Consider the following 144,179-nt stretch of genomic DNA (forward strand, 5'->3'; position numbering starts at 1 on the left):
GCTTTAAGTCCCCCTGTGGTGAAAATCAAGATTTTATTGTTTATATGTCTATGTGGTGTTAATATGCTTTCAGGCAAACCATGTGCAAATTCATAAGTCAACACCATTTGCTGAGTATTTTCTCCTTAAAAATGCAGTGAACCAAAGACGTTTGGAATCGACAGTGTTTCTGACAAACTAGCCTACCTTGTAACCAATCATGTCAAAGTGCGGGCGGGCTTTACCATATCATTACTAGTCTCGAGAAGCCAGGTTATCCCGGTATATTTTTCTGTTGATATGAAAAATTGGATATATTTAGCAATATAGCGTGTGAATTTGGTATATAAAGCTGCAAGCAGCCATTATCGGGGCCAAGTGCAAATGTCTGGCAGTGTCAGATCAACTGCAGCAATGAGCAATTAAACAAATTTTAAGATGATTTTAGGTAAAAAGGCTGAAAAATGCATTGTAGTCTATGGGAATTTCATGTTTTGTTCTATTACAGCGCCACCAAGAGGCACAATCCTACCATTTTTTATGTGTCCTCGGAGTGTGTCCATACATGTGTGTCAATTTTGGTGAAAATATCTCATTTCGTTTTGGAGTTATAGACATTTATATAAAAAAAGACTGACACCTGATTTTGATTGGATTTTGCTCCCCCTTACTATCAATATTTTGACATTTGGGCATTAGCGAATCGCTACCGACCTATGTTTCCGAACTTCTGATGCTGGTTTCGTTTCAATTGGACTAGCGGTTTCGAAGATATCAGCTAATGTTTTCTAAATGCTAATTTACAACGCTGCACAAACCAAAGGCCGAAACCTGGCAAGTCTGGTGTCGTTGGACTCGGCAAGGATTCAGGAGACCAAAAAAAGTTACTCCCATGAAAATAAGTCAACCACACCCAAAGTTATAAGCGTTTGAAAAAAAATCCACTAGGTGGCGCTATTTCAAAACTTCTCAGGCTCCTTCAGGACATCGTGATGATGACCCATACCAAGTTTCGTAACAATCCGTTCATGTGTTCATAAAATACAGCATTTTAGCATATAATTCAAAATGGCCGATTGGGTAAAATATCAGTCAACTCGGCATGACGTCCCAAACCTAACGAGACCAGTTTTTGATTTTTGGAAAAATGGTTCAGAAGTTATAAGCAAAAATAGCATTTTTTTTAAATCTCTGGACCAGTAGGTGGCACTGCAGCGAAACGCTGCATGTCGCCTCAGGTCATGCTTGTGATGACATGTACCAAGTTTGGTTTGAATACGATAAAGCGTTGCAGAGATATAGCCTTATGTGTATTTTTGGAAACCGCTACGTAAAATTTGTTCGCGGGTTTATCGAAAACGGTTTGAGAAATCAACTTTTTGTCAGCATGGTCTGAAGATGATCTGGTTAAATTGTTGTGAAAATTGGAGCAACGGCCTTGGAGGAGTTCGCAAAAGCAGGTGAGTCGGTTAATTAAAAATGGCGGGAAAATTTTAATGACATAATTATGTCAATGGAATCAAATCGCAATCGAATCGGCTTGAGCCAAGGAACCAGGGGGAAAAAATTATTTTGTTTCTAGCCATTTGTTTCTAGGGATTGAGTTAGAGACTCCTAATTTGCTATAGTGACAGTTGAGACTATCCTCTATCTGTGTGCCAAATGTCATAACTTTCCCGCAAGCGGTTCTATGGGCTGCCATAGAGTCCCATGGCGGAATAATAATAATAATAATAGAAACGCTAACGATTTCAATAGGTGCCTACGCACCTTTGGTGCTTGGACCCTAAGGATGTTGTAGTGAGTATATGCCTTTCTCCACTTACGTTCTAAGATGTTCAAAGAGTTTCTAAGGATACTTATTTTCAGAAGGCAGACTGAGATGGCGAACAGGAACATGGTTTGTGTAACATTAGCAACACATTATTAGCTGTTTGATAACGTCATCAAGCAAAAAGCTAATCATATTAATCATGGTTATATGTCTGACGTTGTAGAGAGCAATACCATTGTGCAGCGTTTACTATAGTAACTTGAGTAAAAATTGAGCGAGTTGGTTTGATGGTGTGAGGGAGTGGAGGCGGGGCTAATTTGCATATTCATGAATCCGCTTATACTAAATGAAGTTAATAAAAACATAACGGTTCATTATGTAAGGTCTTTATACACCACTGAAAACATAGTTATGTATATTATATTGCATTTCTGTCAATAGATCCTCATATATACTACACACTGAACCTTTAAAGGTGCACTGTGTAAATTAGCGGCATCTAGTGGTGAGGTTATGAATTGTAACTGCCCACCACTCACCCCTAACTTTCGAAGCACAGAGAGAAGCTACGGTGGCCGACACAGGACAAAGATGTCATCGTCTGAGACAGCAGAGAGTAGCTAGTGCTTTGTAGAGCAGTTTGTCCTTTTAGGGCTACTGTAGAAACATGACGGCACAAAATGGCGGCTTCACTGTAAGGGGACTGTATGGAGATAGAAATGGCTCATTCTAAGGTAATAAAAGCATAACGGTTCATTCTGTAAGGTCTTTATACTCCACTGAAAACATAGTTATGTAGATTATATTGCATTTCTGTCAATATATCCTCATAAATATTACACACCTTTAAGGGATCAAATTATTGACTACAGGGGGACTTATTTTGAGGAATTAAAGCAATGTAAAAACACATGTTGTCATAACTTATTGATCATATAATTTTTTTTACAGTGTATTATGGTAATGACAGTAAATTATGCGTAACTTTATAGTAAGTACATGTAGTTAGTTAATATTACTCAGTACTAGTAAGTACAATGTAACTACATCACCTTAAAATAAAGTGTAACCGATTTTTAAAATAAAACCGATAGAGGCTATGCTGGTTACTCTATGCAGTAAATGACATTATAAAAGACTTATTTACCACGTCATGGTGCTCTCTTAGTGAGTGTGACAAATACTGATAAAAAAACATGGGATCAAACTGAATCAAGTCTATGCTGATAAAATAACACGCACTACCATTCAAAAGTGTATTCCAGTGATGGCAAAGCATCATTACTCCAGGCTTCAGTGTCACATGATCCTTCAGAAATCATTCTAATATGATGATTTGCTGCTCAAAAAACATTTCTGATTATTATCACCAGTATTTCAAGTTTTACTGTCACTTTTGGTCAGTGTAATGCATCCTTGCAAGTATTAAAAAATCTTACTAACCCTAAACTTTTGAATGGTAAAGTACAGGGCTTGACATTAACTTTTTTGCTCACCAGCCACTGTATCTAGTGGGTTTCCAAAGTTACTAGCCACAATTTTGACATTGATACCACGGGGGAAAATGCCACATAGATATTTTTAATATTATCTAATAATTTGGCAGCAGGAATATTACGCTGCTGTCATTTTAAAACCGGACGCACGGATCCATTACACACGAGTTTTCTTTCTCTGTGTTTACGTGATTACTCGCCAAGACCGGCATCTGGTATCGTGTATCTATTTTGCAGAAAATGAGTATTGGAAGTGTCTCAGATATTTCAGTATCGATATGTATCGAAAAATCTATATTTTTGACAACACCACATTGCAAGTCTACAATTGAAAAATGAATATATTATATAAAAAATTCAATTCAAAATTAATGTCAAGCCCTGGTAGTGTATATAGATATAGGTCCGTTGTAAGTGCACATTTTAAAATAGACGTGCGTTCACACAATCTGTTACCTCAAACCATAAAGCACTTCAAAAGGCAGCACTTGGGTCTAACTGAGACTCTACCTCAGGGCGATGGAGAGGGCAGAAGCAGGAAGCTGTGGAACAGAAGCAGCAGAGGGGCTTTTTTCTTTTAGAGTACAAGTCTCGCTTCTTTGGAGAAATCGTTTAGTATCGCATTGCCACCACGTGACTTCAACAGATCATTAAGAGGTTTCAAGCTTGGAGAATACTGGCAGGTCGTCGAAGGAGATCCGAACAGTAGGTTCAACGTATACAGTGAAATATCCACAATGAGGGTCCGTGATATCTCAGACATAACCCGGAATGGCTTTCTTCTCATCACAGTAAGGTTTGCGTTTGCCAGTGAATCAGACTGTAGTGGTTCTTTTGAGCAGCACTCAAACTCTAGTCTGAGGGGAAGAGACACTCGACAGCAACACCGTCCATCACTATGACCTGTGCTTTGTCGTACTAAAAGCGTTCCGATTTCCTTGAACAAACTATCCTTGTTTTGATAGAAAAAAATGGCACGTTAGACATATTCATATTTAGGATTTCTGCATATGTACATTGTCTAAAGGTGCTTGTAATGCAGAGTTATTAACTGCCATGGATGAGTTATGAGCTGATATGCTCTGGTTAACACACACATATTCTCCATATGCAAATAAATAGATACAACACAGAAAAAAAAAAAAAAAAAAGCAGTGATCATTCTGCTAAAACGAGAAAAAAACCTGAATATTGTTCAGTAAAAAGAAAAAAATCCATATCTGGACATTTTGGTTTCAATTCATCCAATGGCAGCTCAATAGCAATAAGCCCCTTTTGCAATGAACTTCCGAGTCTCTTGAATTGCTGAACTCATCTGTACTTTGATAATGGTGAGATAGTAGTGAAAGTTAAAAAGTACTGTCACTCAGTAGCGCCCTCTCCTGGTCCGGAGGAGTTGCTATTTTTCTGGACCCGTTTCTGAACCTGCTCCAGTTCCTTCTTGCGCTGTTTCTCCATTTTTTCGCGGTTTCGGCGAGCTTTTTCCATCAACAGCTTCAGATCCTTCAGCTTCTTCTTAATCAGAGCCCGATCCTGAGAGGACTCTACGCCCAGAGCCTGCCAAAAACACATGGCAAAACACACTTACGATATGTTCAGATGCTAATCTCTCAATTATATTTTTCTCATCACAGGGAAAGCAGATGGGACATTTTAGCATGTGGCTGGAAGCAGACATTTTGATACATCAAAACAACACATAACCATTTATTGCACACATTAATGGACTTCATTACTTAAAGGGATAGTTCACCCAAAAATTTTACCGTAATTATGTCCAAATATCTTCCCTTTTTTACTGCAGAACAAAGAAATGTATACAGGTTTGGAACAACTGGAGGGTTAGGTTAGAAATTAGGACATCATTTTCATTTTTGGGTGAACTATCCCTTTAAAAAACGAACATATAAAAATAAATGAAATAAACGTAAACAAAATGAATCAAAGCTTCTGTTAATCTTAAAAATGTAGATATACCTAAATGAGTAGATACTTTAATAATGCAATGCATAATATGACAAATCTAAATATTTGTTTCATTTATTTGTGAAATATATGACTCTAAAAGTGTATAAATAAAATGCTGTCTGCTCATTCATTTTTTACCAAGTTTGTCCTAAATACTAATTTAGTTAAAAGACCAATTTCAATATGCACTTTATTGATGATGCATACTATATTTAGGCAAGCAGATGAACCCAGAATATAAACGCATGCGCAGATGCTCATTAAGCGTCATAAATGCTGCTCTTGCTTAACCATCTAGCACATTGTGTTCATATTCTGGGCTAATCTGTTTGCCTATATATAGTATGCATCATCAATAAGGTGTAAGCTGAATTTATCTTTTAATATCCCTGTTTTATAACATTTAAGGCACAGTATGTAAGTTTCGCCGCTAGAGGTTGCTTATTCAGAACAGCAAAGGAGTAGCTTGATGACGCTGTGAATGAGCGCGGAATCATTGGGGTGTTTTCGTCTTCACCTCCACAGGCGATGGAAAGCAATCCGACGGGATTCAGGCAGAAATCATGTTCATAGGTGAGCTAACGTATTAAAGTTTTATTAATGTTACTGTGGTATGAAGCAGGGCCGGGTCGGGAGCCTGGGACATTTTACCTTGCTGTTTTTTTTATGCTTATATTTGTATATATATATATATATATACAAATATAAGCATAAAAAAAACAGCAAGGTAAAATGTCCCAGGCTCCCGACCCGGCCCTGCTTCATACCACAGTATGAAGTATATATATATATAGAAGTATATATATATATAGACATATATATACACAGTATATATATATATATATATATATATATATATATATATATATATATATATATATATATATATATATATATATATATATATATAGTTGTTTAAGCAAATTGTATGATTAAAGATTAATGTCTGCCTCCTTCTTCTCTGAATTTCAACTTTGTTACAGTTGCGTTTGATCACTTAAATTCACATTCACAAATTCACAGCAAGTGCTGAATTACCACTCATACAGGTCACTTTATTTGACAAATTAATGTGCACTCTTAGAAAAAATAGGTGCAAAAGCTGTCTGTGACGGAACCCTTTCAAAAGTTACACCTTTGTACCTAAAGAGTGCATATTAGTACCTCAAAGGTACATATTGGTACCAAAAGTGTACATATTAGAACCTTTTTAAAGGGCATCGTCCCAGTGAAAGCTTTTGTACCTTTTTTCTGAGAGTATTTTTTTCCCTTTATTTCAATCATACTAAAATACTTTTGTGTGTGTTGAAAGTTATGTTATAACGTTACTCTGTGTGTGTTCACTCCGTGGCTGGTATGAGACACTTGTTGCACACTGCAGTAAGCTAGATCGATATTAGAATATCATATTAATAAAAGCTGGATGACTTGTGTTGCTAAATGGCATGCATTAAATTTTAAAACATGTATGGTGGAGAAAATGCTGTATTAATGTTACTACAAATGAAGATCTTTCTGATTATGCTATGTTAGACATCTGTCTAATAAAACACATAATATATAAAAATGTATTTGGTTTTTCCGTGGTTTCTACGGAAATCGAGGATAACGCGGATATGCCGTCATTTACAGGCGACGAAATGACACTTAAAATAGCAGATTTCTCTGGATTTAAACATTGTTGGAAACATTTGGAATAGTGCAAGTACGCAAGTCAACAAAATATATAACATTATTCTAGTGGTTTTTGAAAATTTTAATCCAAAAAACTTACATATTGTGCCTTTAAAGGCCCATTTTAGAATGTCCTACTATTTTAATCACTGCCATACTGCAGCAGGTGATGTGTTTGGATCACAAGTATCCAAAATTTACATTTTGTTCACAAATTTTTGTTTTTCTTCTTTTGAGAGGTGATCTAAATATTTATGGCTTGAAACAGATGGATAACTGCATGGAACTGAATGGATGTTTTGCCCTCCAGGTCTCCGAGCCAATCACTGAAAGCTATGAATAACAGACTAAATTATCCCAGCAGTTGTGTTCCTCACCTTGAGTGCTGTGCTGTCCAGCTTCAGTAACTGCTCTCCATCCACATTCTTGGCAGTAAAAAGAGAGACGTATTGTTCCAGGTTCAGTCCCATGAGCCAACATGACACCTGTTGACATGTCCATTCAGTCACACTGCGGTTCTGCAACTGATACGGCTTCGGTGGCGGACCGTCATCTAGAATCTGAAACACACACACAAACTCATGGCACTGGCTGGACAAGGTCACATAGTCATCAGCATTGATTAATCAGTTATGTGGCTTCCATGAATTTTACATACATTTCTAGAAAACAGTTAATATACTTTGAGGAAACAAATGGAAAAAAAATTTCATTAATAAAGAAAACTATTGTTTGGGTCACAAATTACCTGCAATGAATGCCAAAACTAGATTAAATATAAGTGCTTTAAAGGGTTAGTTCACCCAAAAATGAAAATTAGCCCATGATTTACTCACCCTCATCCTAGGTGTATATGACATTCTTCTTTCAGACGAATAAAATTAATCATATTTAATTTAAAAAGTCTTGGCTCTTCCAAGCTTTATAATGGCAGTGAATTGTTTCGTTTTTTGAAGTCCATAAAAGTGCATCTATCCGTCATATAACTTCTCCACACGGCTCCGGGGGGTTAATAAAGGACTTCTGAAGTGAAGCGATGCAGTTGTGTTAGAAAAATATCCATATTTAAAACTTTATAAAGTAAAATATCTAGCTTCCACCAGATCGCCTTCCGTATTCAACTTACGGAAAAAGTGTAGCGCCTCTCGCAGTTCAAAATGCTTACGCTACGTCTGACGACATTGCACACCAGTTACGTTTTTTTCCGATCTTCACTTCAGAAGGCCTTTTTAACCCCCGGAGCCGTGTAGAGCAGTTATATGATGGATAGATGCACTTTTATGGACTTCAAAAACGACATAACCAATCACTGCCATTATAAAGCTTGGAAGAGCCAGGACATTTTTTTATATAACTCAGATTGTATTTGTCTGAAAGAAGAATGTAATATACACCTAGGATGACTTGAGGGTGAATAAATCATGGGTTAGTTTTCATTTTTGGGTGAACTATCCCTTTAAGTGGGAAGAAGAGCCATGCTGGGACTCACCTCATCTTCAATCATATCCACACTCTAATAAACGCAGCATAAATAACAAGAGAAGCACTCAGAGTCAGAAAAAAGCCTTTGCTGATCATAGTATACACTCTCACAGCAGAACATTTGAGCATGCAAGTGATGCTTTAGGGCAGGGGTTTTCAATCTTTTAGATGCCACGGACCCCCAAATATGATCATCCCTGTGTGAGGGACCCCCCCAAAAATTTAAAAGGCATCTGTCATTTATAAACACACAATTTATACACAGAAAAAATTATATTGTAAATCTAAAATTTGTTTCAGTTACATTATTATATATTTTGTTGTATGTATTGTCACATGTATTATTTTTTATTTAGCTTTAATATTTTTTTTTAAATTTATATTAATCAAAATGTATAACTTTTTAATGAATAACTAATAATTTTTTTTTTTTTATTTATTTATTTTTTTTTTATTTAGATCTAATTTATTGCTTTACTCTTTTATTTTAATATTATTATTTAATTAATTAATTAATTAATTTATTTATTTATTACAGTTTTTCTCTAGACTTTTCCACGGACACTCCCTTGCGGCCCCCATTTAAAAAAACACCTGTTTTAGGGTGTGTTCACACTTGGCATGTTTGGTTTGAATAAAACAAACTCAGGTGCGATTGCTCTGTTAGTGCGGTTCATTTGAATAAGTGTGAACGCTGCCATCCGAACCCTGGTCCACATCAAGCAAGCAGAGCGAGACCCTTAAAAAGATGGCTCTCGGTCCGCTTTCAAACGAACTCTGGTGCGGTTCGAATGAAATGTGAACACAACACAGACCAAAGACATGTAAACGAACCAAAAACAGGACGTGATGTCACAAGATGTGATCCTAAAAAGGACAGAATGCTCCTGTTTTTTCTCATCATAGTCGTGATGTTTCCCATCACAGTTCGGTACAGGCATCAGAACCGCGTCTCCACGCAGCAGATCTTCGTTTGTGTGTGTGACGGAGGGATTCCTGACGCTGTTTTGACTCCTTTACACATTTTATAAGCTCTTCAAGAGTTCTCAGCTGGTCAAAATACCATCATATGTAGCTACACACATACAGTAGGTGCGTTTACATGGAGCACTGTAATCGGTTTAAAAGTCCAATCCGAATGAAAATGCTCCATATAAACACCTCAATCGGAATAAAAATGGCCAAACCGAATGAAATTGTAATCGGTTTGAGAGGGGTGGGATAAACCTTCGCAGTTGAAGCCTCGTTTGTCCGAGGCTTCAACTGCGCCTGACAGAAGAATTTATTTTTCTGAGGTGATTCTTACACTTTACAACAAATAATGAATAGCTTTTATAAAACTGTATAAGTCCTGGTGGCCGTTGAGAGTTGCCATTTCAACGGGGAACATTCAAGGTGCTGGAGAAGACGTGTTGACATTTCTCTGTTTCTCGGAGCCTAAGTTAGATATAAACAAAAAGTTCAACAACTGCTTCTACTTTAATTACTTTTGTTAATATTTATACCTTTGTGATTATGGTATCTTTCCTTAATCATCTGAAATATCTATGCGTTTAGTAGCCTAGTCTTGCTGAGCACGTCTTGAATGCTTTCATTCATGTTTCACCATACATCCTATGTTTTTATTAATAATTTGGGTACATTTTATTGTTAATTTTGTGTTTTTCAAAATAAATGAATAGAATTCATTTTGATTCCGCATTCATTCATAGCTGTTGAAATAGCCATTGTATAGGATATACATTAGTTTCAACTACGGCATGTCCGCCCACAGAAAAATAAATAAATATAAAAATTACCAACACAGAACTATTGATCCACGATACTAACGTTACGAATCTGATGCGGCAGACAAACTGTGTGCGCATGTCACAAGATGATTCTGACTGAAAATCAGCACATGTAAACACCAGATCGGTTTAGATAACGGGCCTGTACCATGATGGTAGTTTAACAAACTCAGGGTTACAGGATTAGTTTCGAGTTGACAAAACCAAACCAATCTATTCAGGCTTTGTTGGTCCCATGATGCTGATCATCAGCTTTCTCTGTCAACTCAGGCTTTGATCCTGAGTTTAGGAGTTTAGCTGTGACATCAGCAGTGAACAGCCAATCACAGGCTGTGGATCAGTGAAACTGAGATTCACTTCTCACGAGAGAAGCAACAAAATTGATTTCTCTCTTCTGCAGAATATTACATGATTGAAAATATTAAGAATTTAAATTTACACAGGAAGAAGAAAAGAGCTGTCTATGAAAGTGGACAACTTTAAGAAAAATCTTACTTAGTCAGTGCAAGTAAAAGTTAGTTTAGTTGATATATAGAGAGAATTTAACATTTAAGCTCACATGTAGTAATTTTTATAGCTTAGTTTAGTTGATATATAGAGAGAATTTAACATTTAAGCTCACATGTATTTATTTTTATAGCTTTATTTATTGATTTTAAAGCTTATTTGTATGGCCTTTATATAGGCTATTTATATTAATATTAATTTTGAACTATGTGCCTATTAATGATTGATGAACTAAAATGATACATGTGTAATTGCTTAAGGGTAATTACATAAATGATATCTAAGTCATTCATTTAAAGTCCCTGTAAAGTCAAAACAAATCTCAGAATTGCCTTTACAGGGACTTTAAAAACCATTTGATATGATACCTTTAATTTGGAGTAGAAACAGGGGGAGTGATTTCATTGCATTAGAGGTGTGTAACTTTGCTCACAGCTGATTGGTCTAATTTCAGTTTGAGATCTATTATCCAGAACATAACCTGGCCTGGAGCAGGTTAGCCGTGGAGCGTAAGTTACTATGGAGATGAACACTGATAAAAGCCAAACCACTTTAATGGCACAAACTAAGCTTAAACATATCTGGCTAGCCAGCTAAACCGGCTTCATGGTATAGGCCCAACGTCTCATATAAACAGTCCACCGAATCTTTCAATCGGAATGACAAAAAAAGTGAGCATGTAAACGTGGCTAGTAAGCGCATTTATCCCAGCACACAGCATTGATTTGGATGTTCAATAATCTATGACACCCCCCCCCCCCCAAAAAAAAATACAATATTTCTTTCGGTTCAGTGTTAAAAATGCCAGTGTGAACGCTAAGAAAACGAGGACTAAATGTATAATTATAATTTTTTTCAGACCAAAATAACCAAGCGAACCAAACTGAAAATGTGAACACCATAATTCAGTTCAATTACAAAAGAAAGTCAGAGGTTTGAAGCGACGTGAGGTAAATATTGACAGAATTTTCATTGCTGTATCTCTTTAAACAGAGACATCAGGTTAATTGTACAAACATCACCTCATCTGAGGAGAGCGTTAGTGTTTGCGATCGGCCAGACACCTTAACGTCGGTCAGGACACCGCTGATCTCTGTGGAGCTCGTGCTGCTGAGGCTGAGGTCATCAGGGACGCCGGGACCCTGAAGAGAGACAGACAGAGATACACCTGATAGACACAATTGTTATCTGATTGACACATTTACCCTTGTACCATGTTGATTGGCGTGAATTGTTTCTCCATTACTTGAGAGGTAATTAGTTTGCCTTCATTCTGATTGCTTTATTGATTATGACAAAGGATCATCAGTGTAATTAATGTTGATTGACAGTTAAACCAATTAAGCCTCTTCAAATTATTGTGACAACCCGACAAAATGCTTTGAGTACATTGATACTGTCACTCAAATCATGATTGGGATCATTTGTTACGGTGTAATTGATTTGTAATTGACAGCATTTTAAAGGGGTCCTATTAAGCTTTTTTTACATTTTCACCTGTCTTTAGAGTGTAATGTTGCAGTTTGAGCATGAAAAATGTCTGCAGTTACAAAGCACAAAGTCTATATCAGTGTCACTGTTCCTGAGCTCCTGAAACGCCTCTATTGTAGTCTTGACTTTTCTTCCCGGGAACAAATGCGTCACAATATTCCTCATTTATGTAATTCCCGCCCCAAGGCATACGCAAAATTAGGGCTGAGGCCTGGTTGAGCTAGTTAGTAGGGTGTTATAAATAGGGCGTGACATTTCCCAAACACGCTCGAAGCACTTGACCAATCACAACACACTGGTCCAGCGACCAATCAGAGCACATTGTGCTTTTCGGAAGGAGCGGCTTCATAGAGACAGGAACTTAACAGAGCGTTGCTGACAGACTGAGAAGAGAGGAGCTGCAACAGTAATGTGTTTTTCAAAATTCCAGCGTAAAAAACCTGCAACAGTAGACCCCAAAAACAAAATCAAGACTTTGATAAAGGTTCACTGAATGCGTTATTTAACCTCTTAACTGTCACCATCCCGTTTTTTTTCGTATAATATATTTTAGTAATTATCATAAATTAGGTATCATTCGAAAGCTTACGAACTCAAAATGTATCCTGTGAAAGCAGTTTTGAAATCGGAGGTTGTATTACCATGGAAACGGTACTTTAAATTCCTCTTGCGGGATCCTCCCCTAGTGGGCGGTGTCATGTTTCATAGCATTTATTTTAATTACTTTATAATCAAAATCTTTTTTAATCTTGACAAAACGCATAGCGTCGGAAAGGTCTGAGTCTCAAGGTTCCATATTTGGTGACCGTTTTGTGACGGAAGTGATATCTGGACAGAAATTTACAGAAAAATGCATTAAAAAAAACAATAAATGGAATGTGGATGACTCACGGTGGCTATTTTTGGTATTACGCCTAAACAAAATGGGAACTTTAATTTTTGTGATATCAACTTCAAATTTGGAATACAACTTGGTTAGAAATATGGCTTTGATTTTATAGTAATTTTAGAGTAAAATGTTTTTTTGTAAAATATATATTTTACATAAAATAAAAAATATTTAGTACAGTATTTTTCATTTACAGTAAATTTAAACTTCCATAACTTTTTCATACTTTAATATTTGAAATTGCTTTCATGTCAGCAATAATCTGCAGAGTGTCTTCTTTAAAACAAGACTGGGGTCTATATTCCAAAGCATTCTTGAATTACAGCCCTTTATGTTTGGATAGTGCATTTTCATGTCTATTCTCAAAAAGAAGGGTGACAGTTGAGGGGTTAACTGAACGCACTCAGGCAAAGTCTTTCCACATGTGTAATGAACTAACATGATGCATTTGAATATGATTCAGATATTCTGAACACAAGGTAACAGGTTCGATAATCAAATGGCATTTTGTTGCATACTTCGTTTGCTGGTCACTTTCTGTGGGCTAAAAAAATGTTGCTGAAAAGCTTCAAAACTCAGAGTTAGTGCTTGTATCTCAGCGTGTGTCAACATAATTTTTTTGAAGAAGCACACTCTCGTCCCTGTAGAGACTCTCCAGACAGATGAGATGGACATGTTTACCAGCCTGGTAGTCTCCAAAATCTCAACGCCTGTGAGAGAGATTCTGACCTGATTATTAAAATGCACTGAATATTTTAGACTATTCGTTGGCACAGAAGTGATTCCTTCAAAGCTAATTTAATGCCTAGACTCAGCATGGGTAGCTGGCCATAGTTTTTCTCCTGTCCTTCAGACCTTTGCACAAAGCATTAATGCCAGATTTAATTTATCCCAGGAGCACAGCCTGAGCAAGGTCACTTTTTGTGAGGTTCAAGAAGAAGAAGAAAAGAAAAGCATGAGTCAGAGTGCATGCAGCTGAATTAAATCCCCCAGTTTCAGGTCCAAAACAGTCCAATTAAATGTGTGAATCTCTATAATAATTAAGCAAATAAAACAGTAATGTCTACAGCTAAAAGCAAAGAAACATTTTTGTATCCAATTAGCCTTGGATCTGAACAAACAAGACGTGATACAGTACCACGTAATATGAATAGGAGAAGAAGTGTGGCCAGGAAAGAGAATTCTGTTAAATGGAAATGCAACAAACCAAAGGGAGATTATGTCACTAAACAAGCTGTAGGCATTCATTATTTGATACAAATTATTATAGTTTCTTTTAAACCAGCTAATAAAGCCACAATATGTAATTTTTCAACGTAGAGGTCGCTTATTCAAAACAAAGGCGTAGCTTGATGACGCCTGGATTTTGTGGAGCTTTTATTATGCGTATTATTCTCATGCGTATGTGTGGTAACGCAGCGCTGTTTTATCAGATTACACAAATTTGAGTGTGTTGAAAGTTATGTTATAATGCTACTGTTCGCTCGGCACTACTATGAGACACTTGTTGCACACGGCAGTAAGCTAGACCCATATTAGCCATGGGAAAACATGGTACTCGCGGTAAATCAAGAAAACCAGAACTGAACAATAAGACGAACTTTGTTGAGTTATGTAACAATGATTCGTTTTCTGTCAATTAATGTCTCCAAACAGTTGCTCACCTGTCTAATAAAACACATAATATATTAAGGCGTCTTTGGTGTTTCCACGGTTTCTACAAAATAAAATGGAAATCGAGGGTAACGCGGATATGATGTCATTGATAGGCGACGCACGGACACGGTCCGTGTCCTGGTTAAAATTGCTTATTTCTCTGGATTTAAACATTCTTGGAAACATTTGGGATAATGTAAGTACACAAGTCAACAAAATATATAAGACTGTTTTAGTGTTTTTTGGATATTTTAAAGGGGTACTTCGCTGGAAAGATGAATGTGTATTTAAATTGAGTCATTTATGTAGTAGAAATGTAAAATTATTTTAGAAGTTGTTGTCTTCTAGACTGAGAAAAGCCAGAAAATGTATTTTTGGCTCATGTGGATGAAAGACAACAACTCCCAGAATGCAGTTGCTTCCCTGCTCTACGAGGCCACTCCCAAGCCAAGGCTACCGGTTATCTCTTGCCCACCGCGGTACTGCCCCCACCGTCGTGTTCATTTTTATAGTAATAAAATAATTTTGTTCAGTTAGAGAACAGACACTACAATTAAAAACTGAACGTGTCTGTTCAATACAGCACGAGCCGAACGAGAGTCGCAGCACAAACACAGCAGGAGTCAGATTTCATTCATCACGAGAGCGAAGGGCTGAGCTGAGCTAAGCACGACATTCATTCACGACACGTGTCCAGTCTGGCATGTTTTCAGTTCACAAACTGATACAAAAGCTTAATGCTAAATCGCTGAAATAACACTTTAATCCAAAAATATTACATATTGTGCCTTTAATAAAAACATACACAACATATATATATATATGCACACACTACCGCTCAAAAGTTCAAAATGTTTTTGAAAGAAGTAAAAATTAATTAAAACAGTAATACTCTGAAATATTTTATAATAAATATTATTACTGCCAATATAACTGTTTTCTGTTTTAATATATTTTAAAATGTAATTTATTCCTGTGATGCAAAGCTAAATTTTCAACATCATTACTCCAGTCTTCAGTGTCTTCAGGATGAATAGAAAGTTCAAAAGGACAGCATTTATTTAAAAAAATAGAAATCTTTTGTAATATTATAGATCATATATAAATCACTGAAGAATTTTATTCCTCTTTAATGACCCCTAACTATTAAACGTGTGTGTGTGTGTGTTATACATACATATATATACACAATATATGTGCGTGTGTGTAAGTGTCTGTGTGACTTTTCTCTCACCTTGCTCTTGCATCTTTCAGGGCTGTTCTCTGCTGAAGGCCCTGTGGAGCTGAAGATAAATGACTGGTTATTGATGCATGAACAATGAACACACTGGTACACGGCACAGATCATACTCACAGGCCAGAGATGCATTTATAACACTGCTGCTTTAAAGACTTAACGTTCAGCTTTAGCCTTCATTTATTAATTTTTTTACTTGCATTATTAAAAAGTCAATTGTAAATCACGGTTGGAATCCAGGGACTGTTACACTGTGGGATACGACCATTCTGCATTTATTCTCAGAGGAAATAAAAACCTTCATTTAGCCGTGCTACTGCGGAGCAATTCTTAATCATTGATTAAGCAATTCTTTGAATCAGTGAAGATTCATTCAAATGCAAAATGTGTGTGTACGTCCTGTAGTCTGGCACAGCTGAGACGCCCAACCCAGCCTATATGAATTACGTGCTGCTCAGGAATAATTAAATAAAGAGAAAAAAAAAGATAGCTTGCACATTAAATCCAAGCTGAAAAACCAAAAGGTGCATAAAAAGTGCTCAGTGAAAGAGAAGAAAAGTTTTCCAGTTCCTTTTTCATCAGTCTCCAAGGACACATGGGCACACTTTGGCCTCTTTAATTGAGTGTGGAAGCTATTTTCCCTCTTTTTCATCTTGCAGTTCAGAAGACCTCAGTTTTAAGGCACACCTGGGCATTCCTGAGAGTTTAGCTACAAAGCATTTATTCTGACTCTGCTATCAAAAAGATCTCTGAAATCCTGCTATTTCATAAGTTGTCAGGCATTTATATTAGTTATGTATGTGGGGCTATTTACCTTTTACCAGGAGATCCTTTTGGATTCTGCTCTTTCCCATTGCTTTTCCTCAGAGAAGATCTGAAAATATTACCAGAAGCCTGTTACATTTCCCAACAACAGACAAAATGTCCATCAGTAATATGTATACAGGTCCTTTTATAATCTACACTACCATATATATATATATATATATATATATATATATATATATATATATATATATATATATATATATATATATATATATATATATATATATATATATATATATATATATATATATATATATATATATATATATATATATATATATATATATATATATATATATATATATCACTTCATATATATATATATATATATTTTTTAAAGAAATTAATACTTTTATTCACCAAGGATGCATTAAATTGATCAAAAGTGACAGTACAGACATTTATAATGTTACAAAAATGTCTTTCTATTGATCTATTTCTATTTAAATTTAAGCAGCACAACATTGATAATAATAATAAATGTTTCTTGAGCAGCAAATCAGCATATTAGAATGATTTCTGAAGGATCATGTGACACTGAAGACTGGAGTTAATTCAAGAAGGAATGAATGCAAAAAAGACAGAAGGCTGATGTCTTTTTGCAATTGCATAACGCTATAGGGGAGAGCAGGGCACAACCTAACACAATTTTTTTTTTGATCAAGTTTTTTTTTTTACTGTTTTCAAATTATACAGAAATAACAAAGATATACAAAGCTCAACTCCCCATCCCCCAAACACCAGACATAAACATAAAGATACTATACATGATCAGGCGTCCATAAAGAAATAGTAATAATAAATAAACAACATGAAGTAAGTATGAATAATATTCCCCTCCCTCTTTCTTTTACAATGTCATATTATCTGTTTTTATTCCCTCCACAAAATTTAAAAAAGGTTGCCAGATATTATAAAATGCCCCAGTAGACCCTCTGACTGTATACCTAATTTTCTCCAGCTTAAGATGGTACATGATTTCCCTTATCCATTGACTAAATGTAGGTGGAAAAGGGTATTTCCATTTAATCAGTATCAGTATCAGTCTTCTAGCCAAAAGAGCACAATATAGCCAATATTTTACTTTTAGTAAAACTAGTATTTTCATGGGCCACACCAAACAATTCAATAAATGGAGATGGCTCTACTACCTCTCCAAATAGCCTAGATATTAGTCCAGAACATGTAAAGTTTTGGACATATCCAAAACATATGCAGTAGTGTTGCGTGGAATCACATGTGGAATCTATGTTAGCTTTAATCTTAGAAAGTCTGACTTTAGACCAATGCAAATGGTGTACAATTTAAAACTGTATTACAGTTTGTCCTTAGGCAAATGGACAACCCAAAGCTTTTTGACTGTCTCAGTTTGTGTAAATCCACTTGTGGTTCAGAGTATTTATTTTTTCCCCACATTAATTTCACACAAGTCTAGTACAATTAGTTTGTTTTGTTTCATTAATACAGTGTATACTTTTTTCTTGATTTACCCCGAAAGAATGAAAGTAAAATGTGACAACATGCCCCATAGGTAGGGTACATTGTAACATGACCAAATGGCAGCTTAAAATGTTATCTGATACAATAAAAAAAAAAGTCCAAGACAAACCAAATTATTTTGTCAATAAAATACAATTATTAACTTTTTCAAATAAAATAATGGCATTTTTGAACCATTAAAAATAAACTACTTTTTGAGTTTGACAACAAACACACCTCAAAACACAGCTATACAGCATAGTTAAAAAATAAAAATAATAATTCATCATTTCTGAACATAAAAGTATAGAATATAATAGCATAGTTCTAATAGGGTCTCATTGTAATGCAGTGTGACAACATGCCCCACCTGCGCAACTGGGATTTAACCCCGGCTCGTGTCTTCTGCTGGTTAGATCAGCATTAAAGAACTAGCTCAACTGTTAAATAACAGATATAAGATTAAAAGAATATCAGATTTGTTTTATTTTAAATAAACACAAAAGAGATGAAAAATTAACTTAAGTAAGAAATGTATTTTTGCTATGGTTAAATAAATGTTCAGTGATATCTACCAGATTTTTACATTTTGGCGCTATTTTTTCTCTAAATAATGTTGATATGGCAACTAGTAAATACACTAAGCTTCGTCATCCTGGCATGTGTGGAAAGTGTTAAACCATGTGTGTTACAACTAACCCCGCTCTCCCCTACTGCGTCTTTCTTCAAATTTACAAAGGAACAATTAGCATCAACATACCCCAAGTCTAGTATTTTCTTGCCAGGTTTCTCATCTCGACTTGCTGAAGAGCCTGTAGAAAAAACAGGCATTAAGAGACAATCAGCATTCAACAAGACACAACATTTACTGTACAGAGGCAATATTCATTACTTCAGCTGTTTCTGTTATGTTATCTTTTCTTTTGGGACTTCTTTCTTTATTATGTCTCTCAGGCCTTAAGCATAATTCATTAGGCCTGTAATAGAGCCCTCATCAGGTATTAATGGTTTGGTGCGTTTACCCTCATTATCAGCCTCTGTGGCACCAGACACTCTGGAGGACTGAGACCCAGAGCCCTACAGACAGAAACGAGAGAGAGAGAGAGAGAGAGAGAGAGAGAGAGAGAGAGAGAGAGAGAGAGAGAGAGAGAGAAGAGAGAGAGAGAGAGAGAGAGAGAGAGAGAGAGAGAGAGAGAGAGAGAGAGAGAGAGAGGTTAACATCAGAGAAAGAAAGCTCTTCGCAACAATAAGCTGTTTCCTGTCTGTTGAACTTCCTTTTCTTTCTCTGCAGTCTGTTTCTTTTACAAACACCTACAACAGCTAAACACAGTGTGACTTTTGAATCTGGGAGTGAATACCCTGTTTTCTCAGGTAACCTAAAAATATACTAAATAGGTAGAAATTGACCCTTCAGTAACAATACTTTGTAACTTGATATCACATACAAGAATGACAATGTGTACAATAACATTTTGTGATCCTATCTCTCCCAAGAACAGCTGAAAATAACAACAACTGTGTGCCAACCATACAACAGCAATGCATTCATTGTTAAAGAGGACCTATTATGCCCTTTTACAAAGTCTTGATTTAGTTTCTAGAGTCTAGGAATAGGGTTTCATGCTTGAATGTTCAAAAAACACCTTTCACATATTTGACATTGTTGCGCCTCCTTTCTTCCCAGTCTGTCCGTAACACTTGGTTTAGTTCCTGTCTCTATGAAGCCCCTCCTTCTGAAAAGCACAATGTGCTCTGATTGGTCGGAATAGGTTAAGTGTGTTGTGATTGGCCAACCGCTTCAAGCATGTTTGGGAAATGTCATGTCCTTTACCATAACTCAACCAGACCCCGCCCCTTTTAAAACGCAAGACTTTGTGCTTTGTAACTTTGCAGTCCTTTTTCATGCTCAAACATCAACATCACACACTAAAACAGTTAAAGCATAATAGGTATTCTGGAGTATTTTGTAACCATAGACCTGACATATTCTAAACATAATCATGAATTGTTTAAATTGAACACATACTCATGAATGGTTAAATATAAGATTAGAATTGACTTCCACTCTTTGGCTTAAATGCCTGAATGAGAGGTGTTTGGTGTGTGTGAACGTGAGTCTCACCCTCTCGTCTCTCTCAGTTCCACTGGCTCCCGTCAGCTCGTCCAATTCTACCACACAAAACAGATCCATAATATAATATAATATAATATAATATAATATAATATAATATAATATAATATAATATAATATAATATAATATAATATAATATAATTAATATAATATAATATAATATAATATAATATAATATAATATAATATAATATAATATAATATAATATAATATAATATAATATAATATAATATAATACAGAACAGCAACAAAACAGCAAAACAGAACAGATTTTATGAAATTATGGCTTTCTTTGCTCTATATTTACTGGAAAAAGTATTTGAACCCTTGGCTTTACCATTTCTGCATGAGTTGGTCATAATAATGTACACTACCGTTCAAAAGTTTGGGGTCAATAATATATATATTTAAAAAAAAAAATTTATTCATCAAGGATCCATTAAATGGATCAGAAGTGACAATAAAATACCTTTATAATATTACATACAATTTCAATATCAAATAAATGCTGTTTAGTAGAATTATCTACTAAAAAATGTAGTACTGTTTCCGCAAAAGTTTTAAGCAGCACAACTGTTTTCAACATTGATAATAATAATAAATGTTTCTTGAGCAGCAAATCATCATATCAGAAGGATTTCTGAAGGATCATGTGACACTGAAGACTGGAGTAATGATGCTGAACATTCAGCTTTGCATCACAGGAATAAATTACATTTTAAAATATAGTAAAATATATTTTTGTAGTTATCAAATACATGCAGCCTTTATGAGCATAAAAGACTTATTTCAAAAAATTAAAAAATCTTACCGACACCAAACGTATAAACGATAGTGTAAGCGATCAACAACAATAGATAAACACAGTCTGCTTAAACAAGTAACACACACACTGACATGTTCTTGACTGAACACACCATGTACACATTCACAGTGCAGTGTGGAAAAAGTTTGTGAATCCCTCCAGTAGCTCATAATATATCTCTAAAAGCTCAATCGGAGCCCAAACAATGCGAAACACTTCAAAATAAGAAAATACGCCTTCTTGACTGGCCCAGTCAGAGCTCGGACCTTAACCCGACTGAGATGCTTTGGCACGACCTCAAGAGAGCGCTGCACACCAGACATCCCAAGAACTGTAGCTAAAATCAAAGAGGAATTGGGTAAAAAATCCTCCTGACCACAGTTCTGGCCTGATCTGCAATTATGGGAAAGATTTGGTAGACGTTTAGTGCTACCAAAGGCGGGACAGACAGTACTTTTTTCAACATCCTTTTCCACCCTGTACTGAAGATTTATTTTACATAGCGTGTTTAATACATACATCACTCAAATGTTTGGGGTCAGTAAGATTAGTTTTTTTTTGTTGTTGAAAGAAATGAATACTTTTATTTAGCAACGAAGCATTAAACTGATTAAAAGTGACAATAAAGACATTTATAATATTACAAAAGATTTCTAGTTCAAATAAATACTGTTCTTTTGAACTTTTTATTTAAAGAAAAAAAAGCATGATTTCCACAAAAATATTAAGCAGCACAACTGTTTCCAACATTGATACAACCGTAATAATAATGATAAATGTTTCTTGAGCAGCAAATCAGCATATTACAATGATTTCTGAAGGATCATGTGACACTGAAGACTGGAGTAATGATGCTGAAAAAATTAGATTTGATCAAATAATTGCAGCCTTGGTGAGCATAAGAGACTTGCGTAACACTTTACTTAAAGCCTTTGTGTATAATGCAGCTTGTAAAGCATTGTATGTATTCATAATTGTAACCACAGTTATAGTACATTATAATACACTTTTAGAAAGTATAATGCATCAAAACACAACAAGCAAGTTGTAACAAGGAACCTGTGAATATTATAAAGCATTTTAACTATGTTTATTATTATTATTATTTATGAAAAGATACAATGCATTATACCATACATTATGAATACATTTATAATGCATTACACATAAAGATTTACATTTAATGCATTACATTCAATGAAGAACCTTCTTTCAAAAACTTCTTTAAAAAATCTTATTGACCCCAAAATTTTGAACGATAGTGTACATGAAATCATACCATTATTTGTGTGTTCAAAGCACACTGTGTTTGTCTATTGTGATTTTGTTTGAAAATCAGATTAAATTTTATCAGGGATTTTCATACTTTTTTTCTTTTTTACTTGTTCCTACAATTGTAGTTATCATTGTAGTATTTTAACATGGAAAAAATTGCATTAAAGCTACACTGTGTGATATTTTCCCCCATCTAGTGGTGAAAAGGTATATGACCATCCAGTGAATTTTAGTTTCTGTTCCTCTCAATTCCGATTTCGTTTTAACTCCTACAGTGGCCGATTTAGTCCAAGATTAACATGGCTTCCAGTTCGACCTCGTCCACATTCGACACGGTGCCATCGAGTGTTAAAACGCGAAAGGCGAAGCTTGAATTTACGGGTATGTCCCTCTTTGGCTAATGTACTTTCACGATGGAGGGGCAACATGGCGACCCGCATTCGAACCCCTCACCCGTATGTATTTTCAATGGCATATTATACATTTACGAGAATACTTTATTACTTGAAAGAAGTAAATATACATTAATGAGCACATATATTTTTGAAAGAACCAAGTGTTTTTAGCTAAGAATAAATTAAAAAAGTTACACAGTGTAGCTTTAAGCAAAAAAGAACACAAATGTGGACGCCACAATCAAATATCGGGAACTTTGGCTGATGAGAACACATAATCCTACAACAGACTGGCAAGTTTGTTTATATGTTAGATTGTCCTGTAGTGCTGTTTATGGATATTTTAAATGAAATGGGCTCTTGCTATAAACAGGGCTGAGAGGTTTCCTGCAGAAGAGCCTTTTAGTAGACTGAAGTGTCCCTGTGGCCGCACTTCCTCATAATCTGCCTCATTCAGTCACAATGCATCCAATCAGCTTTCCAGCACTGTCCGCTCTAATCACAGTGATCATAGCCGATTCAGAATAGGCAGATTTGAAGAATAGGCCATTACAATTGAGTGTGTGAGGTGTGAAGCATCAAGCGCCTGAGATGAGCAGTGCTGCTTTAATTTCATTACCAAATCTCAGTTGTGTGCAGATGCAAGGTCAGACTTTAGAGCGAGAGAGAGAGAGAGAGAGAGAGAGAGAGAGAGAGAGAGAGAGAGAGAGAGACAGAGAGAGAGAGAGAGTGTGTGTGCAAGGGCCACAGAGCAAAATGAGATACTGTTACATAACAGGCAGAAAGTGGTGTTTGACTGCACATCTTTCTGATAAGCACAGCTTTAATAGAGTCTGATAAAATAATCTGTCCTGTGTATTAATTGTTTCCTCTCAGATTATGATGAGGCCCATCTGTTACCTGGATGGTGCTTGCCCAACACTATATACGCTATTAATAGTTTTAGTGCAGATAAATGACCTGCTGTATTTGATAATGTGTGTCCTGCTATGTGAGTGTTTAAATGAGGTCTGGTTTGAGGACACTTGTCAAACAGAAGACTGATGATCATTTTGCTGTTCATTAGTGTGTGTGTATGTGTGTGTTTGTGACTCACCCGCTCCAGTGACGCTTGTCCTTGGACACTGTAAGGCCGTCAGTCTCTCAGTCAGCTGTGCTCGGCTCTCAGCGCTGTTGTTGTTATTGTTTACCTGGATGCCATTTTGCTTCATCAGTGTCATCAGCTCTGACTCCAGTGTAACAATCTATACAAAAGCACACATGCAATAGTTTTTATACACAATAGATATGGGACATAAGACTGTTATGCTCACCAAGGCTGCATTTATTTGATGACAATACAGTGAAAAAATTTAATATTGTGAAATATTATTACAATTTAAAATAACTGTAATATAATATTCTACTTTCATTGCTGTTTTGGCGCTCAAGCAACATTTCTTATTACTATTACAGTTGAAAACATTTGTCCTGCTTAATATTACTGGGTTTTTTTTTTCAGGATTATTTGAAGAATAGGAAGTTAAAAACAAAATGTATTTAAGTATATAATACCCTCATATGAAAAAAAAACGTATTTTAAAGATGGATATTATAAGCATAAAAATATATCAAACAATGATAAAAGTATGTCCTGTGATATAAATAATTTTATAGAAAATCTCTGATACTTATTGTCCAAACATATTGTCAGACAGTGGGCATCACTACAAACTAAACCTTTTTTAAAGTGGCCCTATTATGGCATTTGAAAGGTTCTTATTTTTGTTTTGGGAGTCCTCAACAACAGGTTTACATGCATGCAAGGTCAAAAAACACTTTCATTGTCTTATAATATGCATTTATTTTTACCTTATTTGCTCAACGACTCCCAAAGGATTTGCTCAACGATTCATTTTTCCAAACCCTTCCTTTGCGTGACGCTAATTTAAATGATTGGTCAGATGATCCAGTCAGTTGTGATTGGTCAGATGATCCAGTCAGTTGTGATTGGTCAGATGATCCAGTCAGTTGTGATTGGTCAGATGACCCAGTCAGTTTGGATTGGTCAGATGATCCAGTCAGTTGTGATTGGTCAGATGATCCAGTCAGTTGTGATTGGTCAGATGATCCAGTCAGTTGTGATTGGTCAGATGACCCAGTCAGTTGTGATTGGTCAGATGATCCAGTCAGTTGTGATTGGTCAGATGATCCAGTCAGTTGTGATTGGTCAGATGACCCAGTCAGTTTGGATTGGTCAGATGATCCAGTCAGTTGTGATTGGTCAGATGATCCAGTCAGTTGTGATTGGTCAGATGATCCAGTCAGTTGTGATTGGTCAGATGATCCAGTCAGTTGTGATTGGTCAGATGATCCAGTCAGTTGTGATTGGTCTACTGCGTGCAGCGCATATCGGAAACGGAACGCCTATCCCCATTACTTTATTACAGCTTGTCAAGTGTTGAAAATTTTATACAGTGTATGAACCATAGACCGTAAAAAAATATGGACGACGCAACTTCATTGACTTCCGCTGACCATAGTTGAAGCTTTCGTAGGCCCGCACACGGCGCTGACATCTTGGGACCGAGTCTGCGCAGTAGCGATCTCGGGACCGGAGTTGCGCAGTAGAGAACAGGAAGTAGAGACGCGATTATCAAAAGCCCGCCCACACTCTCGCAGATGAGGAACAATTAATTATGTTGGTGTGAAATAAACAGTTATAGAAATGTAGAAATGAAAGCTAAAGCTCCAATCTCCTCCCCAAAATCCCGAAAAAAGTCTGTTAGTGCCTCAGTGACAACATCACTCAGAGAAGCCGTCAATCTCAGCTGTCAATCATGACGTCACACCCCGCGTTTTTATAGCATCACATAACTCACTAAAACTAAACTTATTTAAAAAACGAACACTTGAAATGAAATCATCGTAATAAAAACTGCCTAGAATGACAGAAACCATCTTTAGGAAACAATTATTTGAAGTGTAATTGAATTGTTTAGTGTGTCTCACGTCCATTCAAATACATGGAGGGGTGGGGTTTAGGAGCTATACTGGGACCGGCCACCGGGGGGCGATCGAGGCGCGGAGGCTTCAGTTTCTGACAGGAGTGCTACAGGCTTGGTATGAACAGACATGGCATCAATTTTGCCTGACCAATTCTAGTGAGTTGCTGATGAACCAGAAAGTCAATTGCAAACACGACTGGAGCAGGACCTTTCCCATTGTTAAGTGTCAATGTAGTTTATGGCACTTCAGGCCGAGTGAACACGCAGAATCGGAGTAAGAATATCTGAGAAGTGACGTGCTGTAATCTGATTAATCTTGCTGCCTGTCACCATTTAGTAGTTCAGTTCAGAACACTTTAATCTAATAAACAATTTACCATTCTATCTAATATTTGTATGTGCTGTTTTTATTTTTTTAAACAAAGTATAGAGCTCTTAGCTTAGCAACATGCTAATGTCATGTTGACTGAAATCAACAGTGAGCCGTGTCTTTTAAAAAAAAAGATATTGATACTTTTACTGTATAAAAATGCCAAGCAAGGTTGAAAATGCAGGCAATAGGCCTATGCTAATGTTTCGTCTTGACGTCACAACAAAATGACTTGGGATTTGTTTTAAAAGTGATTTGTTTAAATAGTCGACTCTTACTTTTGAGAGACAATAACTTTATATAGAGTCAGATTTAAAACTTTGCAGGATGTTTTCATTAACTTATAACTGTTACCAGTGATGGGAATAACGGCGTTATAGATAAACGGCGTTACTAACGGAATTATGTTTTTCCGTAACGAGTAATCAAACCAATTACTGGTTCTCCCGTTACAACCCCGTTAGCGTTACTGAGAATAAAATGCGCCGTTACTATAATTGAGCTCACTGAAGCGGTTTTCACCTGAACAGGCTCTGTCAGTCGGACCTGCAACGTTTTTTTTTCTCTGGTTGGTGTGTGTGCGGGCGTGCATGCCATGCGTGTTGGGCAGTGGGTGGGGTGGTACACATAACTGATGATGATTGGTGGGTGGGAGACAAGGTTGAGGTTGATAGGTTGAGTTCACACACACACACACACACACACACACACACACACACACACACACACACACACACACACACACACACACACACACCTATGACACACATGCACATGCATCTGCATAGTCACACACACCAAGTCCAACGACTTCAAAGGTAGTTTTCGCAAACTGGTAGTATAAGCGCTACTTTTCCCTCGTTGAGGTGAAAGGTAAGAATGTTTATGTAACGTGTAACTTATGCCCAGGAAGAAAGAGTCTCTCCACGCCGGTGGCAAGTAATTCTAATCTAATGAAGCGCCTCACATCATCACATGCCGCCACAAAATTAGTGGCTAAAAACCCAGGTAATAACGTGAGCTCCACTAGCAAAGGAGTTGTATAGTACTGATAATATTTACACTATAGTAGGCCTACTGATAATATTTACAATAATGTATTGAATTTGATAGGTGTCTCTCACATTGTCCCACAGCAACATACAATAGTGTACATTAATGTACAATATTTTATAATAATAATTTATTCTATTTAGTGTCCAATTCATTAATTTGACATATTTAATATTGGGGTCATCCAAGTTTTGAAAAAAAAAAAAAGTAACACAGTAGTTACTTTCCCTGGTAATCAGTTACTTTTATAATGATGGAACTCAGTTACTAACTCAGTTACTATTTGTAAAAAGTAACTAGTAACTATAACTAATTACTTTTTTAAAGTAACGTGCCCAACACTGACTGTTACACACTACATGAAAGGTCATTTAAAAAAATCCATAAACTTTCATGGCCCCCAGGATATTTTGTTGCATGAATAACTGAACATCTAATATATATATATATATATATATATATATATATATATATATATATATATATATATATATATATATATATATATATATATATATATATATATATATATATATATATATATATATATATATATATAAAAAGAACAGAGCCTCTGCTTTTAAACCAAAAATTGTTTTCTTCAAGCTTCATGAATTACTTGAATGTGGGTAAGTTTCATTAAAAAAAGCAACATTTTGAACAAAACGCTGAGAAAATAGTGTTTTTTCAAAGACAACAACATGCAAAAGCCATGCTTTTATCACTTGTTTCTGCTCATTTTACCTGTGCTTTGATCTGGAGATTCAGTACTCATTCAGAAGTGGCGTAATAGCGCCCCCTACCGAATAATAGTGAAGACATGGAAAGCCGGAAAATTCCGTCAATGGCGGAGAAGCGTTGTCTCATAAACGACGGAAAATTCTGTGATTGATCGGGAGTTAATTGTGCACGCTAATAGCACCATTTATTGACATGCTCACTTTCACCTGACTTTCAGCAGATCACTTAGGACTACTGGGCGTTACATCACCTAATTAATATTCATAAGGCAAACTGACCAGGTTTGTAATGTTTTCATATTCCAGTAGAACAATATATACTGCAATATATATTTTCCATATGGGCTCGCAAACTGACTAATGAAAAGGGACTTTTGGATGATTTCACATTCTGAGACAGTTGCCATGAAATGCAGTGAAGTGCACTGACATGTGCGTGTGTGTGTGCAGATAATTACCCTCACTTGAAGACTCTGGATTTCAGCCAAATGAGCCTTTTCCGCCTCCTCCAGCCTCTTCTTCTCTGCATCCTCCCTCTGTGCAAACTCCATCTCTCTGAAAGCAACCAAAGAGAGATAATGTTTGTGCTCATATATGGGCTGAGACGGGGGGGTTGTGGACCTATTAGTTTATTTTGAAGGGCTTTGAGAGCAGAGAGCCTCATTATCAAGCAAATGACTAAAAACTAATCCATCAAACTACTGTCAACTGAAAGACTTCTCATTCAATGCCGTCCCATGACTGCTTACTCAGGCTTGTCGTCATGGACAGACAGCGCCTCTGCGGTTAACTATGGTGATAATGCCTGAAGAGAAATCACAATTAAAGGCAGTCAGGCTCCAGAGGAGAGGAGTTGTGATAGAAATGACCATAGAGATCAGCTCACGTCGTCCATTAATTGGGTTTGAGAAATACGCACAGACATTATGACACTGTCGGGGAGACGTTATACAGTGCACAACTGTACGATTGCAGCATCTTTTCATTTATAACCTAAGCTGCATTTAAGCACACAATCTGCCCTGTTGAAAAAGACTAGGATGATTTGGATGATGTTCAAGCTTCTAGCTGCCAGAAAGACCATGCTAATCTTCACCAGCTACATCAGCATAAACCTTGCCCAGCTTGACTATTGTATTTACAGTAAGAAAGACTTTGCATGAAAATGGCTACAAGCCATTTCTTGTCACCAGGGCTCTGTGCCAAAACATAGTGAGCTGCCTATGTACATCAACACAAACACTCCTGACACAAAGGCTGCATTATTATGTTGTGCTTTTTTGTTTAAATCCTACAAGCAACATTGCATGTATCATTTGTGGAGAAGCCAATCCCATAAAGCACTGCAAACAGCTTTGAATCCACCCAAAATGGTGGGCAAAGTGAGATAATATTCTTATCATTATAAATACAATTGACCGTTCGCAAAGACCCGCCCCCTTTAGTTACTGTTGCTATGTCCGACAAGCCATGGCGTTCTCACACACGTTTTCACGTAGAGAAAATACACCGCGGAGCAAAGAGGACACTGACAACACACCGACAGACAGGACAGAGCAAGTAACTTTTGATATGAAACAAAGTCTCAACTTTGAAATTGTCATTTTGTAAAGAAAATCTAACAATAAATGCCGTTTTGTGGCTCTTTAATGTGTCGTGATCTCTGTTGCGCCTCAGTTAAAGCTGCTCGTGAACCGATTATCTCTTCCTTCTAATTCATTGATAAGCATGAAATAAACATGAATGAACACTAAAAGAAATGTTGTTTCAACCGCGGAAAGACGTCAGCACACACCATTTTTCCAAGTTCAAGTCCACCGACATTAAAGCTGCACTATGTAACTTTTCCGTCCACTAGATGTCGCCTATTCAAAACAAAGGCGTAGTTTGATGGCGCCAAGTTTGAGCGCAGAATCTTGGGACATGTGGTCTTCACCTCACAGCCGGTGGAAAAGAATCGGGATAGGACTCGGGCAGAAATCATGTTCATGGATGTGATTATTAACGTTACTGTAGTATGAAGGAGAAGCAGGAGCGATTGTTAATAAGATGAACACAACACACGCCTCGCGAGCAGCGGGACTTTTATTATGCCACAGTCGCCGGCGCCACTTCCGCTTTTCCGGTCATGAGTATGAGGTAACGCAGCTCTGTTTATCATATTAGACACATCTGAGTGTATTGATGATGTTATGACGTTACTCTGTGTGTTCACTCGGCGGCTGCTATGACACTTGTTCACACTGCAGTTAGAGAAAAGTGTTTCTGCAGAATAAAACCGGAAACCGAGGGTAACGCAGATATGACGCCATCGACAGGCGACTCCCTTACACGTCCCGGTTCCTTGGTTAAAATAACAATTTTCTCACCATTTACAAATAGTTGGAAACATTTGGGATATTGTAAGTACTCAACTGAACAAAATATATAACACTGGCCTAGTGGTTTTTGGATATTTTACTGAAAAAATGTTACATAGTGCACCTTTAATCTACTAACTCTTCTGAATGCTTTGTCGACAAAGCGGCAGATTCGGCGATGTGATTAGTCAGATCACTTGTCAATCAAACTTGCAGCGAAGGGTGAATTAATTCAATACCAAAATTATTTAGAAAGAACACTTTAATCTAATTAAAAATGTACCATTCTACCTAATATTGGTATGTTCTGTTTATTTTTTTAAACAAAGTATAGAGTTGTTAGCTTAGCAACATGCTAATGTAAAGCTCTACTGAAATCAACAGTGAGTCGTGTCTTTTTACTCTGTAAGGATGCATTAAAGTAATCAAAGGTGACAGTAAAGATATTTATAATGTTACAAAATATTTATATTTAAAAAATAATTCTGTTCTTGTGAACAGTCTAATTTTCAAAGAATCCTGAAAAAGTAAAATGTATCACGTTTTCCACAAAAATATTAAGCAGCACAACTGTCTTCACATTGATAATAATTAAAAATGTTTCTTGAGCAGCAAATCATCATATTAGAATGATTTCTGAAGGATCATGTGACACTGAAGACTGGAGTAATGATGCTGAAAATACAGCTTTGATCACAGGAATAAATTACCATTATATTTTATATATATTATTTAAATTGTAATAATTAAAATAATTGTAACTTCTTTCAAAAACATCTAACCGACGCCAAACTTTTGAACGATAGTATATATTCCTCTAAGTGTTTCCAATTTGGGTTGATTATGCAGCAATGGTTAGGATGCTGCCTAAGAAAGCTCCTATGTATGCAAAAGAGTTTAGGAACACCGCTCATTTAAAAACTCAGAAGCTCTTTTGCTGCCATTTATGGTAATCAGCTCATTTGTTTCTTTCGTGATAGAATGGGAACCATATAATCAAGATACTTATCTTCAGCACTGCGCTGCTATTATAATTACCTGAAATGCAATTAGTATTCTCTTGGAATTCTCGTATGTTTAGTGGGCGTAGTAGTTAAAGTACTCTTCGATCATCTTAGTAAATGTACCTCTGCTGGAAGTCTTTAATGAGCTTCTTGGCCTTGTTGTACTTCTTCTCCAGGGTCTGATACTGACTCTGGGCCTCCTTCAGATGCTCGTTGACCGTATGGCACAGCGTCTGAGCCTCAATCCAATAGCTCTCCAGTTTTAGCATCCTCTCCTTGTTATCCTCGATGCTTTGCTTGAGCTGCGTCTTCTCTCTCTCCCACCGTGCCTTCTCTTTTTCCACTGCGGCCAGCTAAACGGAGAGACCAGGATGGAGACACAGGGAGGAAATAAAGCATATGGTGAACAATAAAGACACCATGAAAAAAAAACAGACCCTATTTACTTTACTAAGAAATGATCCTGGATAGGATAGATAGACAGAAATACAGGCAGGATAGACAGACAGTAGATAGATAGACAGACAGACAGACATGATGGATAGACAGACAGACAGATAGACAAACAGACAGGATAGGCAGACAGACAGACAGACAGAGATAGATAGACAGGTAGACAGACAGGATAGACAGATAGATAGAGAGACAGACAGGATGGATAGGCAGACAGATAGACAAACAAACAGGATAGGCAGATAGACAGACAGACAGGATAGATAGATAGATAGATAGATAGATAGATAGATAGATAGATAGATAGATAGATAGATAGATAGATAGATAGATAGATAGATAGATAGATAGATAGATAGATAGATAGATAGATAGATAGATAGATAGATAGATAGATAGATAGATAGATAGATAGATAGACAGACAGACAGGATAGGCAGACAGACAGACAGGATAGATGGACAGACAGATAGATAGACAGGCATGATGGATAGACAGACAGATAGACAAACAGGATGGATAGACATATAGATAGACAAAGAGACAGACAGATACACAGACAGACAGGATAGATAGACAGACAGACAGACAGATAGACAAACAGACAGATAGATAGACAGACAGACAGACAGACAGACAGACAGGATGGATAGACATATAGATAGACAAAGAGACAAACAGATACACAGACAGACAGGATAGATAGACAGACAGACAGATAGACAAACAGACAGGATAGATAGACAGACAGACAGATAGACAGACAGACAGACAGACAGGATAGATAGACAGACAGATAGACAAACAGACATGATAGATAGTCAGACAGACATACAGACAGATATATAGAGAGACAGACAGAGATAGTTAGACAGACAGACAGGATAGACAGACAGACAGAGATGGTTAGACAGACAGACAGGATAGATAGTCAGACGGACAGACAGATAGATAGAGAGACAGACAGACTGACAGGCAAAGAGGATAGACAGACAGACAGACAGACAGACAGACAGACAGACAGATAGATAGATAGATAGATAGATAGATAGATAGATAGATAGATAGATAGATAGATAGATAGATAGATAGATAGATAGATAGATAGATAGATAGATAGATAGATAGATAGATAGATAGATAGATAGATAGATAGATAGATAGATAGATAGACAGACAGACTGACAGGCAAAGAGGATAGACAGACAGACAGACAGACAGACAGATACACCGATAGATAGAGATACAGACATGATGGATAGACAGGCAGACAGATAGATAGGCAGACAGACAGACAGACAGATAGACAAACAGACAGGATAGATAGATAGACAGACAGACAGACAGACAGACAGGATAGACAGACAGACAGAGATAGTTAGATAGATAGACAGGATAGATAGACAGACAGACAGACAGATAGAAAGAAAGAGAGACAGACATGATAGATAGATAGACAGACAGACAGACAGGATAGATAGACAGACAGACAGACAGATACACCGATAGATAGAGATACAGACATGATGGATAGACAGGCAGGCAGACAGATAGATAGACAGACAGATAGACAGGCAGACAGGATAGATAGACAGACAGACAGGCATATAGACAGGCAGACAGACAGACATACAGATAGACAGGCATATAGACAGGCAGACAGACATTCAGATAGACAGGCAGACAGACAGACAGACATACAGATAGATAGACAGGCAGACAGATAAACAGATAGGATAGATGGACAGACAGATAGTGAGACAGACAGACAGATCTTAGTACATCTTAGGACAGTAGTCTACAAATTGTCCACATTTCCTCAAATTTCACTTTACTTTCATCTAGTTTTTAATTGTTCTGCAGTGTGATAAATCAATTTCGTATAAAATATTAGGCTAAGCAAAATACTGTTTTGAAAAGTGTATAGCATGTCACCGCAGAAAGTATTTCACGTCAGCTACCCCTACTGTACATGCAGAGTCTGTCAACCCGGGCAAATGACTATGGAGACTTAAAAAAGCACAGATTAATCAACTGTAAATCCCAAATCCAGCAAAATCTCTCAGTAATAAGATAAGAAGCTCTTTTCATCCAATTTATATGCACATGCTATCAGAAATACATGGCCTGAAGGAGAGCGTCACAAAATATACAACTGCTTTAATACAGATGATTAAAAATTACTAGACGATTAAGGGGATAGAGGGAATTATCACAGGAAACAAAAGTCGTGTCTCATCAGCCAGAGGAATATCAATAGCTTTGTTCACACCGTACTCAAGTTCAAATTTAACCCTGACTGTCCACACTGTCTTTTTACAGGTGGTGAACAGTGTAATCAATATCTGGCACGTGTATCTACTTTATTTCACAAAGCAGAAGTAAGCTATTTAAGTTCAGAATAATGTGAGTATTGATGTAAGCTTCTGCACTTTGCCAAGAGACTTTCTCAGACAGCAACTGAGAGCAGCTGTCAGTGTGGAAATGATTTTGATTCTGCTCATGTCCATCATGACATCTCACCGCTGGACTGAGAGAAGGTGCTTTATGCATTCATGCAGATACTGTCCAAAACCGCTGACTCATTCACTACATAGTGAATGCCAATGTGGAGATTGGAAATTGCTAAAATTGTATGTTTCATATGCATAATGTTCTGAATGACAAATAAAAACCCTACATGGTTTGCTGTTCAAAAAACAAAACAGATTTGAGTCGGATACAACAAAAAAATTGACAGTGTTGTTATTGTTAACTAAAACAGAAACTAAAACTATAACTTTTGAAAATAAAAAAAAGCTGACATAATATATATACAGTGGCAAGAAAAAGTATGTGAACCGCTTGCAGAATCTGTGAAAATGGGAATAATAAAAAGAAAAATGGGAATAATGCATTAAGAGCCGGGGGGTGAAAACCTATTAAATTTGAAGATCAAGGTAAATTGTACTTAATTTGTCTTCCGAGAAACATGCAAGTATCTTCTGTTGCTTGTGAAGGGCAGTACTAAATTAAAAAAAATGATAATTAAACAAAATAAGAAAAATTTGGACCTTTTCATCCTGTTCAAAAGTTTTCACCCCCGCCTCTTAATGCATGGTGTTTCCTTCTGGAGCATTAGTGAATGTCTGAACCTTTTTTAATAGTTGTGTTTGAGTCCCTCAATCGTCTTCAGTGTGAAAAGATGGATCTTAAAATCATACAGTCCCTGCTGGAGAGGGTTAGAATATGCAAAAGATGCTGGAAAACTGAAGAATGTGCAGGACCTGGAGGATTTTTCTGAAGAACATTGGTCAGTTTAACTGCTCAGGACGAACAAGGGACTCATGAACAACCATCACAAAACAAAAAAACAGCAATGGGTCATCCAGGGAACGACACACAGTATTGAGAATTAATGGTTCATAAACTTTTGATCAGGGTCATTTGAATAAATTCAGCTATTTTTTTGTCTTGTGGACTATACGTAAACATATTTTATGTGAAATATCTTATTCACGACGGTACTAAATAAAAAATAACATGCATTGTGTATGATCTCTCTTATTTAGTTAAAATTATTCACATTTTCACTGATTCTGCAAGTGGTTCACATACTTTTTGTTGCCACTGTATATTAGATGAAAAACGTATCTTAAAAAGTTTAAGTTGAATAACTAAAGTTACTAAAACAAAAAGCTGAAATAAAAATTAAAGCTATACAGTAATATGTATATTTTTAAAAGAATAAAAAGGATAAAGGCACATTACAAGGTTACTAAAAACTAAACTAAAATCAATATAAAAATAAAATATTCAAAATATTAATAAATGCTATAAGAGCCCTAGTGAAAAAAACTGTACCAAAATGTATTTATTTCATACTAAGTATACTACAAAACCATTAACATATTTACTGATATGTCGGTTGAGACTTAGATATAAATATTATAATTAAACTTTATGTGGAGTACTTCTTTATTGCACAATGCACATTTATTATTATTAAGCTTAAATTGGTTTTAATATCCATTTTAGTAAGGATAGCATGATTACTGTATAACATCAGTGTTTAAATGCATGATATTTAAAGTGTAGCTAAAGTATTCTCGCAATAGTTCCACTTTAGCACGATCAAATATACTTCCGTATATCTTTAGTTGGACCTAAGCACTATTTCTGGTTTTAGTACAAAATTAGTTGTTCCAATTTAGCAGACTTTAAGTATACCAATTTAGTATGCTAGAAGTACAATTGCAGGGTATTTATATTAAGTACATAAATATGTAAATGTATTTGTAATATAGCATAAAATAAATGTATTTCAAATACATTTTAGTATATTTATTTTTCACTAGGCAAGGGAGTATACAACTATAATACAACTAAAATAATCCTGCGGATGCATTCTCCTCTTCCCTTGTTCATAATAACAAATAAAAGTCCTAAAACTAGTATTAAGGAGTTGAAACAAAACAACAACATCCAATTTGTAGCTTAACTCCATTTGTGGGGGGGAAACACATATTAGCAGATACAGTAGTCTCTTACCTTGTTCTTCAGTTTCTGGATCTCGGCTTCAGTGACAGTGTGTTTAATCTGCAGCTGTAGACACAAAGTGATGAGAGAGAGTAGATGAAAGATGACTGGATGATCAGGGACAATCTCCCTCTGAAGGGAACTGACCAGAGATGCTCTCTTTCTGCGTGACAACTCTCTCTCTCTCTCTCTCTCTCTCTCTCTGTGTGCAAATGCAGACTCAAGAGAAAGAACAGGAGAGAGGGAGCAGGAAAACGACAACTGAGGAAGAAGGAGTGAGCTCTGGGATCAAATATTTATATAGAAAGATTATAGTCTCTCATCAAGAGCAATTTATAAGAAAAGCTGTGAAGACAATAGATAGATTCTGAGATGAACGTTATGCTCACTGTATATATGCTGGATCTGGGTCATGTGGTTTTGTATGAGTTGTATTGACAAAATGAAAAGGATCAATGGAACGTTTATTTTCTCCATTGATTAAGATGTCAAGGTGGGTACAAGGTACTGCTTTCTTTTTACATACTTAACCAGATCTAAAAATTACTCAAATCAAGATGAATTGGTTGATTAGTGGCACAATTCACTCTTAAATGAAATGTTGATATGTACACTCATGACGCCACGTTTGAGCGCAGAATCTTGGGACATGTGGTCTTCACCTCATAGCCGGTGGAAAAGATTCGGGATAGGACTCGGGCAGAAATCCTGTTCATGGATGTGATTATTAGCGTTACAGTAGTATGAAGCAGAGCAGGACTGAGTGTTGTGGGAGCTGAAAAAGGCCGCTGGAGCGATTGTTAATAAGATGAACGCAACACACACCTCATGAGCAGCGGGACTTTTATTATGCCACATTCGCCAGCACCATTTCCACTTTTCAGGTCATGAGTATGAGGTAACGTAGCTCTGTTTATCATATTAGACACATCTGAGTGTATTGAAAATTATGTTATGATGTTACTCTGTGTGTTCGCTTGGCAGCTGCTATGACACTTGTTCACACTGCGGTGAGAGTAAAGCGTTTCTGCAAAATAAAACAAACCGGAAACCGAGGGGAACGCAGATATGATGTCATCGACAGGCGACTCCCTCACACGTCCCGGTTCCTTGGTTAAATAGTTGGAAAAAAATAGTTGGAAACATTTGGGATATTGTGAGTACTCAACTGAACAAAATATATAACACTGGCCTAGTAGTTTTTGGATATTTTACTGAAAAAATTGTACATAGTGCACTTTAACTTGTTTTTGCTCACCAGCCACTGTGGCTAGTGGTTTTTCAAAGTTACTAGCCACTCAGCATTTTCACTGGCCAAAATTGTGTTGCTGGGAAATTTGTTGTTGGCTTTATGTAAATGAGCACTGTACACACCCAAATCAAGTCTACATGAAATGTATAACATGACAGGTCATCAAATAGCTCTGATAAGGTTGTGTGTAAAGCTCCTTAATCTAGACAGAGAAACACTAACAGTTTCTTGCCTGAAATAAATGACTTTTTGGTTTAAATATAGTGTTGTAGTACTCGAGACCGGTCTTGGTCTCGAGACTGGTCTTAAGATAATTTTTTGAAGGTCTTGGTCTTGTCTCGGTCACGACTGCATTTCTGCATTTCTTGTCTTGGTCTCAGACTGAAAGGACTCTGGATTTTATCTCAAGACCAGTCAAGAACACAACTGCAAGGATATCACTAAATTGCCGGTGCATTGTCTGATTTAACATCATTAATGTGATTTGATGTAAAACTTTCCGCTTAAAATACAATCAATAACTTCTTTGTAATGTGATTTCTGTGTTACTGTGCTGCCGGGTTCAAAATCAAAGCAGCATTGTCTCAAAAAATGCACAAAATTAATATAAATGCCCACAAAATTCTGAGATTTAGTTTTTTATATAACAGAATATAATTAAGCAATATCGCAAGAGCAAGAGAGCTGTTTTCATGAATATAAGTGTCATTGCAAATTATATTGATTTATAAAAACATTCAATAAACAAGCAGTTCATATTAAATGACAAATTTTAAACTGTCTTTGCTAATTCGGCAACGTTTCGTTATTAAATGAATCAGCTGCTTTGAACAAATCGGTTGAATAAATGATTCTGTGCCTGTAAATATTTTAATGTTAAATTAATCTGAACATTATTTATTCAGGTGTAATTGTACCAATTCAGATGCAACTTCTGTGCCATGAATTTTATTGTTAGTGATTTGATTGGTAACAGCGCTATAGTGTCTTACTATTCTAATTGTATTTATTCATTAAATATAAGACATTTCTCAGACAGTAGATATGGATCTTTTAGATGAATTTAAGGAGTGCTGGTCTGGTCTGGTCTTGGTCTTGGTCTTGACTCGGTCTCAACCCCACAAAGTCTTGGTCTTGTTTTGGTCTCGGCACACACTGGTCTTGGTCTCGGTTTAGGTGGTCTTGACTACAAAACTATTTAAATATAATTTACTCTCAAGCTATATTCTCATCAGTGTTTTATCAGCTATGACATTTAAATCTAGCATATTTTGTGTATTAAAAACCAACAATCTAAAAGGTGTGCATCATACCCGACACCTAGATTAGCACTTTACAGTTGGTTTTATGACTGTAAGTCATTCTCTTCAAATGCCATTGAACTTAGAAATGTGTATACCAATGTCGTATGTAACTTTAGAGATGGTCCCTGAATTTGCGAATATCGAATGTCCAACGCCAAGCCAACTTTATGCCAGTCACATCAGATGCGCTATGGTTCTGCTGTGATCTTTGTTTGAAACTATTTTCGCTGCCGAAATAGAACAAAAACAGCCAATCACTGTATGATGAATGAATCTGCTGAGTACATCGCACGTACATCTCTGCTTTGCTGATAATGATGAGAGTGCAGTGAGAGTGAGAGCGCGCTCTGAACAAACCTCTGGGCATTTCAGCAATGACTAATCTGAACACCCCTGATTATTAGACATTGCATTCATAAACTCAACAGAATCACATGATTATAACAGATGCCTTTTGAGAAGAACACAATCAAATTCAGGGGGGCGGGTGTTAATGTTAAGCCCTATGTACACTACCGTTTAAAAGTTTGGGGTCAGTTATTATTATTATTATATTGTGAAATATTATTACAATTTAAAATGACTGTAGTTTATTTCAATATATTTTAAAATGTAATTTATTCTTGTGATGCAAAGCTGAATTTTCAGCATCATAACTCCAGTCTTCAGTGTCACATGATCCTTCAGAAATCATTCTAACATGCTGATTTGCTGAAACATTTCTGATTATTATCAGTGTTGAACAGTTGTGCTCCTTGATATGATTTATGTGGAAACCTGATGAACCAAGTATTTATTTGAAATAGAAATCTTTTGTAACATTATAAATGTCTATACTGTCACTTTTGATCAATTTAATGCATCCTTGCTTAATAAAAATAACATATATTATTTTATTTTTTAAATGTACTGATCCCAAACTTTTGAACGGTATTTTATATGTGTAATAGAAACTATTATCTAACATAAAAATAAACTTGAAATGAAAACTAGTTACATATCGAATGTCTATTTCTTTAATTTAATTTTTTTATTTATTAAAAAACCCATAAAATTGGTTATTTTAATCTTTATTTGCAAAAATAGCACACCTCAAATAAATAAATAAATAAAACAGCTGACGTAATATTTAGTTTGACCTTTTGACATTTTCTAAAGAATATAGGCCTGTTCACACCGGGACGATTTTCGTGTGCATTTATTGCCGATGTTTAACGCCTTGTGACTAAACAAAGGGCGCCAATGTGAGTGTGCACACCGACGCGTAAAACGCCAAGCGTAAAAGCGTCACTCGGGTTCGTTTTTTTATTTTGACGCGCCGCGTTAAAAACTAGCCGATCAATGAGATCCGCGCTTTTGTTCACGTGCCTGGAGCTGCTGAAGTGACAGTAAAACACGACTTGGTGGTGCTCAAGCACAAAACAGTCTTGCCGAGCACACATTGATACGACGAAGAAGTAGTAAGTAGACAAAGAAGAAAATGAGCTGATAATGCTGCCTGCCAGTTAGCAAAAAGTGTGTGAATGGTTTTGGCCATAGAAAAAATATGTCTATGGTTTTGGCAAGCACGTAAATCGTCACGAAAAACGCATAAGTGCACGCGATATTCGTCCCGGTGTGTACAGGCCTTAAGTCCTTCATTTCATTGATCAATTGTATATAAAAAAAATGATGTATGCATTCTTGGTTTACCTCCCGAAACTTCTGATAAAGTTTGGTGGCATCCAATTCTGATGGCGAGATGATGTCCTCATTTTCGGGTAAATCGAAAACCTCAATGGCCACATCCTTGTCCCTTCCCGTCTCTCCCGCCTCCTCCTCCTCATCCGTGGCGTACTCCCCTGTCTGAGCACAGGCACAGGAATAAACATCCGCACTGCATTTACTACAGCAATCAATGTGGAAGGTTCCTATCTTATTCAGGGATTTTAAAATTCCATACTCTTCCAAACTCATATATCCAATTTTTTTCAGACCATATTTAAAGAAGTGGTTCATAAAGTATTATTTTCAGCATTACATTTGGTATATACAGTTATATGTAAATATTTGTATTTTCTCATTGGTTTTCCCAAAGTGATAACATGCGCTTACATGATGAGAAGAACCTAAAACCTAAATGTGGTTTGGTGTTGCACGTTCACCAAACGGCAAAGTAGAGTCTGATTTAGATGATCAGGTATTTTGCTGGTTTGAATGGCACACGCACATTCGTTTAGTGAAGTTCAAAAGAGACTCGCTTATAGTAAAGACAAACAGCTTTGCGTATTGAAAATGTGCACCTTGAATTAATTCTTAATTCAGATTTAATTAAATCACTAAATGCTCACCAAACATTTGCCATGAAAACACTCTGCTTGTATCTTAATTTTATATTTTAGATAACTGAATAGAGGTAATAGTCTGGAAACAACTGATAGCCTAAAAAACCTAGTTTTGATTTTATACTAACTGGTATGCTTAGCCAATGGAAACATAGACTTTACCTCAATTTGTGAGGCTCATTGATTTGTGCTATTACATTTTTAAGCGAAATATGAGAAAAATCCCACAAACTTTTAAAGGGGGGGGGGGGTCTAAAGCTATTTCATGCATTCTGATTTATTTACAATGTTAAAGAGTTGGATTCTCATGCTAAACATGGCCAAAAAAAAAAGAGTTGGACGTATGATGCCGTATTTCTGAGCCAAATACACTCCTTCAGGATTCGAACAAGTTTCGGAACGTTTTTTTTCGAGTATGGCCCTGTATGACATCATAAAGGGCGGAATGATCAACAATGATCAACAACGTCAACAATGATCTTCGTTCGGTTACAGAAGCCGTCGACAGCGCTGTAATTTTGTTTCTAGACCACGAAATCAACAATGTCACTAAAGAAGTGTGTTTCTGGTTGTGAGGGAAAGATAACCTTGTTCAGCTTTAAAAAAAAAACCTAGTGTAAAGGGAACAGTGGATGCAGTTTGATTTTTCCGGAGAAGCAACGGAGTTCTGCAAGTGTGTTTGATTGTTCCCGGTCACAAGTCGAAACTGCAGGCGGTGAGTTAAACTGCATCAAATGTGCATCAAATGTGTGTTTTGTTGGCAATCGGCGCGTAAGTGCATATAATGTCAACAACAAGAATTTATAGTGAATCGAAAGTTATCCAGGGATAATGCTATTATGTATTGTGCGTGTGTGCTCGTGTCTCTTTAGCTCCTCCCACTGCACGCCTGCACTAGCTCGGCTGTTTTTGGAAAGAATCGCTACAGCGTATCTGTCTTTTATAAATATGATAAAACTAAAAACTCTTCTGAGATATGAAGGATGTAATACTACTCTATACTCAAGATTAACATGAGATTGACATAAACTGTGTTATGTACCCTTTAAGGAGGGACCCAAACAATATCATACTCTTTTGACTTGAGCTAGCCCTGTAAATAACTACCTAAAAGTTGAGATTTTTTAATTGAAGTCTCTTATACTCAACTACACTGCATTTATTTGATCACAAATACAGTAAAAAAAACAGTACACCGCAAAAAATGCTTTTCTTACTTATTATTTTTGTCTTGTTTTCAGTCCAAATATCTAAAAAATCTTACATTAAGAAGCATTTACTAGACAAGCAAAAGTTTTTGTCTTGTTTTGGGGGAAAATAACTCAAAATTAAGAGAATTTTTGCTTAAAATAAGCTAAATAATCTGCCAATGGGGTAAGCAAAATAATCTTCTTTTCTGTTTGAATTAAGATTATTTTTCTTACCCCATTGGCAGATTATTTAGCTAATTTTAAGCAAAAACTCACTTAATTTTGAGTTATGTCCCCCCAAAACAAGACAATTTTTTTTATTTGGCAAGTAAATGCTTCTTGTTTTGAGAATTTTTTGATGTTTGGACCAGAAACAAGACAAAAATACTAAGTAAGAAAAGCATTTTTTGCAGTGTACACTTTTGAAATATTACAATTTAAAATAACTTTCAATTTTAATATATTTTAAAATTTGAATTTAAAATTTTCAATTAAAATATTTTGAATTTTGAGCATCATTACTCCAGTCTTCAATGTCACATGATCCTTCAGAAATCATTCTGATATGATGATTCGCTGCTCAAGAAACATTTATGATTATTATTATCAACGTTAAAAAACAGTCGTGCTGCGTAATATTTCTGTGGAAACTGATCTTTTTTTCTAGGATTTTTTGATGAATAGAAAGTTCAATAGAATAGAACAGAATTCATTTGAAATAGAAATCTTTTGAAATATTATAAGTGCCTTCACTGTCATTTTTGACCAATTTAATGTATCCTTGTTGAATAAAAGTATCAATTTCGTAAAAAAATAAATAAAAAAAAGTACTGACCCCAAACATTTCAATATGAGTTTTGGTCTGTTATCTTTTCAAAATAAAAACAAGTCATGCATCTATTTCTCCTGCTTGCGTCTGCCATGGTTATTTTAGGTGGATGGATGTGCAGACACACATGGACAGGTCGGTTCTGCTCGGCTGGGGCTCGTATCTGGTTGCAGGGCAGGGCTGTTCCCTGGGAGGCCTCCTTTCCACATCAAATTATTCTGCCTGGCAAGAGGCCATATGTAACCCTGTCCTACTGTACTGCTTTAACCTGAGTGGTCTCATTTGTGTCTCATCTGTGTCTCTCCCTCTCATCACCTCACACACGTTATATGTTAATTGAGAGGATATGGAGAGCAGCACACACACAGACATCATCCATATCATCAGCGTGATATTACCTCTCAGAAATTGTCAAGGCAAAGGTCAAATTAGCTCATTCTGGAGTGTCACATTCAATTAGTTTATGTGTCACCAACCTTTTAACACACTGGTGGTTACCGTACAGCACATGTTTGAGGAAACTAATTGCACAAAGGTCATATACAGCGACATAGAAAGTACTTAAGCCACAGTTCAAATGTATGATTATCACTGTATTAGATGACAAAATATCAAAACAATATTTATGTTACAGTAAAATATATCTATACTATTTTGTCTAAAAAATTTAAAGTAACAATAAACAGTTTGAATTTATTAGTGTTTTGAAAGATGAACTTTTTAGTGATCTGTAGAACAGAAAACTAAGGTAATCTAAATGTAATGAAAGAGGATTGGAAATATCACCTCATATATTGCATATATATTTTATTATTTTATATATATTTTATAATTATATTAGTGCTGGGGGAAAATTAATCATGATTAATCGCATCCAAAATGAAAGTTTGTGTTTACATAATATATATGTGTGTACTACTGTGTATAATTATTATGTATATATAAATATTAGTGCTGGCCATCGATTAAAAAAATTAACTAATTAATCAATTTTTTTTCTGTAATTAATCGCGATTAATCGCAAGTTTTTAATATTTTAAGTTTTTAATATTTTGATATTGTAATAATTTCAGTTACTCTCCAAATTAATGTATAAACAATTTAAAGACAGCATATTTTAAATATGTGTTGTATTGTCATGTTTTTATGAATGAAGGCCAGTATCACTGATACTAAAGTCTCTATGAAACATTAATGACGTTACATTACAGTATAACTGAAAGCTCCCAATTTCAACATTTATTAGGCTTTAAAAAAACAACTTTTAATTTAAGTGAACTTAAAACAATCTTTACATAAACCCATTATAATAAATGTTATATTTACCCATGGCCTTCCCTGTTATACATATACAGAAATGTAATAGTTATCAAACACCTAAAAAGAAAAATAAAAGATAAATGAAATATAGATTAATCATCATTAAAGCTACAATTTTCTCTGTTCCCGTTGTTCTTTGATGAACATTAATGACAGGCATCATCAGTGCTACTGTCACTTTAAGAACAGCCACAGCCGAACATGACGCGGATCTGACGCGCTGTCTCGGGCATCTCATTTCCTCACAACTCTTTAAGTTAATTTAAGACGTTATTTAACTAATTTAAGACTCCTAATATGAGAATACTCAAAATCCTCTGTGTTGTTGTTATTGTTTGTTCAAGAGCAAAAGAGAACTCGATGTGAGCAGGAAAATGACGCGAGTCTGTCTATGCGTCGAGTGTGTGTGTGTGTGTGTGTGTGTCAGAGTGTCCCTTGATTAGCTGACATGAGACGCAGCCATACAGACAGGACACTGACACACACACACACAGGACATTGACATACAGCGCGTTCTCTTGTGTCTTGTCGCGCTTAGAAGCATTTACATGAATAGGAGCGTGAGCATGTAAAGCTAAGCAAAATGGATATAAAAACGAACGCTGCGTTATTTGCGTTAAATATTTTGAATGCGTTAAGCTGAAAAAATTATTTGCCCGCGTTAACGCGTTAATTTGCCCAGCCCTAATAAATACATACAAATACATGTATATATATAAGAAATATTTGCTGTATATATAATTTATCTTATATATAAATATAATTTTTTTATAAAAATATAAAACTTTTCTTAAATATATACATGCATGTGTGTGTATTTATATATACATAATAATTATACACAGTACACACACATATATTATGTAAACACAAACTTTTATTTTGGATGCGATTAAACACGATACATTTTCGCCCAGCACTAAATTATATATAATAAACCACTGTGGCTAGTGTTTTTCCAAAGTTACAAGCCACTTAGCATTTTCACTGGCCACAATTTTGACATCGATACCATGGGGAAAAACTGTCATTTAGATATTTTTAATATTATCTGTGAAATCACAGATTCTGCAAGTGGTTCACATACTTTTTCTTGTAAATTAGGCTGCTTTCACTTTAAGACCTGACGCACGGATCCATTATAATGTTACACATGCGTTTTCTTTCTCAACTGTTTACGTTCTCTTAAAACATAAATGACTTTGTTTACGTGAATACTCGCCAAGACTGTATTTTTGACATTATTTTGTGTGTATTTGACTGTTTTAGCGCAATAAGCAGCGAAAGATAACTCAATTTAGTACTGAGAGGCGGATTTATGTGCGTGCTCTTTGGTTGTGAGCACAAAATCTGCAGGAATGAGTCAAATAATGCGCAATACGTGCCATCCCACGCTGAAATTCAAGCCCTGTACCACCAACAATATTAATCCTTAGCAAATGAAACGAGTGAGTGAGGGGAGGCAAGTTTGTGTGTCAAGGTTACAAAAGGTCTAGCATCATTTGGTTTGATATTTTATAATGCGGTGAAATTCATATATTTATAAGTGTGGCTGACATTAGGGTGACCAAACGTCCTGTTTTCCCAGGACATGTCCTGTTTTCAAGTCCTGTCCTGGCCCTAATATAACACTTTTCTGTCCATACAGAGGGGGCATACTTTAAATGTATTGAAATTAATAAGGAATCTTTGAGTAAACTTTGAGTATCATCTGAGTATCTCATTGCCAAGCAGAGTGTCCTGGTTGTCGGTAATCAAAATATGGTCACCCTAGCTGAGATGTCACCGTATGCCTGTTCTGATTCTACTAACCTTTCCGAGCCTTTCTTGGACGTCCTTATAACCACTAAATCCTGCTGGACCCTGCTGTTTTAAGGCCCTTTACTGCTGGCAGGCAGCATGTGAATGGTTTGGCAGCTGCTAATCCACAACACAGCAAGATTTCAGGCATGTTCACACCATTCTGCCTCATTGAACACACCAGCCCTTAAACCTTCATTTTGGAGGCCTCTCTTGCATGACACTGATATGACGCATTCAGACATTCACATGTGCTGACGCTCAAGCACACACATGGCACATTCGCAAGAACAAACACCCACACGCAAACATGCTAATCTTTAGCAAGGACTGCTACATTCATTACAATTCCTTACGGGCAGCTTGTCTGCCGGGAGAAGCCGCCTGTGCCAGAATTATAAAACAGCGCTGATCGCACAGCTATTTCAAGAGCGCAGCCTGGCCTGCATCCGAGCCAGCAGAGGAGGAACAAATAAAACCATGCGCGTGCATAAGGACATCAGCTAAATTTATAATGTGAGATTTTGATGCAATCTGATGGAGAACTCAACGCACATCTATCCATCAGTCACAATGCTAAATTAGATTCTCCCTGACAAATAATGGGAGGCATTAAAAATTTGCTCTTGCATTAGTACACGCGAGTCTTGCATCATTCTGCACCGCACAAGAGCCTATAATGCTAAATTGTCCGTGTCCTCCAAATCACAAGGTAGAAATTGCTTTGCCTGGTCTACTGATGTAATTATCTCTGAATCGTAGCGGGCGATTAATTCAACGCTTTCTTAAGTCAGTCATCAGAGGTTTCGTGTGGAATCCCACTGGCGTGACAGTACCGCATGCATTATGGAAATGCACCTATCCTTCAAAAATAGATGGCAGCACAGTCACAGACGTGACAACAGACCTTTTGTCTGAAAAGCCAGGCCGCTCCCCGATCCACTAATGAGAAGTGAGCAATAACTGCTCAGTGACTAGTAATATAACAAACCCCATCAACTCTCCATGGAGCAGAAAGCTGCCCCTGTGGGTGTTTTCCATGAGAAGCCCTCACCTAAACACTGTAACATTGTGGAAATCTCTAGAGGAGAAGCAGGAGAGGCCATTTGTGCTTCATTTAAATCTCATGCCAATGACATCCGAAGAATAAATGTATAATAATACATATGCCAAAATATAAGGGGAACTGTATATTTTTATGTATTAACATTGATTTACTGTATGAAATAAAATATTATCATATTATACATTTTCAAAATTAAATAATTGTTTGTTTGTTGCACTAAAGCCAAATAAATGTATTAAATATTTTCAGGAAAATACTCACTTTGTATTAATTTTACAGTTTATCTTTTTTTTCTACACAAGGAAGGAGGGATTCATATTTAATAATAATAATAATAATAATAATAATAATAATAATAATAATAATAATAATTAATTCATTAATAATAACAAAAAATATTATTTGTTATCGCCTTCCTTGGGCTAAAGAAAATCAATAGATAAAGATTATTTCAATTAACGATTAACAGCATGAATTCCAATGACATCCAAATAATAAATATATAATAATAAATATGCCAAAATATATGGGGAACTGTATATTTGTATCTGTATTAACATTGATTTTACTGAATGAAAAAAAATCATATCAATTTTAAAAATTAAATAATTGTCTATCTGTTGCCCTAAAGCCAAAGTATGTATTAAATATGTGTTAAATATTAATATTAAACATATTAATATTATAAATATTAAATATAATATTAAATATTATAAATATTAAAAATGTATTAAATATTTTCAGGAAAATATTCACTTTGTATTCATTTTATAGTTTATCTTTTTTTTCTACCCAAGGAAAGAAAGATGAAAATGTATTAATAATAATAATTATTATTATTATCTCTTTCCTTTGGCTAAAAAAATCAATAGAATAAAATAATTTCAATTAAAAAAACTGGAATGAAACAGCAATATCACCAATTTAGTAAATGTTTTGTTTGGTAAGTATATATATATATATAATTTTTTTTTAAATTTTTTTTTTCCTTTCAACAGGAAGATTTAATTAGATGGAGCAATGAGATGATATGTTTTGGCAGCATTACAGGCTCAATATTAATTTCAAATTATTTTGAGAAGGAATTATCTGTCCTGCTGCAAATTTAGAAAAATATGGTCAAATGTAGGATATTGTGAGAAAAAATATACAATAGATCTCTTGATAAAATAGAACTGTGCAACGCAACAGTCCATAGTATTAGTTTTAGGATGTCATTTGATTATATAGTGCATATGTCATCCTGCTGCATTTTGATGTGACAAATTGTAACAGGTTGAGGCTTGTAGCATGGCCAAATCGTGGATAATAGATTTGAACCTGCTCCAACTGGCTCTGGATGGTTGATTAACCTGTGCAGACAGATGCTGACATGCTCAGACAAGCCTGTTCTGTGCTCACCTCGTCATCATCAGCATCGTATTGGGCGTACTGTTGCTCCATCATCTCTCTCTGACGTCTCTCCTGCTCCAGAGTCTGACTGATGAGCTGAGCCACCTCGCTCTGCTGTCCCGGACGCTCTCGGCCAATCACAAACCTGCACAGACACACCAACTGCCAATATAATAAAATATAGAGAGTGCAATAACTGCTTTATAGCGAGAACTATAAAGAGAAACATATTAGCGTCCACACCAGCGAACAATATCGTTCTGTTCATACTAAGCGCGTGCTTGTCTGCCAGTTTAAAAGCTTGAGCTCGTTACAGCAAGATGGATTCTGATTGGTCAATGTTTTTTATCATTCATCAGCTGGAAAAAAGGTCTGAAAGTTATTCGAAAAATGTCGTTCTCAGTGCCGTTATCTTTATAGCTGTGATGTGAACAAGCGGCAACCTCCCCCAGTTTCTCTTGAAGCCAATACGGAAGTGACTTAAACTGCAATTCAGTGACTGGCCACTAGGGACAGGCTCCAGAAGGGAGAAAATATCATTGAGCCCCATGTTAAAATGCCCAACTTTACAGCAGAAAAAAACATGTTTACAGCCTGGTACAAATTGTGGTTTTGGTCTATACGGCTAATTTTGCCCTTCATGACGACTGTGAGGGGGGTGAATTTTTTTTATAACTCAATCGTTTACATTATATAAAGCCTGAAAGTTCTGCATACTTAAGGGCGTGGCCACTTTGAGTGACAGGTGGATTGCCGTATATGTCTGCTGTCTGTTAGTCATAACGTCACCTCAGCTCCAGCCACGTCCCGCCTCTTTGCCCATTTTCTGTTATCTGGGAGTGACGCTCTGCCAGGATGACAACGGCCGAGTTTGAGGCTTCAAAAAAAACTCTTTTCAGAAACCTATGAGTGACGTCACGGACACTACGTCCATATTTTTTTACAGTCTATGGATGTGAACTATTCTTTAATATTGAGAACGATTTTTGAGAACTATATCTTTATCGTTATCTTCATAGAGGGTATGCATTGACGTCGCTTTCCTGCCGGAACACGCCCCTCAGCCGGACTGAGTGCCAGAAGAGCAGCTGCATGACTGGAGTTAATAGGGGAAACTGCGAAAACGTGAGTAAAATAAACGATTATAAGTTTATATTAAAGGTTGGACTCTATATAGTGTCCCTTACAACTTACTAAAGATCCAGTGATCCGTGGATATTGACATGCAGCCAGGATCGTGTTTCCTGACATTTATTTTATTTTCATAAAATTTGCCTGTGAACGCTTTATATAAATACAATACAGTATAGGTCTAAATCTGGGTGAGCACTTATATCAGTGTTATATAGCTATCGTCTATTTCGTCCACCCCTAAAACTTGTATAGTTTTGTAAGTGTTTATTTAAATAAATCAAAATAGGCAGAATATACAATGGTAAATATTTACTTGATGAGTTGTCAATACAATATATAACAATACAATTTACTGACAAAGTCCAGTTTTTTCTGTGAATTGCATCCAACCATTTGCTTTTTTCTGTAGCCAGTCTGTAAAAATATAGGGGAGCGCGGGGCACAGCCTAACATGGGGTTAGTTGTAACACGCATGTTTTAACCCTTTCCACACATGCCTGAATGATGAAACTTAGTGTATTTACTAGTTTTCATATCAACATTATTTAGAGAAAAAATAGCGCCGAAATTAAAAAATCTCTGGAAGATATCACTGAACATTTATTTAACCATAGCAAAAGTAAATTTCTTACTTAAGTTTAGTTTTCATCTCTGTTTTTTGTGTTTATTTAAAATAAGACAAATCCGATATTATTTTTATCTTATATCTGTTATTTAACAGTTGAGATCGTTCTTTAATGCTTATATAACCAACAGAGGACACAAGCCGCGATTTAAATCCCAGTTGCACAGATGTGTTGGGGTGCGTTGTAACACTGCGTTACAATGAGCACCTATTAGAAATATGCCATTATATTCTATACTTTTATGAATTATTTTGAGAAACCATGAGAAAAGGGTGAATAATGACTGAGAGTTAATGTTCAGAAATTAGTAATTATTATTATGTTTTTAACTATGCTGTATAGCTGTGTTTAGCGATGTGTTTGTTGTCAAACTCAAAAATGAGTATATTTTTAATGATTAAAAAATGCCATTATTTTATTTTAAAAAGTTAACAATTGTATTTTGTTGACAACAAAATTTAGTTTGTCTTGGATTTTTTTTGATTATATCAGGTAACATTTTAAGCTGTCATTTGGTCATGTTACAATGTACCCCACCTGTGGGGCATGTTGTCACATTTCACTTCCATTCTTTCGGGGTAAATCAAGAAAAAAGTATACACTGTATTAATGAAACAAAACCACATAATTTTACTAGACATGTGTGCAATTAATGTGGGATACAATAAATACTCTGAACCCCAAGTGGATTTACACAAACTGAGAAAGTCAAAAAGCATTAGGTTGTGCCCCGCTCTCCCCCTACCTCAGATTTCTTGTCAAATCTGTTTGTACAGTCAATCTCAAAGCTCTTTCCCATTTTAGATGTGTTTTGTGTTTCCAATGCTGCCTCTCAGTATTTTTGCCACTCAATGGGTGTAACCGCAGCGACTCCAGCCGATGATGACGTCACGCATATACCCTCTATAGTTATCACTCTTGGTGTGAACAGGCCTTTATAAGCCATGAACCAACCATCTACAAGGTGAATCATAGCATTACAATCTTTGATTTGAAGCAAAAAAGTATTTGAAAATTGGACAAAAATCCAAGACTTGCACTTAATGATTTTAGTGAGGGAAAGAACTACAATCCCATGAAGCATTGCGAACAACATAATCAAATTAAAATGTAAAATTGTGAAAAAAAAAACATTTAAAAAGGTTGATTATATCTATAGAAACAATGTATTTTAAGTTGCTTTTTTAAAGCGATTTGCTTGTTTTGACTCTGATTGGTGGAATTTTATGTACAGCATCATGGGTAATGTAGTTCTCACCACAAATTCCACAGTTAAAAACGGCAATTGTAAAAATAAGTAACAGGTTCAACAAAAGCATATACTATCAATCATCAACCTCGTAGCTCACAGTAGGGCTGTCTAAGAAGGTTATCATTCAAATCCATTTTTACTTCCGGAACCCGACTGTTGAACTCAAACTATAAAAGATCATGGCTATTGATTTCAAATGGAGACAAAGAAAAGAATAGATTTTACATAAATGAGATGGGTATAAAAATGAAGAAAGGGAAAATTTAGTGTTATTCAATGAAAATAAAGAAAGGTGCAAAACCTTTTTTTTCTCAGTGAAGCTCTTTTCTTGCATTGTCTGCTTTCAAGCAGACATTTTTGTTCTCACTTCACTGACGGATTGTATCTTTTATAATACACCCTATAAATCAATGAAGGTGGCGGGAAGCACTTCTTGCCATGTCAGTGTGATAAATGACTGAGACAAGGTGAACATAATAACTGTACAAAATGTTAAGAATCCTACTTGAGAATGTCAGGGGGGAATTTACGTTTGTTATTTCTGCACCACTAGTGGCACCAAAAAGAATTGCAACTTGTTATTCATTCATTCATTAGTAATCTCTGAAGGTGATATTCTACTTTGCAAGACTTTTGAATAATAATAAAAAGTCAAATAATGTATGCAAGTTGCTTTACCTGTGAAGAATGTTGTTTCCAATTGAATGCACAGTGGTGACCTTTTTGGGAGCTATTTTTAAAGACCCACCAAATGGAGAAATGTATGGGTAAACCTCATATTTATATATCGGGAAAATTACTTTCTTGTCGCTGCGTATTAAATTAGGATGCACAACCTATCAGTAACCGCATCAAATGCGATGCATACATTCACTTGTAGCATTTATTGAATACTGGATATAAGCCATAACATGTCAAATAATTTGAGATAAAAAAGACAATTCCCTCCAATAATTTTCACCCCGTTTTCTGCAGTGCACAATCCATGTTGTGTATAACCAGCAGGGAAGCGCTCAGCATGGAGTCCTAATCACCCTGCATTAGGCACAGATAAGGGGCCAAATTTGATCTACATCTGAAGCAACAACTGGGCCAATACCCTGTGATGCTTTTGCAATGCAGCTGACCTGGAAACAGTCCTCTCTTCCATCTCGGTACCACACGCAGGGAGTCCCGACTGCTCCGGGACAGAGATCTCTTATTGAGAGATCCCTCCATTTTTATTCACATACATCTGGAGTGACAGGATACATTTCAGGATGTACGCATCGCCTCACACAGCGAGGAGTTGTTCCTGCCAACTTGCTAAAAAATCTCCTGATTCTGACACTGAATCATCACAGCAACGACTCGCTCTTAATAGAGTGCCAATCTTAATATATTTATTGGTGGTCGCTGGTGCAGATAGAGTCAAGACCGGCCTTAATTCCTACAGTGGGTTAAATTTAGCACAAATTTAGAATCTGGGCCACACTGCCTCATCATTGAGAACATCATTGAGAACATTAAGAACCAGGAAAGGATAGACAAAATATTACAAATTTGATAAAAAATACACTTATGGTGCAATTGTGTGTTTCTGAGACATTTATAAGATGCATTTGACATTTCTACTAAAAATCTGGCATCACTAAAAACTATATTTTTAATGATAATATTATATATATAATTATTATATTTTGTTATATTATATTTTAATTATAATATTGTTATATTATATTATATTATTTTATGTTATATTATATTGTATTCTATTATGTTGTATTATATTATATTACATTTAAATTATAATATTATTATATTATATTATATTATATTATATTATATTATATTATATTATATTATATTATCTTATATTATGTTATATTATATTATATTTTAATTATAATATAATATTATATTATATAATATAATATAATATTATATTATATTATATTATATTATATTATATTATATTATATTATATTATATTATATTATATTATATTATATTATATTATATTATGTTTGTATTATATTATATTATATTATATTATATTTTAATTATAATATTATCATATTTTATTATATTATGTTATGTTATATTATATTATGTTATGTTATATTATATTTTGTTATATTATATTATATTAATCATATTATATTATATTAATTAAATTATATTATATTATATTATATTATATTATATTTATTATATTATATTATATTATATTTATTATATTATATTATATTATATTATATTATATTATATTATATTATATTATATTATATTATATTATATTATATTATATTATATTATATTATATTATATTATATTATATTATATTATATTATATTAAAGCATAAAACTACATCAGCCTAGCCAGCCTAGCCTAGACAAACAATTCAATTCAATTTTCTGAACACACAAATTTATTTTAATTTCAAGGAAGTTTTGATATTTTTTACTGGAAAACAAGACAATGTGAAGGCCATGTGAATCAAATGAATCAACAAATTACGTCCCTCTCTAAGGGAATTATATTTAATTAAACCCTTTAAAGGAAGATACATTTGAAGGTTGAGTGTAAATTCATAGATCCCATCAATACAGATGAAGTATAATACACCACTGACAGCATCTGTTCGAAAACAATACGCCCCGTCACACTGTGCAGACCTATTGTTAATGAAGAGCCTTGTTTTCTCGCAGTGTGAAGTGCTCCTGCTGGCTGATACTCTTTTCGAAGACAAGCTTTCTGCTGTCATGTCTAAGGGGAGTTTTAGATACACTAATAAGAATTTTGTGTTTTTCTCACGAAAGTGCTGAGTGGGAGGGAAAGATGATGACATGTCATGCTATTTCATACGCTAAAAATAACACTGGTCACTCTAGTCTAGCAGCTTTGTGTAAGTTATAGTGAGGATTTGAATGTAGGTATCTGGTGGTCAGCATTAAAGGGCAAACCTGGTGCTAATGAAACATAATAAACGAGCAAAAATGGTTGTCTATCATCTTACCTGACTACTCCCTGCGTGTTTCTCAGGACAGAAGCAGCGAAGCTCTGAGTTACTCCCACCAGACTGGTGCCGTCAACCTCCACGATCTGATCATTCACCATAATTCTGTGGGAAATGAAGGTGGATATGTTTTAACACTTGTTACATTGACACTGTTAGGACATTATGAAATCTCTAAAACAGGTTTGCGTAATAGTATTTCAATCATGACAACTCTCGAAATAGTTTTTGTATGTTATTGAATATGGTCAAGTTAATGTATTTGGTTTCAGCAGACTAGATCTGCTGTTGATTATTTCTGCTTCTGCTACAGATCAGGTATGAACTACTGTGAGCATGTAAGATAAGCTGCTGCTGCATAAATAGTAGGGCTGGGTTTTGACACAAATTTCACAATTCGATTCGATTTCGATTCACAAGCTTTCGATTCGATTCGATTTTCGATTCTTTTCGATTCAATTCAATATCGATGATTTTGGATATGTATCAGGTACAATACATGGAAAATTTTCTCAAGGAAAACTAATCTCTGAACTAATGTTGTAAACTATGGGAGTCAGTTGATACTACATTAGCCTACTATATTGAAGGTAAAAATTAACTGATTTGTATACAAACACTTAAATTACACTAAATTATGTTTTTTTATTGTAATAATAAAGTTAAAATATTAACTTTACAATTACATAATCATAATTCTACTCCACTTAGTTTTAAATATAAACATTTAAAGGGTGTCTGTCATAAAAACTTGCCAGATTTAATTAAATATTGAAGAACATTGACAATGAATATCCTATGTAATGTGGTGCATATAATTAGCAAAATACTCCTCTCTAGAGTTAATTTTTCTAGCTGACTAATGAGTTTATGGACACTGGATATGTTTTTTCTGAGGTAAATGTGACGTTACGTGACATTGTTTACTTGTTAGCTGTTTTACTTGCATCTTTCTGCGGTTGAAACACTGATTGAGCGATTCTATGTGACATGATACGGATTTCGGTAAGTTGTCCTGTATCTTTTAACACACTTTCAGAAGCTCATTCGTGTTTATTTCGCGCTGTTACTGGTATTATGGCGGAAGAGAAGATCTGTTCATGTTTGCTCCACGCTGCTGGTTCTCTTGAGCTGAGCTGCGGCAGAGCGATCCCAAAACGGTATTTATGTTTTTGAATTTCGTGAAGAAAAAAAAAAGACTACAGGTAATCGATTCTTGGGATTTAAGAATCGATATTGTTTTGTAAAAGTGATAATCGATTAAAATCGAGAAATCGATATTTTTTACCCAGCCCTAATAAATAGACATACATAAATCCCGTAGCTGATCTATAGGCAGGTGGAGCTGGGGGAGGTGGAGGGGTTCAGAGGAACTATGATAGCGCCCTATAGGACTAGCTACAGCAAACACTGAACCAGTCAATTTAAATGTTGAGCAAGCAATCTCATTGGCTGCAGGATCAGCAGAGGCCAATCAGCTTGTGGCATGTGGTAATGATGTATCAGTCTGCACCCTCTAGATTTTCATGACTGAACTAGATATGAATACTAGAGATTTTTTTTTTTTATGGATTTGCTCTGCCTGAGGCCTTCTCATCACTCTGATATGATCTGATATGATTTTTTTCCGTGGATCAAATATGCTGACGTATGAAGGGCGTAGTACATCCAAGAACAGGGTGACACAAACCTCCAGTGAGATTGTGCTAAGATGTGTAAAGATTTATTGCTGCATAAATACTCACAATAAAATGTAATTGTAAAGACACCAGTGTTAAGATGCCAACAGTGAATTAAATTAATAATTCATAATAAAATTTAACAATTTATTAATAATATCATTTTTACTATTATTATTATTGTTATAACTAATATTGTTGTTAATAATAATAATAATACATTTTCCAAACATATATTTTTATACTATGTGAATAAACATAAATATGATTTTTTTATTTATTAATTATAATAATTACTTAAAACATCAGAGAGTACTTCAAGTAAATAATTTAGGTCATAGGGCTTAAAAGGGACAAAAAAAAGGTTAGGAACCTCTCTTCCTGTTTTCAGACTTGTTGGTCACATTTTTTCATTTCAGAAGCTAAAGAGTAATGCTCACAAGACAGAAGGAATTTCAATCATAGCAAAGGATTAAAAAGACGAGTAAGCTCCTTAACAACATGTGATAATGTAATTTTCAGAATGCTCCAGTGTTTGGATGAAGCGCTCCAACTGTGTGATATCTGTAATGAGCTTTGTGAGTTTGACCAAATTGCCTTGACCCCTGATTCCTGTCTGGATATCGAGCTCCTGGCAAATCTCTTCTCTTATGTAGGCAAAGCAGTCGGAGAGATGCTTGCAAGATTGAATCCTAATATGCACCGAAAGAGTGTGGCCTTCACATGCAATATATTGCCAATATATTAATACTGAAAGCAGGAAATAATTATTCCTCTATGCAAAAAATGACAAAATAAGGACTCTAGTGTAAAGAATTTCAATGTCACTGTCGGAATCCACCATTGTTACACTGTGCACAAAAACAGCCTATTAAAGGTGGAGGAAATTGCATTCTGCTTACTGAATGGTCCTTTTGAAACCTGATTGCAAAGCATACAGTTGCTTGTAATCTTGAAACATGTACAACTTCTCAGGATTTCAACAGCGTTTGATGCCACTCAGTAAACCCCACAGTGCAGTACAACAGTCTGAGGTCACATTGAACGTCTAGGATTCAACATTTTAAACTTAAATCTGGAAATAAACAGAAGGTTTTAGGATTTTCGAAAATCTAGAATCATGATGTAAAATGAATAAGATATTCTGCACTATTTCTAAGCCACTAATTAATAAGTAAATTTGTGACATTGATCATGTGACTCATTTTATAGATGGTTAGATTTTCTTCAAATGAAACTTAAGATCATTGAAACATAAGAAACGTAAGATCATGGTCTTTAGATCATCTCAAATCATGCTGGGAAACATGATCAACAGGTTTTATGTAAACTTGTCATAGTCTTGTCAAACTTGTTGATTGCTGCTGTCATTAAACTAAAGGAAGACGAAGCAAATACTTATAAATACTTAAGTTCAACATTTCACACAAATTTCTATGCTGATAATACATTTTTAAATCAAATGAAATAAATGTTTCTAAAATAAAAAAAATTTAAAAAAAAATTTCTCAGACTTAAAGGTGCACTGTGTAAATTTTAGCGGCATCTAGTGGTGACATTGCGAATTGCAACTGCTCGCCCCTCCCTTTCGAAGCACATAGAGAAGCTATGGTGGCTGACACAGGACAAAGATGTCGTCGTTTGAGACAGCAGAGAGTGACTGGCGCTCTGTATAGAAGTTTGTCCGTTTAGGGCTACTGTAGAAACATGACGGCACAAAATGGCGACTTCACCGTAAGAGGACCCGTGGTGTATGTAGATAAAAATGGCTCATTCAAAGGTAATAAAAACATAACGGTTCATTATGTAAGGTCTTTATGCACCACTGAAAACATAGTTATGTATATTATATTACATTTCTGTCAATATATCCTCATAAATATTACACACTGCACCTTTAAAGCAAAAAACACTTATCTAAAAATGTCTACTAAATAAGATGTGAGATTAGCTGCTTTCATTCCGATCCCTACCCCTTCTATTAGTGTATAACCAATTTTTTTTTTCTAAATGCAAGATACTCATTGGTATCCAGAAAGTAAAGTGATGAAATACAGATTTATCACTACTTTCTATGTGCAGTTTAGTTTACCTCCCATCTCTCTCTGCTGCTCCACCCTCTATGACAGTCTTGACGAAGATGCCCAGCTTCTCCAGGCCTGCGTCAGCACCAACCCCCATTCCTATAATACTGATGCCCAGGCCGTCCTCATCTGACATACACAGATGAACATACACAAATCAGTGGAAGGAAAAACATTAGGGGTGAGCAAATGGAAAGAATGACAATTAATTCAATGAATCACTGGATGGATGGATGGATGTTTATTATGACTGATCAATATTCAAGGCTTACCACTGATTTACTCACAGCGCTCAAAATACACAGATACATGCAGAACATTTCCCTGAAAACCTATTCATATGTTTTTTATGAGAAAACTTATAGAGGAAAACGGAGCTAATTGTCATAAAGAGATAAGGTGTATCTCCGTAACCATAAGGTTTTGAGTAAAAACGGACTGAAAAAAAAACGTGATGACTAGACCCAGTGTCGCCAATCATGAAAACTATCCTAAACTTTTAACCTCAGATAAGATCTCTTTTGTGACACTGCCATCCAGCGCTTGACATTAACACCCGCCAACCTGCCAAATGTGGGTAGATTCGCAGAAACGCAGTCACTCCTAGTAGCCACTTTGGCGGGTTTAATTTTATAATACACTTTTCAGTTGTAGTTTTTTAAAAAGGCAAATAATAAACTAAGTGCAATGTAATGTTGTCAAAAATATAAATTTTTCGATAGATATTGATAGTGAATATCTGAAACGCTTCCACTACTCGTTTTCTGCAGAATAGATACACGATACCAGCTGCACTTTCTCTCTCTCTCATCTCTCCGACAGCGAGTGACACACAAACCCGCCTCCCCTCACTCACTCGTTTCTTTTGCTCCGGACGAATATTGTTGGTGTTACAGGGTGTGCATTTCGGAGTGGGATTGCGCAAATTGCACATAATTTTACTCATTCCTGCAGATGTTGTGCTTTCACCCAAATAAAGCTGCCTCTTAGTACTATATTCAGTTCTTTTTTTCGTTTTGCCGACCGGATACGATGGCTTGTCAGGCTACTTTAACAGTCAAATACACACAAAATAATGTAAAAATGCCGGTCTTGGCGAGTATTCATGTAAACACAGTCAGTTATGTTTTTAGAACGTAAACAGTTGAGAAAGAAAACGCATGTGTAACAGTATAATGGATCTGTGCGTCTGGTCTTAAAGTGACAGCAGCCTAATATACCTGCTGCCAAATTATGAAATAATATAAGAATTATCTATATGGCAGTTTTTACCCATGTATCGGTGTCAAAATTGTGGCCAGTGAAAATGCTGAGTGTCTAGTAACATTGGAAAACCACTAGATACAGTGGCTGGTGAGCAAAAAAGTAAATATCAAGGGCAAGCCCTGCTGCCATCTCTGCAATTCACCTTTTTCCAGTTCCACAGGGAGAAGTTCCAGCTTCTCCACCCGCTTCTCCAGCTCATACTCAGCTGAGGATGCCACCGGGTCCACCTCTTCATTCCTCCGGTCATAATCTTCATTGCAGTAGGTTTTGAACACCTGGGAGCCGAAAAAAGTCAACGTCACATTTCTGAGGTCACATGACTAAAACAGCAGTTTGAAGCCAATTTTTGTGAACCATGCAGAGCTAAAGAGTACGTGTCTTCTGAAAAAATGCTTGTATATATATATATAAGATTTTGTAATCGTATTGCTAGTTGTGCTTGGAGTCAATAGTTGTATTTGTGATAACGCAGTGAAACATGCCAAATTGTGCAACATAATTTTTGGCCAAGCTATCATACAGAGAAAATTATGAACACATGCAAAAACAAGCGAACCAACAAAATATTAACTGATTATGTTGGAGTCAATGTATGTTTTTTCCAGTGAGCTTTTAGTTTTTCTATGCATTTATTTATTTCCATAGTAAAATAAAACCTGTAGCTGTAATTTGTCATTTTTTGCCAAATAATTGAGTCAGAAAAATACCATAACCAAGTTTAGTGTTTTGTTCTTCCCTCATATTTAAAATATTAAAAAAAAACATATAAAATTTCTTCATATTTTGATGGTTTAATCAAACTAGTAGGGTCATTAAAACAAATATCCCCTCTGGACATCACTTTTGGATACTACTCTATATATAGTGAGACAGCATGTGATCAATAAAGTCTCGGGTTACATCAGAGTGTCTTCATAACAGTGCTTATCGTCTGAAACACAAACTGCCATCTCCTCAGTGCAAGTGATGGTCTTGTGCACCGTGGTGTGAAAGGATAGTCACGCACAACTGTGTCCCCTAAACAAGTTCTCAGACAAACATCGGCCCAATGCCAACATGCCTACCTGTGTCTGTATTAAAAGTGCTCACTGGATGTATTGTGACATAGAATCAGTTTCCCTGTCGCAGATTCAACAGTCTTTCAATTTGAAAGAATATAATATTACAATTTTTGCTCTTTGTGTTTATTAAAGTCCATTTCCTCGTTCAGTCTGCATCATGCATCTCTCTTGTGGATTTACTACATGCTCACTGTTACACAGGCAAGTTAATATAGAACGGGCAAAAGGAAAATGGTAAGAATTTCAAGATCTGTGTTTTTAAAAAATGCTTACACATACACACACAACCTACCATTCACAATTTTGGAGGTCGGTATGATTTTTCAATGTCTTTGAAAGAAGACTCTTAGGCTAACCAAGGCTGCATTTATTGTGAAATATTATACAATTTAAAATAACTTGTATTTTAAATAATTTTAAATGCAATTTATTCCTTAGATGCAAAGCTGAGTGCTCTACAGTCTTCATGGTCACATGATCCTTCAGAAATCATTCTGATATGCTACTGTGCTGATCAAGATATTTTTTTATTATAATCAATGTTGAAATCTATCACCTGGTTAGTGTTCTTGGATTTTTATTTTGATATCCTTTTGTCTTGCGCACAGCAAGACTGTAGTTTAGTTTTTTGTGTTCAGACTGTAGTTTAGTTTTAAGGCTGCAACATTCTCCGCAAGAACAGAGAAAAAAGTTCTCGCTCCCAGGGCTGCGAGAACAAAATTACGTCATTTTGTTCATGGAGCCCTGGTTGGTGAGTTCTCGCAGCTCGTTCTCGACACATCGTCTGAGCAGAACTTTTTTCTTGTGGGTGTCAGAGAACTATTGTGTGATTGGTCAGAATTTTAAAGTGATCGGGGTTAATGCGGAGAAACGGAGATGTTCGGCACCTGCTTTTCTCATGAAGTATGGAATGTCCTGGCCAGAACGAACTTTGTTCTTGTTCTTGCCAACTCGAGAAAACGAACAAATTTCTTTGTTCTTGCAGAGTATGTTCCAAGCTTTAGTTTACCTTTAGTTTCTTTAGCTACCCTTGTTAATCACTATGACAACTAATCACCTTCACCTGTTCCTTGTTAGCCTCTTATTAGGGAATGTTTACATGAAAACGATGTGAAAACAATCCCTGATCACACGGATCTGCAAAAATGACTAAAAAGGCTGTATTATGCATGCCAGGCCAGTAATTGGCGATGCCACTTTGTCAAGAAACACCTGGCGAATACGTAATAGGCTACACATAGGTCATCATAAAATATGCATGTGCATTAAATCCATGTTTACATGGAGACTGTTACTAGCCTGGATGCATTTGAGGTCGGGAAGTTCGGTCTGGACTTGACCCGTTGTGGAGCAACTATGCTCAAACCAGAGCTGTTCGGACCAATCAAATTGTCAGGGCAGGCTTTATACGATGATGGCCAGATGATCAACAGTGACGTAATCATCCACTTCACCAAAGAGCACTTGGGTTGAATTCATTCTAATCCTAATCGGAGAACTTGTTGGTATATGCGTTCACCTTTACTATTTCTCTCAAAAATTATGATTGTGTTGATAAGTACTCTGTGTATCCTTAAATTATTTTTACAACACCAGCAAAGATGGTTTACACTCATCTTCTTCTTCTACTTCTTGTAGTTCTATCCAATTGAGTGCTTTGGCATTTTGGCCCCATAATCACAGCCCAATGGAGCAGTCTCAGACTCATATTCTGACTAGAATCTGAGTATGTCGACGTCAGGCTAGACGGTTACAGGCATTGTTTTCAAAACCTTTCAGGCCCCAAAACCCCTTATTTTGTTGACGTGTAAATGAACGATTTCAGTTTACCCTCACAAGCCCTATTCGGACAGTAATTGTTTCTGGTGGGGTGAGGTATTTACAGTGATTTTATTGCCATCCGAATCCAGAATGTCAGTGTTTTTCTCCCACCACCCACGTAAAAATCCCTGGCAGAATTACCTACTGTTTTTAGACAAACACCATGGACATGTGGTTATTTAATTGCCGTCCGAATCCACATCTCTGAGTTTTCAAAAAGAGTTTGCTTCAAAATTCAGTTTATATCCTTTTTGACCACTGCGGTCACCGTATCGTTGCGCTGTAATTTGGATGCATTTTAAAGGCCCACTGAAATCAAAATAAAGTTTTTTAGCTTTTAGTATGATTATCTTAGCCTTAAGGATATGAGTAAGCTGGTGTGTTCCAAAACAATGACAAAATTTGCATTTAGGAGATATAAGCTTTCAAAACTTACAGTCTCACTTCCGTTAAAACGAATCACAGATTTTGATGACATCATCGCAGACTTCACCTTCTCATCAAATCTTCTGTCCAATCAAATGCGCTCTAGAATCTGAAGTCCCGCCCTCTGCATTATAAATAGACCCTGAACTGCGTCTGAAAATGGTCAGTTGTTCACGCATTTACTCTTTTCTACATGGTGAACGGCACATAGTGCACTAAATATGCGATAGGAAACGTTTCAGACGGTGTAAATGCTTTCAGTTGAGGCGAATGAAGTCTGGATTCACGATAGCTTCACGCGCACCGCTGCAGTGCACACACATAGTCTAGACCAGAGCCGTTGACTACAGACACGAGAGCGCAGCGCAGATCATATGCGCGAGTCGGCGCAGACAACAAAACATATCGGACCCATTTAAATGCTGCACAGAATGCTGTATTTCAAAGAGTTATGGAGGAGATTATGATGATAAACGATTAGATTCGGAGGAAACTCTGGCTTTACCAAACAGAAAGGCTCTAGTCAAACTGTGGTAATAACGAAATGCTATTGGCTGCTTCAAAAAAGGGGAGGAGCTGCTAACAGCTGAAGCCGTTTCTGGGGAAATTATGTCAACACATTGAATAATGCTGCGTGTTCCAAGGCACTCCAGTGGGCCTTTAAACATCTAGCCTACATTTTTATTACTGAAATGCTGGAAAGTATTTACAAGAATAATCTTTTATTACCGCTCAAAAGAGAAAGAGAAGAAAAACACGTAAATGAAATGGGCCGTTATTACGGCAGTAATTAACGTTATATATACGTTAATTTAGCAGATTTACGTTTACCTCATGTAAATAAGAGTCTGTATTAAAGGGGGGGGGGGTGAAATGCTGTTTCATGCATACTGAGCTTTTTACACTGTTAAAGACTTGAATTCTCATCCTAAACATGGACAAAGTTTCAACAAAAAAAAGTTGGACGTTTGATGGAGTATTTCTGTGCCAAAAATACTCCTTCCGGTTTCTCATAAGTTTCGGAAAGTTTTTTTCAGGTATGGGTATATGTGATGTCAGATGGGGCGGAATGTCCTTGTACGGGCCGTACGGGCTGTTTTCCCGGAAGGGCACGCGCGCGACTAGAGCGAGAGAGCAAACGCTTTGGGGAAGCCGGCTGCGCTGCAGCCACAGGACTTCACGAAATCAACAATGTCACCAAAGATGTGTGTTTTTGGTCGTCATGGAAAGACAATCATGTTTTTCCGGTGCAGCAACGGAGTTGTGCAAGTGTTTGTTTGTTCCCTGAATTTTGGCGATGATGGTTTATAAACAAGGTACAGTTCAACTCCAGATTTGTAGCTCGCCTAATGCTGAAAGATGGCGCAATCCCAGCGATTAAGGTTCACGGTCGTGTCTTGGTAGCAGGCGGTGTGTAAAACTGCTTCAGTAAAACTGTCTGTGTTGTTAGCTATCGATTCCATTGTTTTTCTACGTAAACATGCATAGCTCAACGCAATAGCTGCGCGCGCTCGTCATTATTTAGCTTCGCCCGAACGATACGCCCCCAGCCGCTCAGCTTTTTTCGGAAAGACTCGGTACAGCGTATCTTTCTTTTATAAATATAATAAAACTAAAGACTTTTCGGAGATATGAAAGATGCAATACTACTCTATAGATACTCAAGATTGACATGAGATTGACTGAAAATGAGTGTTTCACCCCCCCCCCCCCTTTAACTTATTTCCACTCATTTCCACATTTTTAAAATGACATCCTATCTTCCTGTTTTTTAAACAGGAGATTTAAATAATTCATAATTTCCTATTATTAAATTAAATATGAATTTATTCCTATTATTCCAAGCCCACATTTTATTTACAGTAGACAATCATTCGACTGACCACGTGAGCACTGACACAGGTTCGTATCATAAAACTCGCTCCTCCATCGTGTGAATAAATTGCCATCCGAATACACGAGTTTTATCAATGAGGTGGCATGCAAATTTATTTTTACGGACGTCCTCATGAGAAACAATTACCGTCCGAATAGGGCTTTAGTGTATTTATACCCCTGTGTTTCAGTACTTGTTTGTCGGTCGTTGTCTTCACACTATAAAGCTGTTACGTCTCCTGTGTCTTCATAGCTTGGATTATCATTGGCCTCTTATTTAGTTTGTCCTTGTGTTTGTATGTTCTTGGAATAAAGACCGCTTGCTATAATAGAGCCTCGCCTCTCCTCCTCCCTGCTATACCCGCGACAACATCAGTCCAGCTGCCACCATGAGAATCATCAGCTTCAATTAAACCATGACTGATCATAGCAGAATCAAAGCGATCTCATCTGTGAAGGACACAAATCAGACTCAAATCTAACGTTTTATGCTAATTACAACCCTAAAGCAATGTGTCCAAATCGCATGTGGTAGGAAGCCCTCAGAAACCAGAGCGCAGGGACAAAAGAAAGCATAATCTCTAGTGCACTTTACAACATCAATAATGTAAACTGATCAACAGCTATGCATTATTGATCAGTCACACTGCTGACCGAATGATTAGATGATGTTTAATGAGCCCTTGGTCTACATTTCTTCAACGGTCTTGATGAAAATCATATTGGCAGAACGGACTAGATAGTAAGGCTGCAGCCTTGAAGATAGTAACTATAAAGAGGTTTCCTGCACTGAAACATTAAGAGTGACTTAAGAGAGTCCTTACAGCTGAACTAAAGCGCATAGCTCACAAAATCCATTGCCAGCTTCAATTCCACAGACTCTTATACAGAGGCCAGGAGGGCATAAATACAAAAACCTTCCCTGGTGAAGAGCTCTAACCTGAAAGTGAAGACATTTCCAGAAACATCCATCTCTACAGTCAGTGGATCTGTTCCAGAGCTTCCCTCACACCCTATTCTCCTGAGCTCAACCAACTATCACAGCGCTGACAGTCCACAGCTGGCTAAAAATGGCTCAACGGCCAACTGTCTTTTGTGAATCTGCCAGACGTGACAACCATGAGGGGCTCTACGCAACAGACAAAGTGTGGGCAGTGTGCTGAAGGCTACTGTCAGGCCTGACGTCCCGTGGGAGAACATAATTCATATCTATTATATTCATTATAGACATGCTGTCCAGGAGACTTTGTTTTGTTTTAATATCATTACATGGTTTCATTTTAAATTGCAATGGTCTTACTCATTAGATAATATGTAGACTAAAAATATTTGTCATCAAGTGCCAAAAGCGAGTAAACATTGGCTTTGATAAATAAATATCAAATGAAATGACATAATAAAATATGGTTTAAATTGCATTGTAAGAATTTCAAAAGTGATTCAATTTAAATACAAATAGTCTTTTGTGTATCTATCAACTATTTGGTGACCTAAATTTAAAGACAAAACGAATTTAATATAGTTGCGATTAACAATTATCAGGGTTCAAGGCATTTCATAAAAAGGTATTGTTTTATTTAGCAAGCATGTTACCCCTTAGAATAGATCATAGATGGGAAGACCATTTACAGCCAATACATGCATTTTACTAAGGAAATATAGTAGTTTTAAAGGTTTTTAACAGGTATTGAGATTGAGCCAAAAATTACTAGTCGCAAAAGTTTGGTTTGATTGACAGCGGCAGCCCTAGAGGCAAAGTTGTTCAGAATGAAGAGTTCTACCTTATGGTATGAATGTATTGGGCATGTGCGAAAAATCGTGTGTGAAAAAAGCGAAGGAGGCCCCCGGTGGCCGATTTCTTTCGAATTTCTCACAGACCTTTAGTGCTTTGAGTCAAACAGGCCCAGCGAGTTTCGTTCTGATCGACCTCTGTTAACCTTGTCTGACAGCCGCTTGGATTTCATTGGCTGACGGCGGCCGTGATTTTCGAGATACGAGAATGTCCTCATAGGCAATCTCGGCACCTTGAACAAAGACAATGTGTAGCTGCCGTCAAAGGTAACTCATATATTTCAGTTCAATATGGTTCACAGTTAAAATATAAATATATATATGTGGCTAAAAATCATATGTTTGAAACAAATAATGTCTCATGGCCAATAAATAATAATTTCATGTTTATTTCTTTCTGTTAAAAACTTTGTGAAAGAAGGGGGGAACTTCTTTTTTGTTCTGTGTGGAAATGATAATTTGTTGCTATGTGGACGCTTTATGGGTGCACTCGCTAAGATCAGAGAGATATGTGCTGCGGCTTGCGAGCCTGCTGTCCGAAAACCCACAGATATTTTTCTTTTCCTTGTCATTATATTTGTGTTACGCGACTGTGTGTGTAACAAGCCGATTACTATATTACTTTAAATGGCATACAAGTATTCTTTATTTATTAGTTTTATATGTGTTTCGTTTTAGTATTGTCTGCAAGTATGTCAAGAATTTAAGGTTAATTTACGTTTTTCTGTCTTTTATTTATACCAGTTCTGATGTCAATGTGGAAATGTGGCAATAAGGAAGCATGTAAAGACATGTTTGAAGACTTTGTCATCGAATAAATGCCTGTTAAAACCCAGGAACGACTTCAGCCTTTATTATACCTCGAGGGGAGTAACACAATGCATGCTTTCAGGTCAGTTTTCAGGTCAATCGGCCTGACTGTTGCTTAGCTATAGCATATTTTTATATTTTATTTTATTGCACCAGCAAGTGGCCAGACGCCACGTTTTTTTTCACGTGACGACAGACTGAGCCCATACATAGGTGCTGAGTTTGGTGAAATTATCTCATTCCGTTCAAGAGGGATAGCCGTTTTAACAAAAGTGGCCATGGCCACTTCGAACGTTTTGACATCCCATCGTGGACGTCAGCCGTCTTTTGGTAATTATTGACAATCAAACTCCAGAGAATCTTTCTGCACTGGCGAAAAACCTAGGACTAGATTGCAAAAGTTTTTGGAAAAAATCCAAAATACCCGAAAATTTCACCAAAGTGACAGTTTAGGAGTTATGAGCCATTACATACTTTTGCTCGCTGTAGCGCCACCATCAGGCCGATTGGGGTGAGCCTTGGTGACGTTGTAAATGAGTTGGGTGCTACCATCCCTCCAAGTTTCAAGTCTCTACGACTGCCCGATCACTTTCAGGGGAAAATGCTGATCCTTGGAAATTCTAACTTTTCAATTACAATTTTCAGTGCTATGCACTTGAACCCCTAAAAAGGAACACATTTCAGTGATGACTTTGCTCTATCATATTTGTAATAGGAAAACATATATGTTATATATATTTAAAAAAATACATCACTGAAATTGTTCGATGAGGCAAATTGCATTTTTTTAAAGGGGCACTATGTAACTTTTCCGTCCGCTACAGGTCACCTATTCAAAACAAAAGTATAGCTTGATGACGCCAAGTTTGAGCGCAGAATCTTGGGACATGTGGTCTTCACCTCACAGCCGGTGGAAAAGAATCGGGATAGGACTCGGGCAGAATTCATGTTTGGATGTGATTATTAACGATACTGTAGTATGAAGCAGAGCAGGACTGAGTGTTGTGGAGCTGAGCAAGGCCGCTGGAACGATTGTTGATAAGATGAACGCAACACACGCCTCGCGAGCGGCGGGACTTTAATTATGCCACATTCGCCGGCGCCATTTCCGCTTTTCCGGTCATGAGTATGAGGTAACGCAGCTCTGTTTATCATTTTAGACACATCTGAGTGTATTGAAAATTATGTTATGATGTTACTCTGTGCGTTCGCTCGGTGGCTGCCCTTACACTTGTTGCACACTCTAGTGAGAGTAAAGCGTTTCTGCTAAATAAAACGCATTAACAAAGATATGACGCAATTGACAGGCGACTCCCTCACACGTCCCGGTTCCTTGGTTAAAAGAGCAATTTTTTCAAGATTTACAAATAGTTGAAAACATTTGGGATATTGTAAGTACTCAACTGAACAAAATATATAACACTGGCCTAGTGGTTTTTGGATATTTTACTGAAAAAAATGTACATAGTGCACCTTTAAGTCAAAAGGCAAGCATTTAACTTCAAATCCTGTATGTAAATCAGTTTATAAGAAAAAAGAAAATACCAATAACTTGTAGCTGTTTCTTGATTTTACTTTTGCAGCCTTTTACGCCGAATCTTTTCTTGGCTTCGGTCCGACTAACAGCGACTTTACTGGAATATCCTTGCGCATCTTCATAGCAATATTGATTCGGCCCACTCATCTCACCTCTCTGTCATCAGCCTCACCTCCATCCATCACTTGTCATCCACCGTTTAGATCAATACACCTGTGAGCTGTCTTCAAACAAATGCAGCACATCTCTATTGTCTTCTGATCATACAGTAGATCAGCTCTCACTCTCATCTATTGCTCATCCACTGCAGTCTTTTATTTAAAACCCAGCAGCCTGCGAGGTATTTGGCTCCAACTGCTACCTTGCATAATAGCCAAGAAATGTAAGCTTGTATAAGCATTTTCCTGTTCGGAGAGCACTTTAAGTTTTTTTATTGCATGTTGTGAGAATCCACCAAAGGCTCTGAGAGCTAATTTTTCTCAGTAAAGAGTGAATTTGCACAGAACTGTAGGGGTGAGTGAAACTGAGCCAAGCCCATAATCCATCCCTCTACTCCCACTCTCTTCCTCATTTCTCTTTGCTCATTACTTCATTATCCGTCTCGTCTCTCGTCTTTCTTTGTGTCACTGCACTTCTAGCGGAGCAGCCATGGCTCATCTGTATGCCTCTAACGCAGTATATTACACCAGCTGCATCTTGGGTGACTGCAATGCTTGTGGGGAACCGAGGGGCAGGCCGAGGGGAAACAGGGAGGGTGGAGAGGAACAATCGACAGAAAGTGTTTGTCGGCATTTGTATCCTAGGCTGGCAATGGTGTTGCATGGCTCAGAGTCTGGCCGACTACAACTGATCGCATTAAATGGCCCTACAGTCAGGCAGTGCCAGCGCTTCCAGTGTCGACACACACACACACACACACACACACACACACACACACACACACACACACACACACACACACACACACAGCTTTCTCCCGGAGGCACGGCGAAGCTGATGCTGAGTGGATTAACCATGCAACACAGAGACAAATCTGCAGACAGACATTCCTGTACTATTCTCTGAAAACAGGAAGCTGCTGCAAAATGAGGTGTTTGCCAAAGTCAAGTTAACTTTCTTTCTATCATATTGTTAAGAAATACATTCAAATATGAACATGACTTCTTCAACTATGGGCACTTGTGGGCCTGTGGAAAAAACTCTTTTGTTCACACTTCCACTAGTTTTATCGTTGACACCTTATTTTAAGGTAAAATTCTCACTATTAATTAGTTGCTTATTAGCATGCATATTACTAGGATATTGGCTGTTTATTAGTATTATTAGCCTTATTCTGCATGACCATATTCTACATCCCTTAATCCTACCCAATTCCTAAACTCAACAACTACCTTACTAACTATTAATAAGCAGTAATGAGTTTATTAGGCCTAAGGCAAAAGTCGTAATTAATAGTTAGTTAATAGTGAGAACTGGACCTTAAACGAAAGTGTCACCATTTTATCTACTAACAATGTCCAACATATATGCTTCAAAGGAGAATTGTTTTCCCTTTTTTTTCATACCAAATGTAATTTCAATCTTAAAGTATGCATTCTATGATGGAAACAACAGTAAATATTTGTCATGCTATTGCTTATTTCATAGACAGAGAAAAAGGGTCTCAAAATTGTACCTTTAGGAGTAAAAACAGCTTGTCACTGGGCCAGTATCTTTGTACCTTTTTTACTCCTAAAAGGTGCATATTAGTACCTTAAAAGGACATCTTTGTACCTTTTATACTTTTAAAAGGTGCATATTAGTACCTTAGTGTACAAATACGCACCTTAAGGTACTACTATGAACCTTTTTGTGGTAAAAAAAGGTAAAAAGATATAATTTTAAGGTACTAATATGCACCTTTTAGGAGTAAAAAAGGTACAAATATATCCTTTTAAGGTACTAATATGCACCTTTTAGGAGTAAAAAGGTACAAAGATATCGCTTTAAGGTACTAATATGCACCTTTTAGGAGTAAAAAAGGTACAAAGATGTCCTTTTAAGGATACTGCCCCAGTGACAAGCTGTTGTACCACTAAAGGTATAATTTTGACACCATTTTTTCTGTGTGTACAGTAGCAGCTGAATACATAGAGTAAATAATATTTTCACACTTTTTGCATAATTCGACTAAATTTGGAAATGGCACATTTATTAGTGATTGTTAGTGTTTTGTTGTTGTTGCTGTTGTTGTTGTTTTTCAATTTTATCACGTTTTGTGTAAAAATGGATATGCCATCCAAAAGTTTGGGGTCAGTACGATTTTTATTTTTTAAGAAGTTAAAACAAGTATGCATTAAATTGATAAAGTGACAGGAAACACATTTACAAAAAATTTCTATTTCAAATACTGCTGTTACTTTGAATCAAAGAATCCTGAAAGACTGTATCATGGCTTCCAAAAAACATTAAGCTGCACAATATTTTCAATTTTGATAATAATCAGAATGTTTCTTGAGCAGCAAATCAGTATATTAGAATGATTCCTGAAGGATCATGTGACACTGAAGACTGGAGTAATGATGCTGAAAATTCAGCTTTGATCACAGGAATAAATTACATTTTAAAATATTTTTAAAAAAAAAAGTCATTTTAAATTGTAATAATATTTCACAATGTTACTGTTTTTACTGTATTTTTTTTATTTTAAATGCAGCCTAGGTGAGCACAAGAGACTTCTTTCAAAAACATTTTTAAAAATCTTACTGACCCCAAAATTGTGAATGGCAACCGTACTGTAAAATCTTTTCATACAATACACATTAAAAATACTTTATCATAATACATCAAATCTAGATATAAAAGACATTTAAAAGTGGCACAAATCAATGATGAAGAATTTTTTTTTTAATCAAAATTTGACCTAACAAAAAGAACAATAAAAACGTTTAGTTTTAATTTAAATAAACACCTAGGACATAAAAGTGCCTGTAGCTGAAGAATCACAGGGCATAAAAATACACGAATCACCAGTTTAATGGCAAGCATTTGAATGTTTCCCTAATTCTGAAAGCTGTTAAAAGCTGTTATCCATTGATGTAGTTAAAGCCTTTGCAGAGAGCGCATTCCATGAGACTCAGCATTATTTTAAAAGCCATTTTTATCTTTCAACTATTTTAAAAGCACTGGCCAAAAGTGGCCATGGGGAGACTTGAACTGATGAGTCAGGTGATATGAAACGCTCAAGCATAATTAGCCTTTTGCTCTCTGTCAAGACCATCGCTTCTTCAAAATGTATAGTTATGTTCATCCTCTTGATTCTTCTTTCAGTTTATCTGGCCTGGAATGTCATCATTCTGCCCTCTTTTTAATCCTGTGTTTGTGGAAATACCTCTGAGGGCCTCACCACCCGCCAACACGGAGCGAGCTAGAACAGAGAGGGAGCGCTGCTAGCATAAGGGGATAAACAAGACAACAATTGCTTACTTTATGCTTCATTCTCATGTGTTGGCTGAGTCTTCTCACATGATCAGTAACACGGCCTGATGAATACATAATTCATCTACTGACCACATGAGTGGGAGAGGGTGTTACATTTACAGGCGATGTGAACATGCAAGCTTGTTCCAGCTATCTTTAATACGCATGCATTATATATATATGTCTTTAACCCTCTGGGGTTCTTCATTTATGGGTCACACTCAGGACCTTAGGGTCAAAAATGACCCGGAGGGCGGGATTAAGATAAAAAAGATTTGAGTAAAATCAATGAAATATATTTTTGTTCAATAATATTTTTTCTTTTATTTTTGGGTGTTTTGAGATCATTTTATGATCTATAATTAATATTTATGCAATAATTATGACCCATTTTTTTTCCCATTGAATATAATAACACATTTATATATATATATATATATATATATATATATATATATATATATATATATATATATATATATATATATATATATATATATATATAATTTTTTTTTTTTTTATTAAAGCTGTATTTCATTTTAGAGTCAAGCCTAGGCCTCTTGAAAGCATTTTTATCACGCAATAGCACATTTTTACCACTATAGTGGATCTTGAGTTTTATAAAAAAATAAAATAAATCGTAGCTTCATCGGAATGGTCCGAAACTTGGTGACTTTATTGGTACTTGGTATATGAACACCCAGTCTAAGTGGTCGTAAAAAAAAAAATAGTCACACTCAGGACCTTGTTGTTGACCATGAGTTGTTTTGTCTGTTTTGCACTCTTGATGTTTTAGAGATTCACCCCTTCACTGTTGAGTCCTTTTTTTCTGCATCCTGGCTGATTTGTAGATTGTATGCACAAAAAAACTCACTTTTCATATTTTTGCCAATTTCCCATTCATTTCCTATGGAGGTCATTTTTGACACAATTTTTTTTACGACCACTTAGACTTTTCAAATCCTGTCCCCAATTTTTTGGGGTGTTCATATACGTACCAATAAAGTCACCAAGTTTCGGACCATTCCGATGAAGCTACTATTTTTTTTTTTTTTTTATAAAATGCTTCGGGTCATTTTATGAACCCCAGAACCCCAGAGGGTTAATTATGAACCCGAAGAACCCGAAGAACCCCAGAGGGTTAATTATGCCTTGAACTTTGTATTCAATACTTCATATTAAAGATTTATATTAGCTCCTACATAGTTCTTAGACTATGTAAAAACATTTTTAATATAGGTCCACTAAAAATATTATAATAATCAGAGAAGAACATATTATATTTCTTTTTAGAAAATATTATTTTAGAAAAAATATATATAAATAAATAAACAATTAAATATATAAAACGATCAAGCATAACATTATGACCTAATATTGTGTTGGTCCCCTTTTGCCAGCAAAACAGCCCTGTTTGGCAGGACCCAAGGTTTCCAAGCAGAACACTGCCCAAAGCATCACTTCCTCCACCGGCTTGCCTTCTTCCCATAATGCATCCTGGTGCCATGTGTTCCCAGGTAAGTGACACACACGCACCCGGCCAGCCATGTGATTTAAAAGAAAACGTGATTCATCAGACCAGGCCACCTTCTTCCATTGCTCCATGGTCCAGTTCTGATGCTCACGTGCCACTGTTTGATCGGACCACACGTGCATCGATGAGCCTTGGCCGCCCATGACCCTGTCACCGGTTCACCACTGTTCCTTCCTTGGACCACTTTTGATAGATTCTGACCACTGCAGACCGGGAACACCCCACAAGAGCTGCAGTTTTGGAGATGCTCTGACGTCTAGCCTGTCGTCTAGCCTGTCGTCTAGCCATCACAATTTGGCCCTTGTCAAACTCACTCAAATCCTTTAAATTTTTTAAGATATAACTACTAACAAGTAAAATGGCTATAACCCAGAAATGGTAAAAAGAGGCTCCACCCATGAAAGAATGAGTGTTTCAATCAAATAGTAACAGAGACTCACATATACATCAACACATATACACAACTTTTGGCATTTTTCTTATTTTAGTATTATTATCATCACTAAATAATAGCATATTCCTGAGTACAATGGGCACACAGTGATGGGGGAAATTGGCACTCTACACAACTTTTGTCCTGACTGTCTCTAAAAACAATACAGGACACTGTGTCAGCGTTGAACACCTCCTTGTTTCCATCATGGAAAAAAGTGGGAACTTCACTCTCTGATAGATTCAGTGATGGCCTGTGACGGAGCAGAGGAGAATTAGTGCCTGTCACGGACAGCTGGAACGGTGCAGCGTCGGAACCACAGGCCTGTCTTCTGTTTCCACAGTCGTTAAAAATTCAACTCCACAAAGGGTCAGATGTCAGAGAAACAAGCAAACAAAAAATACCACAGCATTCATAATGCATCGTGAGACAGACCTTTGCAAATGACTACAGCTTCAAAATCACTTGATAGATTAATTTTTTTCTGAAGCTGAAGTGCACAAATCGTACATTGCCATCTCATGACAGCATGTTTGTTCTGCGTAACAAATTCAACAAATGGGAAAAATAACTGATGGCTCCTGATAAACAGACCAAACTAGGCATGTTTACAAATGTAAAACAAAACTCGCTTTTAGCAGAAATACACTCAAGCAGAAAAATATTGGTGACTCATCCCGCACTACACAGATTTTTGTCCAATCAGATGCTCTCTGGAATGAGAATGTCCCGCCCCCTAATAATCACTGCAACTACAAAAGGCTGTGATGTAGCTAACTGGGCTTTTTAATGTTTTTTTTTTTTTTTTAAAGGGAAAGGCACTTTAATTTCATGCCCAAACTTCCTTTAAAAAATACTGCTAATAAAACTGTAGCCTGGCTCCGCCCTCCTACGTACTTCCGCTCAATTTTCATTTTCCTTCAGTCCTCCGACTGGGATTGCTGCATATTCTCTGGTTTTCTCCAGTCAAATTTTAACCGGTCAAATCAGCGAACAGAGGGAGGGGCTGAGAACGATGACGTTGATGTTGTGCGCTAGTTTGAGATGTCATACGTCACGACTAAACGTTAGCGAATGGTTATGGCAGATCCAGAGTGGCTCTGGGTAGATCCAATAGAACAATTTACTGTTTGTAAACATACAGGATAGGTTGCAGAAAACCAGGGGGAGATAGCGTTTACGCATAGAAAATTACATGGATACGGTACAAAATTTAAATTTAATAAGATTTAAAAAGATTATAGATAATTTATAGATATATATCTATAGATGACTAATTATAGATTATTAGATGTTATTTTCAAAATGTTGTCCGCATATTACAATATTTTGTCACCCAGCGATAGGGCTGTGTGTGACACCCGCACCACTGCGGTGGCTGTATGTATCACCTGCGGTGATCGGACAAAACACTTTTTTTTTTGTATGTGAATACTGTTTTACTTGAATATTATGACACGAGTGAAGCACAAACATTTATTTACAAAATAAATAATAGGTTCGCAATTAAATGTTACATCGCAGCCATGGAAACATTATATTCATGTCGAACGAGAGAGGTATAGGCTTTGTGAGCTGAGCCAAATTTAAGCTTTGCCTAGGCCTACGTTTTGCAATCTGGTCACCTGATTTTCCACGAATTTAACAATAGGCTTACTCCATTTTATTCTTCTGGACATAGAATCTCTAATTTATTTTCCGAAATCTTCATTTACATCTCTCACAGGGGATTATACACGTTTCTTCCTTGTTTGCTTTTAATTAGGAGTTCGCATAACTTACTGTGTTAAAGTAGAAAACGGTGCTGTAGGACAGATACGTTTTACTTCAAACTATTTTACACAGTTTGTGCTTGTTATTAAACTTAAGGCGCGACAAGTTTATGTGTATAGCGCATTTCATACATGTTGGATATTTTTTGTTTCGCTTTCTCTCACAGCGCATTATCAAACAAAGCCTAAAGTTCTTGACAATGCAGAAGATAAATTCTCTGTTCACAACTTTTACTACAATTATTAGTTTTGGTACATCAGGAGAAAACATCAAGATATAAGAAAAGCGATGCTCTCTTTCTTGCTCGTGGTACATCCTTTTCCGAGCAAAGCGGCATATGAGCGCCTCTGTGGGGAAATAGAAAACCAATATATTAACTAATATTTAACTTTCTTATATAATTTATATTACCATTATTTACTGATATTTATTTAAATGTTTTACAGGCTGTAGTATTGTTTCACTGACGAAAAAAGTAGGCTATATATATATATATATATATATATATATATATATAATATATATATATTTATATATAGCCTACATTTTGAAAATAAAAATATCTTAAACTTAAACTTCCTCAAATTTCTTTCGAATTTTCATTATTTTCATCCAGTGTCAGCAATTTAATCAAACATTTAATCAAATTTAACTGCTTATTTGCTGAAATCATTCAACTGTTGTTATACAGAATGTATATGTTACGGGTGTGCAGGCAGGAACAGGCAAAGACGGGTAGTAGAATACTAAAACAACGTTTAATACACAGAAGACTCAAATGTAACGAAGAGGCACACCATACGTACACAAACGCAAACGAGATCGGACCGAGACTGAAGGAATGGGAGGAACTTAAATACAAACACAGATGACTAACTAACGAGGGGCACAGGTGATACAGATGAGGGTAACTAAGGAAACAGACAAGTGGCGGGAAACTCAAAGACAAAGGAACATGTTATAACTGAAACCAGGAAGTACAAAAAACAACAGAGACAGACAGGAACTGTGACAGTATAGCCTAAAGCATGATTTAAACCAATGTGTTTCATACATTATAACACATTTCAGACCGTCTTTTGCAACGGACATGCGCGACATCAGTGAGACGTAGGCTGTAAATTGGTCTATAGTTTTAAACTTCAACAGAGTACCCGCCTTCAGGAAGTCAACGCTTGTCAATGGAGAGTGGCCAGACTCATCATGAAATGTACAAGAGTCTGGTAGGACCAGGCTAATAAAACTGCGCTCATTGGGTGATTAAAGTTAGCAACTACTTAAGTAGCTGAAAATCATAAAATCACTAACTGAGAAATCATTATCCACAGTATAAGATTGAAATACCCCTTTTCCAATTACGTAAAGCCACCTTAATCGTCTCCAGTCCGGACCAATACTTTAAAAATACCATGATCTAGAGATTCCTTAAAATAAAAATGAAAATGAATAAAACATCCTCTGCTACTCAGCTGACTCACCTAAAAGACTTTTCTCGTCCACGTTCCTGAAACAATGTTTATATATATTTAATATAACCCTAAAATACGGCTAATAACTCGACTATAGCCATCCATCCTTTTAACTAAATTACAGGACTGAGCTGATACAGTAAAAGGTTGGATTGATTCAGAGGGAGCCGTTTGGTCTATATACAGTATGTGCATCTGAGTGTATACAATCATTGAATCATTTTAGCAGTCATTCATCTGCTGCCCAGTCTTTCAAATCCATTTAATTCCATTAGAGAATCAAGAAGGAATAAATATGCCGTAACAAGCTGCTGAGATTAGCAGAGCTAGTCATATTTCATTCAGTTTACGTAGGAGGATGATGAGATGACAGGACAGATGTAACAAACAGGGCACCGCTACACAAACAGTAGAATTCACTGTAAAACACACAGTCGTTTCTGCATCAGGCACGTGTTTGATGCTTCATCTGATGGGATCTGGTTACTTTGCTCTCAATTAAATCTAATGTGAGAAATAACATGATCTACTCAACTACACAACCCGAGTATATCATGTTCAAAATCTACAGATGCAGACTGCTGGGACAACCTAAACATGCCTGAGAGTTTACATTTGACATTGGTCTCACACTTCCACGTGATGATGCAACATTTCATTTCTTGTTTTGTTTCATTTCTTGTTCCGCAATGGAAAGGCACATGCTTTTGTAACATTACTAGCTAGATGTAAAACTGATTTGTGCCACTAACGTCCAAGGGCAGGCAGAGGACTTGGCTACTAGATGCCACATCCTCATTATCAGAGTCAGACGAGTAGAATCACAGGATGTCCACATCAATGAAACGAGCATGAACTTAAGTGCTCTCCCCTGCCTCCAGTGTTTACAAAACAACCCTTATGGAATAAATCCATTAAAGGAGTCCTATTATGCTTGTTCACATATTCATCTTTCTTTAGTGTGTTGCTGTTTGAGCATGAAACAGGTCTGCAAAGTTACAAAGCATAAAGTCTCTCCAAAGGAATTATTCTCTATATCAGTGTCACTGTTTCTGAACTCATGAAACGCCTCCATTGTAGTCTTCAGATTTCTTCCGGGAATGAACACGTCACAATATTCCTCATTTAAATAATTCCCGCCCAAGGCGTATATGCAAAATAAAGGGCCAGGGCCTGGTTGAGATACTGTAGTTAGTAGCATGTTGAAACTCACGGTTATGGTAAGGGGTGTGACATTTCCGAAACACACTCGAAGCGGTTGACCAATCACAACACACTGATCCAGCCGACCAATAAGAGAACATTGTGCTTTTTGGATGGAGGGGCTTCATAGAGACAGGAACTAAACAGAGCGTTACTGACAGACTGGGAAGAGAGGAGCCGCAACAATGAAAAATAACGTGTTTTTTTGAACATTCAAGCATGAACATTTGAACATTCAAGCATGAAAACCGATTCTAGTAGCCCCAGGAAGCCCCAAGACTTTGAAAAGGGCATCCACTAAAGCAGTGATTTTGCTTTAGGACCTTGATTTTTATGTTTGACATCACGTGGCGACACATCACAGTACTAATCCAGTATTTTACTACAAAATGAAAATAGCCATAATTTATTCACCATCATGTTGTTTCAAACCTTATTTTTTCATGGAGCACAAAAGGGAAAATTTCAAGTAAAATTTTTAAGTTTTACACATAGAAATATAGACGTAGTGTCCGTGACGTCACCCATAGGTTTCTGAAGAGTATTTCTGAAGCCTAAAGTGCGGCCGTTGCCATCTTGGCAGTGCGTCACTGCGCGTCACTCCCGGATAACTGAAAATGGGCAGAGAGGAGCTAACAGGTGGAGCGGGTGGAGTAACAGACAGCCGACAAACGGCTAGTAGTGACAGCAGCGGCTATCCCACTCAAGTGGCCACGCCCTTAATTATGCAGAACTTTAAGGCTTTATAAAATTTAAACGAATGAGTTGTCATGAAGGGCAAAATTAGCTGTGTGGACTAAAACCACATTTTGTACCAGGCTGTAAACATGTTTTTTTCGGCTGTAAAGTTGGGCATTTTAACATGGGGCTCAATGAGATTCTGCTCCCTTTTGGAGCCTGTCGATGAATTGCAGTTTAGTCACTTCCGTGGTATTGGCTTCAAGAGAATGGGTTGCCGCTTGGTTTTACACCCAAAGTTTGCATCCAAGTTCAAAAAACACTTTAATTTTCTCATAATATACATTGCAGCATCACCTTTTTTTCTTCACAATGTCTCTTAACCCCTCCTTTCCGAGAGCATCCTCTGCTCTGATTGGTCAGACGGCCCAGTCTGTCTTGTTTGGTCTGCTTACAGAACGTATTGGAAACCAAACACTCATTACCATATATGAATTTCAGCTCCGGGGGTTTCCTCAGCACTTGATACACAGTAAAGATGGCATCGGTTTTACCATATCAATTCGAGCTTGAGCCTACATCCTTTGGAAGTGCATGCAAAGTAGATTTGCTCTTGCAGCGCAGAAAACAGAGTCTAACCCTAACCCTAACCCTAACCCTAACACAAACCAAACTCTTCCAGCCTCAGCTACAACTACAGCGCTTGAGGGCGGGTCAAAGTAGACGTTGTTCACGACTCAAGCAGCCAATGAAGACCATAGAAGACCATGCAAATTTGTTACCCGGTTTGTGCAGGAAGTGAGACTTGAATTACTGACAACTCGTTTCGTCAGTTTAGAATCGGTTCTTTCTTTTGAGGGACAATAACTCTATTTATTGTGCACTTTGATCTTTGAAACTCTGCAGGTCTTTCAAATTCACACAATCCAAAAAAGCATAATAAGGCCACTTTAAGCGAAAAAAACACACTAACTTAACTGTACACGCTCACCAATTGGATGAGGGGAGGTTATGCAACTTGTCCATGAACGCACAACCTTGGACATAGCAAAAAAATGCTTTGCTAAGCCTAATTTTGCTATGCTAAATAGGCTTTATTTGTTGCAATTTATTACTTGCATTTAGCCGTAGTCGACCCCATCTAAACGGAGCTATGGCCCCATTTGGCAACCACAAAGCAAGGTCATTACTACCTTAAGAGCTCAATATCAAACACGGAGATGGAAAAACGATAAATAAAACAAGCCTAATGTACTACATGAAATGAGAAGATGAATCAGAGATTATGCCGTGATCATTTTGCAACTGATGAACCTGTAATTGTCAGAAAGAGCTGTTATTCCACACAGCCACTAGAGCTGCGCGCACAAGAGCCTCTTACAGCAACTCTACGTTAATTACGCTTACAAACGCTTTAATATGGAAAGGATCAACTTAATGAGTGACTAAGAAATATTATGAGCAGGAGAGAAAATGTTCAGTATGATTATTAGTGACTGATACTTCTTTTTCATCAAGCTAGTCTAGTCTGGTAAACGGACAATGATTTACCACAAATCGGGCCCTTTCTCAAGTCTGAACACAGACCACAGACTGTTATTTCCTCCATGTCTGCAGAAAAAGCACGTGGCCTGGGTTCAAAATCCCCTGACTCATGAAAAAGTCTTTCTTTGTCAAGCTAACAACCAGGGCAGTTCAGACGAGTTGACAGTTAACCCAGCCGGCACAATGCCATTTTACAATAAGCTGGCATTTTCTAGTTTCCCCACGTGTTACTGTACTCTGGTTTTATTAAATAATATTACATTTTTAGCAACATCTGTTATACCAGACTGATCTAAATGCCAGTTTTGCACCATATGTTTGAATGCACCGTCGCACATTTGACATTCGGCAGCTGTGAAGACCTATATTTCATGTTTATAATTAGCAGCAGGATCCAAAAATTGAAACCACGAGTAGCATTGGGATGTGATCTGATTAAGGGACTCTAAGAATACAATACTTGAAGAGCAAAAAGGTGTACAAACTGGACCTTTTAATTCAGTTAATTCTGGCACACAACAGCTCAGTGAAATTCAGCTGGTGTGAGGGAGATTAGTGAGCAAACATCCCGTTTACCCATTGAGAGAGGCAGGGGAACCAGTCCAGCGCTGCTTAAGGGTATTAATGGGACTGATCCAACCAGGGGGAACGTTTGTTTTCGAGTATTTTCCACATCTACATCCAGCTTCCGATCAGAGTTAATAGCCGGAGTTGTAAACACATTTCCAGCGGCTCAAACATTTTCACGACATCGCAACTGATCAATAACAACAGTCTGAGAGTCCACAGCTGTGCCATTATATGGCCAAATCAAAGATAACCGATTTAAATGCTGGCTAAGTGAATTCATCAGAACTCTAATTGACTGTAAAATGCATTTCTGAGAAGTTAACATCATAAAAATCCCCTCTGAAACAATGTGATTCTGTAGCTCCCTGCAATACACAAGACGTCGATAGACAGACTGTAATTACCTTCATGCTTCACCTTGGAAAAAGTTGCAAACACAGCGGTTATCCATGTTCTCATGACTTGATAATAGTGGGACGGAGATTGACAAGCGTATAGGGACAGGCAGTGTTGGTGTGAAAAGTTACAGCGAGGAGAGTCAGCGAGGCATGTGAGGACAGATGCTATATGTGTTCATCTCCCCACAGGCGTGAGTGGGCCTCTGGATGTCACTTTATGGTTCTGTCTGCTCATTATCTAAAGCACTAACATAGGCAGGCAAAACAAGAAATACTCCTATTATATTGGAGAAGATCAATAAAATGCCATTAATGGCCTCTATAGATTCAATTATGACTATGCTTTCAGATGAGATGAACAGGAACTCAATAGCATGATGATGGTCATCTCTGAGTACATTTAAAAAAATAAAAGCATACCCGGATAGATTTGGAAAATGTAAACTAGGGTCTATGACACTTAAGAGCATCCATGAGAAATAAAAGGAAAAATCTCTGTACTCTTCGTAGTCATGTTGGTTTTATATTGTTTTGAAAAACATTTATGCTGTTGAGTGAGTGTATATTAAAGGGTTAGTCCACCCAAAAATTTAAAAAATATCATCATTTACTCACCCGTATGTCGGTTCAAACCTCTAAGACTTTAGTTCATCATCAAAACACAAATGAAGATCTTTTTTATGAAATCTGAGAGCTTTCTGTCCCTTCATTGACAGCTACGCAACTACCACTAGTGCTTTAAAAAGTTCATAAAGAGATCATAAAACAAATCCATATGAATCGAGCGGTTCAGTCCAAATTTTCAGGGAATGAACCTCATTGGTTCTTGCACGTCAAGCGAACATGCTTGAGCTTCCGTTTGCCACAACTGATGTGTGAGTTGGTGAATGTGAATAAAAGATAAATAAAAAAATTGGATTAAACCGCTCAATTCATGTGGATTAGTTTTACGATCTCTTTATGGACTTTTTGAAAGTAGTTGACTGTGTTTCAAAGATGACGAAGGTCTTACAAGTTTGGAATGACATGAGGGTGATAATGATGACAGAAATCTTTAATCATTTTTAATCATCATATTTTTAATCACTATTTTTTATTTTAATATATATATATATATATATATATATATATATATATATATATATATATATATATATATATATATATATATATATATATATATATATATATATATATATATATATATATATTAATAAAAATGATGAAAATGCATCATGAGTTGGTCATTTAAAAATATCAAGAGGTATTAAAAGATTTTTAAAAAGTTTTTAAAAGAAATTGCATTTTTAATGTATTTTTTTCATAAATTAAAGTTGCAATGTAACGTAAGCAGTGTTGTTATTGTTAAGTAAAACTATTCTTATTAAAAATAGATTTCATTAATTAAAATAAAATATTTTAAATATAAATATTGGATGAAAAAACATAAACTTTAAAAACGTAGAAATGTTTCCTTGTCAACAAAAGTTTAAATTTAAGTACCGAAATCACTAAAACTAAAACTGCCAAACAGAAATATTTAAAAAAAATAAAAAAATAATAAAAAATGACGACAACTACCGTAACTAAATTACTAAAACTTAAACAAAATTTTCTACATAAAAGAAGCTCATTCAGAATATTAATAAATACTATAATAATTTTCAAATAATACTAAAATAATACTGAACTGAAATAGTGAATGATCATTTCTTCCATTTTGACGTACATTCGCATGAAACAGATTATCAAAAAAGAAAAAAAAAACTGCAGGACGGGAATTCGTTCTATCCATCGGTTGTTGGTTGGGCAGATCTGAATGTGAGCTTGTAAGAAAGAGGCGGGTTTAAGCAGACTAAATAATTGGGGAAGTCCGGCATACGTCATCAGAGAGATCGTTCAGATCAAATGCTTGACGTTTGAATTATAACATTATACATATATGTGAATTAATTGTTCACAATGAGATCAGTAAGATCCATTTAGAAAATCGATATGGTGAATGTCATGCCAACTTAAGGTGTCACATCATTGACCCATTAACTAGGGTGACCATATTTTGATTACCGAAAACCAGGAAACTTGGCCCGGCAATGAGATACTCAAATGATTCTCGAAATTTACTCAAAGATTCCTTATTCATTTCAATACATTTAAAGTATGCCCCCTCTTTATGGATAGAAAATTGTTATATTAGGGCCAGGACAGGACTTGAAAACAGGACATGTCCTGGGAAAACAGGACGTTTGGTCATCCTACATTAACATGCAAATGACTAGAAATAAAACTTACTTTTATGGGTGCAGAGCTGAAGTTAATTTTCCGTTTTTGCGGAATATCCTCCTTGTTCTCCTCTGGAAGACCGGGAATCTCCGTAATCTCTGGTCCTGGGTCATAGGAAAGGTCATCATCATACAGGTCATCCTCTAGGTCCGTGCAGCTCTCCCCCCAGCCCTGGTAGCAAGCATCTCCATCTGCAGTGAAAATGACTCTCTCATTGCCACAGTATTCCTCGTTGGGTTCTTGAGTTTGATCTTCTGTAATCCAGCTAGACTCCTCTTTCACATGACCGTATGTGTCCTCATTAACCGTGGTAGCTGTAGACTCATGTGAGTTTCCTGCAGTGTCATTGACTTGAGCCGCAGGTGAAGAATTGTCCACGGCCTTGGTTGAGTTTACCTCATCTTTTGGTTTGGGTTCAGCGGATCCATCAACCACCTCGGGGGTCTCCTGGGGCTTCTCCTCGTCGGGTTTCACCTGGTCCACGGCCTCGGACAGGGGACTAGGACTGAGAAGATCTTCTGAAGATGAAGAAAATGGCAGATTGTGCTTGCTACCCACTCGCGTCCTGTAAAAACCACTTGACGGAGACTGTCGTGCACTGGTGTCATCCTCGCTGGCCTCCCCTTGTCTCTGTACGCCATCTGGGGAGTACAGCCCTCTTCCGCCTCCCTGGCCTCTTTTGAGAGTAGCACCGGAGCCCTGCTGATTTTCGAACACAGCGCTGAGCTGACTCACAGTGGGAGATGAGGCCTCTGTCCTGGAGCAAAGACTATCCAAAGAGTCTGTACTGCCTCTGTTTGAACGCGCTCCCCGCCAGTCATCCAAATGCTCGTGAGAACCCCTCTTGTCTCGGCCGTAAGAGTACACAGGCGACTGTGAAGCATCTCTGGAGCTCTGCTCAAAGAGCTTCCTTGTTTCGGAGAACTTTGAGTTATGATTGCCACTGGCAGTCCGCTCTCCAGTGCCCTGCTGGAACTTGACCACCGACCCATCCGCCTTGTTGATGAAGTTTGTTGGCTTGTTGAGTTTCTGTGGGGAGGTCTCTTCCCTTGATCGTCTGTTGGACCCAGTGCTCTCGGTCCCCATCTGCATGAACATGTTCTTGATGCGACTAACGTGGGCCCCGTATTGACGCCCTCGAGGCTGCCTGACCTTCTCTGGGTCCTTGAGTTTGGGCTCTCCATCCTGTCTTGGTTGGTCGAATGCCTTCTTTAAAGCCTGGAATTCTGCCCTGTAGGCGTTCCGGTGCGGGGAAGCGCTCCTCAGGGTATTCCTCTCTGCCGAGGCCTCCGTCTTCAACATCTTAGCCTCGACAATGGAGGTCTTCAAATATACAGTAACATTCCTTCAGGTTGTTCGTTGGGTGCAATCACATTTTGTTGGGGATTCCTGAAAACATTTACAAAAATGTTATGAGCAGCCTGTTTGTTCACAAATGATGCAATTATTATTTATTTTTGCACAGCACAAAATCATATACTGCAAAAAGTGGAAACTTGCAAAGGATGTGACCCTAAGCTGTGACCCAAATGTGAAATATTACAATTTAACAGTTATTTAAAAGGATAGTTCACCCAAAAATGAACACTTTGCGTTCAACAGAATAGAGAAACACATACAGGTTTGGAACAACATGAGGGCGAGTAAATGATGACAAAATTTAAATGTTTGGGTGAACTATCTAAAAAATGCTGTTTTAATTGAATGTGGTTAAACACTCTAAAATAACGCTGGGTTGTTTCAACCCAATTTTGGGTCAAATATTGACAAACCCAACCATTGGGTTAAAAAAATTAATTTAAAAATGTAATCTATTGGCTGGGTGTGTCCATATTTGACCCAAATTTTAGTTGAAACAACCCAGCATTTTTTAGAGTGTTTAACCACATTAAATTAAAACATTTTAGAAGCTTCTTGAGCCATAAACATTTCTAATAATCTGCCTGTGATTGTAATCACAGAAAAATAACTTTTTTATCAAGTAGGATAATTAGAAACGACTCCTTTGACCCCTGTTGTTCCTAATAAGCTCACTAAGATAACAACCTTACTGAAATTATAAAAAAACATCAACTGAATTCACTGTCCTCAGAACACATCCTTTTAACTCATAAATGTTACCCACTAGTATTAATTTTGGGGACACAGACACACTTAGAAACAATATAGGCACTAAAGAGCCTATAAATAAGTCTCATAACGATACTTCTGCATTGGCAAAGCAATATGGAGTTAATACGATGACCTGTGAAAGAGTCCAAATGGAAGCTCAGCCAGAGAAAAGAGTGATTGACTTTAAGAGAAGGCCCTGTTTACACCTGGTATTAAGATGCGTTTTGGTCGATCGGATCACAAGTAGACACAAGTAGACACCTGGTGTTTTTTAATCCGTCTCTTTTATCCACTTTCGACCACTTCAGTCCGGATTTCTTCGAGGGGAGGGTCTATGTATGGGTTTTTTCAGATCTTTTGATCTAATGGACAAAATAAGCTTGCGCAGTTTATAACGGAGATGTTGGAAAAATATACATAGTAGAGCTTTCGTTTCTGCTCTGACAGCCACAAGTGTTAGAAATCAGGAATGGTGAGAGAACATTGTGCTTGGAACGTTTTTTCGTCTTCAAACCAAACTTGGGTCTTCAGTCGACAAAGCTTAAATCCCGATTGGCTAGTGCGCTTCCCATAATGTTTACGCATTAGGTCAGTAGGTGGAGAGTAGGCTGTATTTTGTGGCTGTTTGAACCAGCCTGGTCACATTGGAAAAACGTACCTTTGGCAACTTTTTTGCAAACCCCAAAATACGTACATATCGCGACAGTTTCAATGTCCACTGTGTGGCGCTAAAAGCTTTGGGTTTTTTTACGGAACAGATGAGCGTCAATCTGGCAACGCTTTGTTACTTTGTTTTTTTAACGTACACCTACACTAAACCCTAAACCTACCCGATAGTGTTAACAAAAGCAAATGTGACAAAAATCCAATTGTAACCGCATACCATTTTAGCTTGTGTTTTGAACTCGTCTTTCATGGGATTCGTACCTGAGCTTTCAGCATTGCATGCACAAATCTGTACCAGCTCAGCTACTGAGCAAGCTTGGTATGTCAGAAAAGCTGAACATATGGAGCTGATTAAGTGATGCAAACTCCAAAATGTATTCGTTTACAAATAATGGACTATGGTCAAAAAAAAAAAAACATAAAAAGTGCTTGCTGTTTTACTGCCTCTAGTGTTAATTTCTGTTGGAAACTGCAGTGAAATGTACATATTGGTACGTATTTTGGGGTTTGCAAAAACGTTGCCACAGATACGTTTTGCCAATGAGACCACAATCGACCACATGAGCGTTTACACTACGAAAGCAATTCAGTTGAATGTGTTTTCGACCACCTCAGGAAGTGGTCGAAAGTGGACAAGCTCAAACCGTTTTAGACCCCGTTTACACCTGTATTAGCGTCACTTGTGATCCGCTGAACCAAAACGCATTTTAATACCAGGTGTAAACATGGCCTAAGATACAGTATACAAACAGATTAGAGGTCATGAGGTGTCATGGTTAAATTAAAGTAACATCCAGACTGAGAATGTTTGGATATTTTTGAATTGATGCTCAGACATGCATGCTGACTCATCAAAAATGAATCTGAATGGACTTGAGGGTTTATTTGGCCACACATGTGGCCATGTCTACCTTATAAGTCCACTCTGGGCTTTGCAAATGAAATAAAGCAATTTAATTTGAGCGGTTTACCCAAATGTGCTGTTATAGCCTACTGAATAGCAGCAGCAGGACAGATGAAAACAACAACATATAAAGCAACTCTGCTGCACATCAGTTTGTAAACAACACGCCTCAAAAAGGGCTCGGATGCTGGAAGATGCCTTTGCATTGGCTCTAGTCCGCCGCCCTGGTTCTTGAACATTATGCCTGATCATCACTTTGCCACAAGGGCCGACGGAGCACTCGATATCGGCGCGATGTTGTTGATGCACCGATGTGTTTTCGACGCAGATCTCGATATGACTCACAGATTAGATTAGATTTGCCTTCCATCACCCATCGTGCACACCGCAGACAGCCGCTGCATTTTAGGCTGCCGGAATGTATTTAAAACCAATCCCACATCTCACCAATTAATATTTAATATCGACAATAAAAAGCATGGAAAGGCAGATGCATATTTCAGCGCAACGCGAGGACAAAATATGTGCGCGCGACCTGCATAACGTAAAACAGTTTATTTTGGTTAGATAACAGCCCGCATTTAACTCTCACAACATGCATGAGGCAAATACATGCCAAACTGCAAATGTAAATATATGCATTTAGCAAAAGTGCGACCATTGCGCTATTCAAAATATGATGAGCAACCCGTGCGCGCATCATCACATCGCCTGCATCACTGACAGCTCCATCCTACAAACCACATCCATAAACACTCAACAAATACACACCTACTTCATTCCAGCGAGTGTATCTAGCCACAGATAGCAAAGCATCGTACATAAACACAAAGAAGAAGTGGCACAAGTATTGCTTAACTCCCTTGCTGTTGCTCCAAAACAAAAGAGTCACTTACCTACGCCTTCAAATGCAATGTCAGTTATCACAGGAATAAATGTGTCCTCGCTTTAAATCATTGACCAAAGGGGAACTGCATTGAAACGCATTTTAATTCAGCTCCGCTGCTGGCATCAAGCTGCCTTACGGGACCTTACCAGACAATTGACACAATGTGACATACAAGCCGGGCTTTACACACACACATACACACGCGCGCGCGCACACACACAAACGAGCGCGCAGCTAGACAACGCCATTGCAGGCAAAGGGGTGATACCGCCATTCCCTTAGTAGGGGTGTTGTTGATACACACCACCATTCAGAGTCAAACTATCAGTTTAGACGAAGCCCTTTCCGTATTTCCTATTGTATTTACCGAAACTAATAGGGTTACTCGACCATGTGCTATTGTCATGAGAGCTTCGAGAATTGACAGGTGTGTAACCTTCATTTTCAAAAATGGTTCGGTCCAGTAATCTGTGTGGAGGGGGAACAGGCAAACTGCAGTCTGGCAGAGGAAAGAAAGTAATATCGCAACATAATAACTACAGTGGCCGTGCTGGAGTGATACAAGGCCACGTGGTGACAAGAAGGATCTTTCAATTCAATACAATTGCAATTGCCTCTGTGCAGTGTAAATGCATGTGTGTGTGTGTGTGTGTGTGTGTGTGTGTGTGTGTGTGTGTGTGTGTGTATATATAGGCTACTTCAGATGCAGCGCCTTTGCAGCATGCAGGCATTAATAAGTGATTTGTGGGAGAAAAATGGGAATTAGCCTATACAAATTTTAAAATAATTATTCAAAGAATGAGAAACAGGATATTTCATCTTCTGAATTATATTTACAGGGATTAGAGTAGGGTGTTATTAAATTTGTTAACTTCTTGTTTGTTTCAAAAGCATATTTTGCATGAACCCCAACACAGTTTAGCAGTTAAAGGCTAAACACAAAGCATTAATGCTTTGTGTTTAGCCTTTAACTGCTAAACTGTGTTGCATAATTGACAACAGAAATATTCTGTTACACCCTCGTGTTTTGTTTTTAAAATACTATGTATTGCACACTTGATCTGCTTGTATTCCTGTCAGAGGTTGTCTGGAAATGTTGCTTAGCAACCTAAAATCTTGATGGCACAAGATGCAGCCTGGTAGCACTTTTGTTCATGAGGTACAAAAAAAATTATACAGAACCAACAGAAGGTTTGCATCACTCGTGGTGCTTACTATAGACCGTCCAGTTGTGCGGCATTGTGCACACAGTGCAATGGTCATGGCCATCTGTGCTCAGCCTCTCCACAGGGGGTTGAATACATTTTAATAGACCTTATCTCATTGTCATCTTTAGAGCTTATGGGGCATGATGGATGGATGGGGGAGGGAGGAGCCTCCTGTGCATTATCCTCAGAGAGAGGGTTGCACAGCACTTATATGATATTATAGGAGATGCTGAAACAAAAATAAAAATCACACTTCAGTGGTCATTTGTGTACTTAAGTCACCAATATAATATAATATATATATATATATATATATATATATTTTTTTTTAAAATACAATCTGCAATGATAAACTTGCACTTTTTCAGCCAATTTAAAATTATATAATATAATATAGGCTAATATAACATTAAAATAACATTTTCTTAAGGTCACAATCTGCAATGATAAACACTTTTCCAGCCAATTTAAAATGATTTAATATAATATAATTACAAATTATTATTGTTTTTATTTTATAATTATATAAAATAAAATCATATAGGCTAGTTAAATACTTAATTTGTTAGTGTTATTATTTGTAATTTTTAAAAATTTTACAATAAGGGAAATTAGACTTTATTTTAAGGTGACGTAGTTACATTAATATATGAACTACATACTACGGTTAGGGTTTGGTTTAGGGTTAGTTACTTAATTAGGCATAATTTACTGTTATTACTATAGTAACTAAAGTGTTACCAAGACATCAAATCTCAGCAGTGTTAAGAAATGTGTTATTGTGAATTTAAAAAATCAATGCAAAAACAAAAACTTGTACAATTTGTTAAATTAGTTATAGATAACTTGAATTCTCCCAAAGCAAATGCATTTGATTGAATTGACAAACGTCGATTTTACAGAATACACATAAGTTGGAAACATCAGCAAAAGTGGGAGCTAGTTGGAAAGATAGGCAAAATTTTATGAACATTAAATATAGCTTAAAATATACTATAGCCTACATAATTTAAAAAAATAATTACTGTATGCTATGTATGTGCAACATATGTTTTCCATCCCATCCTAACCGTGTCCCCCTGTAAATATAGCTTGTGATTTTCTTTCCAGCATCTGCGCCAGATGTTTTCAGCCAACCAGCGCCCATCAGTGAGTGGGAGGAATCCGAGCAGCGGAGGATGATGCTTATGGCTGTCACAGTCACATCCCGAGGACCACCAGCGATACTTCAAATGTGTGATGTTAAGAGCCACCGCGACAAATGAACGATGGCCTCGGTTGGCATTTTCGTGGGGCTTGTAGTGGGTACGTATATAGACTTGAGACGACGACACTTGGAGAAATAACGTTACTCGTTCTTTTCCGTTGGATGATAGCTAGCCTGCTGGCTAACGGAATAGCTCTCATGCTCATTACATCATAATGGATAAACTTACTGACCGTTCATTCAGAGACGGTATATCATTTATATTACATGTAGTTGACGTTAATAGAGCGAATTCCACAAGTAATATATTATTTTATAAATTCTGTTTGCTATTATACTGTAGCTAATTGCAGGCAACATACGTTGGCTCTTTTGCTGTAGGAATTTCTTGTAAGATTACGACTCCGTTTTTCATAGTAAATTGTTTTATGACATTTTTTCCCTTTATTATTCCTCTTTGTCCGTTGTAAAAGCCGCAATTGTTCGTTCTGTCAGTGGCATAGACGGTCAAACCCTGGCTTTAATCGACTCCAAACAGAGATCTGTGTTTCAGACTGGCGGTGAGTGATTGGAAAGACTGGATGTGTCTCAAAAGCTAGCCTGCCTGCCTAGTGCTGGGATTGTGATTCATTCCAGTGACTCGAATCTTTTGAATTGGTTCACCGATTCATTCAGTGGCCTTTTCTGCAGGTTATTCTACATGAGTAATGCCTGCATTTTATATTTACAGGAACGAATTGACTAGGAGACCAAAGAATAACAAAGCAGATCTATTATTGTTTTCTCGATTTTGTCAACTGCTGTGGATTACTTATAATATAAAGAAAAATACAACAAATAAAAAGTACTGATATATGTTCATTTGTAATGTTATTGTTATCGGCCTGATAAGTAAATTTTACCGATATATTAAAGCTGATAAATAATCAAAGGCGGACAGCAGTGAAGTATTTTTACTTTCCAAGTAATTTTATTTTCAAGTATATGTACTTTATCAGTGTTTTTCTTTGGAAACAGTTTACTTCACAACCTTCCAAAACATTATATTGTACTTTTTACTGCACTATGTTTCATATTGATTATCATTTAATATTTAATTAGGCTACATTAAAAATGTAGTATTTCATACTTTTACTCAAGTAAAAGTAATAGAAATTTTACAAATTTTAATTTACACGTACAAGTAAGAAAGTACTATATTTTTAATGTACTTAAGTATTAAAGGTAAAAAAACATGTAGTGTAATGTATTATGAAATGTAGTAGTGAAGTAAAAAGTATGACATCATAAATTATGCTTTGGAATGTAGTGAAATAAAAGTTTTCCAAAAAAACTGGGGGGAAACCTTGGGACTGGCTTTTAATGGTGAGACTTTTGTTTTTGTAATCAGGCTCTTAAAAATTACATAAAATTTAGATTATATTTATCGACTTTCATAAAGAATTATCGTTATCTGCCCAAATTTTCATATCGGTGCATCCCTAGCTGTCTTGAGAGATTTACAAAAAATATGAGTCAAGTGAACTAGAAAGATTTGTTGACTTTAAAGATTCATTTAAAACATTGATTTGTTCACAAAATACCAATACAGAAGCTTTTATGATTATTATAGGAATGCTTAGCCGGACAGCCAAAATGGTTCCTGTGATGTTCAAAATGCTGACTAGGTAGGCAGCTCACTAGGTTTTGAGACAAAGCCGGTGTGTTTGAAGTGATCGTAACACATGCACAGCACTTTCCTGTGCAAAGCTTTTTGGGCTTAACACCTGACAACCTGCTGAATCGCCAACTTGTATAATTCACCTTCCTCTTGAATCTTCTGATATATAAAGGGAAGAACTACTCCTTTAACAAAACTACTTGTATATTAGGCTATGCAGTATCACAGTGATGCAGCCTCTAATATATAACAATAATGCTTTGGTAAAATGCTTTACCAAATTTCTTCAAATGTATCAAAATGAAAATGAGCATTACCTGATAAATGGCCGGCTTGAGAAAAGCATTCTCCCACTTCACCTTGAGTGCGTTCCCGGCTATGGCTTAGTCATGACGGCCTGACCCAGTTTTGTGCATAACATTGATTTCCAGCCGCAGTACTTTGAACAGTTTGACGTCTTCACTATCCTGCAATTAGTCTGCACTGGTTTTTTTTCCTTCCCAATGAATCGTGAAGTGCATGAATTCCCCTTGACCGGAAAAGAGAAGTCAGCACAGAGCTGATTCGACAGTTCAGTATAGGACATCCCTGGCTGTGTCACGGAAAGGGAGGGAGTGAAAGAGAAAGTGTCTCAGTTGGCACATGATGAATATCTTCATTTGGTCCACCCAAGGTCAGCCCATAAAATCATAAACCAGGATTAGCCATTTCTACTGAAGGGCCCGTTAGTAATTTGTGTGTGTTTGCGCATGTGCGTGTTCTCTGCTATTACATAGTGTTGCAAAGTTTGCCATTAACCATTAATGGCTGATCTATTAGAATATAGTGTTGTGCTTCACCTTCAGTTTTCCTTGAGTTCACATGAATCATTTCAGAGGGTTTGGGATGTGGTTTTGTCGCTGTCGGGTTTATATCTGGCTCTGGGCTAAAGTCGCCCACAGGGTGACAGAATAAACCATCTGGCCCTCCAATTATGCATGCATCTGTGCATACGTACAAAACTACAGCCATTGACACCACAGAAACAGATCAATACTCCAACCATGGATAAAAGCATTAGTTAAGACACAGCTGTTCAGCAAGCCCATAACATGCATGGATGTTTGCCTTCAGTGTGGATTTCTGTGATATCTGCACATTAATGTAGATCATTGCCTAGTCTTAAGGCCTGTTCACACATGCTTAAAAACTGTGTATACAGCCGAGAAAAGCAGAAATAGCTAGTTACACTCTGCACAACTTTCTGTTTCGGACACCCACTGTTCATGTAGAAGAAAGGAAGTCAAAAGGCCAATTCACAACGCACCGACAGACGCCAACCAATGGCAAAAGACACTTTGCCAGGTTTTAAAAACATGTGCTTTTTGTGCAATCCAGTCCTTCCAGAAAAATGCGGCTTTTTTTGTGGTTGTTGCGGGCAAAAATCCTTGATTATGTGGCACGTTTTCTTAAAAAATGCGATGGAAAATGCGGGATATTTATGCAATTTTATGCAATGAAATTGCAGGAACTTGCAAAAAAAGAGAAAAAAAACAATACATCCCAGAAAGTGGTGGGAATACTTAAGTTCTCATCTTGTTTTATTGAAGACCTTAATAAACACATGGCTCAAATTTACAAAACATTGAGTCAAACAAGTTCTGTAGCTTTACAAATAGAATATGCTACAACTTCTGAAAAAATTAATAAATAACTTCCTGTTTTACAGAGGTAGCTATACAAAACAGACATTTGAGTGCTTCCAATGCACAAAGTGCAATCTCTTAAAGGGTTAGTTCACCCCAAAATGAAAAATCTGTCATTAATGACTTCCCCTCATGTTGTTGGACACCCGTAAGACCTCCGTTCATCTTCGGAACACAAATTAAGATATTTTAGTTTAAATCTGATGGCTCAGAAAGGCCTCCATTGGCACAATGCACTTTACACTCTCAAGACCCATAAAAGGCACTAAAGACATCGTTATAAAGTCCATCTCACTACAGTGGTTCTACAATAACTTTATGAAGCAACAAGAATAATTTTTGTGCGCAAAAAAACCCTAAATAACGACTAATATAGTGATGACCGATTTCAAAACATGGCAAACATGAAGCTTCAAAGCGTTATGAATCAGTGAGTCGATTCATGATTCGGATCGCGTGTCAATCTGCTGAAATACGTGACTTTGGCGATCCAAAACACTGAATCGACTCGCTGATTCATAACGCTTCGAAGCTTCATGATGCTGTGTTTTGAAAACAGTCAACACACAGGGAAACTGCTTTGCGCGGTTGTTTGCTGTTATTTTTGTTGGCAAATGGGAATTTGCTTCATCATGGTTTCACCGATATCTATGGTTTCACCACGGGGTTTGCAGCTTTTCGATGACATTCACATCGGGTAATTACATCACTTCAAAACGTTCCCATGGCAATAGGGGGAAATGGCGGCTCTTGTGTAAAGTAAACTAACATTTTTCAACTTTCTGCTAATATATATTACTTTTTTGCAACGAAAATGTGGGGATTATGAAATCATGCTAGCCCCGCATATTTTGCACACGGAAATAGGCAATTTATGTGGCGAAAGTGCAGCGTAATTGAAAAAATGCGGACCTCGCATAGATATGCAGACTTTGGCTGATTATGCATTAAATCATGCGATCGCATAATCGCGTTTTTCTGGAGGGACTGGCATTCACGCGTTTGAAGCGAATTCGTGTCTGACGCCCGAGTTGAAAAATTTGAGCTTTGCCGTCAATAATGGTCGTTCCCTGGACCACATTTGTGTGGCTATTAATGTTTCATATCGTTGCTGTCCGATGAAAACCACTTATGTCCATTTTGCCGATTTTGAGATTTTTCGACGGATTGAATGTCCAGGTTCATTTCCTTATACAGTATGCTTCACATATCTAAATGGCCAATGAAAAGTTGTGAAATCATGTCATCTGATTTTCATGTATATCCATTGGGTGTCAAAGCTGTCAATCACCCGCGTATCTCCCGCCCTGTGGAAGCATCTCGCCGGTCTCGTGAAGTTGTTTCATCGAAGCTCAGCACTGGATAGCCGAAAAAGTACGACATTGAAGCTCTCCACAGTTTAGTTCTAATCTAGTTCTTCACAGATTAGTTTGCTTGCTAGTATGTAAATAAACTCGGTCTCATTGATAAGATTCAGCCTTTTTTTTCTTAGTCAAACTGATCAAATTATAGCCTGTAATGCTACTGTCATGATTGTCACTAGAACATGCCTCACTCATGCTGCTATCACCGCTTGCCAGAGGCTGAGAATGTCCAGCACGTATTCCTCTGTCAATATGAAACGCGACTTGGCCATTCTAATGAATGATCGGAAGAACGCGTATTGACCACCGTTACTGTAAAATATGCACGTATGTCCATTTAAACTCAATTTTGGTCAAATGTGGATTATATCATTACACTGGCAAGAATATGGTGACATGTAAAGATGCCGTACCAAGTATGACAACGCTACATTCAACTGCTTTTGAAATACGGTGTTTTTTTCACTTCCTGAAAAGTAACCGTTTTGGACATACGTGAGTTTCATCGGGCAGCGACGATATATATTTTTAATGAAAATGAAAAGAGGCAGAGTGGTGTTTTATAACATATTTCTTTTTGAGCGCCTTGAACGCGCGTCTATTTCGCTTCAAACGTTCGATTTATACGTGCGTCCAATTCGCTGTGGACACGCGAATGGATTCAAAATATTCAAGCGTCCAACTAGACGTGATTTTGACGCGTTTGGTGTGAACGCAGCATTAGCCTTGTTCGACTTAAAGCAGCGCTGCACAGACCAAGCCGGCCGCACTCGTGTTGAAAACTCAAGCCAAAGCATCTTGATCGCCCCCAGGTGGTTGGTCCCAGTATAGCTCATAACCCCCGCCCCTCCATGTATTCCAATAGAAGCGAGACAAACTAAACAAACAAATTACACTTCAAAATAATTTTTTCCCAAAGATGGCTGCTGTCATTTTAGGCATGTTTTTATCACAATGATTTCATTTCAAATGTTTTTTTTTTTTTAAATAAGTGGTGTCTGATGCCGTTGGCTGGCACTTGTTTTTGCTGATTGAACATGTTCAGTTAGCATTTGTAAGGTCGTGGAACGTCTGAGCTTTGAACTGCGTCTGTCGGTTTAGTGTGAATTTGCTTAAACACTATTTCAAGTTGGACAATTTTGGATTGACTGTTTAAATTTTTTATTTTTATTTTTGCCTTTTTTTATTATGACGACATTATATTGACAGGAAGCGAAGTGGGAGAGAGCAGTGTTGCCAAGTCTGCGGTTTTCCCACGGAATTGGGCTACTTTTAAGTTGTTGCCGCGGGTACATGCCTACTAGGCAATTGGCACGACAATGTTTTTTAAAAATTCTTATTAAAAAAACATCAAGTACCAAATTAAATGTTTATTGCACAATTTTTTACACTGAATATCCATCTTGGTGTGAACAGGCCTTTATAGATGGACATAATTTTGGAACCCACAAAGAATAAATTGTGCTTGCTGATAGTGTTGTTTATTTGCATGCACTGTCTGCATTGCATCAGTAATCGCTAAAAATTTTACAAAAACACTGCAGTAATAGCGTAACCCAAAAATGAAAATGAAAAAAACTCTGTCATAATTTACTCACCCTCAAGTTGTTCCAAACCTGTTTAAATATCTTTGATCTGCTGAACACAAAGGAAGATATTGGTAGAATGTTTGTAACCAAGCAGATCTCGGCAGCCATTGACTACCATAGTGGGGGATAAAATACTATGGTAGTCAATGGGGGGCGAGATCTGCTTGGTTACAAACATTCTTCCAAATACACAAAAAAAAAATATTACTTGGTATTTTTGTCTTGTTTCCAGTCCAAATATCAAAAATATCAAATATATTTTTTCTTATTTTCTGGGGGAAAAAATATCTAAATGTAGTGAGTTTTTGCTTAAAACAAGCGAAATTATCTGCCAATGGGGTAAGAAAAAGTATATTTCTGTTTGGGACAGAAACAAAAAACAAGAGACTTCCTTTGTATTCAGCAGCAGAAAGAAATGCATACAGGTTTGGAATAACTTGAGGGTGAGTAAATGATTTTTTTTTTTTTTTTGGGTGAACTATCCCTTTAAGCAAAGAGTCGTGACTTTTGGAAATAGGGCATAATTTGCATGTTAATACAAATATGAAATATGTATCCTTTATGTAAATATATTAAATATATAGGCTATCCTTTGATACACATTATGACTTTTATAGGCATTAAGCATGTTAGTGTGTATGAATTTATGAGGTTTCTAATCCACAAGACCAGCAGTTTAGTTAGTTTGTTGATGTATCAAAAGATTACTTTATCTTTATGTGTTCATCTTTATGTCAGCTCTTTTTGTGTAACCCATTTCTGTGTTTAATCTGGACTTCCAGATGTCTTGTGATCACCCGTGATTCGTGCTGTTCCGATCAGCTTAATGTGATCGAGCGAGTTGCAGTTTCGGTGTAAGCACACGCTCTCCCTGAGTGATTTTCTAGGAGCTGTTTTGTATCTAAAAGCATGAAGAAATCTGACATTTCTGTAGCAGCTCAGCACACTCCACTGTGGAGAATCAAAACCAGCTTCCTCCCAACTGAGTGAGCAAAGAAAGACTGAGAAAGCACACTGACAACCATCTCTCCAGTGTCTATTATAAACTGCGGGGGGAAAAAATAGCTCTTTCCTCTTAAATAATAGTGTGTGTTGCGCCAGAGAGGGGTTTGTTGTGCAAAGGGAGGGGTGGGGGATGGCGTGTGAGAGTTGCATTGAGCCAGTGTTTGAGTGTTTAGAGATTGTGATTCACTGTACTACTGCCTACCAGCCAATGAGACTCAATGACACCCAAGACACGCTCACCCACTCGCTCATGTAACACATTCTCACACAATCCCACATGGGTTTTAAAAGAAAGAAACACACCCTTCTTACATAAATGTATTAAAAATAAATGCAAGTTAAAATAGACAGTTTACATTATTAAGTTATAAATAATATGCATAAATTGCAACATTTTTTGTTATGTCTGTCTGTCATCATTTATTATGAAACAACAAAATCATATTTTTTATTTATTTTGTTAATATGACATATGTTCATAATTAAGGTTTTATATACAACATATCATTCAAAAGTTTCGATAAGATTTGTATTGTTTTTGAAAGAAGTCTATTATGCTCACAATGGCTGCATTTTTTTGATAAAAACTGTAATATTGTGAAATATTATTAAGATTTAAAATAACTGTTTTCTATTTTAATATTTTTTATAAAATGTAATTTATTTCTGTGATGCAAAGCTGAATTTTCAGCATCATACTCCAGTCTTTAGTGTCACATGATCCTTCAGAAATCATTCTAATATAATGATTTGATGCTCAAGAAACATTTCTTATTATGATCAATGTTGAAAAAAGTTGAACTGATTAATCTTTTTGTGGAAACCATGATACATTTTTTCCAGTATTCTTTGATTAATAGGAAGTTCAAAAGAATGGCATTTATTTCAAATAGAATTTATTTGTGACATAAACTGAACAAAATTATAAACGCAACACTTTTGTTTTTGCTTTTGGAGACGGCTTATGGTAGAGAAATGAACATTCAACTCACGGGCAACAGCTCTGGTGGACATTCCTGCAGTCAGCATGCCAGTTGCACGCTCCCTCAAAACTTGCGCCATCTGTGGCATTGTGCTTTGTGATAAAACTGCACATTTTAGGCCCCGTCCACACGGAGACGCGTTTAGCTGTATCCAGCGTTTTGGGAGCTTGAAACCGATATTTTTTGTGGATAAATCCCAGAGTGGATAAATCTGAAAACGACACCCTTGCGTTTTCGTGTGTACAGCCAATCATGATGTCATCACACCACGTCCCGCACAGGAAAGACTAGAAAGGGACACAACTACGGGAAATGGGCATGTGCACATCAATATTGCTTAATTTAATGACTGTATTTGCATTATTGTAAGGGTAGGGTTGGAGTAGGTGTAGGCGTTAGTAAAACACATCTGGTAAGTAGTAAATATATTTATTGTTATTTTATCGTGAGATTTTGCCTCACTTTCTGTACCCCTTCTAGCCACAACTCTTCTTCTCTGTTTTTAGTATATTTCTGTGGCAGAATTACAGCGCCACATACTGGCCTGGCATGGATACTACATCGTTTTGAGTCGGTTTCAGTGCTTTTGTGTGTACGCAGATACTTCTTGAAACAAGAAAAAAAAAAAGATTGGATAGGGAAAGCTCTGGTTTCGTGTGGACGGGGCCTTAGAGTGGCCTTTTATTGTGGCCAGACTAACTGTGCGTTCACACCGCCGCCGGCGAGAGCGTCAAACTTCGCTCTGGCTGCCCTGCCATCGACGCTGTAGAAAGATTCGTGGACGCGCTGCCGCTCTGACGTAGATCGAATGCTTGGTCTTTTTTAAAACTGCTTTTAAAGGGGCTGCAAAGCAAACTATCATGTTAATCGGCGTTTGTGCAGACTAACCACAGGTAGGGTATAACCGTATAATATAACCTCATGAAATCATTTAAATGTGAAAGTTTAAAAAAAGCAGATCGATGGAAAGAACTTAACAATTATAGTTACATGTTTGCTAACGAAATAAACCAATTAAAAGCAATTTGTGTGGTGGATAAATAAAGTTGCGCGTCTTCTTATCAAACCCGCCGCACCATTTGATCAGCCTCTCCTCTATTTTGCTTGGGAACTAATGAGGTCGGAACCGAAGTTTACAGCGCTGCGTTCTCTAGAATCATCTCAAGCAGAGCACTTCTACATTCCCATTGGTTGCCGCCGGCTGCCGCCGAACTGCGTCATAGCTCATTACCATAAAGTTGACCTGACTTCAACTCTCCTCGACGCCCAAATCGTCCAAGACGCGCCGCGCCGCTCTCGCCGGAGCTCGCCGCCGGGCTCCCATTGAGAATGAATGACTTCCGGCCACTTTGACGCTCTCGCCGGCGGCGGTGTGAACGCACAGTAAGGCACACCTGTGCAATAATCATGCTGTCTAATCAGCATCTTGATATGCCACACCAAGGAGGTGGATGGATTATCTCGGCAAAGGAGAAGTGCTCACTAACACAGATTTAGACAGATATGTTAACAATATTTGAGAGAAATAGGCCTTTTGTGTACATAGAAAGTCTTAGATCTTTGAGTTCAGCTCATGAAAAATGGGGGCCATGGGGGCGTTTATAATTTTGTTCAGTGTGTATGCATATATATATATATAGCTATTTCTTTATTGTACATGCAGATTCTTTAGTGTGTACAGTGAGGGAATTTTGTCTGCCACATCACGCAGCACTTAATAACTCTTTTGTCATTTCTATCTGCTCCAGTGGTCACCATCCTCTCTAAGTCACACGCGGATCGCAACGTCTATCCTTCTGCCGGAGTGCTTTTCGTTCATGTGCTAGAGAGGGAATACTTTAAAGGGGAGTTCCCACCCTATCCAAAAGCAGGTATACTTACTCTACTACTTACTCAATAACATGCCTATACAGATTAAATGTTTCATTATATTCATTTTTATGAAACACGTGTTCACCTTGCACTTTGTATATCACAGCACATCAAACATATTAATCTTTGTACACATGTCAGGGCCTATATCTTCTAAGGAAACATGGCACATAACAAATGTAATAAATATATTTTTCTCAATAATATTGTTGTTTTGCAGCAACCTTTTTGTAAAAGCACAATTGGCAACCTTTCATACTTTCATAATTGCTTAAGTAAAGACTTCTGAAAAAAAACATTTTCATTTCAGGTGATTCGAGTAACGACCCCATCACATTTAACACTAACCTTAAAGGCTATCCTGACAGGCCTGGATGGTTGCGGTACATTCAAAGAACCTCGCATAGTGATGGCGTCCTCTATGGCTCACCGACCGCTGAGCATGTGGGGAAGCCGACCATCATCGAGGTGTGTTATCATGTGCTTATTAGAATTTGTTTTCTGACACATCTGACCTCATATACACTGCTGTTCAAACGTTTTTGGTCAGTAAGGTTTTTCTTTGAAAGAAATGTATACTTTTATTCAACGAGGATTCATTAAATCGATCACTAAATGACAGTAAAGACATTTATAATGTTACAAAAGATATATATTTTTTTCAAATAAATGCTGTCCAAAAACATTTCAAAAATCTTACAGACCCTAAACTTTTGGGGGGAAAAATGTTTGTGTGTGTGTGTGTGTGTGTGTGTGTGTGTGTTGTTTGTAAAATAAGTTTTAGGTCTAATTGTAAATTATATATATTTTTTAAAACAATGTACACATTTACACTTATTTGTATTAGGGATGAGTCACGATTTCCGAATATTGGATTAGTTGATATAATTGTAGAATATCGAATAGGTTGTGCGATTATCGTCTAAAAAAATCCCCATGTTTTCGGTGCTGATATGGTGGTGACGTGTTCATGTAACCAGAGTGTGGCGCTGCCAATAATGCCCCTAAAAGCTGTCAATCAACTCTCAGGCCGGTTTCAGACTGCACACGTTAGCAGGGCGTATTTTTTTCGGCGGCCATGTTAACAGATTAGAGCATTCACACCGCACGCAGAGGCGTTGCGGCAGCGCGTAGCTGGAGCAGAAGCAGCAGTGCAGCGATCGTTTCGGCGCCGAGTCTATTTTTGCCACGCTGCTCACGCTGAATTAAAGCCACAGTGCATTGTTCTGATCAAAATTGACCTGATTAACATGAAAAAAACTAATTTCACCATGAAATCATGTAGTGAAGTGTTCCGTGTGTTTCATAATCACCATATGACATCCAATACACGAAAACACATCACTGCCAGAAGTTTATTCCCAAACTTCAAAGGCCCGTTTAAATGATTAAAACTAGAAGCATATATTAAATTAATATGTTACATGAATCATGTGAACTACTTATATACAACATGTTGTGTGTTTGGGACACAGGGGAACACGGTCACATTTGCAGCATATATATGCTGCCCATCATAAGTCAAAGCACGAGACAGACAGGGGTCGGAGGAGAACACGGGAAAATGTAACAGAATGGACTATATTCGTCTGTATTTGCAATACACGAGCCGCGGTTCAGCTGCACGAGACAAACACTGCCAGTGTGAATGCACAACGTGCGCACGCGGCTCCCGCTCTCCATACGCACTGCTTCTGCCAACGCACTGCTTATGCGTGCGATGTGATGCCGTGTGAGGCAGTGTGTTTAAAACTGGGCCCGTTTGCTGCAGTCCGAGCGTGATCCTTCCCTGCGCCTCCGCAGCGTTGGTCTGATGTCACACTCAGCTTCAACCCTGGTACTTTTGCGTTCATCTTACGTCATCACAAAACTTGCACGGGCATGATAGAAAACAGAATGCGGGTCAATATATATATATATATATATTTTATTTTTTTTATTTTTTATTTTATTAATTTCGCTGTAACCATGTCTTGAACATTGGGGGGACCAATTTTTTTATTTTTATAAAGCATAATGAAATAGAACAGTGAACGAAAATCTAGGTCTAATTCTAGTTGGGAACTACCATTTGCAAATAATATATGCATTAACTTGCGTCAAATATATTGTTAGTCTCGAGATTCTTCCTGTTAGTGAATAAATACATTGATCCACTGTTAACATTTGAATATGTTCAATGATTGTATATTAAGATCATGGAAACCGTTGTGTGACCGCAGAGGCAGACCATCCTAAAAATGTAGCTTTTAAAACTTGTTGTCATCCTAAAAGAGCAAAGCATAATGGAGTGCAGCAGAATATCAAATATTTGGCCATTTCTAATTATTGGAGTGACTATGGTGGTTACGGGCCTGTTTTGTAGTAAAGACGTTTTTCTAGTAAAATAGAAAGTAACAGGGCAAAGTTGAATTTGTATGCATAAGAATGCTGATCTCCTCTTTGTGTATTGTTCAGGCTTTAGATTCATGTAAGGATTTGGCTTTGTTATTCTTCTTTACCCTTGAGAAACTGTATGTGTTTGCATCTGGTTCTGACATCCTCTGCATGGTATGAATGTAAAGCTGTCCTGAGCCGGGCTTAAACTTTCCCTCTTGTGTGTTCCAGATTACCGCGTATAATAAACGCACTTTTGAAACTGCCAGGCACAACTTGGTCATAAACATCATGTCTACAGAAGGTGAGAGCCAAGAACAGTTTTGATTTAGCAAATCTCATTATAACGTACAGCCATACGTTCAAAGAAAGACTCTATTGTTTGACTGAAAACCATAAACCTAAAGTATGGAAAACATGTGTTTGTGTAAGAATAAACCAGACAGACTTTGGCTCTTATTCACTAATAATTGCGTGGATTATTTAGTATTTGTACGCACAAATACTAATTCACAACACGTGCGTTCCCACATGAATTTGTTCTTAACCTCGTCCTAATGTTAAACACGCCCAAACCATCTCCATATTTGGGCTTTCCGCACGACTTTTCCTTTACAGCCTTTCGTCGCTCTCTGCAGACGCGCTCTCGCCAAACCCTCTGGGAGTGCCAAGTGTGCCATTCTCAAAACTATTTCAAGTAGAAGAAAACACCTCTTATACAGACCCAGATTACTGACCTCCGATTAGCCAGCTGTACATTTGCGTTTATCCTCCTTTTTATTCAGAGAAACCTTGCAGCTGACGCTATAACGCATCTTTTCTTACTCTTTCACTGATGAAATATTTCAGATTAAATTCAATTGTATTATTTATTAACTCTTTTCCCGCCAGAAGTTGCTAGCCACTGTGATTATTTTCAGAAAAATGTCATGGCCCCAAAAATATTCTGTTGTATGAATATCTGAACATGTAATATATCAAAAGAAAGAACAGAGCCTCTGCTTTTAAACAAAAACCCTGTTTTATTCTAGTTTCATGCATTCTTTTTTTAATCAACATTTGAATGTGGGTAAGTTTCATAAAAAAAGCAAAAAGCGGAGAAAAATTGGAGTCCATCAATACCCCCAAAAGCTTCACAGTCCTATAGCGGGGAAAGAGTTATATAATACACCGATCAGGCATAACATTATGACCACTAATAGGTGAAGGGAATAACACTGATTATCTCTTTATCACTGCACCTGTTATTGGATGGGATATATTAGGCAGCAAGTGAACATTTTGTCCTCAAAGTGTTAGAAGCGGGAAAAATGGGATTTGAGCAAGTTTGACAAGGGCCAAATTGTGATGGCTAGACGACTGTGTCAGAGCATCTCCAAAACTGCAGCCTTGTGGGTTGTTCCCGGTCTGCAGTGGTCAGTATCTATCAAAAGTGCTCCAAGGTAGGAACAGTGGTGAACCGGCGACAGGGTCATGGGCGGCCAAGGCTCATCGATGCACGTAGGGAGCGAAGGCTGGCCCGTGTGGTCCGTTCAAACAGACAAGCTACTGTAGCTCAAATTGCTCAAGAATTTAATGCTGGTTCTGATAGAAAGGTGTCAGAATACACAGAGCATCGCAGTTTGTTGCGTATGGGGCGGCATAGCCGCAGTCCAGTCAGGGTGCCCATGCTGACCCCTGTCCACCGCCGAAAGTGCCAACAGTGGCACGTGAGCATCAGAACTGGACCACGAAGCAATGGAAGAAGGTGGCCTTGTTTGATGAATCACGTTTTCTTTTACATCACGTGGATGGCCGGGTGTGTGTGCGTCGCTTACCTGGGAACACATGGCACCAGGATGCACTATGGGAAGAAGGCAAGCCGGCGGAGGGAGTGTGATGCTTTGGGCAATGTTCTGCTGGGAAACCTTGGGTCCTGCCCTCCATGTGGATGTTACTTTGACACGCACCACCTACCTAAGCATTGTTGCAGACCATATACACCCTTTCATGGAAACGGTATTCCCTGGTGGCTGTGGCCTCAGGATAATGTGCTCTGCCACAAAGCAAAAATGGTTCAGGTATGTTTTGAGGAGCACAACAACGAGTTTGAGGTGTTGACTTGGCCTCCAGATCTCAATCCAATCGAGCATCTGTGGTATGTGCTGAACAAACAAGTCCGATCCATGGAGGCCCCACCTCACAACTTGCAGGACTTAAAGAATCTGCTACTAACATCTTGGTGCCAGATATCACAGCACACCTTCAGGGGTCTAGTGGAGTCCGTGCCTCGATGGGTCAGGGCTGTTTTGGCAGCAAAAAGGGGACCAACACAATATTAGGTCATAATGTTATGCCTGATCGGTGTATAATATAATATAATATAATATTATATATAATATAATAAAATATTCACTTATTTCTGTGCCATAGTTATTATATTGATTCATAATAGATAGTTAGCTAATCTGTGTGCTTTGTATATGTGCATTTCTGAAATGCATAACATGTACAAATCAATTTAAATTAGATGCAGTAGATGCATTTTCTGTGAAGCTGCTTTGAAACGATATGTATCGTGAAAAGCGCTATACAAATAAATTTGAATTCAATTGAATTGAATAAAATTATAGTCATGATAAGATATAATTTTTCAACACGATTATAAGGCCGCACAGTTTAAGTGTTTTTTTTGTGACCGGTCTACAAAAGCGTCATTTGTTTGAATATTTTAGCAGCTGATTTATATTCACCACAATATGTTTTGAAAAATATTTGCTTTATATTTACAATCTTTTTACTATCTGCATTTAGCTTTAAGCTGAGCAAATGTTTCAGTGCAGATGTGACCTCACTGCGACGCAGTCACCATCAGCCATCTCGTCCAGAAAGAGACACTTTAAAATGACAGCCAACTTATTATCCAACTGTTATGTAACCTAGTGTGTGTTACTTATGAATGCATACAGATATGCTCATATCTTTCCTCTCTTGCTCTCTCTGGCAGAATTTCCCTTGCCATATCAGGCCGAGTTCTACATCAAGAACATGAATGTTGAGGAGATGTTGGCCAGCGAGGTGCTGGGAGATTTTCTCGGTGCTGTCAAGAACGTGTGGCAGCCGGAGAGACTCAACGCCATCAACATCACTTCAGCGCTGGACCGGGGCGGACGAGTGCCTTTACCCATCAATGACCTGAAAGAGGGGTAAAACTTAAATATACAGTACTGTATGATGTGCTTGAATGTTCAAAAAAAACACACTCTCTTCCCAGTCTGTCAGTAACGCTCTGTTTAGTTCCTGTCTCTATGAAGCCCCTCCTTCTGAAAAGCACAATGTGCTCTGATTGGTCAGCTGGACCAGTGTGTTGTGATTGGTCAACCACTTCGAGCGTGTTGCAGAAATGTCACGCCCCTTTACATAACCGCGAGTTTCAACATACTACTAACTAACTCAACCAGGATTTATTTAGCATATGCTTCGGGTGGGAATTATTTAAATGACAAATACTGTGATGTGTTCGTTCCCAGGGAGTTCAGAAACAGTGACACTGATATAGAAAATAACAACCTTTGGAGTGACTTTGTAACTTTGCAGACCTTTTTCATGCTCAAACAGCAACATTACACACTAAAGAAAGATGAAAATGTAACAAAAAAAAAAAAAAAGCATAAAAGGTCCTCTTTAAACAGGTTATTGGCACAGAAATTGAGCATATTGCGATATATACATCAGCAAATATGAAATGTAACGTTTTTGAGAAAAAGAAAATGAGAACATCCTGTGCCAGAAAGCAGAAGCACACTATGTATTGGGCTGTGGTGAATTTACGTGGACTGCCCGTCTCAGTTCACGTTTCTTTAGACGAATTCCCTCATGCGTTGGCATAAGTTGTTCATCAAATATTCATATCCCCCTTTCAGAAGATATAATGTTCCAGATGAAGACATTTCAGAAGGTCTCAGAGCAGAAAACATTCATTTTGGCAGACAGAATATATGTATTTTATCCATCTGGTCATATTGTTGGGCTTATCTTGATTTGATCTAGTAGTGGTTATTTTGGGGAAAACAGTAGGGGGCAATTTTACCCCATGGGGGCGTTTCCCCCCACTCTACCCTATGTTGAGTGTTAATTCTAATGAATATTTGTGAACATTGTGCTTAAAACCTTGCTCTTCATTAAGACTGTGATGTTCACAGAGTGTATGTTATGGTGGGCGCAGACGTGCCGTTCTCATCGTGTCTTCGAGAGGTGGAGACCCCACAGAACCAGCTGCGTTGCAGTCAGGAGATGGAGCCCGTCATCAGCTGCGATAAGAAGTTCAGAGCTCAGTTCAACATCGACTGGTGCAAGATCTCTCTGGTGAGCGCCTGGTCTCCAGTCCACCACAGAATCCACTGTTGTGTGCAAATAAACATGGCATTTGCTTTTAGAGTCACTTTTATACATGTATTAAAGACCAGGGACAATTGTTTCGATCAGAGTCCTGCATGGGTCCAAATATTTTTGGACTTAAATAACAGAATACCCGACACGTTATCCGACAGCAGCACTCATTTAATTCCATACCTGACCTGACCCATTTGATATAAAGACCATAACCCGAACTGTACCCGCATTAAATCTACATCATGTAGACAAAATTATTTATTTTCTCATGTAACACAAGAAATCAAACCAATATTAGACATTGAGTTGATGCATTTAGGAAAAATAGACACGAGGCCCAACATGGTAATAACTAACAGAAAAACGATGAGAACGTGCATCTAACCTTGTAAACAATACAAAACTTTTGAGAACATATACAGTTTTTTTCCCCCCAACATCTCAACTCACAGAACTCCAACTCTACCTTATATCCAACGTTTGATATAAAAACATTTAACTGTATGTGGAAATGGGGAACTTTACTATTAACAGACTTAATGAGAAAGACAATGTATCATTTAAATATTTAATATCAGAACAAGAGATACAACTCCCCACATGAGTGAATACGGCGTAGGTCCAGCAAACAATTTCTGTGTATTAACTTTCATGGATTAATTCACCCTAAGACCTGTAATGTGTGCTAATAAAGTAACTAATGCTGCGTTCCAGGCAGGTTTTTGAGCCCGTAAGTTACAACTTCAAACCACGACTTTGTAGCGTTCCAGGCAAAGTCACAGCAAACTGCCTGAGCGCAAGGAATTGTGCGATCTAGATGTAAACAAAGCATGGCGGACCATACGGGGCTTATGCTCATTTACAAAACAATTTTGGGGGGAGAAACACATTTTTACACATAGTGGGCCTCATTCATGAAACTTTAGTAAATGTCGAGTCCTCCTCTTATTCAACTTCCAAAGGACAACTCAAATTTCTGACTCAAATCACTTTTTATTTTCTTTTTGGCTTTGTCAGTTAATTCAGTAAATTAGGTTGTAAACCTTTAAAGACAGAGAAACAAAAGTTGCCATTTTTTAACTAAACATTTATGAATTTTAAATTAATTTAAACTTTTAAATTAACCACTTAAGCCTTTTAAATGGAAAAGAAAAATCTAATTTCATGAATTTTCCAAACGTTTTAGTAAAATTAACATTTAACAGAATTTTAACATTTCTAACTTTGTTAATAACAAAATCAATGAAGTCAATGCTGCAAAGTGTTCCTTAACCAATCTACACAGCAGTTGAACATACTTGAACATGTTAAGCAGCATTTCAAACATCATGAAAGTAAATAAAACATTTCACAGACCATTGGCGTCTTTGGACTGAAGTTTCTTTGTCTGAATGACTGAGACCCTCCATGTCTTCACAGGTGCTTTCAATCAGTGACAATGACTGATCAGGTGATAAGCAGCCAGTTTGCAGCTGCTGGTGCACTCTGGGAAATGTAGTTCTTTGAGACCCATTCCTGAGATTTAGCTCAACGGTAAAGATATGAGCAAATTCTGAATAATTTGCGCGTAAAATGGACATTTACGAAAACTCCCCTCCAGATTCACAAACGCTTCGTATATCGCGGATTCGGTAGTTAAACGTGTGTATATTAATGAATTCCAAACATGCGCAAATAGGACGCACAGGTACGCTCATTCATAATTAGCATAATCCCCACCCATGAGTTACAACTGCAAATGACGTGTGCAGGTACGCTGTGGAATCCTCTGGACTTCTTTCTCAGGTTTGGCTCCAGTATTTTGCATAAACGCTAAAGAGACTAATTGGCCATAAGCCTAGCAATAAATATTAAATTATCATGTGTCCATCAAAGCATTTTAAGCCAGCTAAAAATGCCTTCTGCTCTTCTGAAAACGGGCAGCGTTTTTCCATCTGAGATACTTTGATTGCTATGAATGATACAGAATATCCATGGCAGTAATGTGTTACTAGTGTCTCATTTTGAAGAATATTACTGAATATAAAAAAGCAGTATTAACTTCTCCATTATTGTTGTTCAGTCGGTGTATAAGTGGGATGATTGGTCGGTGTAGTTTTTGTCCCGCCCCTCCTCCACTTTGATTGGACGGCCGGGGAAAAAAGTGACAGTGACGAGCGCTCGATTTAAAATAAAATGAAAATAAAATATTTAATATTTAAAATAAAACCCATATCAACAAATCCTTTAAACTTTGGTTAATTTAATCCTTATTGGTGCAACTCACCCTATAGTGTTTTTTTATAGTGTTAAGCGTTTTACAATTCACACACAAATTCGTTCTGCTCGTGTTTCATGAATGAGGCCCAATGTATTCTTTAAACAATGCAAAGCGTTTTATACTGAGCCCTGTTTGTCTTTGTTCTCTTAAGGTGGACATCACTAAGGTTGTTCCTGTGCACAGAAACCGTCCAGACCCAGGCATGGGTGTGCTGCCAGACATTGGCGAATACAACCCGCCTTCTGAGTCACTGAAAAGTAGAGACTATTTAGCTGACTTCCTGATCACCCTGGCGGTGCCCTCAGCTGTCGCCCTGGTCCTCTTCATCATCCTCGGCTACTCCATGTGCTGTCGACGGGAAGGGGTGTAAGTTCGCTGTGCTAAACCCTTAGTGAAAGTGAAACTTTCACACACAAGCAAACACAAAACTGCTCTCATACTTAATACTTGTACTCAACGATCAACATTGAAACGCTAGAAACATTTTTGATCATAATCAACCATGTAGTGCCAGTATGGCGTCTTTTGAATCAATTAACTGAGGATCACAAGGGCTTTTTTAGAATATGTGTGTACCGCCAAATTCTGAAAGGCAAGACAGGGTCGCATCCCTGCCAAAAAGCAGCTTACCATCCTCATCAAGCATCCGTTTTTTTTTTACCATTTAATCATTAACCAGAGCACACTCAGTCCATCTGTTGTATTTAGAGCCATTCCGACAGATGTTTCGTCCACATGATCAACCAATCCCTGTGTGTTTCCTGATGATGTCACCCACCATCAAAGCTCAGCCTGAAGGAGATCATCATCATCAGGCTTCAGCTGATCCATCCACATCCCTCCATTCCCCTCCATTGGCTTTTGTGTGGTTGTCTTTAACTATTAATATTAGAATTTAATTCAGTCATTTTGTTTTGTTTCTAGGGAAAAAAGAAACATGCAAACACCAGAGTAAGTGTTCCCTCTCCTGTGGTCTTGGCCTTTTCTTTCTCCTTTTTGGATCTTTATTCCTTTCTTTGGATAGGTCCCCCTTTCCTACGTTTTGTTATCTCAAATCCTCCATCATGGTGACATGTTCATTTCCATCTCATTCATACAATCGCCTCTGTGTCTCCCATGGTGTCATCAATGGGCAGCTGCTTCAGTGACAGAGATATATGCCAGCTTATTATAATCGTAAATAATTCATTCTGTGGAATGAGGTAGTGTGATAAAAGACATAAATATTCATCATTAGCCCTTTGCGAAATAGATAAATAATAACCAAACCAGTGTTATTTTAGTTTTAGTTTGATTTAGATTTTTTTTTCTTTACTGTTAATAATTTCAGTGTTTCAACTTAAACTTATTTCATTTATTTTAAGTTTTTCAACTAATATTTCTATTTTATTGTATTTCGCCTTATTTATTTAAATGAACAGAAATGTTGTTAATAGTTTTAGTTAATAACCCTGAACCCAGTATTATGCTTAGTACTTAGTCTTTACATAATTGATAGCAATGTCATATATTTATATTATACTTTTTGTGCGTGTATTTGCTATAAATAGTCATTCAGTTGCTCCTTCCATTCCCAGTATTCAGCTGGTTCACCACAGCTCCATTCAGAAATCTTCTAAAGAGCTTCGCAGCATGTCGAAAAGCCGGGAGATCTCGTGGCCTCTCTCGACGCTGCCGGTCTTCCACCCTGTGAGCGGAGAGGTGGTGCCACCCATCCACCCCGACAACTACGAGACCACCAGCATGCCACTCATGCAGACGCAGACGTGAGTCTGTTACTTTTGCTGTAATTCTGGGGGGAAAGTAAGGCACAATCCTTGTTGAAGAAGAGTTGAGAAAGTAGGTTACTGTAATCCAGTGTTTATATCTCTAAAACAGGCTTGAATCACTGGTTTGAACTCATCGAGGACTTGAAGAGCTTAGAACAGATCAAAACAACATATGTGTATTATCATCAGCAAGATTGACCTAAAATTGTGCTAAGACGATGAAGAAAATGATAGAGTTGGGATGGGAATCATTGAACAATTTCGGTTCCTTAACGGTTTAATTATTGATTCTACTTTTAAAGGAACACGCCACTATTTTTTGAAAATAGGCTCATTTTCCAACTCCCCTATTAAACAGTTGAGTTTTACCGTTTTCGAATCCATTCAGCCGATCTCTGGGTCTGGCGGTAGCACTTTTAGCATAGCGTAGCATAGATAATTGAATCTGATTAGACCGTTAGCATCTCGCACAAAAATATGACCAAAGAGTTTCGATATTTTTCCTATTTAAAACTTGACTCTTCTGTAGTTAAATCGTATACTAAGACCGATGGAAAATGAAAAGTTGTGATTTGGCTAGGAACTATACTCTCATTCCTGCGTAATAATCAAGGAACTTTGCTGCCGTCCCATGGGTGCAGCGGCGCAATGATATTACACAGCGCCTGAAAATAGGCTAACTTCCGTCAACATAACCAACATGACAACCTGCTTGCACAGGGAGCGTGCTGGGGACTATTTTCAGGCACTGCGTAATATCATTGCGCCGCTGCACCCATGGGACGGCACCAAAGTTCCTTGATTATTACGCAGGAATGAGAGTATAGTTCCTAATTCAATGATCTATGCTAAAAGTGCTACCGCCAGACCCGGCTGAATGGATTTGAAAACGGTAAAACTCACCTGTTTAACTCTGGGAGTTGGAAAATGAGCCTATTTTCAAAAATAGTGGCGTGTTCCTTTAAGAAATATATATTTTGAAAAAGAAATTCAGTGTATCTTTAACTGTTGTCATATGAACAACATGTCAGTAACTACACTGGTTTAAAGGGATAGTTCACCCAAAAATGAAAATTTGCTGTTCATTTTCTTACCCTCAGGCCATTCCAAATATCTCTTTTTCTTTCAGTAGAAATGTAAAGAAGATTTTTAGCTAAAACCATGGTCCTCAGTGATTCTTATAATGCATTCATATAATAAGACAATGGCTACCGTCACTGAGTCAAAGAGTCAAAAACAACACAAATACCCATGGCTCCTGACAATACATTGAGGTCTTATGAAGCGAAAGATCGGTCTGTGCAAGAAACTGAACATTATTTACAACATTTTTACCTGTAATAAGCAAGCTGATGTTCGATTCATTCAAAAGAACTGACTCATTAGCGTCATTTGTTCAGAAGTTGGAGCCATTTTGAGTTATTAGTTTGTCTTTTGTGCAAGAAATCCGGTTCCTTTAGTGCATGCAGGAACTGTTAACGCAACTGAACATCATTCTGCCATATTTGATTAATGAAATGGGTTCTGAATTCATTTGTAATGTCCATCTTGACCAAAGCTTTGTGTTTATTCGCAGAAATCTTCAAAATCAGATCCAAATACCACAGCAGCAGATCTCTGGTAAGTGCAGAACCCAATACTGATGCCTAAGCTTTCCATCCCATTGATACGAACAGCACCTGATACTAGATGGCACAGAAAATTAGATTATAGATTTGAACTTTTTTAACAAAACAAATGTGGGCTGTGGTCATTCTCCTTTCAGAGAGCCATGTTAATTGCAGTTTTTGTGCTTTAGGGCCAGATTTACGAAACAGGGCAAATTAGTGCGAGACCACAATCCAATAAAAGCGCTGGTGGGAGTGGAAAGTTCTGAGGGTGATTTACTGACAATGACAATGGCCAGATCATTTCCATAATGACCCACACTAGCAATATCGAGCTAGGTTTAAAATCCCACCATCCCTTCAGAGCGTCTTCTTCAAAACACATGAACACGTACAGCAGGGAGCAAACAAAAGGGATGGCGTTAAACTACCTCATGTCTCAAAGCACATATTACAATAATAATGAACATGAAGGAGCACTGACCTGTACCACCTGACTGCTGCAGATTCATTTCCGCATTGATAGTGTTGCCATTGAAACGCATAAATTCAAGTCACGGACCACTCTGAGCATAACGTCACAGTTCCCATCTCTTCCAAATCATGGTAGCTATGGTGTGAACGCAGCATGAGCTGGTTGTTTTGGTTCAGGAGGAACTGTAAAAGGTGGCTGCTGTTTGACGTCTGTCTAAATCCCTATTCGGACGGGATTAGTTTTACATGGAGAGGTAGGATAAAGTCATTTATTACCAGAGTTTCTCAGTGATTTTAGTCCCGTCCGAATGCGCCATCTCAGTAATCATTACAAACAGCATCAGCAAAGATTACTGTGACTTTTACCTTCGGGAAAAAGGTCTGGAAAAATGACCTCAGGTAATGCCAATCCCGTCCGAATGCGAATGTCTGTGATTGCAGATGTTGTATTATCCTAACGCTTCTCCTCACGCATTTTTTGAGCTACCTGAGCTACCCTTTGCCAATCTTCAGTATGCTTTCATTTAATTTCAATATGGATGGTATCGGACGAAAAAATTTAATTATACAATTAATAAATAGGACATATCGCAAAAAAACCTGCGAAGACTAACCATTTTAATATCAGTGTCAGATAAGAGTAAGATAATAATAATGATAATATGTTTTATTTATATAGCGCCTTTCCCAAGCTCAAGGTCGCTGTGAAGATGAATTTGGTTTATTATAAACAGCCACTTCTATAAACTTTAATTTAAGTTTACTTAAATAGGGTTTTTATAATAAAATGATCTCAATAAATAATAAATTAAGACATATACGTCTTACGTGATGCACGCAAGCACAGCACATGACCTTCTTAACACCCACGTCTGAAAACACACACTCCCACCTCTGTAATAAAAACTGAGATGTTAGTCCCCTCCGAATCGGTACATTAAATCACAGATGTCGAGTGATAAAAATTGTAACTCAAACGTTGTTTAGAAAACTAGTCCCGTCCAAATTGGGCTTAACTATGCATAGCATGAACCACGCTTATGACGTGCGATGTCTGCGCGAGCAGGTGCGTGGAGGTATGGAAATGCATACACTCACCTAAAGGATTATTAGGAACACCTGTTCAATTTCTCATTAATGCAATTATCTAATCAACCAATCACATGGCAGTTGCTTCAATGCATTTAGGGGTGTGGTTCTGGTCAAGACAATCTCCTGAACTCCAAACTGAATGTCAGAATGGGAAAGAAAGGTGATAAGCAATTTTGAGCGTGGCGTGGTTGTTGGTGCCAGACGGGCCGGTCTGAGTATTTCACAATCTGCTCAGTTACTGGGATTTTCACGCACAACTATTTCTAGGGTTTACAAAGAATGGTGTGAAAAGGGAAAAACATCCAGTATGCGGCAGTCCTGTGGGCGAAAATGCCTTGTTGATGCTAGAGGTCAGAGGAGAATGGGCCGACTGATTCAAGCTGATAGAAGAGCAACTTTGACTGAAATAACCACTCGTTACAAACGAGGTATGCAGCAAAGCATTTGTGAAGCCTCTCCACTACAAATAGGAAAAAGAGGCTACAATTTGCACGAGCTCACCAAAATTGGACAGTTGAAGACTGGAAAATATTGCCTGGTCTGATGAGTCTCGATTTCTGTTGAGACATTCAGATGGTAGAGTCAGAATTTGGCGTAAACAGAATGAGAACATGGATCCATCATGCCTTGTTACCACTGTGCAGGCTGGTGGTGGTGGTGGTGTAATGGTGTGGGGGATGTTTTCTTGGCACACTTTAGGCCCCTTAGTGCCAATTGGGCATCGTCTAAATGCCACGGCCTACCTGAGCATTGTTTCTGACCATGTCCATCCCTTTATGACCACCATGTACCCATCCTCTGATGGCTACTTCCAGCAGGATAATGCACCATATCACAAAGCTCGAATCATTTCAAATTGGTTTCTTGAACATGACAATGAGTTCACTGTACTAAAATGGCCCCCACAGTCACCAGATCTCAACCCAATTGAGCATCTTTGAGATGTGGTGGAACGGGAGCTTCGTGCCCTGGATGTGCATCCCACAAATCTCCATCAACTGCAAGATGCTCTCCTATCAATATGGGCCAACATTTCTAAAGAATGCTTTCAGCACCTTGTTGAATCAATGCCATGTAGAATTAAGGCAGTTCTGAAGGCGAAAGGGGGTCAAACACAGTATTAGTATGGGGTTCCTAATAATCCTTTAGGTGAGTGTACATTGACAGGCAGGTAGGACATTGACACTGCGTCCGAAAATACACAAACTGACCAGCAAACGCAACTTTCGGACGCCATCTTTTTTTCCCAGCTGAACTGTCACAGAACGGAACACACAGGATTGTGGGATATCAAAGGCAGCGAAGGATACATCTATGCTGCCTTCAAAAAGCGATCAGATGAAGAATCTCAGGAGACAGGAAGTGAAGCTTACATTAAATTCGGACGTGCCTTGGTGCCTTCCTACCTTGAAATCTGTCCACCGAAGTCAGCATTTTCCTGGTTTCGGACGCAGCATTTATCATTGCACTCAGACCGAATGCAATGATTGGATGAACATTATGGTCCTATGCCTTCCACAGACGATATAAATACACATTTAGACCACTAAACTTAGTGATTGCTATCAGGATGTGAAGAGACTTTCAACCAGCATAACAAAAAATAATTCTGGAACAAATCACCTACCCTTCATGATTCTAATTAATTAGACATGGTTTAGTCCAATTTTAATAATTAAAAAGCAGGTCTGATTTATTAAGACATGCTCTTTGGGCTTTAAATAATCGTGCAACCCATAGTAAATCACGTCGCATGGTTCATTTAGATATTACGTCTGAAAGAGAAACTCCTACAAATGCATATGCAATCAGCCGCAAACAAAATTTGTGTGTCTTCAGTAAATCCTTACAGTAGTTTTCTAACGCCAAAAGAGGGTTTGTGTTGGCATGAGCTGTTAGTAAATCTGGCTCTTAGTCTCTGGCGAACCCCAGTGTCCACATAATGAACTGCCATCAGTCGTCTGTGAAATCTCTTCCTGTCTAACATACTGTTCATTCATTCATGCTAACAAAGGAGATAATTATTGTATGTCGACTTTTCGGAGGCTAGAGGCAAGTATTACTCTTTGTATCTGTGATTGTGTGTGTTTTTTTAAAGAAAGAATCCGATAAACTGTCGTGTTTCTAAAATGTTCCTCTCATTATAGGTAAATGGTATTCCTGAGGAGAGAAAGGTGGCCGAAGCTCTAAACCTGTGATCTTCACTTTTGTACCTGTTTAATCCTGCCAAATGTGCATGTGTAGCTGTAGCGTCAAGCTCGATGCCTTTGTGTTCTCATTCTCATATCTGAAAGTGTTATTCAGTGTCAGAACTAATGTTGAGATGGGTACTCTAAAAATATACTTTAAAATAGTATCGACATTACGGTGTAATTTTTAAATTTGAAATGAGCGAATACATCATGAATCCATCTTCTAAATCGTGTTTTTGTCTTATCCCGCATAACTATGTTACGCCTATAATAAGTGTTTATATTCGGACTATTTTAGGACAAACGGGACGCCAACCGCCGCGGAGTAACCCAGTACCTGCGTGACTCGCCATAGACATAAACGGAGAGAAGTAGCTCCGGCTACAATGTTCTTCCGCATTCTGTTTTGTTTATTAATCACTAGAGCGCCAAACGTTGCATAGTTTACCTTCAAATATGGACTGGAGTCAAATTTTATGAGTGAACAAACTCATAAAAACTCACTTTTTTTGTCAAATACCAGTTGTCTTTCGTCTACCAGTAATGGAGGCACATTTAATAGGATCCGAACAGGTTGATATTGTTCGTTTTGTTCTCTACAAGTATATGTTTTGATAAATAAACACTTGCCACTACACAAGACTGGCTCATGTTTGTTCTGGGGATGCGAGTGATATACATATAAAATATATATATATATTTTATATATATAAATGTGTTATATATATAAAAATAAAAAAACGGACATGTTTTTGAGAAGGTATTTATCAACATTGACTGTACAAGAAGATGAAGGCATTTCCAAATTGAATTAATATTTTCACATTTTAGGACAGTTTATTGTACACACACAAACCCATTTCCTTTGAGGTTTCTTTAAATAAAACTTATAGCAAACTATACAAATAATTTGTTTTATGAACAAGGTGAAAAAGACAAACACATACAATCAGTTGCATGAATGTGCCAGTTGATGGCATGCTGTACGCATTTTGCTTTGCTTAGAAAAAAGCATTTTTGATGAAAAACAAATGATTATACTTTGCAGCTGCTTTTAAATTCACATATACTGAACTGCTATGAAAAGTAGAACTAAAAACATAAGTTTCCATAGTAAATGCAACTTTTAAGCCACGATGTCAGTATTTGTAATTAGAACAGAGTGCCACTATGGACATTATTAACCTCAAACAATATGCCTTTCGTCTCAGTGGCACATAAGGATCTATTTACAGCACTATCAGTAAACTGAGAATTAAATGTGACTATTTTTTACATGTAATATATATTTGTTTAAAATACATTAAGTTAAACATGAAAATCAGGCTTCGGTTTCCGCAATTCAAGCAGTTGGAGCATATGAAGACGCACATGAAACAATAAATAATGAGGTCACTGATCGTAGACAGGCTCTAACATTAAGCCGAATTCTTATGAACAGAGTAAACCACGTGGTAAAAAACCGAACAAGTAACTGGCTCAAATGCTTTAGATAGCAGGGAAGAGACGTCCCGCTCAGTGCAATTGAAAGAGGGCGTCGTGTTCTGAGCGTCTCTGATCAAAGCATGATTTTGTCTTGCTAGTTAAAGTTTACATTTCGCATCAAATGCTGTTCCTCCAGCAAATTAAAACCTCCTGATGGAAGCAGAATGTGCTTAAGAATTCCCTTAGTAGTGGCACCACCCCATTTTCCAAATTTAAAGAATACATTTCATTGACGCAGGCGGAATAAATTCGCTGCCATTGTTCGAGTTCATTATACAACAAATACGTGGACTTTCAGGTTTCAATAATCCAAAGGTTGTTCACCTGAAGGATAAAGCTGCTGGTGTGATATGAATTGAAATCGTTTGTAAAGAAACATTTGGTGCACGAGCCGACGGCACGCTGTCAGTTTTACAAGGAATGTATTACTCCTTCACATTTTGCAGTCATGGGCATCATGAATGGGGAAAAACAAAGAAGAGACACAAACACAGACCCCCAGTATAAAATATAAACATAAATTATTAAATACTGTCCGTAAAACACACCTCAAAAGCTATGAGAGAAGAGCGGACGGAGCATGTGTACTTGACTTCTGCACACGGTCTGTGTGATTTGTCTACTGCGAACGTCCTGCTTAAGAATCCATGTTCGATCATCTGATTCGCTGTTGCTCCGGAGTCCTTGGCTTCCGTTCCGGCTTGAGTTTTGTATACGGACCAGAGCCGTAAGATTCCAACTCCTAGGAAAAAACTAGTTCTAGGCTGGTGGAGTTGGAGTTGTTTTATACACTCAGATCCATCAGGATCCTCACTGGACGAGGTGTGCTATCGTCTCTGATTGCCCTGAATTACTCCTGGTGGGCCAGTATCAGCACCAGCACCAGAACGACTCCAGCCCCCAGCAGTCTCTTCAGCAGAGGCCCGCTCTCTTTAGGAATGGCCACCTGGGCCAAGTCATTGGTGATCTGGGAGATCTCATGAGCCACACAGACAAAGATGAATGTGCTGACGATAATGTTTAAGCTGGGGTTTCCTGGAATGAGGACTAGGATGCCCTTTGTGTCCGCTGCCAGCCAAATATGATACTGGCATATGAAGAGCTGGTGGGAAAACAAGAAGCATGTTAGAATGGATGCAATTAATTAGTTTGTTAAAATGCCCCAATTATGCCATTTTAAAGGGGCACTTCAGCGCTGGGAAGATGAATGGGTATTTAAACTGGGTCATTTATGTAGTAGAAATGTGATTATTTTTGAATTTGGTGCCTTCTAGACTGAGAAAAGACAGAAAATGTATTTTTGTCTCATGTGGATGAAAGACAACAACTCCCAGAATGCACTTGATTCGCTGCTCAACGAGGCCACTCCCAAAGCCACGGCCACTGGTTATCACTTGCCCACCGCGGTACCGCCCCCACCGTCATTTTGATTTTCATAGTTATATAAAATCATTTCGTTCAGTTAGAGAATAGACACTACAATTAAAAACTGAACGTGTCTTAGGGCTGGGCGATATGGAGCAAAAAATATATCTCGATATATTTTGCTATATCTCAATATACGATATATATCTTGATTTCTTTACAGGAAAAATAACCCCCCAAAAACTACTGCAAAAACAAATATGCCAAATACCACAAAGTCTTTTTTTATTGAAGTGTAAAGAGGTAGGCAGTTCATGTAGGAACAAAGTGCTTTTGCGACATTTACATATAATACGTATAAAGCCACTATGTTCAACGACGGAAATATGAAACCGCTATATGAAATGCCATGGACTCGGTGATGCTACACCACCTTGCACTCTTTCTTTCATATTCTACACTCCGCGTTAAAGATTTGTGTTATCTGTGTAGTGTTTGTAGTGTGTGGAGTGTTGCCAGAGCTAGTGGGTTTAGTGGCCGGGATCCTTAGTCTGGTGCACTCGTATGCGAGCTTGTGCCTTGTCTGTAAACGGTGGAAAAGGTTTGTAGTGCTAGAAGCTTTGGTTGGCACCAACTTTCGGCATTCACAGCAGTAGACATCTGTCTGCTGTTCATCCGACGCCTTAAAACCGAAGTATCTCCATATAATGGAGCCAGTTGTCCTTTTTTTTGTTCTGTAGCCTCTGGGCTGGTTGCGGACACTGCCATGATCAATGAGACAACACGCGAGGGGAGGGGGAACAAAAGCAAGGAGGCGGGGGGTGAGCGAGCGGGGGCGAGCACAGCACAGAGAAGGCAAACAAGCAAAGTGGCGGAATCAGAATTAAATATAAACAATATATCGATATATACGATATGTCAAAATCCATATCGTGTTTAAAAAATATCTCGATATATTTTTAAATATCGAGATATCGCCCACCCCTAACGTGTCTTTTCAATAAAGTGTGAGTGAGTCGAACGAAAGTCACGTCATAGATTCAGCAGGAGTTAGATTTCATTCATCACGAGAGCGAAGAGCTGAGGTAAGCGCAGCTGTCATTCACGACACGTGTCCAGTCTGGCACGTTTTCAGATCATGCCTATGGAAGCTTAACTTTCATAGGAATTCATTGAAAAGTTGAAACACTCACTTTGCTCCGCACTGCTCAGTTATGAATGCCCGAGCCGAGCGGCCGATCGCATTTACATTCTGTGAGTGAGATCCCCACCCCTATGGGCGGGTTGAAAACATGTGGAACTAGCTCCTTCTACTGGCTGTAGTCTCTAGCCTCTGGCCAAAAAAATCCTTAGATGACGCAAAATGACGATATTTGAATTTCAGCTCCGGAGGCTTCGTCAGTGCTTGATACACTGTGATACGATCAGTAACGATGGCATTCGTTTTACCGTATCAATTATGGCTGGTTTCCACAGAGCGGTGCGGTGTGGTACGGTTCAGTACAGTACAGTACGATTCAGGACCGTGAACCCTGATCTGGCTTGTGTTTCCACCGCCAACAGTACCCTTATGATAGGTGTGGAGTATCGATCGCAACACAGTAAACAAGAATGGACAACATACCGCAGATCTTGTTTTTGCTTCTCGGCATGTGGTTGTTTTATCACAAGAAGACACACTTTGTTTGAGCCAAGGCTGCAGGATGCAAGGAAAACACAGCTGAAAAAGCATGCGTAAGTGATGATTCTCTGTCAACCAATCAACGTTCTGCAGTGAGTCTAGCTCCACCCTTTAGGACCAGACTACTGGGCTAGGTACCGGGAGGAATGGTGCCAAAAAATTGCGTACCGTACTGAACTGTACTCTACTCTACCGTACCGCTCGGTGGAAACGAGCCGGAGTTCTCATCATTTGGAAGTGCATGCAAAGTGGATTTACTTTCGCAGCATGTCGCACATTCTCGGCTACAACTACAGTGTTTGAGGACGGGTCCAAGGAAAACGTTGGCCAATGAAAACCATAGGCTGGCATTAAGCAAATCTGTTACAAACCTATGTAGGGTGGAGAAGGAAGTGAGACTTGAATTACTGACGCTTGTTTCAGGCAGTTCAGAATCGCTTCTTTCTTTTGGGAGACATTAACTCCATTTATCCTGCACTTTGATCTCTCTGCAGACCGTTTACATTCACAACCAGCTACATATCACACTACATGAAAGCTAATATCCGAAAAAGAATAAAAGGGGCACTATAAATGAAGATTAAGTTCAGCTCTTTAAAGAAATGTGGTCTTACAGGACCTTTCTGAACTGTGAATTTATTCCTCAGGTGGTAAAAATGAATGGGAACCAGGTTCAGAGTAAACTTAATGTGTGGTCAGAGCAAAATGTAGGGGGTAAAAAAGGTCCATTGTTAAGTGATAGCGATGTATGAAGCACCGCTCACACAGAAGTCACTTCCAAACTTTCTAAACTACAAATTTGAGTGATTAACTCAAACATGTTTAATCTGCACGGACACATCTTTCATTCCTTGTCTAAACATTCAAAACGGTGGAATAGTTCATTTCCAGCTTATATTCACATTGGTGCTTGCTGGCCTACTGGACTTCCATTGGATATTCCTGTAAATGCATTTCCTGTTCATTTTATACTGAAAGAGGCACAAGTTGGAATTGTCCGTCCTAATCAACCATATGCCGAAAATATCCTCAATGTTGACAATAACCTCAGTATCCTTTTTAAACGTTTATTTGCAGTGAAGGTTGTACTCTCACCTCTAGGGAGATCTTTCCAAACCATGCAAAGAATGAACTGTACAAAGAGCGAGCATAACCAGGAATATTCCGGATCAAAATGAAAGCCAGAATCTGTGGGCAGAAAAAGAGCAGTGATGAAATGCCAGCAGCCTCACAGGCACAACAGAACGAAACAAAGAGCCTTTTGAAATGGATCCATTATTTTAGGTTCGTTCAGTTCCCACAAAAGCCATCTGACTGTGTGAATCAACTGTGATAAAGGTTAGTGTGGTTATGAACAGTCCAAAGATTTTTTTGTTACTTCTCTTTTCAAGTTTTGCTTAAAGCTGTGAATGAGAAGAACATTATAAAAGAGTGCATAGTGTAACGGGTACTTACCTGGACAACAGAAATGTACGGATGCATCTCATTACACTCAGACTTGTTTTTACACCCACTGGCCCAAATGGAGTACGTCTGTGAAGAAAAGAAATAAGTGTCAGATGACCATTTAAAGACCCCCTGTAGTGGAAAACTGTTTTTTAATGTTGTTTATATGTCTATTAGGGCTGGGTAAAAAAATATTGATCTCTCTATTTTAATCGATTCTCATTTTTACGAAACAATAGCGATTCTTAAATCCCAAGAATCAATTGCTCATCCTGTTTTCAGTCGAGAATTGTAGCGCGCCTCCCATCCAATAAATCCCAATAATCTTTGCGCTTTGTTACTATTGAAATGAAACGAAGTCATGATATTGATATGAAACAAAATCACATCCATTTTATTACGAAATTCAAAAACATAAAATACCGTTTTGGCGCAGCTCAAGAAAAGTGGCAGCGCGGAGCTCACATGAATTAATCCGCTTTAATACCAGTTACAGAGCGAAATAAACGTCAATGAGCAGCTAAAAGTGTGTTAAAAGATACAGGACAACTTAACGAAATCTGTATCATGTTACATGGAATTGCTCATTCAGTGCTCAATCAACCGCAGAAAGACGTCAGTAAAACGGCTTGTAAACAATGTCATGTAACGTCATATTTACCTCAGAAAAACCATGTCCAGTGTCCATAAACTCGTTAGTCAGCTAGAAAAATTAACTCTAGAGAGGGATATTATATATTATATTTGCTAATTTAAAGCTACATTGTGTAACTTTTTTAGTTTATTCTTAGCTAAAAACACTTAGGTCTTTCAAAAATATATGTGCTCATTAATGGATATTTACTTCTTTCAAGTAATAAAGTATTCTCTTAAGTTTATAATATGCCATTTAAAATACATACGGGTGAGGGGTTCGAATGCAGGTCGCCATGTTGCCCCTCCATCTTGAAAGTACATTAGCCAAAGAGGGACATACCCGTAAATTCAAGCTTCGCCTTTCGCGTTTTAACACTCGATGGCACTGTACAAAATTCCCTGCCCCTGCCTGCCCATGTGCGTGTCAACTTGTTCAGACTTGTCTGGTGCATGCGCAGAGAGTTTTCATCTCAGCAGCGTCCAGTAACAGAGTTATACCGAGTTTTCCTGGCTTGTTTATTCCTCAAAAGTCTGTTTTTCCTTGTGTGATATTTCTGTGCGTTAATAACTAATTGCGTTAATAAGTAATAATAGTTATTGTCATTGTAGATGTGTTTCAGAGTGTGTCATCGCGTAATTCAGTTGATGTCACCTCAGAAGTATTTTTGTGTCAACATACAATAGCGTAATGCTCACCTATTTGAATAATCATTCAGTTATTTTGTTATCAACAATGTTTATTCGTTTATAGAAAATATTTGCTTGTAATGTATGTTGATGGAAATATGTATCAGGTCTGATCGGCATATTAACAATTGTTATAGCACACACTTTTGTAATCCGACACCGCTTGTTAGCAGCAGCAGCGACAGCTCCTTTTAATGCAGCTGCATTTAGCGCCTATGTATAGTACAATAAGCTCTGGGTTACGGTTACATTATACAAATGTAACTTAGAAGTATAGATATACAGTTCTTAACTGTGTATCTTCTGTCATGTCATTATCATGTATATTTACCATCCTTATTTGTTCTCTCACAGAAACCACATTTATGTACATATCCACGCAAACCTGTTTATGCCTTGCAATTGGATGACTGAATAAACATTACTATCATCAAAGTTCACTCTGGATTAGCTGCAGTTCTTTCTAGCCGAATAATTAGGCCAGTTGAGTTCCAACCATCCCACTGCGCACAGAATATCCCACAGGAACCGTGTCAAATGTGGACGAGGTCGAACTGGAAGCCATGTTAATCTTGGACTAAATCGGCCACCATAGGAGTTAAAACGAAATCGGAATTGAGAGGAACATAAACTAAAATTCACTGGATGGTCATATACCTTTTCACCGCTAGATGGGGGAAAATATCACACAGTGTAGCTTTAAGTGTTTCTATACAAATCAGTACATTTTTACTTACAATATTAGTAGGCTAATGTAGTATTAACTGACTCCCATAGTTTACAAGATTAGTTCAGAGATTTGTTTTCCTTGATAAAAATTTGCCATGTATTGTACCTGATATATATCCAAAATGATCGTTATTGAAATTAAATCGAATCGCAAGTTTGTGAATCGAATTGTGAAATTTGTGTCAATACCCAGCCCTAATGTCTATGCGGTGTTTTTAATATGCTTTAAAACAAACCATGTACAAATTCATGTCAACACCATTGCTGAGTATTTTCTCCTTAAAACTGCAGTGAAAAGAAAATGCGATTTGAAATCACTGGCATTTCTTACATCACAAACTACCTTGTAACCAATCACATCAACATGAGGGTGGGCTTTAACATATCATTAACTATGCTGTGAAGCAGGGGAGTCTCAAGAGAAGCCAGGTTATTCCAGTATATTTTTCTGTTGATATGATAAATCGGGTCCATTTAGCAATATAGCGGTTGCATTATGTATATCATGTTATGATGAACTATATGCCTTTCTCCACTGACGTTCTACGTTGTAAGTCTAAGTTGTTCTAAGCATTTCTAAGGCAGACTGAGATGGCGAACAGGTAACATTAGCAGCACATTATTAGCTGTTTGATAACGTAGTCAAGCAAAAGGCTAATCATATTAATTACTGTTATGTGTCCGACGTTGTAGAGAGCGATACATAAAACGCATTAACATTCCGATACAACAACTTGTAGACGAGCCTGAATAATTCACTCTTCCACTTCTTCTGAATCCGTTTCTGGTTTAAACATATATGGCTGAATTAAACCAGTATTTCCACTTGCTATTGTGCCACGTTTACCACAGTTGAACGAGTGGATCATGTATTCTGAGCTTGTGTGATTGAATGGAGGGTGTAGGGTCCTACTTTGCATAGGGTGTAGTTACATTCAAGCTATTTTAAGGCATAAATAAATCTTTACATGAAAAAAACATTTACATATGTCCTTTTTGTGATCAAAGATGAGTTTTAAGGGATACAATTATTGACTACAGCAGGACTTTGAAAGAGACAGATTAAGCCTTACTATAAAAGAAACCACAGAGATGAAGAGCAGACAGTTGGAAATCTTGTTGGAGAAGAGAGGCTCTCCTTTGCCTTCAGATAGCAGCTGACATTTCTGAAGCACCAGGTATATGAAGGCAAAGAGCATCCCATTGATCACAGCCTAGCATCCAAAAGAAGAAAAAAAATCCATTAATTCACGTTGTGCATTTGAGAAATGTTTTATGGTTCTTATTCAATGAAATGAAAGTGTTTTACGTACAAATCGATCTAGTTTCCACCTGAACCACCACTCATGGATGTTGCCTTGCAGTACAAAGAGCTTTGAAACAGGCCAAACAGAGAAAACACTCTCAAAGATTTCCTGCAACAAACGAAAAAGATTTAAATGCACTCATTTATTGTTTATGGTCCACTTTAGACTTTCTACTAACTATAAGTAACTTTGCAACTGCATGTCAACTATCAGTCATTAGAGAGTGTCTGGTTAATATCTGCCAACACTTTATTTTGATGCTCCCAACAGACATTCTACGGATTAAAAGTAATTTTGCAAGTATGTCAACTTATTCTCCGAACCCTAATAGTCTACTAATACTCTGAGAGTTAGTTGACATGTAGATGCAAAGTTACTTATAGTTGGTAGAATGTCTATATTGGGAAATAAAGTTTAACCCAAATGTATATCAAAACTAGTCTAACTGTCCTACTGTAAGAGAGAAACTCACTTGTGAGTATGCAAAGAAGCAGATGAAAAGAAGCAAACCCAGAAGTTTCAACAAGAGTGCCAGATTCCAGAATGCACTACCTGTATGCAATTGAGGAAAACAAGAGAAAACAATATTTCAAGGGTTATTATGTTAAAAAAAATTATGTTAGGGTTTATGTTGACTTACCATTGGCTTGCTTCTGAAGAATCTGTGGCCACAATGCCATTGTGGCATAAATGACTGCAAACCAAAAGGTGACAAGAGGCACAAAATAATAGAACTGATAAGCCCTGTCCATAACCAGACACAGCACCACCACTAGAAAGTTAAGCCTGAAGAGAACCTGAAAGACAAAGAGAAAGCACTCATTATTTATATCATACTGTGCAATCACGCATTATTATTAGCACGTTCACGGATTAATACATTTGGTCAAATTCACTTTAAAACAACATTTGTCTACATTGCACAATAACAACTGTAATATAGTAAAATACTTTAATACGTAGTATGTTAATATACTCTACTGTTCAAAAGTTTGGATTTTTTTTTTGATGATGATGATGATGATTTTGAAATAAGTCTCTTATGCTCACTAAGGCTGCATGTGATCAAAAGTACAGCAAAATATTATTACATGGCTCTGTGGAATACTTGATTTTGATTGGTCAATCGCGCATTCCAGCGGTATGTTATTCCCAGATAACAACCGCCACCAGGTACTACGAGTTATCTTGACCGGTACTACTTATGTGCTTAACGTGTCACTCCGCTGACGTTGACTGTCTGGCGCCATCTTGTGACTGAAAAACACTTAACCACCACGAGTTACAATGGAAGACTTCAAGGATTTCACAGCAGGAACTTTACTTTATTACGTTTTAAATATGTTTATTTTTCTTACACAAACACATCGATTCACTTCAGAAGGCCTTTATTAACCCGCCGGGACAGCTGCATTTTTTTATGGACTTCGAAAGCAGAGCTACAACTACTGTTATTATAAAGCTTGGATTAGCCAGGACTTTTTTAATATAACTTAATATAATTTTATTCGTCTGAAAGAAGAATGTCACATACACCTAGGATGACTTGAGGGTGAGTAAATCATGGGCTAATTTTCATTTTTGGATGAACTATCCCTTTCAGCATTAATTTCAACATATATGGTAAAAAATCGGCTGGATGTACATTATCCCTTACTTAAAATAATTGTTTTCAATTTAAATATATTTTAAAATGTAATTTATTCCTGTGATGCAAAGCTGAAATTTCAGCATCATTACTCCAGTCTTCACATGATCCTTCAGAAATCATTCTAATATGATGATTTGCTGCTCAAGAAACATTTCTGATTATTATAAATGTTGAAAACAGTTGTGCTGCTTAATTTTTGTAGAAAAATGTGATTCTTTTCATCAAACAATCCTGAAAAAAGTAAGCTTAAAAAAATGAATAATTTTTAAATAGAAATCTTTTATAACATAAATGTTTACCTTCCACTTTTTTATCAATTTAATGTCTACTTGCTGAAATAAAAGTATTCATTTATTGATTCAATTAAAAACATTTCAAACCATTCAAACTAATGGTTTCAGCATTTCACCAAAACCAGTTTACATTGGCCTTAAAAAACATTAAACGGAGGACCTCCACATCCCACGGGTGCATATAGGAAACAAAATAAGCAAAGTCAGGCAACAATTACCTGACACACTCGGTAAAGTCCAAAGTCTCCCTTTAGCCAGAAGAATGAGAAGTGTCCATATCCTGTTTGGAAGAGATACGCAGCTACCAGGACACGGACATGCATGTACACAGGTAAGAACTGAGGAAGAATAAGAAAAAAAAAAAAGGAGATTGAGAGTGCAGTCACTACTAATGAAAAATAATCCAATCTAAACGATTTAAAAAAACGTACAGCACTAGCTCCAGAAATGTGATAAATAAGGATAACCAGCTGCATCCAGCCCTTCCATTCATCGGTCTGCTCCCTGTTCAGGAGTTTTGCCTGGAAAGAAATTAAAATTGTATGAGAATCAGTATGTATATTCTCTTTTGGACTAGAAAAAAAACAATATTTCCCTGGAGTCTGTGTTACCTCTTTGCTGTTTTCATTGTAGAAGATGCCCAGAACGATGATGTAGATAAGAGGGATGAAAAAGGTAGAATGTGTGTAGAATTTCTGTTCCTTCATAAAGATGTCTGCCCTGTCGCACAGGTAGAAGTACAACATGATGAGGCTCATTTTGCAGATGGCCAGTAAAGGTCCTTTTGGGTTGAGCTGACCCCCAACAACAGAGGGTTTCTTCTCTTCTCCACTCTCCACATCAGGAATGTGCCTGTTTGTACGATGTTTACTATAGCCCAGTAGAAGGAAGCAGATGATGGACACCAGGATGAGACAACCAGCTAGCTTCTGAAGGACGCTTAGGGGAGGAGCGCTCTGACAGCAAGAGCCGTCAATAGGCTTCAGGATATTGTTGCACATGGAGTTCATCAGAACCATGGCACCCTGAAAAGAGGATAAATAATTCCTATTTGTTAAAAAGAATCAAATGGAACTGCTATTTGTCAAATATAAGGGCGTTTTCACACCTGGCTCGTTGGGAGTGGTTGTTTCAAAGCCTGAGGCATTTTCTCACTTGGTTCAGTTAATTTAGGCATATATGAACATGGCAATTGTGCTCAGATTCAGACCAAAAAAGAAATAAATAGGAATCTGTCCAAAATTGCCTGAACGAGGTGGTCTCAGCCCGCTTTAAAAACAAACACTGGATTGGTTTGCTTGTGATGAGAAAGCAACAGACCAATAAATCGGGCTGTATCGCAAAATGATTATTGCTGCATTTTACACAATGTACCTAATTATCAGTGTTTGTTCTGCCTCCACACGTGCAACTTAAATTTGTTTTGGGAGCGAAGAACTCTTAAAATATTTTCAACGTCTCCTGGACTCGAATGCTCATTTTCAAGCTTCTCTACAGCATCTCTCATTCAACTTTTACAGCTTTAAACAACAACAGCAACAGGACGATTGGCACCACCAACAAGCAGCTGACCCCACGGTCACAATCACCCCTCCGCCCAGTTGTCATTACTCTAATAAATCTGGCTGAAGAAAATAGGCAAGGCAAGATAATTTATATAGCATGTTTCATACACAATGGTAATTCAAACTGCTTTACATAGAAAGGGAATTAAACTAGTGATAGAATAATCACAACATATGCACAAGAAATAAAAAATACCATGTATAAGAAATAAAAATAATCATATTAACTAAAGGATAAAATACTATTCCTGACTAAATTCGGGGTCTGAACAGAACAGTCAGAGATTTTCGGCCCGGCTTCCAAGTGACCTCCTGCCCTTCAATAGGGAGTAGTTTTTCCTGACACCTTCTGCTTCTGATGGCCTCCAGTGTCCCTCTGACCCCTCAATGGCGTGGAGTCCTCCAACCCCTTAATGGAGTGGAGTTATCACCCACCGTCTGCCTCTGAAGGCTTTAGGCACTACACCAGCCTGCATCCAAGGACCTGGTGTTCCACACTCACGTCTGAGTATGTACGTAAACTCACCGTATGCATGAGCTTCCTAACCAAGCTCAGCAAGTCTCCCTCTCCCACCACAGTTGCAGGGGTCCCTGACAGCGAGTGTGTCTGACATGTAGGTAACTGTGCTGCATTTCAGAATATTCCTGGTCAATTGCAATACTTTGTGGCGTGGTCATAAAAAACAAAAGAGGTTCTTAAATTTGAGTAATCTAATCATGTCACAGCACTGCCTCTTAAATCTGCAATTCTAAATCTAAAGTCATTAACAAATAAGTCTTGTAAATAGCCAAATTGTTGAAAACCATAAGCTGGACATCATCCTCATGACAGAAACATGGCTTGACAGTTATCATAATTTGGTCCTTAATGAAACATCTCCACCTGGTTTTAGTTATTTCAGTGTCCCTACACTTAATACGAAGGGTGGTGGAGTTGTCTGCCTGTTCTGCAATACTTTGTGCTGTCTTTTGGGGATTTTTGAAACATTTAAAAACCTTGCAGTGCATCTGAAGAGAGATTGTATTAGTTCTCAATCATCCTCCTAGACTCAACAAGTCTTTCTAGTTTTTCTTGATGATCTTGGAGAACTGCATTCTAGGATTTTAACTGACCTTGAATCTGTCTTAAACACTGTTGATTTTTTGGATGTCATTTCTAATTTCACAGAGTTACTAAAACTCATTTGGCCTTATGCAGCATGTAACTGGCCCCACACACAAACATGGTCACACACTCGATCTGGTGATCTCAGGCGGCTCAACCGTCAGCCACCCACAGATTGTAGATATCTGCCAACGATCGGTGTCTTTTTTTTCAGAATGTACCAAAACTGTGAGTGATAAGAGAACTGTCAATAAGCGTTATCTCACTGCTGATTCTGCCGCGACCTTCATGGAGCTCATGTCATCTCTCCCTCCTCTTAATCTCTCTTTTAGTCTCAGGCTCTCTGAAAGTATCAACTTTGTTGCTCCTTTAAAAACAAAGACTGTCTCTGGGACAATTATAGCCCAATGGAGAAATAGTACATCCATAATAAAACTAAGAGACTCACCATGATCTCTATCAATGAGGTCTGCAAGAAAAGCCTTTTTTTTTGTATTGATCACAACAAAGATAACCCTATTCTCCACTATCAATAGGCTACTTAACCCCTCAAATATCATCAGAACTTCTCACAAGTGCAATGAGTTTACAGAATTTTTTTAATGACAAAATTACTTCCATAAGACAAAACATTGCCAGCACTTGCCCTACTTGTAAGGTCTCCAACTCCCCAGCTAGTCCTTTGCAATGTAATCCGTCCTCCTTCTCAGCCCCAGTACACTTACACGGGTCATATCACATATGAATTCCTCTAGCTGCTCTCTAGATCCATTACCCACTAAAATTCCCAAAACAGTTATGAACTGCTTATTACCAGACATCCTGAATATCATTAATCAGTCCCTACAGCAAGGAGTTTTTCTGCATATTTTTAAAATTGCAATTGTGAGGGCCCTGCTTAAGAAAAGTAAGCTTGATTCTTCTGTGCCCAGTAACTCCAGACCAATCTCTAATCTACAATTTTTTGCTAAATAATTGAAAAAGTAGTATCCATACAGCTCAATGACCTCAAGGCCAATAAACTTAACGAGACATTTGAGTCTTGATTAGGGTTTTGAATGCTTTGCAAGTTCGGGACTCTGGAAACTTGGCAATTCTTGTCCTTTTATATTTGAGTGCTGCTTGACACTGTTGATCATGAGATTCTACCGACTTCAGACCTGGGTCGGTCTATCAGGTCCTGTCCTAGACTGGATCAGATCCTACTTAAAGGGTTAGTTCACCCAAAAATGAAAATTCTGTCATTAATTACTCACCCTCATGTCGTTTGACACCTGTAAGACCTCCATTCATCTTCGGAACACAAATGAAGATATTTTTGTTGAAAGCTGATGGCTGAGAAAGGCTTCAGATAGGCCTCCATTGGCATTCAGTACATTTACACTCCCAAGACCCATAAAAAGCACTTAAAACGTTGTTACAAAGTCCATCTCACCACAGTGGCTCTACAATAATTTTACGAAGCAACGACAATAGTTTTTGTGCGCAAAAAAAAAAAATCAAAATAACGACTTTATTCAACCTCTTCTTGTCTTCCGTGTGTGCCTCCACGACGCATGCGCGAGAATATGACGTAGCACCGGCTAATCAGGCTAAATGTATTTTGGTCATTTTTAACCAAAACAAGTTACAGACTGCAGCTTTAAGAAACAGGGAATACTATGTTACACTGTGTACCTACACCCCCAAGGCTCAATTTTGGGTCCTCTATTATTTAACCTATACTGCTTCCTTTAGCTGATAATTAACCAGTACAATATTTCATTTCACTAGTATGCAGGTGATATGCAACTCCATCTTTCACTTGCACCCGATGCCCACAGCTTAATTTCCACACTACTAGACTGCATAGAGAGCATAAAATTGTGGATGGCACAGAACTTTCTACAGCTAAACAAACATAAGACAGAGGTGCTTGTTATCGGTAATGACGCACGGAGAACATCATTGCTCCACATCTTGACTCTCTATTACTAAAAACCATAATCAGGCCAAGAACTCAGGAATCATGTTTGACAGTGACCTCAGTTTTAAAAAAACATATCAGCATTGTTACTAAAACAGCATATTATCACCTCAGAAACATCTCCAAAGTACATGATATTCTCTCCCTTTCTGACAATGAGAAACTTGTTTACGTCTAGACGTGACTACTGCAATAGTGTTATTGCTGGGTTACCAAAAAGCTATATTAAAGGAACATGCCACTATTTTTGAAAACAGGCATAGCCATTATCAAATCCATTCAGCCGATCTCCGGGTCTGGCAGTAGCACTTTTAGCATAGCTTAGCATCGATCATAGAATCTGATTAGACCGTTAGCATCTCGCTAAAAAAAAATGACCAAAGAGTTTTTATATTTTTCCTATTTAAAACTTGACTCTTCTGTAGTAACATCGTGTATTAAGACCGACGGAAAATGAAAAGTTGTGATTTTCTAGGCCGATATGACTAGGAACTATACTCTCATTCCTGCGTAATAATCAAGGAACTTTGCTGCCGTACCATGGGTGCAGCGGTGCAATGATATTACACAGTACCTGAAAATAGGCTAACTTCTGTCAACATAACCAACATGACAACCTGCTTGCACAGGGAGCATGCCTTGTAACCATGGAGACATTTCTGAGAAACGATTCAGAAGATATTTACTTTGGTGCAGATCCTGAACCGTATCTATTTGAACCGGAATACACTGAAGATTAGTGTTGCAGTGTGATGATCATACTTTTAAAGGTTAACAAAAAGTCCCTAAAGTCTTTGGTTTAGTTTAAACAATTACATATTATGATGTTTTGATGAAATATGTCCCTTTCTCCACTGACGTTCTAAGTTGTCCAAAGCATTTCTAAGGATGCTTATTTTCAGAAGACTGCTGTCTGACTGAGATGGCGCACAGGAACATGGTTTGTGTAACATTAGCAACACATTATTAGCTGTTTGATAATGTAATCAAGCAAAAGGCTAATCATATTAATTACTGTTATGTGTCCAACGTTGTAGAGAGCGAATAATAATAAAACGCATTACCATTCTGATACATCGACTTGTATAATTCCCTCTTCCACTTCTTCTGAATCAGTTTCTGGTTTAAACATATATGCATTTCCACTTGTTATTGTGCTAAGGATCAGGTATTCTGAGCTTGTGATCAAAGATGTAAGGGATAAAAATATTGACTACAGAGGGACTTTAACAAATTTTGAACCCTTTAGAAATGTTACCTTGGAAAAGGGAACTGAACCAAGAAGACATTTTGAAAATTTGAATCTCTGTTGTGGAACAAAGGAAAGGTTTACAGGTCTGAAAACGCCCTCAGACTCAACTGTAGACTTACAATATCTCTTGTGCTCTCAGGAAGGTGCAGGCCATCCACCGACTGGGAAATGGTCTCCATAGCAGCTTTCCGAGAGGCCTCTAAGAACTTGACCTTCTTTTTGCTGGTATTTAGAGTACTAACTGCAGCCTCGTTGTACAGATTTATCTGGTCATTTGTGATCATCTTTCGGCTTTCACTTAGCATGTCCTCATAAACAGGATCTAAATAAAAAGGCAGAATAAAAACATAAGACAGGAACATGACAGGGTTGTACATCTGAATTTCTCTTAAAAGGGTCATATAATGGTACATGCACTTTTACAAGTTGATTGTACGGAAATGTGTGTTGGCAGTGCCTGTACACAACCATCCTATAATGATAAATCCATCCAATGTTTTTTTTTATTTTTTAAATCTCCTTTTGTTTTCCCCTGTCTCAAATCAAACCGTCTGACCGTGTGACGATTAACAATCCCACAATTGTTAATTGACAGCAGCGTTTCAACACAGTCCCGCCCTGAGCGAGCTGTCATCATAGTCCGCCATTGTTGATACGCTGGAGCAGAATGGCGTCTAAGCGATTGTGGCGTTCTGTTCTTGGGTGTAACGAACACAGCAGTCATTTTGATGTTCCTAAATCCGAACAGCTGAAGACGCAGTGGCTGAGTTTTGTTTTCGAAGGGAATATTCCCCCCGATCAACGTCAATGCTTTCATGTTTGCACGAATCATTTCTCACCAGACTGCTTTATAAACGAGGGTCAGTATGAAGCAGGTTTTGCTAAGCTGCTGCTCCTGAAAAAAGGATCGGTACCAACTATTCGTATTCCTGCTGCACCTCCAGAAGAAGTGAGTGTAACGTTTTATTAACCTTTATATTAATCTTTGCAAATCATTTGCACGCTTCACGATAAGTTTACAGGGTAAGTTACATTACGGCATGCTTTCTGTGTATGACATTCTCAGTATAATTCATAATCCCACGTTTATAATGAACAACGCATTATGGTTATTGTGTTATTTCAAACTGTGTACGCTGTTGATAAAGTTAACGTGGTAACAATGAACTAACGTATACATCAGTAAACACATAGCATTCGTATCTCACTACGCTACCCTGCCAGTATTAGGGTTGGGTACCGCTCACATTTTAACCGGTATCGGTACCGGTACCCAACGGTACCTTTTTCCGGTACTTTAGGGATTTACATCAATAACTATAAATAACCTGTAAGTCATTTATAGAAGTGTTATTGACATTATGCCAGAGCTGCCCTGGTCTCTGTCTGCCATTGTCTGTGATGTTTGTATACTGTAATATTTACAAGATAGTAGGCTACTAGGAACTTAAATTTAATTAATAAAAACAACCATATTTTTTTCTTTTTAATTTTATTTCTATGAAAAGATTTCCCACAAATTATGTGCTGTGTATTTTCTGGTAATCAAATGAAGACATAAGACCTTAATTTAATGTATCTTTTAATATAATTAAACTTTTTTGTCAAACAAAGTGCTGCACAACTGAGCTTTATATGGTTAAAATTAAAACAGAACATTTTTAATTTATTATTTAAAAAACAAAGTTTTGATTATTATTATTACATTTGTGTTAGTATTATTAATTGAGACGTATCTAAATTCTACTGTTCAACAGTGATGTATTTGTCAAGATAAACCGGACTTTTAGTTTGACGGGTTGCCGTTCCTTTGAGTTTCTGTGTTTATTATATGACGGTAGTTTTTCTCAAATGACACGGTAAAATACTCAAAGTGACTCTCAGTGGCTCTGGAGATGACGTTCGTGCGTTCATGTCCTCATATGAGATGGCAGAGATGGGAACACGCGACCGTCATAGTGATAGTGAGCGCGATAGTGAGTGTGTGTGTGGTAAACCGCGCTTCTACGGCATTCATTCGCACAGAGACACACAGGATTCGTATTTAAATAGTCTTTTTGTGGTTTAATATTCACAGACACTAGTCTATATCACCAGATGCGTTCTCAGCAGTGGCGGTTCTAGGGGGGTGGCCAGGGGGGCCGGTGCCCCCGTGTCAACAAGCCTGGCCCCCCCTCTGGCCCCCGTAAATTTGGAATCACATCGCACCAAACAATGCGTTTTTTGCTGTGGCGGTGTGTGATGAAAAGAGCACTTTATTGTGTCATAACCAATAACCAATGCAGAGAAGCAATGAGGAGGCTGCGCGCTGTGGCGCGCATGTGATGTCTGTTTATGAATGATTCGTCACTCAGTCTGCATTCGCTCAAATGGTTGTAAAACGCGGGCTATAGCGGTTGCTACGCTCTTGATTATAGATAAAATAAGCTCTCTTTATACACGTTGTGTTGAATGTAACTGCACCCTTACGCAGCAGTGATAGCTACTGGAGATTAATTTTACTGACTTGACGACTTTGAATTCCATTCAGTCATTTCGTTCATTTACTGGTAGTTAAAATATATTTTTTCAATGGCTAATTTCTCCGAACACGTCCACATATGTAATCTTTGATCATATTCCGAATTAGGAAGATGCAGCCAAAGATAAATTATGACCAACGCAATGAAAGAACCGTTCATGTGCGAATATGACAGAGATAGGCATACCCGAGAAAAGATACAGAATAATGTAATTTCAGTCTTGTTCACATATAGCGAGAAATAATATTATTTTATCCAATTGTCCAGTGTTGCTTATAGAGTATTAGATGTTTGTTTTGATGTCTATGCTAACTTTGCGAAGAGTCTGCTAACAGAGAGCAGGTAGGCTACAAAACATGTAAAATAAATGGTTTAGTTTTACTTTTATAAATTGAGCATGCATGATCATATTACAGATACATTACTTTTCAAATAAATAAATGAACTTGAAATGATTTTACTTCACGTGTAGAGACTGCAGATCGAGTGATACAGTACATGGCCAAATAAAAGACTTTCAATAATCTGGGAATAAAATAAAGGGTTAGTTCCCCCTAAAAGAAAATAAAAACACCTAATGTAACTCACCCTCGTGTTGTTCCAAAACCTGTATTGTTAGAATGTCGTTAACCAAACCATTTCAGTGCCAGAATGTCCATAAAATTCAAGATATGCGGCAGAAATGCCCCTGTTTGAGTTTTAGACTCAGAGCGTTTTTACACTGGGCACGTTTGTTGTGGTCCGCGTCAGAGCGCGTTCTACACCGCGAATACACCGCAGGCTCCCTCTCGCTCGTATCCAAGGTAAATCATCAACACTATCATCCCTTACACATGTGTTGTATTGAACTAAATACACCGTCATCTGATAAAATGCATGCGCAGGTTACTTTTCTTGCGCACCCGAGTCTTAATCTTATAATATATAATACAGTCTTATGTATCCTGTTTATATATATATATATATATATATATATATATATATATATATATATATATATATATATATATATATATATATATATATATATATATATATATATATATATATATATATATATATATATATATATATATATATATTAACAAAAGTACATATTTTGAATAGGCTATCATAATGTTTATAGTTATTTTATGTTTATTTCCATTTGTTTAGCTACGCATTTGTGTTGCCTCTATCCAAAAAAATACATATACAATGGTTATTAGCAGTTGTGTACTTTGTTTTTGATTCATTATTGCATTAAATATTATTATATTGGATCTAACTATAATTACCCAGTTGTGAATCATATGACCAGTGGATCGTCCGTGGGTGGCCAGAAAACATTTATTATAAACCAGCGGCTCGGTAGCGGACCACTGTCGGAAAAGTGGTGGCTGCCGCCGGTGGTCCGCTAGGAAAACGATGAGCAAAATGCCAGCGGGCCCCCGGTGGGCCGCCAACTTTGCCTCCAGTGGTCCGCCACTGGCCCGCTAGTCGTATTAGCTTGTTGCTTTCAAATTCCCATGAATCGCAGCACAGCTCGAGCGCAATTTGCGCAACCGAGCTCAGACTACCTCCTTCAGGCAGTCTCGAATTCAGTTCCCCTGAGCTCAGCTCACCTGGGTCCGCATGACAACTTTCACATTACCAATTATTCAAACTAAACTGCCAGTGTGAAAACGCCCTCACATTTACATCATGATATAGACTAAGCAATATAACATGAGTAACGAGTGCAATATCACACAAGTTCTGTTTTTCTACCCAGAATAGCATGAGTGCAAATGCGATAGGCCTACTGATCTTATACAACAGTTTAATAAAATAAATAAGTTATAAATGTTATAAGTTATAAATAAAATGTGTTCAACATAAGAAAGTCCTATTTGGAACGACATGGGGGTGAGTAAATGGTGATAGAATTTTCAGGTGAACTACCTAATTATCTACTGGTTAAGATAAATGTTAACGTGTGCCCCCTAAAAGCACAAGTGGCCCCTGCCTGGCCCCCATAGTTACCGTGGTCTAGAACCGCCACTGGTTCTCAGGTACCGAAATTTGGTACCGATTGATTTAATGTGAATCGGTACTCGGTAGTACCGACGTAATTCGGTCGGTGCCCTTAAAAGTACAGAGTTTGGTACCCAACCCTAGCCAGTATACAAAGATAGATCAAAATGACATTACGTTAACCAACCATTCAGAAACGTCCTGTTCTAACTTCATTGGGCCGACATCTTGTTCCGGGTCCGACTCCGGTTCATTTTGATACGGTTGCACAGATGTGTCCTCAGAGACTCCCATTGCCATTATTTATCGAAAATATACCTTCAACTGTTGTCAAGGCAACACTCCACGCGTCAAAACGCCCCACAGAACAGAGGGGCGGGGTGAGCAAAGCTCATTATCATGTAAATGCGCATGCACTGAAATGGCTTGTTGAAAACAGAGACGTTTTTGACCAGGTAAAATTTGTGTTTTCTTACAATACTAATGAGAATTTTTAATTAAAGTATATTACAAACTTTTAATTAGACACTAAAGAATCATATTAACTTGTAAAAAAATGGCATTATATGACTCCTTTAAATCGTATTTTTATTCTTTAGCGTTTGAAACCTGTCACTATTTTTGTGTAGATTTGCTTTGTACTCTGTACGTGCTGTACGATCAATCCATATTGTGTTTAAATGTGCTTCATAAATAAATGTTGTTGTTTCGAAACTCACCTTGCAGAACCCAATAGACTTCACTGTGCTCAGCTAGTTTTTCCAGTGTGTCTGATATAGCTGTGAGGTTTGCTTTGTACTGAACGAGTGCTTCACTCTTGCCGTTGTGCAATTTAATGGACCACTGTTGAAAAACATCAGTCATTATATTGATTTTCAACAAGAGCAACTGAAGCCATCATGACTGTAAACAGGAACTCACCGTAGCAGCACCGATGATGATGACATGTGGTTTGGAAGCAGAACCCTATAATTATCAAGAGGTGAGGCAAGACTCTTAAGCCTTTGATTTAAAAACCAGCCTATTTTGCATCCAGTACAATTTAATAGTCTTTACCTCTGTCCATAACATCAGCTGCTCCTTTAAGGAATTGTTCACTTCTGCATACCAAAGGAAGTCCTAAAAGATAAGCATATGTAACACATTTTGAGTTGTTATTTAGCAATCAATAACTATGATGGATCAAGTCTTGAATATGAAATGAAACTTTCTGCTTCACCTGAAACAACTAATTAAAATACTTACCACAGTGGAATCACCATCTATAAAGGGGATGTTTTCATGCTGGAGAAACAATTGATAAAAACAGGAAAAAAAATATATAAATGTACTCATAATAAAAGACATATTTATAACCGTTATTTCAGTTATCTACAGTACATTTATGATAAAGGATTAGCATTAAATGCATTATACATTTATAAAATGCATTATCCTTATTAATTTTGAAAATAAATATTAAAACATTTTACAAATATAATTACAAATATATAATATATATATATAAAAAATATTAAAGATTATGAGGCACGGATAAATAACTCATAAACACTACAACTTTCATTAAAAAACAAAAAGAATGGTTAATTTTGATTTCATTGCGATTTTAAATCATGTCAAATGACATGACTCCAGTCACATCAGTGGCCTAAAAAAGTTATTTTATCTTACATCAAGTATGGGTCGACATAAATTAGTAACCCCATAGACCCTTTTCACATTTCCGGGTTTCTCAGAGAGGAAGTCGTCATAGTTGGGTTAAATATTATAGTTGTGAATGAGAGAATACATTAAATATTTTGTGTGTGCCCATTTGCTTGAAGAGCAAAAGAAAACGCCACAATAGTGTTTTCACAACTTTCAAAAAGAGGGAAAAAAAACGGCAGTCAAAAGAGAGAAATATGTTCATTTTCACTCCCATAGAAGAAATATTAGAAACACCCTCACAGCAGCGGTTTGTAATTTGATGCAAAATTAATATAATACAAAGTACTAGTGTTATAAATGTACATACATAAAAAAAAAATTTTTTTTTTTTAAGGATTTACGATATTGATGACCGTTAAAACGCGTCATCACAGTCTGAGAAAAGGGTCTATTATCATAAACTTTTACTTTTAATAAATAAATCATGTCTAACAAAAGTCTTAATTTATTTTTTTTATTTTTTTTGAAAAAAAAAAGAAAAAAAAAGGTAAAACATTATTGCATGCCGGTTAACGTCTATAAACAACTGCTTTTGACTGAGGCATATTTTGAAAAACCAGAGGTAATCTTGTGGTAAACAGGAACAATTACACCCTTTCCTTTTTATTTAAATACAGCCTTTGACTGGCGCAAGTATTAAACTCACAATTGCTTGGCCATCCAACAAAACACTACTTTGAGTTTTACTCTGGTTTGAAGTACAGTTAACCAAAAGTTACTGAAATGAATAGTAACAAACCTTGTTTCCAACTTCTTTCACCTCAGGATTCATCATTTTAATGAAAGAATAGAAGAGCTGACGTATTCTAGAGTCACCTACAAAAGCTATTCTCTTCTCTCTGAGGCAAAACTTTGCTTCACTGAAAGACAACAAAAGACTGTAAATTCCAGCCCACATATCTACGTCATTCATTATTTATGTACATTGACAATGACAACATGACTTACGTGCTTTTGTACTTGTGTAACATACAGCCATAGGGCTGCCATACATTGTCCCCTAAAAAACGTCCACTGGATAAAAGCCAGTCACATGTGTCCCCGCCTGAAAAAAAACATAACACATAATGATAGTGAATAAACCAAAATCAGGAAAGGGTTGATTTAATTTCTTTGTTAAAGAAATTCTGTTATTCAGCAAGAATGCCTTCAATGTATGGAGGACAACAAGTGTCATGGAAATAGTAGCCTAATAAAGCATTTAATTAACTAATAACTAATTGTACAATAAAAATATTTTCAAATTAGTCATTTAATCTATAAATAAATAGACTAAATTGCTAAACAATTCAATATTTGATTTTTTTTAATGGGCAATAAAAGCAGTAATTATAAAAATAATTTATAAAATGAAATTTAAATCCATCAATAAATTATTCAAATTAAAAAGGGATTTATAAAAAAACAATATGTTTGCATATAAATGTGTCTTTGCAGTGTTTGACACAACCACCCTACAATGATGAATTTTTTAATCCTCAAAAAGCCTGAACACTCAATAATCAAGCCGTTTTAATTTTCTGATTTTCAAATCGCGCATTCCAGCGGTATGTTATTCCTAGATAACAATGGCCAAAGTGAATAACACACCGCTCATCCAGGTACTACGAGTTATCTTGACCGGTACTACTTATATGCTTAACCTGTCACTCCGCTGTCATTGACTGTCTGGCGCCATCTTGTGACTGAAAAACACTTAACCGCCACGGGTTACAATGGAAGACTTCAAGGGTTTCACGGTCAGAACTTTACTTTATAAAGTTTTAAATATGGATATTTTTCTTACACAAACGCATCGATTCACTTCAGAAGGCCTTTATTAACCCGCCGGAGCCGTGTGGAGCACGTTATTTGACGGACAGATGCATTTTTTATGGACTTATGGACAGAGCTACAATTACTGCTATTATAAAGCTTGGATTAGCCAGGACTTTTTTAATAAAACTTAATATAATTTTATTCGTCTGAAAGAAGAATGTCATATACACCTAAGATGACTTGAGGGTGAGTAAATCATGGGCTAATTTTCATTTTCAAGCGATATAATGTACATCCAGCCGGTTCAGTGTTTACCCTAGAAATTTTTCCAGCAGCGGTGCTGTTACATGCCGGAGGTTGTTACCAAGCCACGCGTCGGGGGGTCCGGGGGCATGCACCTCCGGAATAAATATATGTATTTTTTTTTAAATCTTAAACCATGACTTCTGGCAAGTTTTGTGGATAGAAATAGACATTTTGAACATTAAAATCAAAATTAAGCTTTTCATTAGTTTAAAAGGTGACTAGCTTATATCCTATTTTACTTCAATAACCTACAGGGACGTGCAAAAAGTTCCTAAGGGGCAAGGGCTCAAATGTAAGAAAGGGGCAATATGTAAAAAAATAAATAAAAAAATAGTGTTTGGATACTATTTTATGTTTTTGCAAAAAGTCTCATGCTTATCAAGCCTGCATTTATTTAATCAAAAATACTGAAAAAAAAAACCCAGTAGGCTAATATTGTGAAACATTATTACATGTTTTTTTTTTTTTTACCTTTTTATGAATCAAATATATATGATTAATAAAAATGTAAAAAAAAAAAAAAAAAGAGCATAAGCATTTTAAGAGCATCACATATACAAGAGCTGCAAGTAATTTTCTCTTTGCCTTTTGTTGTTTGATTCACATTAATGGCTCAATCGTCACCAGGTTTATTAGATGCCGCCCCTTTAAGACGCAGATCTAATATCATTCTCCCATTTATTTCTCCCAACTATTTACGCCCATTTAAGCTAAACTGTGTTTAAGTGAATACTCTCCAAGCCTGTCATTTTGAGATATAGGCTATTTTGTTGTGTATTTGATGGTTTAGTCGCGCACACGAAGCATAATGTTGCATTATGTGCAAGTCGGTCCGTTTCGCAGCGTGCGTACACACACACACACACACACACACACACACACACACCCGCCTTGAACTCGGAAACAACGTGTA

At 37.3% G+C, this 144,179-nt stretch overlaps 3 protein-coding genes across 10 annotated transcripts in view; 1 reads left to right on the forward strand and 2 right to left on the reverse strand.

The window, feature by feature from the left end:
- Window positions 1–4,525: 4,525 nt before the first annotated feature.
- On the reverse strand, window positions 4,526–85,827 carry ppp1r9a (protein phosphatase 1, regulatory subunit 9A; the record flags this gene model as incomplete). The annotated part of the gene is made up of 18 exons (XM_079829735.1): window positions 4,526–4,806; window positions 7,269–7,451; window positions 11,693–11,812; window positions 15,941–15,989; window positions 16,758–16,817; window positions 19,011–19,062; window positions 19,273–19,327; window positions 20,373–20,419; window positions 23,954–24,101; window positions 28,466–28,562; window positions 31,495–31,724; window positions 36,355–36,408; window positions 40,591–40,743; window positions 48,829–48,964; window positions 54,831–54,935; window positions 58,602–58,722; window positions 60,002–60,134; window positions 84,535–85,827. 18 exons carry the CDS (start codon window positions 85,825–85,827, stop codon window positions 4,612–4,614), a joined length of 3,231 nt encoding a protein of 1,076 aa, XP_079685861.1. The 3' UTR covers window positions 4,526–4,611.
- A 5,628-nt stretch (window positions 85,828–91,455) lies between these two features.
- Window positions 91,456–118,448, forward strand: sgce (sarcoglycan, epsilon). 8 transcript variants are annotated; one of them, XM_079830078.1, is made up of 13 exons: window positions 91,469–91,609; window positions 91,985–92,071; window positions 101,546–101,668; window positions 101,980–102,137; window positions 104,277–104,349; window positions 107,032–107,230; window positions 108,227–108,389; window positions 110,828–111,042; window positions 111,601–111,627; window positions 112,254–112,442; window positions 114,022–114,065; window positions 117,633–117,670; window positions 117,766–118,446. In XM_079830078.1, the coding sequence occupies exons 1-13, from the start codon at window positions 91,573–91,575 to the stop codon at window positions 117,814–117,816; spliced, it is 1,404 nt and encodes a 467-aa protein (XP_079686204.1). In that variant the 5' UTR covers window positions 91,469–91,572; the 3' UTR covers window positions 117,817–118,446. The 8 variants fall into 8 exon arrangements, with proteins under 8 accessions (XP_079686205.1, XP_079686207.1, XP_079686210.1 ...); XM_079830079.1 differs by lacking the exon at window positions 111,601–111,627 and having other exon boundaries at window positions 91,456–91,609; window positions 117,766–118,447; XM_079830081.1 differs by lacking the exon at window positions 91,985–92,071 and having other exon boundaries at window positions 91,456–91,609.
- A 115-nt stretch (window positions 118,449–118,563) lies between these two features.
- casd1 (CAS1 domain containing 1) overlaps window positions 118,564–144,179 on the reverse strand; it is a 30,117-nt gene continuing 4,501 nt past the window's right edge. Inside the window, exons 2-18 of the mRNA XM_079828828.1 lie at window positions 142,151–142,247; window positions 141,942–142,062; window positions 140,741–140,779; window positions 140,552–140,614; window positions 140,417–140,461; window positions 140,215–140,338; window positions 135,098–135,300; window positions 129,702–130,115; window positions 129,522–129,611; window positions 129,309–129,428; window positions 127,787–127,943; window positions 127,619–127,698; window positions 127,153–127,254; window positions 126,913–127,053; window positions 123,797–123,874; window positions 123,437–123,529; window positions 118,564–120,397 (exon numbers count right to left, since the gene is read on the reverse strand). Coding sequence (XP_079684954.1) covers window positions 120,146–120,397; window positions 123,437–123,529; window positions 123,797–123,874; window positions 126,913–127,053; window positions 127,153–127,254; window positions 127,619–127,698; window positions 127,787–127,943; window positions 129,309–129,428; window positions 129,522–129,611; window positions 129,702–130,115; window positions 135,098–135,300; window positions 140,215–140,338; window positions 140,417–140,461; window positions 140,552–140,614; window positions 140,741–140,779; window positions 141,942–142,062; window positions 142,151–142,247 — 2,219 coding nt within the window. The 3' untranslated portion in view covers window positions 118,564–120,145. The remainder of the gene's footprint in view (window positions 120,398–123,436; window positions 123,530–123,796; window positions 123,875–126,912; window positions 127,054–127,152; window positions 127,255–127,618; window positions 127,699–127,786; window positions 127,944–129,308; window positions 129,429–129,521; window positions 129,612–129,701; window positions 130,116–135,097; window positions 135,301–140,214; window positions 140,339–140,416; window positions 140,462–140,551; window positions 140,615–140,740; window positions 140,780–141,941; window positions 142,063–142,150; window positions 142,248–144,179) is intronic.

This window comes from Gobio gobio (assembly GCF_949357685.1).
Source record: "Gobio gobio genome assembly, chromosome: 11".
Classification (NCBI taxonomy): domain Eukaryota; kingdom Metazoa; phylum Chordata; class Actinopteri; order Cypriniformes; family Gobionidae; genus Gobio; species Gobio gobio.

Coding starts and splice junctions, on each gene's coding strand:
- sgce (XM_079830078.1), top strand. CDS start 91,573: ATGGCCTCGGTTGGCATTTTCGTGGGGCTTGTAGTGG. Junction 92,072..101,545: donor ATCTGTGTTTCAGACTGGCG/GTGAGTGATTGG, acceptor TATCTGCTCCAG/TGGTCACCATCCTCTCTAAG. Junction 111,043..111,600: donor TGCTGTCGACGGGAAGGGGT/GTAAGTTCGCTG, acceptor TTTTGTTTCTAG/GGAAAAAAGAAACATGCAAA.